At 49.8% G+C, this 139,109-nt stretch overlaps 4 protein-coding genes across 25 annotated transcripts; all 4 read left to right on the top strand.

The window, feature by feature from the left end:
• The first annotated feature begins 213 nt into the window (after positions 1-213).
• Positions 214-30,238, top strand: RBM10 (RNA binding motif protein 10). 9 transcript variants are annotated; one of them, XM_043569605.1, is made up of 24 exons: positions 214-321; positions 2,286-2,427; positions 14,976-15,159; positions 16,608-16,838; positions 18,719-18,788; positions 20,724-20,797; positions 22,199-22,285; positions 24,345-24,405; positions 24,548-24,724; positions 25,108-25,268; positions 25,458-25,555; positions 25,642-25,729; positions 26,347-26,533; positions 26,646-26,785; positions 26,886-27,003; positions 27,098-27,189; positions 27,274-27,438; positions 28,405-28,554; positions 28,658-28,723; positions 28,808-28,996; positions 29,109-29,183; positions 29,496-29,602; positions 29,677-29,806; positions 29,899-30,238. In XM_043569605.1, the coding sequence occupies exons 1-24, from the start codon at positions 252-254 to the stop codon at positions 30,022-30,024; spliced, it is 2,988 nt and encodes a 995-aa protein (XP_043425540.1). In that variant the 5' UTR covers positions 214-251; the 3' UTR covers positions 30,025-30,238. The 9 variants fall into 9 exon arrangements, with proteins under 9 accessions (XP_043425540.1, XP_043425543.1, XP_043425541.1 ...); XM_043569608.1 differs by having other exon boundaries at positions 26,419-26,533; XM_043569606.1 differs by having other exon boundaries at positions 25,108-25,265.
• A 7,230-nt stretch (positions 30,239-37,468) lies between these two features.
• UBA1 (ubiquitin like modifier activating enzyme 1) lies at positions 37,469-61,111 on the top strand. 5 transcript variants are annotated; one of them, XM_043569619.1, is made up of 27 exons: positions 41,338-41,576; positions 45,866-45,988; positions 46,138-46,254; positions 46,386-46,444; positions 46,545-46,713; positions 46,802-46,936; positions 47,953-48,059; positions 48,322-48,412; positions 48,520-48,652; positions 49,131-49,228; positions 49,310-49,456; positions 49,613-49,789; positions 49,914-50,018; positions 50,123-50,203; positions 50,555-50,710; positions 52,366-52,531; positions 52,664-52,860; positions 54,969-55,033; positions 55,257-55,452; positions 56,144-56,218; positions 56,335-56,524; positions 58,421-58,509; positions 58,791-58,883; positions 59,024-59,215; positions 60,355-60,456; positions 60,562-60,662; positions 60,791-61,111. In XM_043569619.1, the coding sequence occupies exons 3-27, from the start codon at positions 46,138-46,140 to the stop codon at positions 60,924-60,926; spliced, it is 3,177 nt and encodes a 1,058-aa protein (XP_043425554.1). In that variant the 5' UTR covers positions 41,338-41,576; positions 45,866-45,988; the 3' UTR covers positions 60,927-61,111. The 5 variants fall into 5 exon arrangements, with proteins under 5 accessions (XP_043425556.1, XP_043425555.1, XP_043425554.1 ...); XM_043569621.1 differs by lacking the exons at positions 41,338-41,576; positions 45,866-45,988 and adding an exon at positions 37,469-37,629; XM_043569620.1 differs by lacking the exons at positions 41,338-41,576; positions 45,866-45,988 and adding an exon at positions 37,604-38,455.
• A 3,381-nt stretch (positions 61,112-64,492) lies between these two features.
• CDK16 (cyclin dependent kinase 16) lies at positions 64,493-75,479 on the top strand. Of its 8 annotated transcripts, none has more exons than XM_043569631.1 (17): positions 64,843-65,228; positions 68,413-68,496; positions 69,670-69,877; positions 70,478-70,611; positions 70,713-70,838; positions 70,936-70,992; positions 71,084-71,198; positions 71,886-71,980; positions 72,076-72,138; positions 72,391-72,514; positions 72,712-72,832; positions 72,941-73,038; positions 73,122-73,227; positions 73,317-73,359; positions 73,527-73,617; positions 75,056-75,133; positions 75,219-75,479. In XM_043569631.1, exons 2-17 carry the CDS (start codon positions 68,491-68,493, stop codon positions 75,254-75,256), a joined length of 1,503 nt encoding a protein of 500 aa, XP_043425566.1. In that variant the 5' UTR covers positions 64,843-65,228; positions 68,413-68,490; the 3' UTR covers positions 75,257-75,479. The 8 variants fall into 8 exon arrangements, with proteins under 8 accessions (XP_043425565.1, XP_043425567.1, XP_043425566.1 ...); XM_043569627.1 differs by having other exon boundaries at positions 64,850-65,228; positions 73,296-73,359; XM_043569630.1 differs by lacking the exons at positions 64,843-65,228; positions 68,413-68,496 and adding an exon at positions 64,493-64,784 and having other exon boundaries at positions 73,296-73,359.
• A 3,927-nt stretch (positions 75,480-79,406) lies between these two features.
• USP11 (ubiquitin specific peptidase 11) lies at positions 79,407-95,716 on the top strand. Of its 3 annotated transcripts, none has more exons than XM_043569623.1 (21): positions 79,407-79,739; positions 87,279-87,388; positions 87,592-87,722; positions 88,038-88,155; positions 88,543-88,688; positions 88,810-88,871; positions 88,997-89,096; positions 89,472-89,645; positions 89,737-89,895; positions 90,228-90,452; positions 90,582-90,665; positions 90,772-90,866; positions 91,822-92,028; positions 92,553-92,605; positions 92,775-93,017; positions 93,107-93,177; positions 93,378-93,490; positions 94,500-94,649; positions 94,747-94,862; positions 95,013-95,101; positions 95,195-95,716. In XM_043569623.1, exons 1-21 carry the CDS (start codon positions 79,594-79,596, stop codon positions 95,330-95,332), a joined length of 2,730 nt encoding a protein of 909 aa, XP_043425558.1. In that variant the 5' UTR covers positions 79,407-79,593; the 3' UTR covers positions 95,333-95,716. The 3 variants fall into 3 exon arrangements, with proteins under 3 accessions (XP_043425558.1, XP_043425557.1, XP_043425559.1); XM_043569622.1 differs by having other exon boundaries at positions 79,408-79,739; positions 92,775-93,032; XM_043569624.1 differs by lacking the exon at positions 79,407-79,739 and adding an exon at positions 80,229-80,389 and having other exon boundaries at positions 92,775-93,032.
• The last annotated feature ends 43,393 nt before the right edge of the window (positions 95,717-139,109 follow it).

Genomic DNA, 139,109 nt, shown 5'->3' on the forward strand with positions numbered 1-139,109 from the left:
CAGAGCGCGCTCCCTTAGTAGGTGGATGGTGGTCGAAGCGCCGGCTCCCTTCTCGTCGTCGCCATTTTGTGCTGGTGACTGCGGCCGGCTGGGAGTAGGCGGCAGTGGGTTTCCTGGGGAGGGTAGCGCGCTTGGCGCTTCTCCCCTCCCCGCTCTTCCGCCCTCTTGCTTCCAGCCTCAGACTTAACGCTGGTGCGGGCCGGCCCCGGCTGAGCTGGGAGAGTTGGAGGAGGTGGCGGCGCGCAGAGGTGATGTCCGGGAGCCCTCCCTTGACAGCCCGGGCCGAGAAGGTGAGCGTCGCCGCTGGTCGTGGGGGCGGAGGTAAGGGGCCGGGGGCGGGCGGGTGCGGAGAGGAGGCGTGTGGGCGGACTGCGGGACGTGGGCCTGGGCCACGCGCGGGACCGAGAGATGCGTGCATGGCCTGAACTCGGGAGGGGGTGTCTCTCCCCCCCCCCCCCCCCGTTTTGGGAACGGAGGCGCGTGCGCGATTGGGGCACAGGATGGGTGCACGCGGGTTGGGGGAAGGGAGGGACTGATTTGAGTGGGCTTCTGTGGCTGTTTGCGACACCGAACTTTATCCGTGGGGAGGCCCATGTTTTTATGCACACGGGAGAGGGTGTGCTGTTTGCTCTGTGTGACTTCGGTACTTACCGGTCTATGGGGGAGTATTCTGTGGCTCTGGTCCTTATTCTTGGGTGGGGGGGGGGGGGAGGGCAGACGTCCGTGTGACTCTGGTCTTTATCCTTGGAGTACGTGCTGTAACTCAGGTCTTTATCCATGGGGAGGGGTCCTTATCCATAGGGAGTCGTCTTGCGACTGGCCCTAACCCACTTGCTAGGTGGGGAGGGAGTGCAAGGAATGTGTGCATGACTTATAGCCACTTCTTTTAGAAGGGGTTCGGGTCTGTGACTCTGACGCTCATCTTTTGAAAGAGGGCCTCAGTGTGTGATTATGGCTGGTATTCGTTGTGGGTTCCTGCCTTGTGATTTTTGGCCCGTAGTTAGTTGGGGCTGCTGTCTGTGACTTTGGTCGCTATCTGTCGTGGATACCGGTGTGTGACTCTGACCTCCTTGCCAGAGTCTACTGAGGGTTTTCTATCTGGCTCGCATCCACTGGGACCCCTGGTTGTGATCGTAACTCTTATCCATCTGGGAGCAGGTAACTCTGGTTCCCTGTGGCTTGAGGAGGAAGGGAAAATTGGTTGTGTGTATACACGGAGAAAGGTGTGGTGGCAACGAAGTGTTGGGCAAGTGTTGTTACCGCCTGGCTTTGCCTGATTCCTGCTCAGAGGGTGGGGCCTGAAGATTCTGGGATACTTCTTGGTGACCCCTGGCCAGGTCACGTGGCTCACAGGACTTACTTAGTTCTCATGGCAGGCTTGGGGGTTGGGTGAGGCGACTGCCCTTCCATCCCAGCAGAACAGCACAGTGGTTGGAAACAGCCTCAAAAGGACTCCTTTCGCCTCTGAATAAGTTGGGCCCAGAGCCCTAGGGAGAGAACCACCTTGGGACCTGGCTGCACATAAGAGACAGGGCTCGAGGCTGAGCCAGTTGCCGAGTAAAGGCCAAAGCTGCGTTGGCCAGGAGCCCGGGGAGGCGGCATTTGTCTCACTGCCAAGTTAGCCCCTTTACCCTCTGGGCCTTTCATGATCTCCTGCTGTCTTGTAGGGGACAGCCAACATCTTGTTGGGAGGATGCAATGGCACTGAGCGGGGAGTGGGGGGGCATGGAAGGAGCCTGGTGGGTGCCTAGGACTCCCATTGTGAGGTCTTGCCTCCCAGCCTAACATGCCTGACCTCAGACAGGTCATCCAGCACTGAGAGCCCCCTGGGCAGGTAGCTCCAGGCTCGGTCTCATCTACCAGTCTCAGATGGCAAAGCCCTGATCACAGAATAGGTGGCACCACCAAGTCTCTCTGCAGGATGCTTCCTCTCTGCTGAGGGCCTTGCTTTTTCTGTTTTATTTTATTTTATTTAAGTAAGCTCTACGCCCAACATGGGGCTTGAACTCACAACCCTGAGATCCAGAGTTGCATGTTCTACTAACTGAACCAGCTGGGTGCCCCTGGCCTTGCTATTTCTAGGGTGGTGGGTTCTAGCCTCACGTTTGTGGGGAGAGGAAGGAGCAGGCCAGGTAGGGGCTGCCTTCCCACCCTGGTCCATAGGAACACTAGGAAGTTGGGAAATAATGTCCCTGGGCTAAGGGACAGCAGAGAGCCGCGCGAGCAAGGGTTTTTCAAGGAGGCCCCAACTGCCTTGACCCCTTTCTTCCTTCTACTCTCTCCAGAGTCCCTGCAGGAGGCATCACCCAGGCTGGCAGATCATGGTGGCAGCAGCGGGGGTGGCTGGGAAGTGAAACGGAGCCAGCGGCTGAGGAGGGGCCCCAGCAGCCCCCGCAGGCCCTATCAGGACATGGAGTATGAAAGACGGTGAGTTACCCACTCCCACCCCTACCAAGCATCCTAGGCTTATCCCCATATAAAGAATTGATCCAGAAAAAAAAAATTAAAAAAAAAAAAAGAATTGATCCAGGAAGGTGCCAGGAGGGGGCTTCCGAGCAGAGGAAACAGTGCAGCAGATGATTGGTTTCTTTTCAGCGAACATTTACTTGGCACCTGTCGTGAGCCAGGACCTGTGCTAGGCTCTGGGAATGCAGTGGTGAATGAGACAGATAAGACTGCAGCCTTCTTACTCAGGGTCTCACAAGGGAGACCACACAGTTTACAAGTGATTAAAAAACAGCTCTATAGGGGCGCCTGGGTGGCTCAGTCGGTTAAGCGTCCGACTTCAGCTCAGGTCACGATCTCGTGGTCCATGAGTTCAAGCCCCGCGTCGGGCTCTGGGCTGATGGCTCAGAGCCTGGAGCCTGCTTCCGATTCTGTGTCTCCCTCTCTCTCTGCCCCTCCCCCATTCATGCTCTGTCTCTCTCTGTCTCAAAAATAAACAAACGTTTAAAAAAAATTAAAAAAAACCCAGCTGTATAGGTACCACAGTTGGTTGTGAAGTTGGAAAGGGATCAAGAGAAAGGGAGGAATGGAGGCTGATGCTCAGGTTTCCATTTTGGGTAACTGAGGTGTATGGTGCCATTCACCAAGGTGTGGACAGCCACTGCAGGAGGAGAAGCAGAGGTGGGTGGCAGATGGGTGGTGGTGGCTTGTAAGGGCCTGTGGATTCTCAGGGGAGAGGCGTGGGCTGCAGCTTTGGGTTGGAGGAATGAACGGGAGTGATGCCCTCAGAGTCAGGAATTTTGTGCCGGACAAGTATAGGGCAAGCCAGGTCAGATAGCAGGAGACTTCAGGGACAGGGTGGGCTAAAGCTTGTGTGATACTTGTCTTGGAATGGAACACTCTAGTACGGTTATTTTTATTTTATTTATTTTCTTCGTATGGTTATTTTTAAACTCTAGTAGAACAGGAAACGAGGCACTTTGTAAAATGCCCTCACCATCCTGGTGGATCACTCCAGTTGATTCTAATGCAGATGACTTATTCTTGACATTTTAAGATTGCACAGGAAAGTAGACCTAATGCTCCTAAGAAAGTCTCTATTAAGAGTCAGTAGATTTAAAAAAAAAAAAGTAGATTTATAAAAAGTCATGGAGGAAATAATTTTTTTAAATGCCTTACAAAAGGTTTCTTCTTCCACTACCCCCTTTAAAAATGTTTTCTGAAAAGTAAGCCCAAATTTGTGATGTGGTCATCATCTAGTGCTATTCAGTCTGCTTAAAAAATGTCTTTTGAAAGCATTCAGTTTGGGATTGTATTCACTGAAATGCTCTTCTGGCAGTTTCTGAGTTTGAGTAGGTGACATACTTGCTTCAGACTTTATAACCAGTTAAAGCCATTGTCTGTCTTCTGGCTTTCAAAGGACCTCAACTGCAGAGGTTTGAGTGAATCATACCTTTTCGGTAGGTTCCTATCGTAGGTCAGTACAGAGCCTTCTCTTGCCATATTTGGTTTTTCCTTTTTATTTCCAATTCCCATAGCTGTAGGCAGCTGCTCTGTCCTTTTCGAAACGTATCCTTCTAAAATAGGTAGCACAGTGTCTGTGTTTTCAGTTTACACAAATGGCAGAGAGCTACGGTTTTCATTTTGTTTCCTGAACTTTGTATTACTCGGCACTGACTGCATTTTTAAGATCTGCCTCTACTGCCATGTGTATATTCGTGCTTTTCTTCTAATTGGTCCCAAGGACACCTTCGGGTGTGCCTGTTGCCTTTTACTTAATGATTCCCTCAAACATGGATACCTTGGGGCGCCTGGGTGGCTCAGTCGGTTAAACGGCCAACTTCCGCTCAGATCATGATCTCATGGTTAGGATCGTGGATTCGAGCCCCGCGTTGGGCACTGTGCTGACAGCTCGGAGCCTGGAGCCTGCTTCAGATTCTGTCTCCCTCTCTCTCTCTGCCCTTCCCCTGCTCGCACTCTTTCGCTCAAAAATACACATTAAAAATTTTTAAATAAAAAAAAAAGCATGGATACCTGTAAAATTCATCTTTTTTTTTTTTTCTTTTTTTTTGTCTTACAATCTGTGCTTTCAGAATCTTTTCTGTTCCTACCTCTGGATCACAAAGATTGCACTCTCTAGTTTCCCCTTTCACATTCAAGTTTTTAACACCACCTAGAGTACATTTCTGAATATGATATAAGGTATGTTCTGGTTTTGTGTTCCTCCATATAGTGGGCAGTTTTCCCAGTACCGCCTTTTAAATAGTCCATTTTTTTCTTTATTGATTTGGAGTGCCTCGTCTCATTTCAAGTTCCCTCATATACATGGATCTGTCTTATGTGATCTGATTTGTTTCATTGGTCTATTTGCTTATTCTCATCCCAGAACCTTACTGTTTTTATCATTACAGCTTTATAGAATCTCTTACTTAGCTCCCACTTTGCTCCCTTATTTATCAAAGTTGATTTTAGCCATTTGTGGAAACTATATAAAAAAGATATTAAAGTCCCTCAAAAACATTCAAGAATTTTGATTGAGGAGTGCCTGGATGGCTCGGTTGGTTAAGCGTTTGACTCTTGGTTTTCAGCTCAGGTCATAATCTCACGGTTCATGAGTTCGAGCCCGGCATCGGGCTCAGTGCGGACAGTGCAAAGCCTGCTTGGGATTTCTCTTTCCCTCTCTCTCTGCCCCTCCCCAGCTTGCTCTCTCTCCCCAAAAAATAGATATAAAAAAATTAAAAAAAAATTTTTTTGATTGAGATTGCATTGTATTTATATATTGATTTGGGGAGAACTGTCATCTTTGTTAAGTGGTAATCTCATCCAAGCCCTGTATGGAGAATTTTGTTTTAATGTTTATTTATTTTGAATTTTTTAAATGTTTATTTTTGAGATAGACAGAATGCAAGTGGGGTTGGGGCAGAGAGAGACTGAGACACAGGATCCGAAGCAGGCTCCAGGCTCTGAACTGTCAGCACAGGGCCCAATGGGTGCTCAAACCCATGAACCGTGAGCTCATGACCTGAGCCGAAGTCAGATGTTTAACTGACTGAGCCACACAGGTGCCCCATGAATGGAGAATATTTTAAAATTTGTTTAAAGGACATACAAATTTGAATAAATGAAAACACAAGTCTTGCATAATTTCTACGTGCTTCACTAGTCTTCATGGACATCTTACTTTCTTTTATATTTTCCAAGCTGGTGTTTGCTGGGGTAGAGGAAAGCTGTTGATTTTTTGTAAGTTCTCTTATCCCTGTATTCTCTTGTTATTTCTAATTACTCATTGTCGATTCTGATGGTCTTTCTAAGTAAGCAGTTGGTCGTGCTGTATACAAATCAACTCTGTCACTTAACTTCTTTTTCTTCACTTACAACGTTGTCTAGGACTTTAGTTAAGTACCACATTAAATAGTCTCAGTGATGCTAGGTGCACAAATTAAGATTCATTTTGGCAGATTATAACAGAAAATCCAAAGAATAATGGCTTAAACAATGCAGTTTATTTTTTTTTCTCATAAAGGGCATCTGCAGATAGGCATTCATTCCTGGCCCAATAAGCAGCCCTTTCTGCTTAGGCATCAAATCGGATGTGTGCTGTAGGCTTTTAAAATATAGCCTTTAATAAAGCAAGAAAATTCTCTAATCTTCGTTTGCCAAGATTGATTGGAAATGAGAATTCAACTTCATAATTACATCCTTTTTTTTCCATCTGCCCGTCAGTTTCATAAATCACATTAAATTACATCCTTGCCAGGGTACCTTGGTGACTCAGTTGGTTGAACGTCTTACTCTTGGTTTCAGCTCAGGTCATGATCTCATGGTTTGTGAGTGAGTTCAAGCCCCGTGTCAGGCTCCTCGCTGACAGCACAGAGCCTGCTTGGGCTTTCTCTCTCCCTCTCTCTCTCTCTCTCTCTCTCTCTCTGCCCCTCCCTGTCTTGCTTGCTCGCTCTCAAAAAATAAATAAACATTTAAAAATAAAAATAAATTAAAAAAATAAATTATATCCTTGCCATTGTTGAGGTATACCCTCCTCAATCATGGTGTGTATGTTTCTAACTTCTTATTTTGAAAAAATTTCCAATTTTCAGAAAAGTTGCAAGTACAGTAAACTCCTTTATATCATCTACCCAGAACCACTAACTGTAAACATTTTGCCACACTCGTTTTATCTACCTACATGCCTCACCATCTCTTCCTCCCATCCCTTTCTCCCCCCACTTCAATACAAATATATATCCATTTATCTATATATAGACAACATTTTCTTTTTGAATCATACGAGTTAGTGGTAGACATGGCCTTTATGTACTACACGTATGTTCTAAGAACAAGGACTTTCTCGTGGTACCTGGGTGGCTTAGTCGGTTAAGCGTCGGACTTTGGCTCAAGTCGTGATCTCACGGTTCGTGAGTTCGAGCCCCTCTGTCCCCCTCTCTCTCTGCCCCTACCCCACTCATGCTCGCTCTCTCTCAAAAATAATATCTGAACATTTTAAAAAATCTAAAAAAAACCCAAAAAGAACAAGGACTCTCTCTTCCATAACCACAGTACACTTACGAATATCAGGAAATTGAACATTGTTATAATACTTTCCTGTAAAAGTCCACATTCGTATTTTTATTTTGGTGCCCAAACCTTGGAACGAACCAAGGACAAAAGTCCATATTCAGATGTCATCCCTTGTCCTTTATTGCATTTGTTCCCTAGACTAGGATCTAATCCAAGATCGTGCACTGCATGGAGCTCCTTTGTATTTGTGGTTCCCTTTAATCTGGAACTGTTCCTCGGTACTTGGTCTTTCTTTTTCTTTTGTGACCTTGATATGTTTTAAGAGTACAGATCATTTGCTTTGTAGATGTTTCTGAATTTGAGTTTTTCTGAGGCTTATTCATGAAATTTTGGCAGGAAAATGATTTTTTAATATTTGTGTTTTTATTTTTCATTTTATTAAAAGTTTATTTTTGAGAGAGAGAAAGAGAGAGTGGGCAGTGGGGGAGAGAGAAGGGAAGAGAGAGGATACCAAGCAGGCTCTACACTGTTAGCACAGAGCCCGATGCGGGCTGGAACGCACAAGCTGTGAGATTATGACCTGAACCAAAATCAAGAGTCATACACTTAACCAACTGAGCCATTCAGGTGCCCCCTCATATCTGTGTTTTTAAAACATTTCTATTTGCGGTGCCTGGGTAGCTCAGTCGGTCAAGCATCCGACTTTGGCTCAGGTCATGATCTCACGGTTTGTGAGTTTGAGCCCCGCATCCAGCTCTGTGCTGACAGCTCGGAGCCTGGAGCCTGCTTCAGATTGTGTGTGTATGTTTCTCTCTCTCCCTCTCTCCCTCCCTCCCTCCCTCTCTCTCTCTCTCTCTCTCTCTCTCTCTGCCCCTCCCCCACCTACACTTTGTCTCTCTCCCAAAAATAAACATTAAAAAAAATTTTTTTAAATAAAAGTTATGTTTGATTAGATGCTATATCATTTAGGATATTTGCATCTGTGTCCCTCAGTAAAGTGGTCCTATGATTCCCTTCTCTAGTATTCATCTGACATTGAGCCAACATAGCCTTATGGCATGATTTGGGCAGCTTTTGCCATTTCTCTCTTTATTGGAGGAACATGTACAAGAATTATCTGTCCCTTGAATGCTCGGTAAAACTCAGCTTTAAAAGGGCCTGAGTTTTTGATGATGGTTTTGTCTACTTCTTTTGCCAATTTTGGCAGTTTATGTTTTTCAGAAATATATTCATTTTGTGGAGGTCCTCACATGGTTCAGTCCACCTTCGTAGAAATGCATTGTGAACAGGCTCTGTCTTTGGAAGATGTGTAGTCAAAGTGCTCTGTGGCCAATGAAAAGTATCTTTTACTGTCCAAATCCGTTCTGTTCCCGAGTTTAGATAGCAAGAGTTCGATACGCAAATTGATGTGGCTTAGATGCTGAATGTCACAGTTCAGGATTTCATCTGAACATTTATTCAGCTCTGTTCAGTTCTTAAATTCTGATGACTAGAGTTCAACTGTTGAGGGATAACTGTGGTGAGCAAACATGAAGACATATTGCTCATACCAAAAACCTTAAACATACACCACTCACACCAGCTACTTCTTGTCCAGGCATTTATCATAAAAAAACAGTTGTGGGTTCCGAGCAAGCTCACGAGGACAGCGACTTCATTTTATTCACAGCAGTATCCCTGGCACCTGGAACAGTGCTCAATGCATAGCAAATGTTACATTAATATTTGTTGAATGAATAAATGAACAAAAAATTGGGAAAAACTGGAAACCAACCAGATAGCTGGAAATGTTTTATTTTCCCCATTTGTTAATTATCTTTGAGCTTTATGGTGTTTTTCTAGTATTTTATTACAAAATTTCAAACAACAACGTTGAAAGAATTTCATAGTGAATACCTCTATACCCATCCACTGGATTCTACCGTTAATATTTTACCATGCTTGCTTTGTGACATGTGTATTTGTTTATGGTATTTTTTTTTTTTAATTTTTTTTAACATTTATTTATTTTTGAGACAGAGAGAGACAGAGTATGAACGGGGGAGGGGCAGAGAGAGAGGGAGACACAGAATCGGAAGCAGGCTCCAGGCTCTGAGCCATCAGCCCAGAGCCTGACGCGGGGCTCGAACTCACGGACCGCGAGATCGTGACCTGGCTGAAGTCGGACGCTCAACCGACTGAGCCACCCAGGCGCCCCTGTTTATGGTATTTTTAAACATATTTTTAACTTTTTACAAAGCCAGATTTATCAGTTTTTTTTTTTTTTTTTTATGACTTCAGGGTTTTGTCTTGCTTAGAAAGGCCTTCCCCATTCTTGGGGTGATTAATTTTTATCTTCTGTTTTCTTTCTAATGTTTTTACGGGTTCTATTCAGGGATTTACATTTTTGATTCATCTAGAATTTACTTGGTATAAGAAGTGAGGTAGATGAACAAACTTTATTTTCTTAAATTTCTGTGAAGGACCTGATAGTAAATATCGTTGGCATTGCAGACCACACGGTCTCTGTCACAGCTACTCGGCTGAAAACAGTCACAGACAGTATGTGTGTGAACGGGTATAACCGTGTTGAAGAAAACTTTATTTAGGTGACTGGATTGGGTCCACTGGCTGTAGTTTGCTGATCTCTGGGCCAGACAGTTGTTGCAACTGGTATTTATTGACTAATCCATTTTCCCCTTGTTCATTTGAAATGCAACCTTTGGCTTACTCTGAATTTCCATGTGTGTTTTTGTATAGTATGGACTCTGTTCCACTTCACTGATCCGTCCATTTGTGCTCCAATTTTGCCACCTTTGTATATAATATGTTTTAATATCTGGCATGGCTCCTCTCCCCCTCATTAGTCTTTTTTTTTAACAGAATTTTCCTGACTCTTGTAAGTTTCTTGTCATCTGCTGTTATAAATAGAACTCTATTGAATGATGTTTTTGTATGTGTGCAAGTGTATTGGTACATTAAATTTCCGGGAGAATTGGGGGTTAGAGGGTAGGTTTTTCGTTTTGCCAGCCATTGCCAAATTCTCCTCCGTAGGGACTGTTCCATTTTCACTCCTACCAGCAATAGGAGAGTGCCTGTTTCCCATACAGCCTTACCAACAGTGTGTTGTCAAACATTTGGACTTCTGCATATATGTTGCATTAGAAACGTTCTATCACAAATCTTCCATGTAGAAGAATTCCAAATAATATATGTAGATACTCCCCATTCCAGGAGGCAAAGCTTAATCCCCCCCCACACCCCTTGAGTGTGGGCTAGTCTTAGGGACTCAGTTCTAAAGAACAGAGTGTAGAAAGGGAAAAAGAGAAACTACAGTGAAGAAACCTGGCAGACCCCACCACAGCCACATGATCAAGGTCAGCATCACCAGTGATTAACCATGTTGATACCATGTGCCCCCTTATACAGTGCCATCAGTAGGGCAGATCACCTCTCTTGTATTCTCCCAAAAAAATACAGCCTCCATAATCTCAAGTCTAATCACAAGAACACGACAGACAAACCCAAGTGGAGGTACATTCTACAAAATACCTGGCCAGTGCTCTTCAAACCTCTCTAGGTCATAAAAAAAAAACAAGGCAAGACTAAGAAACTTTCATGCGCCAGAGGAGACTAAAGGTGCATGATGACTAAAAGCAGTGTGGTATCCTGGATTCGATCTTGGAACAGAAAGTGGATAGTAGTGGAAAAACAGGTGAAATCCTAATTAAGTTTGTAATTTAGTGAACTTCTTAGTTTTGACAAATGCAGCATGATCACATTTGTTGTCCCCTGCTTACATTAGGGGAAGCTGGGTGAATGGTATAAGAGAATTCTATTATCTTTGAACTTTTCTGTAAATCTAAAATCATTTCAACATAAAGTTTGACTTCATCAAGATTAGAAACTTAAGCACATCCACAGACATTGTTCAAGAGAATGAAAACACAACCCACAGAATGGGCGAATGTATTTGCAAATCCTATATCTGATAAGAGATTAACACCCAGAATATATAAAGAGCTCCTACAACAGCACAGAAAAACTCCATTCACAAAGGGACAAAAGACTTGAACAGATGAAAATATCAAGTGTTGGTGAGGATGTAGAGAAACTGGAAACTGGGTGCACTGCTGATGGGAATGTAAACGGCGCAGCTGCTGTGGAACACAGTACGGAGGTTCCTCAGAAAAGTAAATCTAAAACTACCATATGGTCCAGCAACCCCACTCCTGGGTGTTTATCCAAAGGAATTGAAAGCAGGGAATCAAACAGATACTTGCATACCAGTTTTCTTAGCAGCATTCTTCACAACATCCAAAACAACCAGCAGGTGGAAGCAGCCCAGGTGGCCATCAACAGATGAATGTATATGCCTTACGTACGTACGTACATACATGCATACGCATTTACGTATCTAGCCATAAAAAGGAATGAAATTCCAATGCATTCTACAACGTAGATGAACCTTTAAAGCATTATGCTAAGTGAAATAGGCCAAACACAAAAGGACACATATGACTCTACTTATATGAGGTACCTAGACTAGGCAGAAAGTAGACTGGCAGTTGTAGGGCAGGTGGGAAGTTATCGATTGTTGTTTAGCAAAGTCCAGAGTTTCTGTTTGGGATGATGAAAAGGTTCTGGAAATAGTGGTGATGACTGCAACAGCATCATGAATGTACTTTGTGGTAAAATAAAAATGACTTAAAAACATACAAAAATAGATGTTATTTTTTTAAGTTTTCGTGTTTTTTAAAAATTTTTTAAAAATATTTATTGAGAGAGAGACAGAGACAGAGTGTGAGCAGGGGAGGGGCAGAGAGAGAGAGAGAGAGGGAGACACAGAATCCGAAGCAGGCTCCAGGCTCCGAGCTGTCAGCACAGAGCCCGACGGGGGGCTTGAACCCACGAGCCATGAGATCATGACCTGAGCCGGAGTCAGACACTTAACTGACTGAGCCACCCAGGCCCCCCCTACAAAAGTAAATTTTGAACGTTTATTTTTAAATGGCCTATCCAGTGTAGGTTTTTTTTCAGTTTATTTATTTACTTAAGTCATCACTACATCCAACATGGGGCTCGAACTCACGACCCCAAGATGAAGAGTCACACGTTTTTCCGACTGAGCCAGCCGGGTGCCCCCTATCTGGTGTGGTTTTAATTTCCATCCTTCATTATGAGATAGAGCACCTTTTCAAATATAAATCATCTGTATTTCTTTTCTGTGAATTCTGTTCCTCTTTCTCTTCCCATACTCTTTCCCAGTTAGTTTGTCCTGACTTGACTCATGATGGTTTTCTTTTCCAGGCAGAAGTGTTTTATTTTTATATAGTCAACTTTAATCATCTTCTATGGCTTCCGGATTTGGGTCATAGTTTTCCCCATTTCAGGATTATCTAGAAATCATCTCATGTTTTCTTCTACTTTTATGGTTTCAATTCTTCCATTTAAATTTTTTACCCATTTTATTTTTATCATTATTGTTTTTACCATGGGACAGTGCATTTCTTTTCACATTTTCCTGATTTTTTAAATTTTTTAAAAGACATTTTTTAACATTTATTTGTTTTTGAGAGAGAAAGAGAGAGCAGGGGAAGGGCAGAGAGAGAGGGAAACCAGAATCCGAAGCAGGCTCCAGGCTCCGAGCTGTCAGCACAGAGCCTGGCGTGGGCTCGAACCCATGGACCGCAAGATCATGACCTGAGCTAAAGTCGGATACTTAACTAACTGAGCCACCCAGGCGACCCTTTAAATTTTTTTTCATCATGAGAAGCGTACTCTTTAATCCCCACCCCTTATTCCCCCCCCCCCTCCTGTAACCATCAGTTTGTTCTCTATAGTTAAGAGTCTGTTTCTTGCTTGGTCTCTCTTTGTTCCCTTTGCTTGTTTGATTTATTTCTTAAATTCCACATGTGAGTGAGATTATATGATATTTGTCTTTCTCTGACTGACTTATTTTGCTTAGCATTATACTCTAGCTCCGTCCGTGTCCTTGCAAATCTTTGACCCATTTTAAACATATTCAGGTTTATATGTGTGAAGTATAGTCATAAAATCTTGTGTTTGTGTAATTAACCTTTTTGGTTTAGTTATATTTGGAATCTTTACATTCTTTTTTTTTTAAATTTTTTTGAATGATTTTATTTTTTATTTTTGAGAGAGAGAGTGTGCGCGCCCCAGTGCGCGAGACGGGGAGGGGCAGAGAGGGAGGGAGGCACAGAATCCGAAGCAGGCTCCAGGATATGAGCTGTCAGCACAGAGCCTGATGCAGGGCTCGAACTCACAACTGTGAGATCATGACCTGAGCTGAAGTCATACGCTTAACCAACTGAGCCACCCGGGTGCCCTGGGATCTTCCCATTTCTAAATGGTGGCTCCTCGAATACAGGCAATGTATTTATTTCTGCATATTACTTTTGTACCCAGCATTCTTACTGATTTATTGTTTATAATCATTTTTCAGTTGATTCTCTTAGGCTTTGTAGGCATATCCCTATATCATTTATAAATAATGGTAATCTTACCTTTCTTTTCCAGCTTTTAACCATTTTTCTTTATTCTCTTATTTGGTTCAATTAGTATTTTAAAATGGTGTTCATAGTGGTGTTGATAACGGGCATTCTTTTTTTAAAAAATTTTTTATGTTTATTTTTGAAGAAGAAAGAGTGTGATTGGGGAGAGGCAGAGAGAGAGAGAGAGAGAGAGAGACAGAATCTGAAGCAGGCTTCAGACTCTGAGCTGTCAGCACAGAGCCTGATAGCGGGGCTCGAACTCATGAGCTGTGAGATCATGACCTGAGCCAAAGTCGGACACTCAACCGACTGAGCCACCCAGTCGCCCCTGATAAAGGACATTCTAAAACTGTTGTTCCTGACCAGGATTGGGACCTGCTAGCAGTAGTCTATGGTCATGTCTGTTTTTTCTTTGTTTATTTCAACGTTTATTTATTTTTGAGAGATAGATAGAATGTGAATGGGGGAGGAGCAGAGAGAGAGGGAGACACAGAATCCGAAGCAGGATTCAGGCTCTGAACTGTCAGCCCGAACCCATGAACTGTGAGATCATGACCTGAGCCGAAGTCAGTCGCTTAACCGACAGAGCCACCCAGGCGCCCTGTTTTTTCTTGTTTTAGGTGAACCTGTATTGGTTGCTTTTAGAACATTTTTTAAATCATTATTTTATCAAACAATTATTGGACACCCACTAAGTACCAGGTACTAAGCTAAGCTTTGGGAAATAGGGCAGGGGACCCTCTAGGTGTTGTCCCCTCTTTCCCAGAACATGGTCTAGTACTTCTTTAAATCATCAAAGAAATGCACATGAGGGATGCCTGGCAGGCTCAGGTGGTAGAGCACGTGATGCTTGATCTCAGGGTTGTAAGTTCAAGCCCCACAGTCGATATAGAGATTACTTAAAAATAAGATCTTTTTAAAAAAAAAGGCACATGAAATCAACTTTGAGATAATTATTTTATAGTAATCGCAGTAGAAGAAATTTCAACAAAACAGCTGCCAGTGCTAACGGGGTGACCGTGAAACAGAGGGGCAGGGTAGCACGGTGCAACGTGGGGCAGAGGAAGAGAGGTCAGTAGAGACCTTGCCCCACATACCCTGCAGACCTTGCGGGATCTGGGTGAGCATTTTGTTGTTTTATCTTCCAAATAAGAGGGAGCCACTGAAGGGAGTGCAGTGGATGGTTGGGCTTGATTGGCTTTGCTTTTGGAACACTTGCTTATCTTTGGGGTGTAGAGAATGAGCTGGGAGAGGCCTGGTGGAGGTGAGACTGGCCCCAGGGCTACACCCGAGGGCCCTGTGAAGGAAGCCGGGCAGGGGCTGGGGGAGGTGGCCAAGGGAAGCGGAAGCGGATTGGGTTTGAGAGGTGGGAGCCAGCTCCCCTTGCTGTGGAGTCAGGATTTCGGGACCCCTGTCGGGATTGGGATCTAAGAGTCTAGAGCGAGTGAGTGGGTGGGAGCCCCCCTCACCTCTTGCACCTTCCCAAGAGGACTGCCTTCTAATTCCTCCCTATCCTTCCCTCAGAGGTGGTCGTGGGGATAGGACTGGCCGCTACGGAGCCACTGACCGTTCGCAGGATGATGGGGGGGAGAGCCGCAGCCGAGACCATGACTACCGGGACATGGACTACCGCTCATATCCCCGCGAGTACGGTAGCCAGGAGGGCAAGCACGACTATGACGACTCGTCCGAGGAGCAGAGTGCAGAGGTGAGCACCGGGGCGGACAGGTGCCTGCAGGGCCTCTGGTTGTAGCACCACGTGCAGCTAGCTCTTGGCTCCCATACCTTCAGACTGTGCTCAGTGGCTTTGTCTCACCTGGAGGGTCTGTCCCTGCTCCCCTCTCTGAGGGCTTCTCTCCCAAGTTGGGTCTCCCTGACTTCCACATGCTTGGCTCTATGCTTCTGAGGGCCCCTGGCCATCACCTCTCTCCCTTCTTCCCTGTTGTTCAGTTGGGTCCACGGTTCACTGCAAGCCCTTTACCGCCTGCTCCCAGCCAGTTTGGGGCCCTTGAACAGCCTCTTGCATGGGATCCAGCATCTGGGGTTGGGAGGGCCATGGGGAAACTGGATATCACCAAAGAGAGCAGCCCTGGGAGGCCCAACCGTGGGCAGTCCCGGGGCAGCAGAGCCCCTGCACAAAAGGAAAAGACCCTCTGGGGCCTCTCCTTTGAGCTCAGGGGGTAGCCAGTTCCACGTTGGGTAGTTAGCCCTAGCCTGAGGAGGGGAGGCGTGATGTTCACCGTCTGAGGAGAAGCAACAGATTTGCCTTAGGGGAACCCCACTTTGAGAGGATAGTCCGTCCGGGCCCAGGTCCAAGCAAGCAGGCAGGTCTCCTATGTAGCAGGGTGGGAAAGGTACTATTGCAAGTCAGTCCTGGAGGACAGAGTGTGAGCCACCAGCTGCCTTCTGGGAGAGTCCAGTGCAAAGAACTCTGCTGGGCAGCCAGGTTTCCCCAGTGGCAGCTGTGATATGTGCCTGGATGTCTCTGGGGCACCAGGGGGCCGTGGGTAGCCCCTGTGGGAAGAGTGGGAGTGGAGCGCTGAGTTATCTGGTCTCCCTGAGGGCAGAAGGGGTATGGACCCTGGCCTGGCCTGCTTAGTCCTGGAAGGATGGCTTGGGCGACACCCAAGAATTTAGTGACCACACCATGTTAGGAGGGAGCCTGGTGGTGATAGAAGACTGGCCAGACAGAGGATCGGGACTGGGGGCAGGGCTGTGGCCCTCACACCTTTGCCAGCCCCTGCTGACCGGCTCTGGATGAGATATCAAGGAACAGTTGAGCACATACTGGCTGAGCTGCAAGGGAGGAAGAGGGGGAAACAGGGCAGGATTTAGTGTGCTGACCCTAGACCCAAGGAGGTTTAAGCGGTATCTGGTCACCTGTCTGTGGGAGTTCCTCCCCCACAGCAGGACTGCCACCAGCCTCTCCCCACTCCCCACCAAGGCAGCCCCCAACAGGCATCCTGGGGACAGTGTCCCACCCCAGAAGGGTTGCAGTCCAGGGCTTACCCATTTTGCTTGCCCTGAGCCTTTAGCCGGAGCCCGCCCACCCCTGGCTTTCAGAGCCTGCCTGCCTCAGAGAGCCAGCGGCCAGCCCCTAGGCCCACCCCAGACTGACTGCCCGTCTGGTGTCTCTCGTCTTATTCTGTTGGCCAGGATTCCTACGAGGCCTCCCCGGGCTCCGAGACTCAGCGTAGGCGGCGGCGGCGGCACAGGCACAGCCCCACCGGCCCGCCAGGCTTCCCCCGAGACGGCGACTATCGGGACCAGGACTATCGGACCGAGCAAGGGGAGGAGGAGGATGAGGAGGAGGAGGAGGAGGAGGAGGAGAAGGCCAGTAACATCGTCATGCTGAGGATGCTGCCACAGGCAGCCACTGAGGATGACGTACGTGCCCCCCCCCTCGTGGCCCTGGGCAGGTGGCAGGGCAGGAGGCCAGGCTGGGTCTCCTCCAGGTCCCTCAGCTTCTCCCTCACCCTGAACTCAGCACCTTTTATCCCTTCTTTCCCCCAGCACTGATCCGTCCTCTGGGCAGGCCCTTGTCCTCTCCTGGTCTGGAAGGGAGGAGTGTCGGATAGGCTGGCTTGGCCAAGGGGCTGCCGCAGTGGGGTGTGGGAGGGAACAGAGCATTCCTCCTGAACATTCCACTGCTCATCCGTCCGTTCTGCATGTGTTGACTGAGGGCCAGATGCTCCCCAGGCCCAGAGCCAGGTATTCCTGGTGGCAGAGATGATTTAGGACCCGGCAGTCCTGGGGATGGGGAGGGTCCCCATGGGGTTTTCTGAGGTTTTATTCACGTTCTCTCCCCATGCCCTCACCCACGCCCTTGTCGGCAGCGTCAGATCTCCGTGGCCTGGCCACAGACCCCTATGTTCTCTGATGTCCTTTGCTGCTACTGGCAGCCTCCCTGCTCAGTTCTCTCATATTTCCTTCCCTGTTCCTCCCTTTGCTTCTGTTTCCTTCTCATACAGACTTTCCCTAACGAGCCCCAGTAAAACCCCAGAGGGCCACTAGAATAGCCTCCTCATTAGCCTCCCCGATTCTCCTCTCTGACCCCGCCAATTTCTCTGCTCAGCTCCCCTTCGAAATCTACTGGCTGCCCATTTTGTCAAAGAGAAAATCCCACGTGTGTATTCGGGAGCTTCTCCAGTCTGGCCCAGCCACGCTGCTCAGGGTCAGACAGTAGCTCCGTGCTGTCTGTGTTGGGGATTTATCACAGGGCGGGCCACATGCCAGGTCTCATGTACTCCTCACAGCCACCCTGCGGGGAAGGCACTCTGTGTGTTTCCATCCTACCGATGAGGAAGCCAGGCCCCCAGCAGTGAAGCAGCTTGTTCCAGGTCCCTCAGCCCGTGAGTGGCAGAGTGGACTTGGGGTCTGGACCTGGGCAACTGGATTCCAGAGGCCACATTCTTGCTGTTTCCAGAGCCCTCCCTGAACGTTCGCTGTCCTCGTGATCTTGTGTGTGTGTGTGTGTGTGTGTGTGTGTGTGTGTGTGTGTGAGAGAGAGAGAGAGAGACAGAGACAGAGACAGAGAGAGAGAGACAGAGCGCACGCGAGAGTGAGAGCGCTTCTTTCTTTTTCACCTGATGAGGAAACTGAGGCCCAGAGGTAGTAAGATCGCCACCCGAGAATGCCTGGCACGTGTTCCCAGGCTTCTGCGAGAGGCACCACTGGCCTAGAGACCCTGCCTCACCTGGCCCAAACCCCAAATTGCCTCTACAGCTTCCCTCTGGCTTCATCCAGGAAGCTTTGCACACCCTGTGAGCACACCTTTTTGTCTCTGCCCAGGGTACCGATCTGCCCACGGCCTAGGGCGCGTGGCTGGGCTCTGCCCAGACCCAGTCCCTCCCATTTTGGTATTTGCTTCCTGGGTGTCTCGGTGTGAGCTGGAGGGCGGTCCCAGAGCTGCGTCCCAGCTCTCCTCCCCACAGCTGCACCAAGCCTGTTATCAGACCAGCCCCTTGGGCCATTCTTGAGCTGCGGGCTCCGCTTGGCTTGCTCTCTCGTTGCTCTCGCCTCTGAGGGTCTTCCGTGCTGCCGTGCCCCACCTCGTACCATGTACCATGCCCCCTTCGTTTCCCTCATTCTCTGCAAGTCTGGGGCCGAGCGCCGAGACCGGGTACTGGTATGGGGCCGGGGCCACGGCGCCTCGGGGAAGAGCCCCGAGAGAGCGAGGGGAGGCAGTGCATGCACATCACTCACGGGCAGCCCCTCAGGGGTCCCCTGTGTGCTGAGCCTGCCCCAATCCGTATCTCCCCGTACAGATCCGGGGCCAGCTGCAGTCCCACGGAGTGCAAGCGCGGGAGGTCCGGCTGATGCGGAACAAATCCTCAGGTGAGCTTTTGTTCCCAGTGCCTCCCCTTCTGCTGGCCAGCCTCAGCCTCCAGTCTCCCTCCTGCTTCTGTCTTCTCCCTTACCCTCCCTGCCCTGCCTTCCCTCCATGGCTGGGCATGGGCAGCTTGGGGTGCCCTCTCTTCTTCTCTTCCCCTCGACCCACCCTCCTCACAGCTCCGGGGCTGTTGGGGAGGGGGTGCAGCGCTGAGCTGAGTGCTCCCCGGGGGCAGGGCCAGGGCCAGGCTCCGGGGAACCTCCTCTTTGGGATTCTGAGTATCTGAGGTGGTAACACCCCCATATACTCCCTTCCCTCTCCCTTCTTCTCCTTCCCCTCCCTTCAATCCCCCTCACGTTTTTCTGGTAACAGCCTGTGACCAGACAGTAGGTCTGACACGGCCCCACCCTCGTGTCCCAAGAGAGGGGAGGCAGGGGATGGCTCTTCTCCCAGGGTGCATCCCAAGGAGCAGCCAGGATTCCTGGCCTTGCTTCTTCCCTCCCTCCCTCCCTCTTGCAGGCTGCTTGGAGCTGGCCTGAGATTAGCAGGGTGGTGGGGGGGGAGTTGTCTCTGCAGGACCTCTGGCCCAGGCTTCCCAAGGCAGGCACAGTGGGGCTTCACTGCCTGGGCTTCTCTCTCCATCTCTCAATCTCTCTCCTCCCCACACCTCCATATCTATCTATCTTTCTTTCTCTCTCTCTCCCCCTCTCCCCCCCTTCTCTCTCTCTTTCCCCTTCTCTCTCTCTCTCTCCCCTTCTCTCTTTCTCTTTTCCTCTCTCTCTCCTTCCCTCTCTCTCTCTCCCCTTATTTCTCTTCTTCTCTCTCTCTCTCCCCCTCACTCTCCCTCTCTCTCCCTCTTCCCCCCTCCGTCCCTCCCTACCTCACCCCAAATCATACCATTTCATCCTCCTGTGCATCCTAATAGTCACTCTTTTGGAGATCAAGCATGCCCCCCCCCCCAAACCCTCCACATCTAAGCCCTCCCTGTGTGTACACCTCCAAAGGAGGAGCTGTTTTCCTGTGGCCTCAAGCCCTGGATCCCTTTCCTAGCCCTGGCCAGGCCTGGAGTCTCTCGGTAGCATATAGGTCTTGCTCTGCTTCACCTCAGCCACGCCACACACTGACAGGGTTCTGGTTTCTCTCTCCATAGGCGGTATCCTAGGTGTGGCCCCCTCTGTAGCCCTGGGCGCTTCTCCCAGGCCCTCACTGATTCTTTAAGGGCTGCCAGGCCAATCCTGGCCCCCATTCTCCTGCTGTCTCGGAGGACTTGCACTGTGGGTGGCCATAATCTTCCTAGCTTGGCCCTGAGTGAGGCTCCCTGAGGCCCACATCCCCTTACTGTGCTGAGGCTGAGGTGACATCATATCCCCAACTCCCCCTGGTTCCTGATGGGCCTGGAGCCTTCCTAGCCTCACGGAGCAGCCTGGCCCAGGTTCTCTTTTGTTTCTTTGATGAAGCACTTGTTACAGGACCCCTCCTGGGTGCCCCAGCCTTGTGCTGGGCCCCGCCCTTCAGGTGTTTATTCTGGCCCATGTGGAGCCAACAGCCTGCCCATCTGCCCTCCTTCCTTCTCAGGAGACAGACCTCTACGTGTACCCTTTCCCTCCTAGCTCCTTCTCTCTGTCTCTGTCACTCCAGGCAGGTCTGCCTGAGCTCCTCTCTCTTTCTTCCCAGTTGGCGTGTGTGTTATCTCCTCTCCCCCTCCCTCCCCACTCCCCCCCCCCCATTCTTCTTTCCTGCCCCTCCCGGCCTTCTGCCTTGCCTCCCACTCCTTGGTCTTTCTCTCTCTGATTACTTCTCTCTCTCCCTTTCTTCTTTTTCTCTTCCCCCTTCCCTCTCTGCCCCCCTGGTCCTCTCCCCTCGGGTCCCACCCCCGGGAACGCCGTGTGTCCAAAGCTGTTGACTAACCCACTGCGTCTGTATCTGAATGCTGTCTCCAGGTCAGAGCCGGGGCTTCGCCTTCGTCGAGTTTAGTCACTTGCAGGACGCTACACGATGGATGGAAGCCAATCAGGTTGCTTTGCCGCACTTGAACCCCCCCCCAAACAAATACTACTTTGTAATCGAGCGCTCCCCATCGCCTGATTCTTATGGACACAGTTCCCTGCCCTGTGGCCCTGTGTCCCATCCCCCCTCCCCGCCCCCTCTCTCTCTCTCCCCCTTCCTGACCCTCACTATCTCCTCTTCCCATCTCTTGCTACCCACCGGGCTTCCCATCAAGAGCCCACACTCACCGCTGGCCCCTTCCTACCAGACGCTATTAGCTCTGCCCCTCCACTTCCCAGCCGAGCTTTTGGAGAAAGGGCTGCTGGGGGCGGGGGGAGGTTCTTCCACCGAGGCTCCCAGTCCCCGGGGACCACCCTGCTCAGGGGTTAGGCAGAGCCAGGACTTCGTTCCACTCTCAGGTGCCACTGGAAGCGTAGCCACTGGGGGACTTAGCTGTTGGCACACTAACTGGCAAGTCCCGTTTGGCCAGCTCTCTCCCTGCATGTGAGTTCGGCCTTTTGATTTCGGTGTGAGCGGCCAGCACTGCTCTGTTGATCTAAAGTAGCAGTCAGATGTGATAGAACTCACTTCAGGTGCCCAGGCCCGCCCCCTGCACCTAACCCCTCCACGGAAGTCACCGCTTGCCCCATTCTGCTGCTGGCAGACCTGCCCTCTCAGCAGAGAGTCCTGCTCTAGGGAAGGGAAGGGAGCCTGCTCCCCTGCCTGGCACGGTCTCCCCACCCAGCAGCTTTGGGACCTTCAGAGACCCAAGGACCTGCTCTGCTCACCCACCCAGAGCCCGGCTCACTGGTGTGGGGCACCGAAGGAAAGCCTCAGGGGAGGAAGGGGCAGAAGAGGTGGAAGCAGGGCTCAGCAGGGCGGCCCTGGGGCCATCTCTGCCCTAATGCTGTGGGCCCAGGACCCAGCCAGCCCCGGGAAGACAGCCTCACAGCAGGAACTTCCATCTCTTAAATATGGCTCTTTCTTTTTCCCCTTCTCCAGCACTAGCGCGCGTGCGCTCTCTCTCTCTCTTTCTCTCCCCTCCTCTCCCTCCCCTCCCTGTCCCCCTCATCCCGAGTGTAGCCTGTGTAGTGCTGGCCCTGGGTGTGGCCTGGCAGCATCAGGGCCGAGTGGGGGGTTTTCCCCCACTGTCCGGCAGGCGTCGGTCAGCCGAGCACTGTGTGCCTGGTGGCGTGTGTTCACGTGTGCGTGCGCGTGCCCGGAAAGGCAGCAAACAGCTGCGCCCGAGGGCTGTGGCGCTTTCCCTCCCTCCTTCCCTTCCTTCTTCCCTCGTCCGTTCTCCGACCTCCCTCCGTTCCCTGTCCCTCATCCATCCAGCTGAAGGGCTCGCTCACTCTCTTCTCCTGTGCTGAAACGGTGCGTGGGGCACTGCTGCCCGGGCCTCACTGTGCTCTGCTTTTTCCCGCAGCACTCCCTCAACATCCTGGGCCAGAAGGTGTCCATGCACTACAGCGACCCCAAGCCCAAGATCAATGAGGACTGGCTGTGTAATAAGGTACAGGGGCGGTGGGCAGCGGTTGCCATGGATAGAGACGGCGGCGGCGGCGGCAGCGTCTGTCTCCCTGGGGCCTCTGGGGGTGGCATAGGCGTCGAGGACTGGCTGAGCTCAAGTAGCCACCGTTCCTCGCCGTCTACCCACCCACCCACCCACCCGCCCGCCTGTGCGTACTGGGCTCTCATTGGCGCCAGGCTCTGCCCTCACGTAGTACGGCCTTGGCTGAAGTCCCAGTGGGCTTTCAGCAAATACTTATGTAAGGGACCAACTAGTGACAGTGGAGGCACAATGCGGTGTGTCAGAATGTGGACCTCTGAGCCAGACTGGCTGGAATTAGACCCTCTCGGATCCTCCTTGATATCTGCCTCGCTCTCCTCCTCTCTAAAATGTGAATAACGATGACACCTCTCCCCAGAGGTGGTTGGGAGGATTCCAGTGTGGCGATGAGACGGTGACACTTGGAACGACACCTGGTCCATGGTTAGCACCCTTTAATGTCTGCCCATACCCCCCCAAAACAAAGCACAGGGCATGGTGAGAGCCTGAGTCAGGTGACCCGACCTTGATGGCCCCTCCGACAAGGCCATGTCCACCAGAGGCCCAGGGTAGAAGCTGTGGGGTCTTGGAGTCGTATTCCCTACGAGGAAGCTGAGGCTCAAAGGGGTGCCACCGTGGGTGAGCCTCTCCTGATCACAGGGGCCCCGGACGCCACCCTGGGTTCAGGTCTCCCCTGGGGCCAGCCTCACAAGCAGCCCCAAGGCAGCCCGAGACCCCATAGCCAGCCGGTGATCCTGAGAGCTGGCAGACGCCCCGACTTGCTCCCCGAGAAGAACTCTGCCTACTAGGGGAGTGGCACCGTTGGTTTAAAAAGAAAGTGTTATCAGAAGGTAGGGTGTCCGATGTCTCTGCAGAGGTAGAGATGAAGTGACAGTGGCACTGTGTCTCTCCTGTATTTTCAGAGACTCCTCAAAAGCAGGGAACTCCCTCCTTTCCCCTCCTCTATTCCCCACATCCTCTTGGTCACCAGGTCCTGTCACTTCCATCACAGAAATGCCCTCCCTTGCAATTCCCACCACCCAGACCAGTTGTCACACGCTCTGTCCCGCTGTGGACCCCTCTTCTGCTGTTCTGGCCTTGCCTCTTTCTCTCATCCTCTCATCTGTAACATTCCTCGAAACCACCTCTAACCACATCCTTCCTTCTCTGCTTAGGACCTCGCCAACTCTGAACTTAAGCGTGACCACCCTCTATAATCTAACTTCACCTGCCCTCTCCAGCTTCGACTTTTGTCTGGCCTCACCTTCCTACACCAGCTACAGAAAATCTCTTGTTCCCTTCGCTAGCCATAGCTTCCCAGCAAAACCAAAGCAAACTTCTGGGCCTCCCAGATCAAACATCCTGCCAACTGTCCCCAGCTAAGTGAGCCATACCCCTCTTGGCCTCTTCCCCTCCGTGGGTCCCCACAGACTAACCTGCCTCCCTGTGCTACATCTGCCCCCTGCTGTGAGGCCTCGAGGATGACAGAGGCCATGCCCTGGCATACAGGGCAGAGCCTGGCGTGGGACCAGTGCGCACTACGTGACCACGGAACAGAGAGAGATTTGGTAGAAGTTGGGGGTTTCTGGAGGCTGGGATGGCCAAGGCTGGTTTCTCAAGAGAATCAACCCAATTCTTGAGATAAACGAGGGATGGGAGTCTGACGAAAGTGGCCACTGGCTTTTAGGGGTGAAGACACTGAAGGTCTGTAACAGGAAAGCAAGTTTTAGGAAGAGGAACCTACTAAAGGGACGAGGAGGGGGTGGCACTTGTAACGGGTGGGGGAATTGATTCCCGAGCTGAGGGGGGATGGCCCTGAGGACAGACTTGAGACTGTGTGAAGGGAAGATCCACAGACTGAGAATGACAGCTGGAGCCCCCTTCCACCCCTGAGCCTGGGACCTTCCTTCCTGGAGCATCGTGGGGTTCCCTGAGGTGGGGGGAGGGGTGGTCTCTGGATCCAAGTTTGGAGGGTACAGTGGAGAGCCCCACCTGCTCTGACGGCCTGGCCTGTGCCTCACAGTGTGGTGTCCAGAACTTCAAACGCCGTGAGAAGTGCTTCAAATGTGGTGTGCCCAAGTCAGGTGAGGCCCTCCTACCTCCCCACCTCCCTGGGACTTTGGTGGGAGAGGGGAGGAGGGGGAGGGGCCAGTGTCCTGGGAGGAGGGTGGCCAGCCTTGGAGCCTCCTTCTTCGTCACCAGCCTGTCTTGTGCCATCCCTGACAGAGGCGGAGCAGAAGCTGCCCCTGGGCGCAAGGCTGGATCAGCAGACGCTGCCTCTGGGTGGACGGGAGCTAAGCCAGGGCCTGCTCCCCCTGCCTCAGCCCTACCAGGCCCAGGGAGTGCTGGCCTCCCAAGCCCTGTCACAGGGCTCGGAGCCAAGCTCAGAGAACGCCAATGACAGTGAGTCAGTTGTTCCTTCCTTTCTCCCTGCCCTAGGGTGTCTGTCTGGGCTAGACTCTCCAAGCGCAGAGAGATGGCAGTGACCAGGACTTAGCCCTCCCAGGGTCTCTCTGCTTGGTGGGGGGACATACATGTGATGTAGGGAGAGCAGGAGAGGAGCGTTGCCCGACTCGACTTTGGGGGTGTGTTGAGAAGGTTCTCAGCAGGTGAGTGACTGAGCTGGGACTTGGACTGACAAGCAGAGTTTATCCAGGAGGAAGAGGTGAGAGGAAGCAGCAGGTGCAAACACATGGAAGCCAGAGAAGGACAGTGGGGAGCCACCAGAGGGTAGGACTGGAGCAGGGTGTCAGGGGTGCCCCCTAATGCTGGGCCCCTTCCCACAGCCATCATTTTGCGCAACCTGAACCCACACAGCACCATGGACTCCATCCTGGGGGCCCTGGCACCCTATGCGGTGCTGTCCTCCTCCAACGTACGCGTCATCAAGGACAAGCAGACCCAACTGAATCGCGGCTTCGCCTTCATCCAGCTCTCCACCATCGTGGTGAGGGCGGCACAGGGGGGGGCCGGGCGGCCAGGGTCCCGGCCCCCGGGGCGGGGAGGAGGGACCCCGAGCCCAGGCCCCCCCCCCCCCCCCCCCCGCCGCGGCTCCAAGCCTGGAAATGGGGCAGTGGAGCCGGGGACCTCCCCGGGCCTGACCCTTCTGCCTCCGCCTACCCCCTCCTCCCCCCAGGAAGCAGCCCAGCTACTGCAGATCCTACAGGCCCTGCACCCACCGCTCACCATCGACGGCAAGACCATCAACGTTGAGTTCGCCAAGGGTTCTAAGAGGTCAGGGTTCCACCTGTGTCCTTTCCTAGCTGGCCCCCTGGGCTGGGGCCTCGCGTCTCACTCCCAGTCTCTGACATCCTCTCCAGGGACATGGCCTCCAATGAAGGCAGCCGCATCAATGCTGCCTCTGTGGCCAGCACTGCCATTGCTGCGGCCCAATGGGCCATCTCACAGGTACTCAGAGACTCCCCTCTGCCCCAGCATCCCCCTACTGGGGCCACCTCGACCCTTCCGTGCCCTCTCTGCACAGCCTGGAGGGCTGGCTTGCTGTTTTGGCTTTCCGTGGACCCCAGACCCTGTCACAGTGGCTGCCGTGGGCTTTGGGCGCCTCGCTGCAGCTCCCTCCCCAGTCACCTCCTCCCAGGCTTTCAACTTCAACACCATCACAGCTGCTTTTCGCTTCTGTTTGGTGGTTATTTTATCGTCCTGAATTGTTTCAACTTCTTTAATGAAACGGAGTTTATAAGTGGCTGAAAGAAAATTGGGAGAGGAGAGTAAAGAAGGGGAGGACGGTGTCTTCCTTGATCTGATACCCAGCACACGAACCACGCCACACACGTACCAGTGTCAGCCGTGGGAGCACTTTGGCACAAGTCTTCGTTCCTTTCTTGTTTTTGCCGCTGTCCTGCCCTGCTGTGGCCGGGTGGCCCTCACACTTCACTTGTCTGAGGCCTGCATGCTTTCTGTCGGCAGACCGGCACCAGCCTCACCTGTGGGCAGATGCTTCTTAGCAGGTTCCCCTCCCCCTGCGCCCCTTCCTCTGCTAATGAGCCCCTCCCACTGCCCCTCAGGCCTCCCAGGGTGGGGAGGGTGCCTGGGCCACCCCCGAGGAGCCACCGGTCGACTACAGCTACTACCAACAGGATGAGGGCTATGGCGGCAGCCAGGGCACAGAGTCCTCCCTCTATGCCCATGGCTACCTCAAGGGCACCAAGGGCCCCGGCATCACTGGAACCAAAGGGGACCCAGCTGGAGCAGGTGAGCCCCAGCATCTCTCCCTGAGCCCGTGGTGGGGATCAATGGGCATGGGGTCCTGGGCCCCACCACTAACAGGTATTCTCCCCCCCTCCCTCCCTGGCCCTCTTTACAGGTCCTGAGGCCTCCCTGGAGCCTGGGACAGACTCTGTGTCACTGCAGGCTTTCTCCCGTGCCCAGCCTGGTGCCGCACCTGGCATCTACCAGCAATCAGCCGAGGCGAGCGGCAGCCAGGGCGCCGCTGCCAACAGCCAGGTGAGAGAGCCCAGGGGGTGCTGGGGGACAGGCAGGGTTCCTGGGGGGGCGGGCACTGGCAGACACTGAGCCCTGTTCCCCTGTCTGGCCCCGTGACCAGTCATACACCATCATGTCACCCGCTGTGCTCAAATCTGAGCTCCAGAGCCCTACCCATCCCAGCTCTGCCCTGCCACCAGCCACCAGCCCCACTGCCCAGGAGTCCTACAACCAGTACCGTGAGTAGCCACGGCCCGTGGGTGGGAGGGCGGGGGGAGTTCCTTAGCAAAGCACAGAAGAGCGTGACGCCCCTTCTCCCCTCCCCTCCCCCAGCTGTTCCTGACGTGTCTACTTACCAGTACGACGAGACCTCTGGCTACTACTATGACCCCCAGACTGGCCTCTACTATGACCCCAACTCCCAGGTGATAGGGTGGCCCAGGGAGTGGGTGGGGTCTGTAGTTCTCCTTAAGGTCTTCCCTCATGCCTTTGCATTGCCCCTCCCCCAGTATTATTACAATGCTCAGAGCCAGCAGTACCTGTACTGGGACGGGGAGAGACGGACCTACGTCCCTGCGCTGGAACAGTCAGCCGACGGGCATAAGGAGACGGGGGCCCCCTCGAAAGAGGGTAAAGAAAAGAAGGAGAAGCACAAGACCAAGACAGCCCAACAGGTGAACACTGGGGGTTCAGCAGTCACTGGCTGGCTGTGTGGTGTCTTCCGATGAAGAACGTGCTTCTGTCCTCTTTAACCTTCCACTACCAAGGGCAGAGGGCAGATGTGTGCGTGGTGGCAGTGATTGTGCTTAAGAGAGACCAGGCTCCTGGCCCAGTTCTGCTCTTTGATGCGTGACTGACCTCAAGCTGGGGCAGTCTCCTCAGTATGTGGTAGGGCCACCCACCTCCCTGCGTGGCCAGTGCCATCCATCCAAGCGAGCCCAGTCAGCCTTCCTGTCCCTCAGTGGGAACCCTCAGGTTGCCTGCATGCCTGAAGCCAGGCTAACCCTGCCTGTGGAAACGAACGGGCAGGCAGACCTCCTTTGGGCCCAGAACCCCACCCGTGAGTATGTGTCGGATTGTCCGTCCCAGAGAACTTCTCATGGGCCCCTCAGGGTGCGGGTGGGAAAGCGGCAACAGCAGCGTTTGGTGGGAGTGGGCAATTGGAGGGAACGTCAGCGTCTGCCTGGGGAAGAAGAGTGTGACAGTCTGGGTGTAGCGCTCAGTGCCGAACCAAGTGCTGAGTAAGAACTAAGTGTTCCCTTGACTACCTGGTAAATGCTAAAAGTCATGTTGTGTTGTGCCTGGGGTGGGGGGAGCAGAATGTGGAGTGTGGCAGAGTATCACGGGTGTGTGTTAAAATCCTACCCAGAGAAGGCCATTTTGTGCAGTGTGGAATGGTAAGACGATATGAAAGCCCACAGAGAGCGGAATCGTGTGAGTGCCTGTCAGGAGAATGGGGGACACGCCCCAAGAGGGCTTGATGGGGGGCACCGGTGATAGAATGACGACAAGGGGGGACCGTCACGGCCGTCTCCTCACCTCTTACTTGAGGCTGCGGGGTGGGAAGGGGCAGTGGACGGAGTTGGCGGTTACAGCAGTCGGAGGGGCCCCGAGAGCCTCACCCCCACCCTTCCCCCTAGATTGCCAAGGACATGGAACGCTGGGCCCGCAGCCTCAACAAGCAAAAAGAAAACTTCAAAAACAGCTTCCAGCCCATCAGCTCCCTGCGAGACGATGAAAGGCGGGAATCAGCTACCGCAGATGCTGGCTATGCCATCCTCGAGAAGAAGGTGTGTTGTGGCCACCCCTCCACTACCCACTCCCCGCCCCAAGTCTTGTCATTTCAACAGTCACTCTGTGGAGTCCCTGAATCTGTGTGTCCGTCTTCCCCAGGGAGCACTAGCTGAAAGACAGCACACCAGCATGGACCTCCCGAAACTGGCCAGCGATGACCGCCCAGTGAGTGGTCGGAGCAGGAAGAGCGGTGGGGGTGGGGCGATCTGGCCAGGCCTGACCTCCCACCCCTACGCTCATGTTCTCCAGAGCCCACCTCGGGGCCTTGTGGCAGCCTACAGCGGGGAGAGTGACAGCGAGGAGGAGCAGGAGCGCGGGGGTCCGGAACGGGAGGAGAAGCTCACTGACTGGCAGAAGCTGGCCTGTCTGCTCTGCCGGCGCCAGTTCCCCAGCAAGGAGGCGCTCATCCGCCACCAGCAGCTCTCTGGGCTACACAAGGTGGCTGAGGGAGGATTGGCAGGGAACCTCGGCTCTGCTTGGCCCGGCCCTGCCCGGCCCTGCCCGGCCCTGCCCGGCCACTTCACACCTCCTCCTGCCTGTCCCCTTGCAGCAAAACCTTGAGATTCACCGACGAGCGCACCTGTCGGAAAATGAGCTGGAAGCACTGGAGAAGAACGACATGGAGGTGAGGTGTGACCCACTCCTGGGCTCCATCCCCTCTGTCCCTTGCCAAGTGCCTGTCCCCTCAGGCAGCTGGCGCTCAAGTCCCTGAGCTGGATATTGCCTGGCTGCCATCAGCCGTCTCACCTCCTGTCCCTGCGAGGCTTCTTCCCGACTCCCCCCGTGCTGGCTGCTCGTACCCACGATGTCCTGCCCACGGGACCTCAGACCTGTTAGCCAGATCCAGCTCCCATGGGGCCCCTAATGTTTCCTGCGAGTAGCCACCGGTTCCCCCGTCCTCACACACATGCACACGCACACGCACACACGTTTTCAGCAAATGAAGTACCGGGACCGTGCAGCTGAACGCAGAGAGAAGTATGGCATCCCTGAGCCACCGGAGCCTAAGCGGAGGAAGTACGGCGGCATGTCTGCAGCTTCTGTGTAAGTGCCCAGAGCCGAAGTGCGGACCCGGGGCCGGCAGGCTGGTCACTCACACTGTACCACTGGCCCCGCAGGGACTTTGAGCAGCCCACACGGGATGGGCTGGGCAGTGACAACATTGGCAGTCGTATGCTCCAGGCCATGGGCTGGAAAGAAGGTAGTGGCCTGGGCCGGAAGAAGCAGGGCATCGTGACGCCCATTGAGGTGAGTCTTCTGTGATCCCATCCCCGTCTTCCAGCATTCTCTGCTGCACCCCCATCCCACTGCTCACCTGACGGCCTACCTCCCTCACATAGGCCCAGACACGGGTGCGGGGTTCCGGCTTGGGGGCCCGAGGCAGCTCCTACGGGGTCACCTCAACCGAGTCCTACAAGGAGACACTGCACAAGACAATGGTGACCCGCTTCAACGAGGCCCAGTGAGCAGCTGTGAGAGCTGCTTCTACATATGTCGGGTGTCCGGCCCAGGGCAGGGGAGGGTGAAGTGGTGGGTGGTCTGAGTGGGGCCCTGCACCTGTCTGCTAGCCTACTCCCCAGCCAGAGAGGCCCTGACCAAGTCAGACTTTAAATTGGTGACTTTTGTTGGAAAGCTGGGCTGGGATCATGCTCTTCTTTTTGTAATAAAAGCTGAAAAGTCCGTAGCTTGCACGTCTCTTTCTCATGCGCCAGCACGGTTTGTGACCCACACAGACACAGGGACATAAACGCAGATGGACGAGGGGCCTCCTCGGGCTGAGGTGGGTGGCATTGCTGGCACTCGCAGTGTCTGGTGTGTGGGGACTGAACATGAAGTTCTGGCCTGTGCCCCAACCCACAGGATCCTGGTCACAGCCCCCCTCACCGTCGTCAAGTCTAGCAAGTCTCGATATACCAGGAAACCCACCAGCACTGGGAACCCTGCACCTGCTGTGCAATCTCAGGGCTAAACCTAAACTGCATTTGACTGTCCAAGGGCATCTCCCAGTTGGACGACAGTGGGCACTCTGGCACCAGTTGCCGCTGCGCCCTCAGTGAACGGATGGCCCCAGAGGGGTGGAGATAGAGAAGCCCAGCCTGCCAGTCCCTGGTCCCACAGCTGCCCCATCAGGACTGCTTGGGTTCACGCTCATTCCTGTGCTCTCCATGGCTGTTAGCATAGCACCCGCCCCTCTGGTCACCAGGGACCGATCTGCACTCTGTGATTCCCAAGTACGCGTGCGTGCGTACTCTCAGCACTGGTCTGGGTGCGGTGGAAAATGAGGCTGGGGCTGCCCTCTCCCGGCCTTGGAGGGCTGCGCCAGAAACTGGGCCAAGAACGGCCCCTCCCCCAAATACTTGTCTGTGAAACCAGAAGGTGGAAGGGGAGGTGGTAAGGGGAGAGCGGTCAGCACAAAGCCCCTCCCCCCACTTACTGGCCTGCGTAGTGACATCTCCCTGCACCAGCTGTAGGAGGTGAGGTGAGAAAGAAGGGGCCCCCTAGAGGTGATAATGCTGCTGATTTGGGGTGGGGGTATTGCCCAGGGACTGAGGGAAGAGGGTGTGGGGGAGGGGAGAGGGACAGGAAATAGGAATAGAAAGAGGCCACCTGTCTCAGGATGGGTGGCTTTTAGTCTGGAGGCACCTACATGTTCCCTTCCCTCTTCCCACCCCCCAGGGCTCTGGAATCCCACAACAAGGAAGCCTTGTACATGGTTGGCAGTAGTAAATGGTACAGTCACTCTGGAAAACTGTTGGGCTGTTTCATATAAAGGTAAACATAACACCCTATGACCCAGCAATTTCATTCTTAGTTACCCCAAATAATGCAAACGTGTCAATAAAAAGACTTGTTATATGTACATGGAGAGCAGCTGTGTTCACCGCAGCCAAAAACTGGGAACCCAAACATCTAACAAGAGGAGAATGGATAAATTAGGGTCTGTTCAATGGACTACAACTCAGGAGTAAAAGGAACAAAGTACTGTTACAAATATCAACATGAATGAATCTCACAAACGAATGAAGAAAGACACACAAAAAAGACACTATATACGATTCTGTTCATGTGAAGTTCTCATTCAAAACACATATTGGTGGGGTGCCTGGCTGGCTCAGTCGGTAGAGCATGCAACTCTGATCTGAAGGTTGTAAGTTCGAACCCCATGTTGGGTGTGGAGATTACTTTAAAATCTTTAGGGGCGCCTGGGTGGCTCGGTGGGTTGAGCATCTGACTTCAGCTCAGGTCATGATCTCACAGCTCGTGAGTTTGAGCCCCGCATTGGTCTCTGTGCTGACAGCTCAGAGCCTGGAGCCTGCTTCAGATTCTGTGTCTCCCTCTCTCTCTCTGCTCCTAACCCACCCGCATTCTGTCTCTGTCTCTCCCAAAAATAAATAAACAAACATTAAAAAAAAATTTTTTTTAAATCTTTAAGGGGTGCCTGGGGGGCTCGGTTAAGTGTCCGACTTCAGCTCAGGTCACAATGTCACGGTTCATGAGTTCAAGCCCCGCACCGGGCTCACTGCTGTCAGTGAGGAGCCCACTTCAGATCCTCCGTCCTACCCTCTCCCCTGCTTACGTGCACACGCTCTCTCTCCCTCTCTCTCAAAAATAAAAAAATAAACATTATGGGGCACCTGGGTGGCTCAGTCAGGTGAGCATCCGACCTCAGCTCAAGTCATGATCTCACGGTCTGTGGGTTCGAGCCCCACATCGGGCTCTGCTGACAACTCAGAGCCTGGAGCCTGCTTTGGATTCTGTGTCTTTCTCTCTCTCTCTGCCCTCCCCTGCTCGCACTCTGTCTGTGTCTCTGTCTCTCAAAAATAAACATTAACAAAAATTAAAAAATAAGCATTAAAAAAATCCTTAAAAAAACACATTTTGGTGATAGAGCAGGGTGGAGGTGGGGAGGGTATCCACTAGAAAGGGTTGCAAGGTAGCTTTCTGGAATAATAAAAAGGTTCTAGATCTTGACTGGGGTATGGGTCACATAGGTGTATACTTTGGTAAAAAATCAAGCTGTATAATTAAAATCAGCATTTCCTCATATGTAAATTATACCCAAAGTTAGAAAAAGACCACCAGAACAAACCTGAATGAGAAGCAAGGAAATGATAAAGAGCAGAAATGGAGGAGATAGGGAAAAATAAGATTCATAAAATTAAAGGCAGAATCTTTGAAACAAAAATTCAGAGGAAAGACACACCCTCTGGCAAGACTGATGAATTAAGATAGAAAATGCAAACAAACCAAATACAAAATTAAAGATGGGAACTTAATATAGTTGTAACAGAACTTTTAAAAATAATGAACATATACCCGAAAACCTAGATGAAATGAATACATTCCTAGAAAAATATAACATGCCAAAACCATTCCATGAACAGATCAATTTAGTAGAGCAAAAATTAGTGGATTAAAACAGTAGTCAAAAGCTTTCCTCTCCCCACCCAAAAAAGGGCCCAAATGGGGGTTTTTTTGTTTTTTTTTTTAAGTTTATTTATTTTGAGAGAGAAAAATGAGCAGGGAAGGGGCAGAGAGAGAGAGAGAGAGAGAGAGACAGAATCCCAAGCAGGCTTCAGGCTCTGAGTTCGTCATGGGGCTCGAACCCACAAACCGTTGAGATCATGGCCTGAGCCGAAATCAAGAGTCAGGCGCCTAAATGACTGAGCTACCCAGGCACCCCCCAGAAACAGATGAGACAGTACCTGAACATTTCAAGCCCATTTCACTTATATCTGTAGATGTCAAAATCCTTAACAAAATCTTAGCTAAATGAATTCATTAGTACATTTAGCAAACCTGTTTTGATCAAATAGAATTTTTTTTTAATTTTTTTAACATTTTTTATTTATTTTTGAGACAGAGAGAGACAGAGCATGAACGGGGGAGGGGCAGAGAGAGAGGGAGACACAGAATCGGAAGCAGGCTCCAGGCTCTGAGCCATCAGCCCAGAGCCCGACGCGGGGGTCAAACTCACGGACCGCGAGATCGTGACCTGAGCCGAAGTCGGCCGCTTAACCGACTGAGCCACCCAGGCGCCCCTTGATCAAATAGAATTTATCCCAGGAATTCAAAAATTGAGTCTGTATCAGAAAAGCTATAAATGTAGTTCTCTACATTAATGGACCCAAAGTAAACAAACATAGTAATCTGAACCACAGAAAAAGCACTTGATAAAGGTTCAAGAAACCATGAATGAATGCCTATATAAATGAATAGGTGAAAGAGTAAATAAATAGAGAAAGGAAATATGTTTACAGGAGAATGTCAACTGATAATACTAATAATTGTCAGCAGTGATGGAATTAGAAAATATATACATGCCAAATTAAAACTAGCATTGACACTAGCAGTCGGTGGGTCAGGTCGGTTACACTTTGATGAGGAACAGGATATTTACATAGATTCAAAGTATCTCTCCACGAAATGCATGTGAGTTCATTCCAAAGGGAAAAGGAACAAAGCAACCATTATCAGTATTAAAATTACGAGCCAAATGATAGCATGAAGTAAGGAGTCCGGGTCGCTTCTGTGATATTTCCTCCCTGAGTGCAGAACCGGAATCCAACCATGAGGAAACATCAGACAAAACCAAACTGAGAGGCATGCAACAAAATTCCTGGCTTGTCATCTTCAAAAGCATCAAGGTCATGAAGGTCAAGGGAAGACTGAAGAACTGTTCCAGACTGCAAGAGACATGCTATTTGAAAGTTCAAATGTCACCTCCTTAATGAGGCCTGTCCTGGCTACCCGGTTTAAAATTCCAAACCCTCCCCCGCCAAACTCCCTGTGCCTCCCTCCTTGCATTACTTTTCTCCGTAACACTTCTCAGCTTCTAACATCCTCTAGATTTTCCTCCTTTTCAATATTGTTTGTCTCCTTTACTGGAACGAAATCACCACGAAGGAAGAGACTTTTGCCTTGCTCACCGCTGTGTCCCTAGTGCCTAGAACAGGGCTTGGCATGTACCAGAGCTGGGAAGCATGAGTAAATACGCACATCACAACTGTTCAAATCACTCTCACTTAAAAAGAGAAAAAACAAAAACAAAAAAAAAAACAAAAAAAGCTAGAGGCGCCTGGGTGGCTCAGTTGGTTAAGCGTCCGACTCTTGGTTTCAGCTTAGGTTATGCATGATCTCACAGTTTGGGAGTTCAAGCCCTGTGTCAGGCTGTGCGCTGCCTGTGTGGAGCCTGCCTGGGATTCTCTGTCTCCCTGTCTGCTCAAGCTATTCCCTCCAACTGGAATGATTGCTCTTCCCTCTTGCTTGGGAAAGTGCAAATCCCGCCTCAATCACTCCCACTGATCCAGATTCCTTTGAGGGCCGTCAATTCTTCAGAGAAGAACTCGGCCACACTCATGGCTTCAGCTGTCACCTCTGATGGTCCACAAGCCTGTATCTACTGTCCCAGGCCTCCCTCCAACCCCTGAATTTCGCACCTGGTCCCCAACTGTCTCACTCAACCAACACATACCACAACTCGGATGTCCACCATGCATCTCAAATGTAACATATCCAGAAACAAACTCCCGATCTTGCCCCACACCTGATTTCCCATGTCAGTTGATAACAACTCCATCCATCCTTCCAGCTCCTCAGGCTAATAACCTGGGGGTCTAGCCTGGACTCCTTTCTACTTTTCATGTCCTTTGTTTATATTTGATCTCTTGGCAAATCCTGGAGCCTTTACCTTCACAATCAATCCAAAATCAAATCCCTCCTCACCACTTCCACTTTTACCATCTCTTTTTAAAAGTTTGTTTAGTTTTGAGAGAGAGAAAACACAAGTGGGGGAGGGGCAGAGAGAGAGAGAGAGACACAGAATCTGAAGTAGGCTCCAGGCTCTGAGCTGTCAGCACAGAGCACAACGCAGGGCTCAAACTCACTGTGAGATCATGACCTGAGCTGAAGTCAGACGCTTAGCTGACTGAGCCACCCAGGTGCCCCTTACCATCTCAGTCTGATCCTCTCTCACGACTTCCTGGACTCTTGCAGTGGTCTCTCTGCTGGTTTTTCTGCTCCCGTCTTTTCCTTCATAGTTCTCTCTCCCCCCACACACAGCAGCCAGCTTGTTTATTCTAAAACATAACTTAGGTATGCCTGGGTGGCTCAGTCAGTTAAACTTTGGACTTTGACTCAGGTCATGATCTCATGGTTTGTAAGTTCGAGCCCCGCATAGGGCTCTCTGCTGTTAGCACAGAGTCCCCTCGGGATCCTCTGTCCCCTCTCTCTCTGCCCTGCTCCTTCCCCACTTCTGCTCTCTGTCTCTCTCTCTCCCTCAAAAAGAAATAATCTTTAAGATAGATAAAGACAAAAAATAAAATGTAATTTATATAATGTGGCCCCTCTGCTTAAAATCCTTTTACAGCTCCCCACAAATCTTAGAACAAAAACCAAACATCTCAGCCTGGCTTATAATACCCTACTTGACATGGCCTCTGATCTCATCACCCAGTGTTCTCCCTTCCTCACCCCTCTCTGACTACACAGCCTTCTGCTCTTCCTCAAACAAGAACCTCCAGCCTCAAGGCTTTGCACCTAATGTTCCCTCTGTCAGGAATGCTTTCTTTCCCCCATGTGACACATGGCCTGCTTCCTCACTTTTCACATGCCACTTCCTCAGGGAGGCAGTCCCTTAACTACTTTGCATGGGGTATCAGGGGAGGTCTCTCTGAAGTGAGGCAAAAGATAAATAAGAAGGAAAATATCTGGGACACCCGGATGGCTCAGTCAGTCAAGCATCCAAGTGCGGCTCAAGTTATGATCTGGTGGTTTGTTAGTTCAAGCCCTGCATTGAGCTCTGTGCTGACAGCTCAGAGCCTGGAGCCTGCTTCGGATTCTGTGTTTCCCTCTCTCCCTGCCCCTCCCCTGCTCGTGTTCTCTCTCCCTCAAAAATAAATAAAATTAAAAAAAAAAAAGGGAAAAGATCTGATGGGAGAGTGTTCTGGACTACTGCAAGGGCAGTCTCCTCCATATGTTCTTTGCTATGTTCTCTCAGTGCCCTGCACTTAGTAGGCACTCAAGAAGTCTTTTTCAAATGAATAAATTTGGAGGTTGTTGACAGGATATGAGATCCAGAATTCGGGATGAGGTGATAAAAGAATTTTGTGGTAAACACAAACATTCAAGCATCACCTTCTCTGCAAAGCTTTCTTTGACCACACTAAAAATGCAACCTGACCCCACAGATTTCCCCTTACCTTGTTCTATCTCTCTCCATAGCATTTGGCAGTTATCACACACATATATACAACACACGTATATATTTAATTATATATTCACATATGAATATAGAATAGACACAACGTATTCAAGACATTTATTATATGTATGTAAAGGTAAATTAGTTACATAGTAACACTAGTTATCATGTTATGTCCACTAAGTAGTATTTATATGTCTATTTTATTACATATAATTTGTATTATACAGTCATATATATCTGTTACAATAAATATATGCAAAACAATAATTTTTACTTATTTGTTATATGTATGGTCTATCTCTCTCGCTAGAATGTCAGCTCCGTGAAGGCAAAGGGAAGAATCCCTAGCGCCTGGCCTACAGCCTGAGCTCCATAAATGTCAAATGAATGAACTCATTTGGCCATCTGAGCCTCAGCCTTCCCATCTGTAGGATGGGTGTGCCTTTCCATCTGGAGGCACCCCATATTCCACTCCCCCTTCCCATCCCCCGGAGCCTATAGCTCCTGCAATTCCACAGCCCAGGTTTACATTTTCCCATACTCTGGGAGCTGTAGCCCACCACGTGCACCAGGCACTGGCCAGACAGGACTACCACCCCCAGCATGCCTCGCGCGTTTAGGAAGTACCACAACCCATAGGGGTGTCTGGGTCTGACACGGGCGCCGACGGCGCGGGAGCAGGGGCCAGCTTCCCTCTTGCTAAGCATCTGTGGTACGTCCCAAACCGGGCGCCCTCCAAGGCCCCGCGCTTCCGAGCTCCGCGCAAACTCTGGCTCTTGTACGACGGAGGTGGTTTGCTCTTCCGTTGCCCCGTGGCTTCGGCTCATCTCCAGCAGGAAGGCGAGGCTTCCGCCCGGCGCAGGGGGTGAGCTGGAGCACGGTGCCCCCAAACCCTGGACAGCATTTGGGGGAGGGGGCTCTACTGGGGGGATCCCCTAATGGGCACATTGGGAGGCTCTGGGCCCGGGGTGGCGCTTAGGGGTGGCTGTTTTCGAGGGGTCCCTTAGGAAGTGGCGTTTGGGGACGCCCGGGTGGGATTTTTGAGTCTGTTTTTGGGAGTATCACCGGGCGGCAGGGTTTTTATACCCCTCGGAGACAGGGTTTAAGGGGATGTTTGAGGAGACCCTTAAGGTCCGTGTATTAGTACTCTGTCCATGGGGCAGGGTTTCGGGGTGCTCCCCAAAGAGAGAGGCGAAGTTTGAGCATCCCGAAGTCAGGGCGGAATTTGGGGAGAGCTTGTTTCAGGAAAGGTCTTGGTGACAGTGAGAACGTTCGGGACCGACGTGGCATTGTGGATGTATCTGTGGCCTTTGTGACCTCAGGCTGTATGATGAGGTCCCCCCGCGCTTGGGTACTCGGGGCGAGGAGAGTGGACACGTCGCGGTCCATATGCTTTTAAGGAGAGGAGCCCCCAGCCCAGGCTGTGGAAGGGACACTGGAACCCAGTGTGCCAGGCTCTTCCCGAGGGGACAGCGTGCTGCCGGGCCTTCGTTGGCCGCGGCTTTTTTCATTATTCATGAGGAGGTGGGGCTGTTGAGGAAGCCTATTTTTGCCTCCTTCGCACCTGGTCCGCGGGAAGTATCGGCTTGTGAATTATTCACGAGAGGGCGGATCAGCGTGCTGGAGGGGTGTGCTGAAGGGGCGTTCTGCCGACTGCCTGGCAAACTAGAACTCATTGATTAATCGTAAAGGTGAGTAGCGCCCCCCCCCCCCCCCCCCGTTTTCCGTGGCTTTTCTAGGGGCGTTGCGCATAATTCATGAGGGGCGTAGCTCTTACGGTCTCATCTGCATGACCGGCTGTTAGCTTTCCCTTTACGGGTTCCAGATTTAAGCCTTAAATCTAAGCAAAGGAACGAGGCCTCCTGCATTGTTCATTCCTCATAGCTCAGTAATTCCAGATTATCAACAAAGGCTCTAGACTCCAATCTCATCCATCCTTGTCAGCTGTGTGGTCTTTGGCAAATCTTTCCGTGAGCCTGAAAATGGGTATGGGCATGATGATGGTCAGGTCATTTCACACTTTATTAGCCCATTTAATCCCCACAACAATCCTAGGAGGTAGGTTATTATTATCCCATTTTATAGATGAGGAAACTGGGACACCGGGAGGCTAATTTGCCTAAAGTTACTTACAGTCAGTGAGTGGCTGAGCCAGGATTCAAACCCAGTTAATCTAGTTCCAGAGTCTGTAGTCTTTTTTTTTTTAATTTTTTTTTTAACGTTTATTTATGTTTGAGACAGAGAGAGACAGAGCATGAACGGGGGAGGGTCAGAGAGAGGGAGACACAGAATCTGAAACAGGCTCCAGGCTCTGAGCTGTCAGCACAGAGCCCGACGCGGGGCTCGAACTCACGGACCGTGAGATCATGACCTGAGCCGAAGTCGGCCGCTTAACCAACTGAGCCACCCAGGCGCCCCCAGAGTCTGTAGTCTTAATCAGATGCCATAATGTGTCCCCACCACCACCAGTTTAGTGGCAGGTACTAATAATGTTGGTCACACAGCACTTTGTGCCAGGCACTGTTCTAAGCCCTTTCTGCCTATTTACTCATTTAAACTCCATCTCAAGGTAGGTTACTATTGTTCTCATTTTATGGCGGGGGCGGGGGGTAGCAGGAAACAGTAGCCCAGAGAAGTGAAGTGTCTGGCCCCAGGTCACACAGCTAGTCATCGGTGGGTAGAAATGATTTTTGTGAGGGTTCAAGAGCTCTCTAAGGAGGTCACCTTCGAGCTAAGGCCAGGAAGGAACCGATTTCCTGCTCTGCATTCCTGAGATCAGTGACACAATGCATGGAAAGGACCCATCATCATAATATGCCGCCTGTTAATGTGATCTGTTATTATTTGAGAGAAATGTCTCTCGGGTGCTTATTGTGTATCCGACAGTTGTATCTCTGGTGACCTGTTACTCTATCCTACCTATTCAGTGGACATTGTGGTGGCTTTAGCATTCTGTTTTCCAGTGTCCTTCTGGACGGTTGTCTCAAGGCATTGTGTTTTGTGTTTTTTTTTAATTAAAAATTTTTTTTAATGTTTATTTATTTTTGAGAGAGACAGAGACAGAATGCGAGTGGGTTGGGGCAGAGAGAGAGGGAGGCACAGAATCTGAAGCAGGCTCCAGGCTCCAAGCTGTCAACACAGAGCCTGACGCGGGGCTTGAACTCACAAGCTGTCAGATCATGACCTGAGCTGATGTCGGACGCTCAACCGACTGAGCCACCCAGGCGCCCCAATTTTTTATTATTTTAAAAAATTTTTATTTTTGTGTAATCTCTACACCCAACATGGGGCTCGAACTCACAAGCCCGAGATCCAGAGTCGTGCACTCCGCCGACTGAGCCAGCCAGGGGCCCCAAGGCATTGTTTTTTAAATAATGCCCCACGTTGGAAGTTTCTCTCGCAACTGGGTATACCGTCACCCATAACTAATTTTTTTTTTTACCCATAACTAATTTTATGTTATGTTATTTTATGTTATTTTGGGTTTTTTTTACTAATTTTATATTCATAGAGGTAGATATTTATATAGTTCTTTTATGTTAATATATAATACTTAAATTTAATAGTGCCCTGTGTCAGCGCTGCTCCGAGCTCACACTGTAATCCATATTCTCTCATTTTCCTAATAGCACATTTTGCCTTTATGAGGTAGATGGGTTCTGTTACTATCCCCATATTACAGTTGTGGCAGCTGATGCACCTGCCAAAGGCATATAATGAGTCTAGATTTGGTTGGACCAAGGCAGCCCCGGTTCCTGTTCAGTTAAGTCAGGGGTGGGGAGGAGGCAGCTGCACTTCCCCTGGGTTTCCCCTTTGGTTGTGCAGCATCATCTTTCATTATTCATGAACAGGAAGGTGTGGCTGTGTTGCCTTGGCTGGAGTACCACAATCCCTACTAGCTGGGCAGGGCTGTCTTGAGTGTTTCCGTTCATCCAGCCTCATACATAATTCATAAGTAACTAGGTGGGGCCTTTCTTGACCCTTCTGAGTTTCCAGGTTGAGCTGCTGCAGCATCATCATTCATTATTCATGAGCCGGGGCCGGGGGGGGGGGGGGGAGGAGTGTGTTTTCCCTTTGGTAGCCCTACTTCCTTACTTGTGCTTATGGGGTATTAGATGCAGCAATAGGCGGACCGGTACCTTTTGTTCCAGCCCACCGGGCCTCATGCATTATTCATGATAAGATGTGGCCTTGGTCTCCTTGGCTTCCGGGCTGCTGTAAGGTCGTTAATTATTCATGAGCTACGGGGGCGTGGCTTCCATGTTTAACATTGGCTTTCTGGTTGCCGGGTGTTAGTCCACCAGCCACCAGGCCTCATGCATAATTCATGATTGGGAAGTGTGGCCCTGAGGTCCTTCTTTTCCTTAGCCTCCTGGCTGCAACAATGTATTCATTATTCACAGTTCCATGGGGCGTAGCCTTTATGTTGTTTTACCTGTTTTCTCAGTTACTGCCACCTTCACCACCAGGTGGAGCTCTTCCTCTTCGAATGAGTCAGGGACCACCATACATGATTCATGAAATGGGCGCGGCCTGCCTGCATCCGGGTTTCTGGGGGGTGGGGCTCAAGGTTTTGTTCCGGCCTCAGACTCCGCAGCCGCCATCTTGTGTCGGCGGCGGAGGTGAAGGAGGTGGCCGGGGCGAGCGCAACCACTACGGCCGGGGGAGGAGAAGGCGGCCCAGGCGGAGGCGATTCTAGGCGGCCCAGGCGGCGGGGAGGAGGAGGAGGAGAAGGAGGAGGAGGGTGGCGGCCGGGCTTGGCTTCGGCTCCTAGAGGAGTTGGCGGCGGCGCGACCCGGGGAACCGGCATTGGTAACAAACGGCCTTTCTCAGCGCCTTGGCCGGGGCAGGGGTTTCGGGAGGCATTGGAGGGGCCTGGGTCGGCGCTGGGCCAGGCTGGTGTCGGGATTGGTGGTGGTGACTTGGCGGTGGTGATTCGGATGCTAGGGATCTGTGGGGAGGGGGTGTACAGATCTTGGGGCGGGGTCCACATTTCCCATCCTGGACCAGCCCAGTCCCTCGGGCTCTGAAATCTGACCTTGGGGTCAGGACCCCCCCCCCCCCCCCGCCCCCAGGATCTGCTTTTAGAGACTCAGGCTCAATATCCTTAGTCAGGGTTCGGGACCCTGTCCCGAACCTTGTATCGCAGGTCAGAACGCCCCCCAGTAACCAATAGAGACTTACGGGATTGACATTCCTGGTCGAAGCCCCCCCACACAATGCAAGCCATTAAAGACCTACCCCAGAAGCTTCTTTCAGACACTTCTAGTTTCTCAGTATTTGCTCTTGCACCTTCCAAGAGGGGCTAGACCGCCGGGAATGGCCTTCATTTCTGAAAATCTTCCCTAGCATCTTCCTTCAGGCCACCCCCCCCCCTCCCCCAACTCACACACGCATTATCTGCCCTCAGAGCTTCCAGGGAGACTAGACCCTGTGAAAGACGATTTGGGCCTGGCCTCCATGTCAGAGACCCATTCACGTCTTCAACCCCAACCTGGCCCTAACGTCTTCCATCAGAAAGCCCAGCATTTCTAATCCGAAGTTTTCAACATTTACCTTTAGAGGCTCCTCTAATTCCTGGTATCTGCCTTTAGAGACTTTCTGTACTTTAAGAGAATGCTTTCTTTTTCATGCTCAGTATTCTTTTTAGAGACTGCCTCTTGCGGGTCTCGGCATATCCCTGATCATAGGTTCCTAACTCCCAGGATGTTCCCTCAGAGCCTCCCAGAGGACTAGAAGCCAGGGCAGAACGGTTTGGACACATAATTTGTCCATCACAGATCCACCTGCCTTGGCAGACCCTATTGCCTCCTGGCCGGTCCATCAGACTCCTCTCAAACCCCACCCTTCACTCAACCTCTGCCTTCAAAAGCCAACCAGGGTTCCAGCTTCTCTCACAGCTCCCTTAACCTCACATCAAGCCTCAGGATCTGCCCTCAGAGTCTTTGAAGGTTCCCAGCATCAGTCAGAGGCCCCCGGCTTCTGTTTTCAGGTTCATAGGACCCCAACATCGTTGTCAGATGTCCCTTTCCCCAACAGGCCCAGTTGTCTGTCCTCAGTCAGAGTAGAAAACCCCCTTCTCAGCATCTATTCGCAGAGCCTCCATGGGATTCCACATAATTGGTCAGAGAAACCCAACCCTGCTTGGAGACCTAGTCAGTATCTGCTTACTTAACTTTTTAGGGCCAGACCTGTCTGGGCTCAGCTTCCCCTCTCCTCGCTGTCAGAGCAGTTGCTGTACTTAGCATGTATCAATCAGAGATAAGACCAAGCCTTTGTGCTCCATTAGAAATCCCTCCCCAACCCTACCTGAGGACTTACATTCACCTCCGTAGCCTCCTGGGACTCTGATGTTGATGTCAGAGATCTCTTTCCCTACAAGTCCCTGTTATTTTTGGTCAAAGATTTTTCTGTGCCACCAGCATCTGCCCGATGAGACCCCTAGGTCCCCAGCATCCTCCTGATGGAGAGCACACCTCCCCCCAGACCCCAGCATCTTCCTACAGCCTCCTTGGGCCACAGAATCCCCCACCCATTCCCTGTGCCACTTCCAGGGGACCTGGCTACTGCCCTCCTCCTTGCAGCCTCTGGGGACCTCTAGTGTAATTTCCTGGTCCTTCTCTGAAAGATCTTTTCCAAAGACCCAGATATGAGTCTTAACAGCCTGGCCTGGCTCTGCTCTGCCTGCCCCCTAGGGCTTCTAATCCCCTATCCCATCTCCCTCTGAGCCTCTATGGGCTCAGACAACCACCTCTTGACTCCTCTCTTTTATGTTCCCAGGGACTTCTCAGTTAATCCCTCCCAGGAGGTTTGACAGGCCCCAGCATCCTGTGCCCTAGCTTCCCCATCCCGATAACCTGACCCTCTGCCTGCCCCCTCTCAAACCTGCTCCAGGACTCCTATCTCAAACCTTTTTCTCTGGTTTGGGTGGTAGAGAATGCTCAGGCTTCACAATCACCAGTTTGGAGACCTCAGGCAAGTTCTGAAACTCTCTAAGCCCCAGTTCAGCTTTGCTGAACAATGGATAGTACATGCGTCCTAATTGGGGCCTGAGCATATGTTGAGGGAGAAAAGGTATCAATTTTGTACTGGGGGTGGGGAATCTTTAACTCCTCTCTGGGGTTTCTGCCCCAGAATCCCTCTGCTTGCCTTGACACTGGGCTGTTCCAAGTCTTAGCACTGGGCTGTTCCAAGTCTTAGCAATGGACATCCTCTCTGGAACAATCACCCAAAGCCTGATTAGACCCTTGCTGGCGGCAACAGGAATCCAGAGGTAAAAAGTGCACATATTAAAGATCTCTCTGGTTCTGGATCTTCTCTCAGATTTAGGAAGCAAGGGAGATGGTGTGTCCCAGACAAGGAAATGGGTGACAAGGCAAGGAGATAACTAAGTAATGGAGGCCACTGCAGGTGCCCAGGGAGGAGCTTAGTTATGTCTTCAAGTTGCTGAGTTCTGACCACAGGAGTAGACATTTTTAACCTTCTCAGCAGCCCCTTGAGGACAGTCCCATTTGTCCCTACTTTTGGAGAAAATGGGGCTCAGAGTAAATGAGATCCCTTCCCCAGGTCAGAGGGTCCGTAAATGGAAAAATATGGTTTACTTTGCATACTAATTCACCAACTTTTTCTTGTCTAGGTTGGTGCTTTGCATTCCAAGTAATTAGGTTGGTTGGCTCCAGGGCCCTAGCCAGCCTCCTGCCTTCTGGGTCCTCCTCCCTCACGGTTCATCCCTTAGCCCTGTGGGCTGGGCCCTGAGCTTGGTCCTGACTCTCTTCTTCCAGGGGGCGTTTGGCAAACAGACCTGCACCAGTTGCCTGACTGTGGGCAAGTGATTGGAGTTCTCTGAGCCTTTGTTTTCTTATGTGTGATGTGGGAATGAGGTTATCTGGTTCGTGGGCATTGTTAGGATTAGACAAAGCCCTGTGATTGACAGGCGGTAAGCTTCTGGTAGATGGTAGGGAGCTCCTGTCCACTTGCTTAGTGTCAGAGTATGACAGGTGCCAAGATGAAATCTTAGGTACAGTGGGGGTGCTCGGTGTGAAGGTGGGGGGAGGCAGAAATGGCTCATCGGAGGAGAACAGGGGCTTAGAAGAGCACTGTGGGGTGAGGGGAAATGATTCAGGGTCCTGTTGTCTCCAGCATCTGGATCCAGCCACACGCAGCTTTCACTCCCACAGCAGGCTGTATTGTTCTGTCTCTGAGACCTGGTGTGTGATGCTTGGCAAGTTAATTTGACCTCGTGAGCTCAGGTTTTCTCATTTGTCTGGCAAGGACACTCAACCCTGCCTTGCAGGGTCAGGACCATTGAGGAGATGAAATGTGAGAACACCGGGCGGCCGCCTGGACTTCAGGGTCAGCAGATCTGTTCTGGGCCCCGCTTGACCACTGTGTTTGTGGGAACCTCAGTCAGGTCGCCAGATGTCCCCGAGTGAGTTTTTTTTTCCCTCCTCTGTTAGTTGAGAGATGTCGCCAATAGTAGCCCAAACCCTATGGGGGTGCCCTAAGGACAAAGTGAGGCAAGGCTGATGAAGTGCTCAGTGTGACATCTGGCGCAAAGAAGATCTCTAATAAGTATTCATCCACTGTAATTGTCCACCTGTGTAAGGGGCTCCGTATGCAGACAGGGCTTGGGAAGCATGTGTTTTATCTCTCACCGTGACCTCTTTTGTTGGCCTGGGCCTTTCCCCTCCCGGAGCTGGGGGGAGGGGTGGAGTGGGCTTTGTAAAACTCTGCCTCCCAAGCCCTTCTGGGGGGACTGGGTTTTCGGCAAGGTGTCTCCTGCCATCACGTTCCCCTGATGGAAGTCTAAGCCATGTTTCCCTCCTGCGCCCCTGTCGCCGGGGTTAAGGGTGAGGAGAACAGCTGCTTGTTGTTGTGTGCCCGCTCTGTGCCAGGCTCTGTGGTCTGGGCTCTATTTCATCACTTCAGCAACTCCGTGGGGTAGGTAAGTTGCATTGTCAGCCCTGTCGCACAGGTGAGGGACCTGAGCCCACAGGGGTTAAATGATGCCTGTCAAAGAGCGGCAGGGTCTGACCTGAGCCTACACCCTCCTCTGACTTTCCCACAAGGACATTCTTCTTGTCACTCCTCTCACCCTGCAGGACTGGAGTCTCTCCCTCATGCTGGGCTGGGGAGAAAGGCGAATGGCCTAGTGGTCAGCAACATGGATTGCAAGCCAGACCACCTGGGTTCAGATCTTAGCTCTGACAGCTGTGTGACCCTGGGCAAGTCACCTCACCTCTCTGTACCCGCCTCCTCTTCTGTAAAATGGAGACACTAGCCCTTAAGTCTTCCCTTCCCCCGCAGTCACCGCTAACCAACTGAAACGCCCATGTGCCCCAGGCTCACCTCTGACCCTCCTTTTCCCTTCCAGATGTCCAGCTCGCCGCTGTCCAAGAAACGTCGCGTGTCCGGGCCTGATCCAAAGCCGGGTTCTAACTGTTCCCCTGCCCACTCCGTATTATCCGAAGTGCCCTCGGTGCCAACCAACGTAAGTGTCTTCTCCCTGGACCCTGGCAGGCAGGGTGGTGGCAGTGGTGGGTGGGAGAGCCTTCTGTATCACTGTGCATCTGTCCACGCCCTCCTCCATTTCTCCCCCAACCTGTTCTTCTCTGTCCCTAGGGAATGGCAAAGAACGGCAGTGAAGCAGACATAGATGAGGGCCTTTACTCCCGGCAGCTGTAAGTGGGGCCTAGGTTGGGCCGAGCGGTGGGAGGGGCGCCGGGAGGATAGGGTCAGGAGGGCCAGGCCTTGACCTGGAATTACCCCCTGACCTGGCAGGTATGTGTTGGGCCATGAGGCAATGAAGCGGCTCCAGACATCGAGCGTCCTGGTGTCAGGCCTGCGGGGCCTAGGTGTGGAGATCGCCAAGAACATCATCCTTGGTGGGGTTAAGGCTGTCACCCTACATGACCAGGGCACCGCCCATTGGGCTGACCTCTCCTCCCAGGTATCTCTCCCTGGCCCTTCTTCCCTGCTGACGTGCCGGTCCCCCGGGCTCCGCCGCCACTCCCTCCTTCCCTGGCTCCCTTTTGCAGTTCTACCTGCGGGAAGAGGACATCGGGAAAAACCGGGCTGAAGTCTCACAGCCCCGCCTCGCTGAGCTCAACAGCTATGTGCCTGTCAGTGCCTACACCGGGCCCCTGGTCGAGGACTTCCTTAGTGGCTTTCAGGTACCTGGGGTTGGGGGTGCAGGGGGTGCTACCCAGCCTCCTTCCCAGTTGTCTCAGAGTACATCTCTGCTTTGTTCGTTAGTTCTCTATTAAGTGGGCTGGGCTGTGTGCCAGGTTTCATGCTAGGGATGCAGGTGGGATTTGGACCCTGGGCCTGCCTTTTTGGGGAGCGGGGCATGTGAATGGGCAAGACCTGTGGCGTAATGGTTGTGAGCACGGGCCGGCGCCATGCTGCTGTGGTACGAGCCTCTAGTCTACTAGTGTGGCCTCAAGCAGGTCACTTCATCTTGGCTTTACTTTTTTTCATTTGTGGACCTGGGACCGATAGTAGTACCTACTTCGTAGAGTTTTTGTGAGGGCTAAGGGCTTAGAATAGCAGCTGGCACATGATAAAGGCCATCTGGTTATTCGTTAAATAAAAACTCTGAGCCGGAAAGAGGAGCTATGGGAGCGGAGATTTGTGCCCTGGGTGTCCCCGTGGGCCAGGGCACTGCCGCTGAGCCTGAGGCGGTCGTAGGAGCTCGCCCTGGCGGGGAAGGGCGGGCGGGCTTTCGGGCAGAAAGCAAAGTCCCAAGGAACACGGCTGAGCGGGCATTGTCTCGAAAACTGGGAGCACGTGGGTGTGGTAGGAGTGAGCTCAGACTTTGGCTGCAGAGGAGTTTTACTGCTGTGTCTCCCGGGCCAAGGCAGGGTTGTGGGCAGGCAGCAGTGGGTGTTGGTGTGTAAATGAGTCAGCTGTTCTCCACACTCCGTCCTCCTGGCTGCCTCATCACTCCGTCCTACCTTGCCCGCCCTGCCGTAAGGATTGGCATTTCTCTTCGCTGGGTCTCACCCTGGCTGCGTCTGCTACATCGTAGATACTTTGTGAATGGGAGTTGAACGGGCAGAGCTTTAAGGATCCTTCTTTCTGAGCCGCCACCACCCCTACCCCCACCCCCGGCACCAGCCTTCCTCCATTATTCTCTCTTCTCTGCCCCAGTCCTGGGCCCTTTCCCTGAGCTTCCACCTCTCCACAGGTGGTGGTCCTCACCAACACCCCCCTGGAGGACCAGCTGCGGGTGGGTGAGTTCTGTCACAGCCGTGGCATCAAGCTGGTGGTGGCAGACACGCGGGGCCTATTCGGGTGAGTGCCCCCGGCCTTGTCCCCCGACCCCTGCCAGGTCCAGGTCAAGACCCCCAAGCTCTCACTGCCCTCAGCACCCTGCTCAGCCGCCCAGGTTTTGGATTCTGTGTGTCCAACTCCCCCCACGTGGCATGGGCACTGTGCAATTCCCAGCAGCTATGGGCTGAATTTGCTCAGCAAGTATTCGCTGCACCTTGAGGGACGCACAGGTCCCCGTGAACATGGGACTCTCGAGCATTAGCCCTGTTGCCTCCCTCTACAGGCAGCTCTTCTGTGACTTTGGAGAGGAAATGATCCTCACAGATTCCAACGGGGAGCAGCCACTCAGCGCTATGGTTTCTATGGTCACCAAGGTGAGATCAGCCTCGGGGGCCCTGGCAGGCAGGTGGGCAGCAGCAGGCCTTCCGTCTGCTCCTGGTACCCTGAGCCTGCCTCTGAGGCTCACTCTGCCTTTATCCAGGACAGCCCCGGTGTGGTCACCTGCCTGGATGAGGCCCGCCATGGATTTGAGAGTGGCGACTTTGTCTCCTTTTCAGAAGTACAGGGCATGGTTGAACTCAACGGAAGTCAGCCCATGGAGATCAAAGTCTTGGGTGAGCTAGGGCCAGGGAAGATAGGAGATATGTCCCTGGGCTCTGAGTGAGGGGAGACCCATCCTGGGTGTCAGAGGTAAACCAGAGATAGAGTCCCCTGCTGGTGGGCATGGGGTAGAGGCGCTATCTCATGTTTGAGCTGTTCCTAGAATAGGTCCCTAGTATCTGTGTGGAGGGGGAGAAGTTCTCTGGTGTTTGAACAGAGCAGATCAGAGGATCCACTTGTATCTGAGCTGATTTGGACAAGGAGCAGAAAACGTCTTCTAGTATGGACTTGGGTCCAAGGACACAGGCTCTCGTGGGCTCTGAGCCTGGGTCTTGGGGAGAGGAGAGATAATTTCTAACGTCCAAGTAGAATCCAGGGTGGAGAGATGGCTCCTGATGACTGAGCTGGATCGGGGATGGATTTTCCCTTATCTTGGGGGTGTTGTGGGTTTTAGGGAGGGCGGGTAGCCTGACAGTTTCCCCGTCTACCTAGGTCCTTACACCTTTAGCATCTGTGACACCTCCAACTTCTCCGATTATATCCGTGGAGGCATTGTCAGTCAGGTCAAAGTACCTAAGAAGATCAGCTTTGTGAGTGTGGGGGGTAGTGAGTGGGCTGTGGGGGGTGGTTCTGGGCATTTCTAGGCTCTGATGATGCCCTGCCCCCCACAGAAATCCTTGCTGGCCTCACTGGCAGAGCCTGACTTTGTGATGACGGACTTTGCCAAGTATTCCCGCCCTGCCCAGCTGCACATTGGCTTCCAGGCCCTACACCAGTTCTGTGCTCAGCATGGCCGGCCCCCTCGGCCCCGTAATGAGGTGGGTGACTCAGTGGGCAACCAGGGCAGATGACCTCGGCACTGAGGGCGCACCGTGCCTCTACCGGTCTACTCTTCCCCGTCCCCTTCCTCCCTCCCCATCCCTCTTCCACCAGTGGCCTGACAGGTGCCTTTTTGGTTCCTTCTGCCTCACCAGGAGGATGCAACAGAGCTGGTGACCCTAGCGCGGGCCGTGAATGCTCGAGCCCTGCGAGCAGTGCAGCAGGACAGCCTGGATGAGGACCTCATCCGGAAGCTGGCATATGTGGCTGCTGGGGATCTGGCGCCTATAAACGCTTTCATTGGGGGCCTGGCTGCCCAGGAGGTCATGAAGGTCAGGATGGGTAGAGAGGGGCAGGGGCAGGCCAGGCACCTCCCTGAGTCCCATCATTTATTGTCCATCTGTGTCAGTCCCCAAGTAACCACTGACCACTTTCCCTCCCCTCCCCAATCCCCAGGCCTGCTCCGGGAAGTTTATGCCCATCATGCAGTGGTTGTACTTTGATGCCCTGGAGTGTCTCCCTGAGGACAAAGAGGCCCTCACGGAGGATAAGTGCCACCCGGTATGTGTGTGTGGCCCATGGGGGGGCCCATGGGGAAGACATCATTGGGGGCATTTCTGGCGAGGCTCCCTCTGACGTGGCCCTCGTCCCTTCGTGTTCCTCAGCGCCAGAACCGTTACGATGGACAGGTGGCCGTGTTTGGCTCAGACCTGCAAGAGAAGTTGGGCAAGCAGAAGTACTTTCTAGTGAGTAATCCCCTTAGACACCTGGAACCTTCACCTCCCTGGGCCTTCAGCTATCTCTAGAGTCTCCCACCTCTCAAGGGAGAGTCTTGCGGTTCTTGTACCTCTGTCACGTGCCTTTTGCCATGTTCTTTATCTCGAGGGAAAGCCTGGCGTGTCCTGTTTCCCCCCACCCTGGCTCTGCCTTTCCTCAGACAGCTATGGGTTGTTTTTTCTAGCCCTGAGACTTGAGGATGTGGCCCCTAGACCCGCTTCACCTCTCCTGCTGTCTTTGGGGAGAGTGAGGAGTAATATGTGGTGTCACGCTCACCTGTGCCACCCTAACCAGCCTGTCTCTCCTCAACTGCCTCCTAGGTGGGTGCAGGAGCCATCGGCTGTGAGCTGCTCAAAAACTTCGCTATGATTGGGCTGGGCTGTGGAGAAGGTGGAGAGATTGTGGTCACAGACATGGACACTATCGAGAAGTCAAATCTGAACCGACAGTTTCTGTTCCGGCCCTGGGACGTCACGGTGAGTGGGCTGGGGAGAGGGGGTGAGATTTTGTCATCTCCCTTTTTCTCCTGTCTTTCGCTTCCATTCTTTCTGGAAAGGAGGCCTTTCCACCTTTTTCATTCAGTTCTTTCCCTCAGCTTCTCTGTGTCTCTTGTTCAGCATTTATCGAGTACCCTTCCATCGGATCTGCCGTGTTTCATCTTTTTTTATTTTTTATGTTTTCTTTTTCCTTGATCTCTTATCAGTGCTGGTTGAGACAGTGTGTAGGGGTCCCCCAAACCACACCCGGGTCCGATGCTGGACTAGGAGGACTCAGGACAGCTTGTGGCCATTTTCACGGCTAGTATTTCTTTCAGCAAAAGGATGCAGAGCAAAATCAGCAAAGGGAAAAGGCACCCGGGGCGAAGTCTAGGGGAGACCAGACACAAGCTTCCGAGACTCCTCTCCCAGTGGAGTCACACGGGACACCCTTACTTCCCCCACTAGCGAGTTGTGACCACACACGTGAAATGTTGCCAACCAGGGAAGCTCACTAGAGCCCCAGCACCTAGGGTTTGTACTATGGGCTGGTCACATAGGCACCGTCTGCTGGGCACATACCCAAATTCTAGCCTCCTAGAAGGAAAGCAGGAGTTCGGCACACATCACACTGTTTGCATAAGCAGTCTAGGCACAGTGAGCCACCCTAATCAGATAAGGAATGGTGAGAACCGTCCTGAAATCCAGGTTCCTAGACCGGCCAACCAAGGGCCGACCTTGCCAGCAAGCCTTCCCTTAGGAGAACATCTGTGCTACATTCACACTTTTCTGCCAGATGGAGCCCGGGCTGTTCAGGGATCGAGCTGGGAAGCCTTCTGTAAGGGACAGTGCCATGTTTGCCTGCCCAGGATCTGTTCCCCTTCCATTTATTGACTTAGTCACTAGGTAGTCGTGGGCGTAGGTGCTGCTCTTGCACTTGGGATACGCCAAGGAGACAAGGGCTCTGGAGAGGGAGGACAGGCCATAAGCAATCAACACAGCAAAGCGGTGCAGTTTGTAGTTAATGTTGGTAAGTGCTGTGCAAAGGAAACAACGAAAGCAAGCTAAGGGAAGTCAGGCGTGCCCAGGAGATGGGTTGGCAGTTTTGCATTACAACGGCTGAGGAAGGATTTGTTTCTGCAGACCTGGAGGGTAGAAGGGAGTAGGGCCCCTTTTTCTGGGTAAGAGCATTCCAGGCCAGGATCTTGATGGTGTGGCGGTGGGTAGGAGATGAACTAGAGGAAGTGGGGGCCAATTCATTTTCCCCTCAGTGGAGGAGGGACATGACCTGACCCGGGCTTTGAAAGGATCCTGTTTCATTGGAGAGAATGTGCCCCAGCCCTGGGTGCCGTTCCCTGAAAGAGCGGTAGGTATTGGGTAGGCATAAACACAGATGCCTGGCCTCTTGTCTCCAGTCTGCATTTGTCCAGCTGCTTCTCTTTCCACTGAGCCCCTGCCATCTCTGTTCCAGCCCTAGCCGTGTGGCACTATCACAGACTGTCTCCTTCTAAATCAGGGAGCTTTCTGAACTCAGGGCCTGGTTCTTCCCAGGCATTAAATAAATCTACTTTTAGGAAGACAGCCCTATCGAGGTTTGTTGGATGAGTGTGTGAATAACTGAGCTCCGTTTTCCTGTCCCACCCTCGGCCCCCTAGAAGTTAAAGTCTGACACGGCCGCTGCGGCTGTACGCCAGATGAATCCGCACATCCGGGTGACGAGCCATCAGAACCGTGTGGGCCCTGACACGGAGCGCATCTATGACGACGATTTTTTCCAAAACCTGGATGGTGTGGCCAATGCCCTGGACAACGTGGATGCCCGTGAGTTTGGAGGCGGGTGAGGTGGTCAGGGCAAAGGCGTGCGCGCGTGCGTGTCAGGAGGGCCTGTCTTCCCGTTCTCTGTTGACATTCCTTTCCTGGCACTCCTGTTGTCTCCCCGCCTCCCCCCCATAGGCATGTACATGGACCGCCGTTGCGTGTACTACCGTAAGCCGCTGCTGGAGTCTGGCACGCTGGGCACCAAAGGCAACGTGCAGGTGGTGATCCCCTTCCTGACAGAGTCCTACAGCTCTAGCCAGGATCCGCCTGAAAAGTCCATCCCCATCTGCACGCTGAAGAACTTCCCCAATGCCATTGAGCACACCCTGCAGGTGATCAGCTTTGTGGGGAGAGGGGAGGGAGCAGCCACTGGGCCCCCTCAGGGGTCCCAAGCCTCCTAAGCTCAAGATGTGCTTTTTCTCTACACTGGCCTCCCTCACTTCCCATCCAGCATCCTGGGTTTTTAGAGCGATTCATTCGTTCTTTTTCTTTTATTTTGAAAAGTTTTCAACGTGTAGAGAACTGCAGAGAGTGGCATGACGAATACTCAAATATCGTTCCTCGCCTAGATGTAATAGTAACTGTTAACGTTAGGACCCTTTTTTTAAGTGCATTTTCTTCTTCGTTTCCTGTATTTTTCCTTGTTTGGGCTGGACTGTTATCACGGACCGCACAGCACTTCACTCCTTCATACCTCTAGTATGTTCTGCATAACACGGTCTCTCAGCCTTGGCATTACTGACACGTGGGGCCACATATTTCTTTGTCAGGGTTGCGGGGACATCCTCTGCACTGTCCAGTGCTTGGCAGCATCCCTGGCTTCTGCCCACTAGATGCCACTAGCATCCTTTTGCAGTTATGACAACTCAGGATGTCTGCACACATTGCCACATTCCCCCCCCCCCCCCCCCCGCCAACTTCGGGGGACAAAAGCGCTCCCAAGTGACAACTCCTATCCAGCCAAAACCCCACTTTCACGCAGAACAATTAACAGTATTTTCTTACTGCCTCCTCCAGTTATTTGTCTCTAATGCTTAGTCCCTATTCAGGTGTCCCCAGCTGTAGCTCAGAGTGGCTTTAACAGCAAGTTTCTCAGGATGATTCTGTTTGTGTGATGCATGTGCGAATAGAATACGGCACAGTGAGCCTATCACCAGGCTGAGTTATGACAAAGTGAACACACCCGGGTGACCGGCCCTGGGGCCACAAACCAAAGCCGAACGGCAACCCGAGGATAACCGTTGTGCAATCAGAATGGCCCTGTGGTCTTTGAGAGCAAACCATTCAGGATGTTTAGTTAGGGGTGTGGGGTGAGACCGGGAATAGGGAAATAGAGAAAAACTGGTTTCCTCGGCCACCTTCCCTTCTGACCTATAGTTCAAGTGGGGGTGTTCATATTTGAGCACCCACCTCGGGCTCACTAAGCCACGTGTGACTTTGGACTCCGCCTCTCTGTGCCGGATTCCTCTTCTGTGAAATGGGGCTGACTGCGTGTCTGCTTCACAGTTGTAAAGCCCTTAGTGTTTACTGTGTATCTGGTGCTGTTTTAGGAAACTCAGTATATACACACTTGCTCGTTTTTTCTTTGCAACCTCACCACACAGGTATTATCGTTACAGCATCTGTTTTAGAAAGGAGGGTGTAAAGGTAAGTGTTATTATATGCTCCTGAAGTCACAAAACCATATACTAGGTAGCGGAGCTGGGGTTTGAACCTAGATGTCTTACCCTCCAAACCCCCTCGCCAGTGAGTGCGTTTATTGTTCTAGGAATTTTCACCGTGCTGAGTGGCTGTCTTGTTTGCTGCCAAGCCCCTGGGTCCTGTATAGCGACCGTTTAGGTTTGGGTCTGAAGTTTTGGTTTTTTCTTTCTTTTTTTAAATGGTGGTAAAAAATACATGACCGAATTGTTTTGTTTTTTAATCAAGATGTAACGTATCTCTAGTAAGGTACACAGATCCTTAAGAATGACTTTGTTTTCACACGAACACTAGCATAGCCGCTGGTCAGTTCAAGTGCATTGGTTTTTAAATTGAGGGGCCGTGGGGGGGTGGGGTGGAAGGTTGGGGACCCGTGGTGGGGGGCTTCTCTTTTCCCAGAGCAGCTGTGTTTCTTCCGATTGGATTTATTCACTTTCTTTTTTAAACATGTTTCTTTCTTAATGTTTATCTTAGAGAGGGAGAGAGGGAGAGACAGTGTGAGTGGGGGAGGGGCAGAGAGAGAGAGGGAGACAGAGAATCCAGAGCAGGCTCCAGGCTCAAACTGTCAGCACAGAGCCCAACGTGGGGCTCGAACCCACGGACTGCGCGATCATGACTTGAGCCGAAGTCGGATGCTTAACCGACTGAGCCGCCCAGGAGCCCCTCAACTGATGGTCTTTCTAATGACGTACACCCATTTGTCAACCATCACTCCATGTAGTCCATTTGGTCTGTCTTGCAGTGGGCTCGGGACGAGTTTGAAGGCCTCTTCAAGCAGCCGGCAGAAAACGTCAACCAGTACCTCACGTAAGTACCCAAACGCCGCCCCCGTGCCACCCCTGCCTGCCAGCCAAGGCGTCCCGTCTGCTTTCCTCACCAGTAACACCCAGCACCAGGCACACTTGTCAAATGAATCCATGAATCCTGGGGGTCAGGACTAGCTTCCCGTGGAGAAAGTGGGGTTGCCCTGGAGCCCACTCCTGGGGCCGCTGTGTAATCCTGCCCCTTTGACCCCTCCAATTCCTGATAGAGACCCCAAGTTTGTGGAGCGGACCCTGCGGCTGGCGGGCACCCAACCCCTGGAGGTGCTGGAGGCCGTGCAGCGCAGCCTGGTGCTGCAGCGGCCACAGACCTGGGCCGACTGTGTGACCTGGGCCTGCCACCACTGGCACACCCAGTACTCTAACAACATCCGGCAGCTGCTGCATAACTTCCCTCCCGACCAGGTAATGCCCGCTTGCCAGGTCCGTTTGGCGCAGTGCGTTTTCCCGAGATAGGAACCTGCTGTGGGCTCTCCACATGCTCTTCCCAGTCACCAGTCCAGCTGTGGCAGGCGCCCCGAGGCACGGGGATCTCAGAAGAATGATTAAGTCTGACCTGTTTCTCCCGTCGTATTGCCTTTGAGCCAGAGACTTCGTTTCTGTCTCCTTTACCTGTGGCATTCTGAGTCACACTCGATTCCCAAGGCTATACGATTATGGGGGAGAAGTTTTGTAGTTGAGAACATGGGAATCCATATGGGTTCGAATCCCAGCTCCATTTGCACTTGGGGGAGTCACATAAGTTCTCCCTGCACCTCAGTTTCCTCTTGTGTGAAGTAGACCTGGTAGTAATTTACCTCGTGGGGGTTTTTGTGACGATTCGTTGGTACTTACTAATAGTAAGTTAGTACGGTGCCTGGCTGTCTGTAAGAGTTGGCGGGCACAAAGTGAGCACCCGCCTCAGTGAGGTCCCTGGTTCAACCTGGCATCGGAGCATCCACCTCCAGGACCCTGCAGTCGGGGTCTTGCGTGACTGACTCCAGCGCCCTGTGTGTGCCCAGCGAGTCAGGGCACGTCTGGGGCCAGTGCGAGGAGGCAGGCCTGTTAGGCCTCTCCTCTCAGGTCCTGCCCCTCAAAAATCTCTTTACTCCTCTAGCTCACAAGCTCGGGAGCTCCATTCTGGTCTGGGCCCAAGCGCTGTCCACACCCGCTTACCTTTGATGTCAGCAATGTAAGTCTCCTCCCTGGGGTCTCCTCAGGTCGGGTGGGGGGGTGGGAGGGAAGGAGGCTGAGGCACATCAGGTGAGAGCTGATGGGTTCACCCTTCCGGGCCCTGCCTTCTCACAGCCCCTGCATCTGGACTATGTGGTGGCTGCCGCCAACCTGTTTGCCCAGACCTATGGGCTGACAGGCTCTCAGGACCGAGCTGCCGTCGCCACACTCCTACGGTCTGTGCAAGTCCCCGAGTTTACCCCCAAGTCTGGCGTCAAGATCCACGTCTCTGACCAGGAGCTGCAGAGCGCCAATGCCTCAGTTGGTAAGGGTGTTTGGCCAGTCGGCCCGGAGTCCCCACCTACCTTGTGCCTGGCCTGGGCCAGCCTCCCCACCGGTCCTCGGCCCCTGGCTCTGCTCTGCGACCCCAGGCCTGAGGCTTCCCTACACCTTCCTTTGATCCTTCCTCTGAAATGATGAAGTTCATTTGGGCAAATTCTCTCTCTCTCTCTCTCTCTCTCTCTCTCTCTCTCTCTCTCCCTCCCTCCCTCTCTCCCTCTCCCTCTCCCTCCTTCCTTCTCCTCCCCGATGTTTTGCCTTTAAGAGAACTAGCTGTTTGTTTCTCGTGCTCCATGTGTATTTGCCTTGGAAAGAAAAACTTTTCTGTTTCTTTTTTATGTTTCTCTGGGGGGTATGAACTCCACCAATGGTCTCTTTCCCTGATATCTGCCCCCCGTGTTCCTCTGTGTCTTCATCTTAGTATTGCCCTCCATATATCTTTCCTCGTCCCCCTCAGCACTCCCCCCCCCCCCACCGTCTCCCTCTCCATATCTCTTCCCCTCAACTCCCCGTCTCTCTCCATCTCTTTTCCTCCAGCTCATGCCGAATATCAGGTGAAGGGCCAGATAAGAACTGTTAGGCTTTACAGGCCACATAGTGTCTGTGGCTAATCACCTGTCACAGTTGAAGCACGAAAGCAGCCATACACAACATGTAAATGAATGAGTGTGGATGTTTTCCAGGAAAATTTTACACATACAACAGGTGGCAGGCTGAATTTGGTTCAGGGGCTATAGTTTGCTGACCCCTGGTTTCTATGTATTTATCTCTTTCCTTCTGTACCTGTCCCTGTCCATAGATTAGATACTGCATCTATAGCTTTGTGACCCGCCCCCCCGCATTTACCATCACCACCACCCCCATCTTCTCCGCAGATCTCCCTTCTCCTGTCATCTCCCCATCTCCTTTCCCACATATCTACCCTCTCATATTCCTCTCTGTATGTTTATTCTCATCTTTTCTTCCACATCTCCTTTCGTCTTATCCCTGTATTTGCTCCATTTTTCTCCTCATACACATATGTAGGTATGTACGTATAGTTGTGTAAGTGGACACAAGATGTAATAGTGCATATTACACCTGTATAATGTACATATGGTATACGTAAAGTGTATATAAGCAGTATGTAAGGCGTGTATGAAATATACAACATACAGGGGTGCCTGGGTGGCTCAGTCGGTTGAGCGACCGACTTCAGCTCAGGTCATGATCTCACAGTCTGTGAGTTCGAGCCCCGCGTCAGGCTCTGTGCTGACAGCTCAGAGCCTGGAGCCTGCTTTGGATTCTGTGTCTCCCTCTCTCTCTCTGCCCCTCCCCCACTCATGCTCTTTCTCTCTCCGTCTCAGAAATAAACATTAAAAAAAAAAAGAAATATACAACATACATAAAATTTCCTACTTGTCAAATGCCCCCAATTTTCCCCTTTTTATATCTTCTGCTCCTCTGCCATATCTTTTCTCTATCTCCATGTCTGCATGTTCCCCCCCAGTATTCCCTCTGTATATCTTTGTCGCCCCCCTGTCCCCTCCCCATAGTCTTATCCATGTCTCCCCACTTCTTTTGTAACATTCTCCCCAAGACGTATAGCTCTCCCATCTGGGTCTGTCCATGTCCACTTCCTCCTGATGTCTTGCTTAGTGTCTCTGGAGATCTCCCTCTTGATATACCCATTCCCCTTTCTGTCTCCTTCAGGTTTATGCTCTTTTGCCCTGCCGTACCTCTTCCCCTTGCGCCTCCTCTCTCCCAGGATAGTTTTCCTTTTCACATCTTTTCTCTACCTGGACATATTTTGCCACCCCTGCCCCCCACCCTGGGCTCCTGTTTCCCCCTCAGACGCTGGCCTGGGATCTAAATGGCTGATGGTATCCCTTTCTTCCTGCAGATGACAGCCGTCTAGAGGAGCTCAAGGCCACACTGCCCAGCCCAGAAAAGCTCCCTGGATTCAAGATGTACCCCATCGACTTTGAGAAGGTGCTGGGTGGGGGCCCTGGGCAGGCAGGGGGATGGGCTAGACAGCACAGGTCTGTGGGGATCTGGAGGCAGCCCCAGGCCTTTATGGGGATTGGATCATGGGCCTGCCACAGGCCCTGAAAGAAAAGACGTTCCTAGCCATGCGTTTGTGATCTGAGAGAGCCCAGCAGGTAATTGCAGTGGAGGATACTTGTGTCCCTAAAGTCCAGGAATCCTCTTTCTCCTCTGATCCTGTCATCATCTCCCCACCCTTCCCCTTCTCCGTCCCCCCGTCGTAAAAGGATGATGACAGCAATTTCCATATGGATTTCATTGTGGCTGCATCCAACCTCCGGGCAGAGAACTATGACATTCCCCCTGCGGACCGGCACAAGGTGAGGGGAGTCTGGACCTGATTTCCTGCCTCCCCCCCTAAACCTCCCAGACTTGAGTTCTCCACATCCCATTCACTGTGTGTGGGCTCTGAGCTTCTTCTACCTTGACTACCACCTTTCTTGATCCTTCTGCCTCACAGAGCAAGCTGATTGCAGGGAAGATCATCCCAGCCATCGCCACGACCACGGCGGCTGTGGTTGGCCTTGTGTGTCTGGAGTTGTATAAGGTGGTGCAGGGGCACCGACAACTTGACTCCTACAAGAATGGTTTCCTCAACTTGGCCCTGCCCTTCTTTGGCTTCTCTGAACCCCTTGCCGCACCCCGTCACCAGGTGAGGGCCTACATCAGGGCAGGTGGGTTTGTGAGTGGGTTGTTTCTCTGTAGAGCTTGCTTTAGTTTGCTTCATAGCTTGTCACCAGGTGAGAGTTTCTGTCAGTGTGTACCTTCTTTTGTGCACCCGTATTCATTTATTCACTTACCATATTTTGTGCTAAGTATTGGTCTGAATCTGCCAATGGAAGCCCTTAGAAAAGATGGGATTTTTTTTTTAATTTTTTTAATGTTTTTATTTATTTTTGAAGGAGAGAGAGAGCTTGAGTGGGGGAGGAGCAGAGAGAGGGAGACATGGAATTTGAAGCAGGCTCCAGGCTCTAAGCTGTCAGCATAGAGCCTGATGCAGGGCTCGAACTCACGAGCTGTGAGATCGTGACCTGAGCCGAAATCAGACGCTTAACGGACTGAGCCACCCAGGTGCGCCAATGGGATATTTTAATTGTACCCAAGGAGGTTATTAATGACACAAAAAGAGCAACCAACGTCCATTGGGTGCTTATTCTAATTACTTTTACATGTTTCATTCATTAATTCACTTCAAAGTTTAATTGAGCACCTGTGTGCCAGGTACTCTTAATAGGTGTCAAGAAACTCTATTGTGAAATAGAGTATATAAATGACATGATAAGTGGTTTTAGAACCCCCCAAAAAGGGCAGGGTAAGGAGGACTTGAGTACCAGGTGACAAGGGGATGGGTCGGGGATTTTAAATGTGAGATGGTCAGGAAAGGCCTTGCTGGACAGATGACATTTGAGCCCAGACTTGGAGGAGAGGAGACCAGGCAGGCTCCTGGGGGGAGGGCATTCCAGGCAGTGGGATCAGTCTCCAAGGGTTCTGAGGTAGGAGCATGCCTGGCACGGTTGAGGAAGACTAAGTCGTTAGAGCAGGAGTGAGAGGTTGAGGGGGTAGAAGATGAGAACAGAACAGGATCCCAGTGATTAGGCCATGTGGGTCATAGGTCATCGGAGGGTTTCCATGCTTAACTCGGGGTTTGACGGAAGCCACACGTTCTTGACAAAAGAAGCTTGCAGTCTGACTTAGCGTGTTAGCATGAGCGGTGGTGAGTGGGGCAGAGGCCGAAGATACGACTGACCCTTTGGTGGCCCCCATCCCATGGGACCACTCCTTGTCCCGCAGTACTATAACCAGGAGTGGACGTTGTGGGACCGCTTTGAGGTACAAGGACTGCAGCCTAACGGGGAGGAGATGACGCTCAAACAGTTCCTCGACTACTTTAAGGTGAGGTCCCTCCTGCACTCTCCCCCGACCTGCCGGCAGCGCGTGCAGGTGACTCACTGGTCTGTCAATCCCCATGACACTGCTGTCCCCTTCTCCCTCCTCCAGACAGAGCATAAGTTGGAGATCACCATGCTGTCTCAGGGCGTGTCCATGCTCTACTCCTTCTTCATGCCAGCCGCCAAGCTCAAGGAACGGTTGGATCAGCCGTGAGTTGGATGGCGGGGGGGCCTCCACTTGCAGCTACTCCACCCCTGTTCACCACCCTCCGCTTCTGCCTCCCTGCCCCCCCTCCTTGCCTTTTGCCTCTCTGACCTGCCCCTCCCCCCGCGCCCAGGATGACTGAGATCGTGAGCCGCGTGTCGAAGCGAAAGCTGGGCCGCCACGTGCGGGCGCTGGTGCTTGAGCTGTGCTGCAACGACGAGAGCGGCGAGGACGTCGAGGTCCCCTACGTCCGATACGCCATCCGCTGACCCTGTCCATGCCCGTAGACTGGCCCCAGCCCCACCCCCTCCAGCCCAGGGGCTCCCATTTGGCCTCTGGCAGTGGCCCAGCTAGCCACACTTGGTGTTCCCTCTTCATCCCCCTACCTGCACCCCTCTTGCCGCTGCTTTCTACCTTGTTTGGAACCTGAATCCTAATAAAGAATTAACCCAGATGTGGCATGCCCTGCTGGTTCCAGGGAAGGAAGAGACTTCCTGGAGCTGTCTGGTTCAGGTGGTAGCGCAAAGGGCTCAGCGCCCGCTCCCCACCCCACCCCACCCCCCCCAGCTGCCAGTTGCCTGGGCAGAGAAAACGTGGCAATTGCCACCTCTTCCTCCTGCCCTCCCTGCTTAGGAAGAAATTAGAATGCGGGTACCTAGGCCCATGTGACTATATTTGAGCGGGGGTTCAGATTTCATCTGCTCCAGCTCCTAACTCCCTGCCATGTTGATTTTGAGAGGTAGTATAGAGTAGTGTTTGAGCAAGTCCTGTGACTTCTCTAACCTTGTTCCCCCTCTGTGAAGAGGAAAGTTACTGCAGCTGGTCGGCCAGGGCTTGGTCAACGTGGCTAATGTCCTTGGGGCTGATCCCTTCCCACCTGGTTCAAAGCCCCAAGACCCTGGACAAGTCTTTACCGTCATGGTTCCTAGTGCCAGGAATGCCTGTGGTGCCCTGGTTGAACTTCCCAGCTGCACGAGGGCCTAAGCAACTCTGTTGGACTGAGGAATGCCCGTGACTGCAGACTTTGCAGTTTTCATGCAAATAGTTGGCTTAGAACATCTGTGGAGGAAAAGCCCCTTTCCCATTCCACCCTGCTCTCCTTTGGGCCTGGTCTGCTTGTCAGGAGGCCTCCTACCTTACAGAAGAGAGCCAGCTGTGGGTTGTTGGTTACAGCAGGCTCACCACAGGCCCTACCAGGACCATAAAGCTCCCCACACTCATCCGTGGCTCATGGCTGAGCGCTGTAGACAATTGAAAGCACTGATCGGACAGGCAGACTGGCCACCTGGTGTGTGAGGATGCCACTCCCGCCTCTCCGTCACCCAATCAGAAGGCCAGCTTCTCTCTCCCTCTTAGACCCCTCATTCCTTCACTCAACCCTGGGTATTGGGAATAGCGCAACCTATCCCTGAAACGGACCTGACACTCCTCACAGCGTGTCCTGACATCTGCTGCCCTTCCTGGGCCAGCTCCAGACCCCAGGCACAGTGTATGCCCTTGTCCACCCCGTCTCGTGACTCTTTCTTGGCCTGCTCTTCTTGGGTGACCTCATCCTTCCATGCTTCCTTTTTATCTCCCTCCGGGACATTAGGGACTGAGTGTTTTACCTGTGGCATCTATTTAATGGTGATGCTACCTGTTTTAGGTCAAGCAGAGAGGTTTTCTCACCAGGGACACTTTTTCCATTATTGCTGCTCAAGAGTACATCAAACACCATACCTCCTGTCCACTGTTGCTATGATGTTACAGCATCTGAGACTTAAACACAAACTTCCTCTGCCCCCTTTCTCCACTGTCCCAGCTCTTTGTTTGCTATCTCCCCCATTATAGCTCCTGAGTCTGGACACTTCTGTCTCTTTCTTCACCACCCACCCCAGCTCCCAGATCCCTTACTACCTTAATTCGCCCCTGCAACACTTCATCAAGAACCCATGAGTCTTGGTTGCATCCTCGTTTCCCAAATGCTATTTTACTTTTGTCATGTTTGTATACCTTTATAATACCACCAAGACAGAAGACCAGGGTTCAGTGGGCAGGGTTTGGGTCACTTCATCGAGTCCCCTGCACCCAGCAGGCACCATGTAGTGGTACATGGTTGTCTCTTGTCTCAGCCTAGAGCTTTGCCATCAAACATTTGCCACATTTGTTGAGTGCTTACTGTGTGCCAGGCACTATTGTAGGCATTGGAGACAGCGATGGATCAAAAAGTCCCTGTCTTGGGGCACCTGGGTGGCTTAGTTAAGCGACCAACTCTTGGTATGGCTCAGGTCATGATCTCTCGGTCTGTGAGTTCGAGCCCTACATCGGGCTCTGTGTTGACGGTGCGGAGCCTGCTTGGGATTCTTCTCTCAACTCTCTACCCCTCCCCTGCTCGCTCGCTCTCTCTGTCAAACTAAATAAAGTTTAAGAAATTAAAAATTCCTGTCTTGAGGGGTGTGGGTATGTGTGTGGGGGGAGGGGTTCTGTTCTGCTCGGGTGAGACACAGAATAGACCAACAAGTAGATTGTAAGAGGTTGACCGGTGCCATTAAAAAGGTCCGTACAGCCAGGTCTGGGGATCTAGAAAGATGGGGGTGCAGGTAGGCATTTGTAAATAGGGTAGTCAGGGAAGGCTTCATGAAGGTGACATTGAAGCAAGGACTTGGAAGGAATTAAGGGATGAAACGTGGATATCTAGAAGAATATTCCAGGCAAAGGAAACAAGTGCAAAGTCCCTGAGGCTGGATTATGCCTGCTTTATTCAGAAACAGAAGGAAAGAAATACATCTGGAGTGGAGTGCGAGGAAGAAGGGTAGATGAGGATGAGGTCAGAGAAGTGAGGGACCTGATCCTATAGCCCGAGGTGCACTTTTGCCTCTCTCAAGTATTTCCACTCCCATCATGCTCTTGTAAATTCTCGCTAGTATGAAACTTACTGAAAACTCTAACCAGTGTGACCAAGGCTGCTATAAAAGGAAGCCCAGAAGAGGCGGGGAAGCTGGCTTTGGGCTGGGGTGCAGTGTAAAGATATCCCAGAAAGGCCTGCCAAAAGCTGCCGCCATTTGAGCTGGGCTAGGTGATAGTGTAGGAGTTTTTCAGGCATAGAGGAATTGAGGGATTAGTTTTGTTGGCAGTGCTTGACACACAACAGACGCCCAATAAATAAAACAGAAAACCGCAGACCTGGGGAGAGCCACGGGCGGGGCTCTGGCAGGCAAGAGGTAGTTGAGAGGTGGCAAGAAAGAAAACCCAATCCAGGGTGCATACGCAAAAGCTCGCGTGAGGTGGCAAAGAGATCTTCTTCGACCCAAAGTCCCAAGCATGCGCAGTAATGCACCCTTCCCTCTAAAGGTCCGCCTTTCTTTTCTCAGCCTAGGCTCCACCTCCGTGAGTCTTGCTGAGGGAGATGGGAGGGGCTAGAGGCGGGACGAGGGCGATTGAACATTCCTTTGACCAATCACCTTGCGGAATATTCGGCCTATAGTGAGAGAGGAACTCAGAACAAAAAGAAGTGCCCGCCCCCCCTGTGGTGAAAACCAATGAACACCGGGCAGAGGCGTGGTAGGAGAACAGTGAAATCACGCCTCTTCAGTTCGGCCACGCCCTTCATTCTTGCTCAGCCTCACCCCAGGGGGCAAATCTGATTGGCTGGGCGACAACCTCAAAGGGCGGGGCCGCACACGTTCACACTGAGAATGAGCTAGCGGAGGGAGCGGGGAGGTGGGGGAGCACATCTGGGCGGGGCTAGACTGTGTCCTATCTAAGGTGGTAAAAGGCCAATGATTCTCCAGGCCGCCTCTCCTAGAAAAGTCATCTTCTCGCGAGCATTTAAAATTCCTGCCTGCTGAGGCACCTCAAGGGACTCAGACTGCCTCATCTTTTTCTTCCTTGCAAAAGTCCCGTTTGCCACCATGGGGATGTACCAAATGAGACCAAGTAGGGGGACCAAGTGGTGATCGGCACGCTGGTTACTGAATGCTGCCCACTTCGGCGCTAGCAAACTTCTAGCAAGATCGGAACTGAGTACTAAACAACCTCTACACGTCCCCCTGGCGCCGTTCCAGGGCTGGCGCCACATTCCCCGGTGGGCGCGCAATGGCTGCGCCCCCTCCCGCTGCGGACGGGTCTTTTGGTACAGGCAGTCCGAGGTGAGTCCCCTCCTTCCCACTTCAGCCTTTGCTGCGCGTGCGTGCGCATGCGCGGAGCACGGCGCGCGCGGCGGTTGGGCCATTGGGCGTTCGGCCCTGGGATCCGCCGCGTCTCCGCAAGCGGTCGGCTCTGAGCCGCGAGCCGCCGTGAGCTCTCGGATTCGAGCCGGCACCAGCGAGCCCGGGGGCATCGCCCGCAGCGGCCAAGCTCATGGCCGGCTGAGCGGGACGCCGCCTCCGCCTCAGCCACCGCCGCCGCCGCCGCCGCCTCCTCCTCCTCAGCCGGCGGCGGCCCGGGCCCAGCAGCCATGGCCGAAGACTACTGGGACGGGCGCCTGCGGCGAACAGGAGGAGAAGGAGGTCGCGCGGCCTCAGCCCGGGCCGCCGCCCCAGGCGCCGCCGCGCCGGCCCCGCGGCGCTGAGGTTGCTCGCGCGCCCCCGCCGGTGAGCGCGTTTCCGAGACACGGGGTGGGGGCTGCCCTTTTCCTGCAGAACCAACTCAGACCCCGGGCGGTGCCTAGGGGTCTGGGCTGCACCGCTGGCATGTGCCCCCTCCCCCAGCGAATTTCCCAGAGTGCACCGGGGCGGGGGGTCATTCTGGGCCTCCCTGACCTTGGCCCCGCCCTGGGCCCGGTCTGGGAGCTGGGGATGGGCAGTCCTGTGGGTGCTAATTGGGAGCAGGGTGATCAAGGGACCAGAGAGTGTGGAAATGGGTGGTGAAAGGCTCGAGGTTTGCTAGTGGCCTGAGCGGTGGAGGGGCCGGAGCATGTGATAATAAGTCTTAACCGCTGTGTAGGGCTTGAGGCCCAGCGTGTGCTAATGGGGTGTGTGTGTGTGTGTGTGTGTGTGTGTGTGTGTGTGTGTGTGTGTGTAGGACCCCAAGGGTGTGTGATAGGGGAGAGCATGCCAGAGGAATGCTGAGGTGTGCAAACGGGGTTATAGGTGTGGAGAGACCCCGTGTGTGTTAATGGGGGATAGGGTGGTAGAGATAGCAGGAGGTGTGCTCATAGGATCAGGGCTCTGAAGTCCTGTGTGTGGTAATGAGCGTCAGGGTGGTGGTAATTCTGTGTATTTGTCCATGAGGGACTGCGGTGTGTGAGGGTCCAGAGAGCGCTTGTGGAGGTCAGGGTAGTGGAAGAAGTCCAGTGTTGAGAACGTGCTAATGGGAATCATAGCCGTAGAGGGTACATGCATGTGGTAATAAAGGTCTGGGTAGGATGAGGCCCAGTATATGCTAATGGGGACAGAGTGGTGGAAGACCCGAATCTGTGCTACTGGGTATCAGAAGTTGTGGATATATGTGGGGTGGGAGGGCACGGTGGTGAGGGAAGTGCCTTAGCACTGTGAGAGGTCCAGTATATTAAGGATCAAGATGGTGTGAGATCAGTGTGTGTGGGTGTGTGTGTGTGTCCATGTCCGTGAGGACAGGGGATGTGAGACTACTGGATGCGCTCAGGGACAGGTATATATGAAATTCTAGGGACCGTTAAAATGGGCTTAGAGCCTTGGAGGCGCTTAAACGTGTGCCACTGGGGGGAAGAGCCAGGGCAGTACGGGGTCCGGAAAATGCTGGTGAGCATCAGAACCTTGTGAAGACAGTGTGTGCTTGTGTCCACAGGGGACTGGGGTGTGTTGAGGGTCCGTGGGGTGCAATGAGGAGGATCAGGGAAGGTTGTGAAGGGATTCAAGTGTGAACCAACAGGCATTATAGCTGTGCGGGAGTTCAAGCAAAGAGAAATAAATGAGTAGGGATATGTGATGGTCTAGGTGTGCTGAAGTGGATTAGAACCATGTAGGGCTGTGTCCTAATGAGGCTCCAGGCTGGATGAAGACCTGTGTGCACTAATGAGGGTCAGACCATTATAGAGCAGTGTGTTTGTGTATCCCTGGAGAATGGGGCTGAGTGAGGGTTTAGGGTGTGCTAATGGGGACACACAGTGTGTGAGGCTCAATGCGTGCTAATAGAGGTCAGGGTGAAGTGAACGTCCAGCTTGTGCTGATGGGAGGTGGTGGGCACAGGGTAGTGGGAGGACAAGAATGTGTGTTTAATGATGGTTCTAGCTGTGGAGGGGTCTGAGTGTGGGCAAAAACAGGTCAGGGATTGGCAAGTTTCACTTTGTGTTAATGAGATTCAGAGCAGTGTGAAAGTCCAGTGAGTGCTAATGTGGGTCAGCCACAGAGGGTCCCAAGTGCATGTTAATAGGGGTCAGAATCATGCATGGGGAACGGTGTGTTAATGGGGGTGAGTGCTTTGGAGAAGCTAACAGGCAGCTGGACCTGGGAGGCGCCCAAGAATGTGGCAGTAAGAGTTAACTTAGAGGGGTCCGAGCGTATGCTAAGAGTTTTGTTCTCTGTTGGGGCTTCGTATGCTGATGGGGGTTAGAAATAAGTGGGAAAATTGCAGGTGCTGATAGTTAAAATGCTGAGAGGCCTACTTGAGGGTCCAGTGTGTGCTTATGGGGGTCTGAACCAGATGAGGATGGTGTGTTTCTGTGGGAGTTAGAGTGTAATGACTGTGTCCTCAGTGGTCAGTGTGGTGTGCGCTGATGAGTGCCCTTGGGTGTGAGAGTATTCCGAGGATGGGTGTGTGACCTCGGAGGTCAGGAAGGACAAAATGCCCTTTTTTGAGTGGACTTGTGTGTCTAGTTTCTTGCTCCATCCCTCACTCTTCTGGGATCTAAAAAGCTCAGAAAATGGAAATAATAATCTTTAAAAGTTTTACTGTATATTAACGTTCAAGTGTCTCTGTTCCCAAAGGTCTGCCCAGGGCACCCCTGATGGGAATATTGCATGATACACAGAATTTGTGTCCCGTCTTCCTCAAATCCTCAAAACAACTGAACTCTGGAACATGTCCAGCCCTTGGAGTTTCCAGTTAGAGGTCATGGACCCATGGCTCCTTGTGGCTCCCTCTTCATCTTCCGTCCAGTCCTGCTTACCCCTGCCCCTAGATCCCCCATTTCCTGCCACAACAGGCAAAGCAACTGGGTATTTGTACCATGGAGGCGAGACTGCCTTTGGGGGCTGGCCATGCTTCTTCTTCAGCTTCAGGTCCAGTGTTTGGCCTACTGGTTCAGGATTTTTGTTGTTATCTTGGGTTCTCTGAACAGACCTCATCCACTTTACTGGGGTCTTTCTGCTACACTGGTTTCTCTTCCCCTCCTGGGGGTGGTGGTGAGGTCAGGCAGGTGGAAGTAAGGTATAGGGACCACTGGGGTAAGCACCTGATTTCAAGGTAACAGATGACCCACTTCTCTCCTCGAATCCAGCCCCAGCCTCATCCTCCCACCTCCTATCTAGCTCCACTTCCCTTGGGCCCAGGGCCATCTTAGGCCCTGCTGCGAGTCCAGATGGTTCCTAGGCCAGGTCTTTCCCCCACCTTGCTGGCCTAGAGCCCAGGAGGAAGCAGAAGAAGGCCAGCTTAAGCGTTTTGGTGGCCCTGTTCCCTCCAGCAGCCCCATCTAGGTCATCTTGCCGATGCCAGCGTCCCTGGGCCACCTTTTCTGGAGTTATTCACGAATAGCAGAGACTTACCCTGCCCATCCTGGTAGAGATTGGTCTTAGGCCCTCAGCCCCCCATTCATTAATATCTGCCATAAGCACTTTTTGAGCATCTACTCTGTGTCAGTCACTGTTCCAGGTCCTCAGGATCTAGCCGTGACCTAAACAGACAGAAATCTACCCTGGCGGAGCTGATCTTCTAGTTATGGCGGTGAGGAGACAGACAGTTAAGAATAAAGAAACCAATAAGTAGATGGTGTCATTTCTGAGGAGGTGATAGTGCTGGGGGGATGATTTGACAAAGTGAAGGAGCTCGGTATGGTTGAGATTTTAAATAGGGTTATTTGTGGAGGGTTATCCATGAAAAAGGTGATATTGGAGCAATGGTCTGAAGAGGGTGAGGGAATGACCTATTTTGAAGGGTTGTCCAGGTACCAGGAAAAACAGCCTGTGCAATGGCCCTGAGGTGGGACTGCTGGGTGTGGTTGCAGAACAGCAACTAGCAATGATTGAAGGGGAGATGAGGCCAGAGAGATAATAGGGATGAATAGGGTAAGACTTTATGGGCCACCCTTGAGGACTGGGACATTTATTCAGGGTGATAAGGGAGATGAGCACTCTCAACTAGAGGAGAAATGAGACCTGGCTTGTAAAAATGTGGGTGGGACCCATAGGGTCCCAACCTGATCGAACCTTGCGAGCAGTCCTCAGGACAGCTGGTGTGCATTGAGCCCCCCCCCAACCCTAGCCAGTGGTTGGGTCTGGGTAGGACTCCCTTCTCCTGCACCCCTCACTTGGGGAGACCAGTGGGGTGGTCCACCAATCACCGTGACGATGGTTGCTGGGCACGCCGCGAAGGTCCTTGTGGCTGTGGGGAGCATTCTGCCTAGGCAGTTGGGGGTTATGTGGGGCTGGTGCCGGCGGAAAATGCCATTCTACGGGCGTGCCCGGGGCCGTATCAGTGGCCCCGCGGTCCTGGGCGAGCCCCGAGCCCCATCTACAGATGGGTACATCTCTGCCGCCGCACCTGAAAATGCCTGCTGTGGAGGCCTCTGCTCCCACAGTGAGGCTGCCCCCATACGGGCCAGCACTTCACCAGTTGGTCCCTTACCCTCAGCCAGCCACCCAGGCCTCAATACCCAGGTGTGCTACTTAGGAAGAGGGTACCCAGGGGCTGGCTGTAGGTGGGCAAGCACTGACAAAGGTCCGTATCTATGCCAGGTTTACAGGAATCCTGAGTGGTTCCAGGGCTCCATAGTGGTTGGGTGGATACTGACACAAGTTCATGTCAGTATACCTCAGTAAACCTTGGGTTTTAGGGGGCCTGTGGTGGTCAGGCCAAGTGCTAATGTGGGATCCATTGCCATCTATACCCCCTGCTCAGGTCGCCATGGATCGGATGAAGAAGATCAAGCGGCAGCTGTCAATGACACTCCGAGGGGGCCGAGGTGTGGACAAGACCAATGGTGCCCCTGAACAGATAGGCCTGGATGAGAGTGGGGGTGGTGGCGGCAATGACCTCGGAGAGGTACCCACTCGTGCCGCTCCTGGGGAACCTCGCTCTGGACGGGGCCCTCTCAGTTCTGCACCAGGTGGGTCCACTGACCACTTCTGCCCCCAGACTGGTCCCCAGGTGCCACCTCCCAGCCGAGTTCCCCTTAGATTTGTGTTATTTCCATTTTCCTTTCTCCCGTTTTCTCCCCCTTCCCTGCTATCCTCTCCGCACACGCTCTCTCTATCTGTGCCCCTTTCCTTGGCTTTGTGCCCAGGCCTCGGGGAGGAAGAGTGCCCTGCCTGCTGCAGCTGCCCCCAACCTTCTCTTTGCCCTTCTCCTGCGCTCTGCTATGGCCCCCCTCAGGCCTACTGGTGCCTGCCTACCCTGGGCCTGCCTTCTCAAGGCCTTTGGCTACTGTGCCGCTGCCTGCCTCCTGGTCCTGGGCCATCCCCAGTCTCAGCTCACCCCTGAAACAGGGTGCTCCACTGGGTGACTATTGCCCCCCCCATCCCCCGTTCAACCTGTCCTGACCTGTCTGAACCTCCCTGGGCCTTGCCACCCTCTCCCTGAGGGACTCTAGGCTGTTCTGGGGGTTTGTGTGTACGTGTGTGATCAGGGGATTGTGTTACGTTGAGGAGGGGGTGTCCTGGGGCTTCAGCCCTCAACTGGTCTGCCCTCCCCCTGTCCTCACTACCAGAAATTGTACACGAGGACTTGAAGATGGGGTCTGATGGGGAAAGTGACCAGGCTTCAGCCACGTCCTCCGATGAGGTGCAGTCGCCAGTGAGGGTGCGCATGCGCAACCATCCCCCACGCAAGATCTCCACTGAGGTGCTTAACTCCCTGTCTGGCTGGTGGTGGGGCTAGAAAAGAGGGTTAAATGTGGGGAGGTGGAGCTCATGGTCCCGTTTCTCACCCATCTTGCCTGTTAGGACATCAACAAGCGCCTATCACTACCAGCCGACATCCGGCTGCCTGAGGGCTACCTTGAGAAGCTGACCCTCAATAGCCCCATCTTCGACAAGCCCCTCAGCCGCCGCCTCCGCCGTGTCAGCCTGGTGAGTGTCTTCTGTGCCTGTTCTCTCCTCCTTTCACTGCCCACCCGCCTCTGTCCCCTCCTATGAGCCTTCTTCAACCTGCCCCTTTACCCCACAGTCTGAGATTGGCTTTGGGAAACTGGAGACCTACATCAAGCTAGACAAGCTGGGAGAGGTGAGAGACCATCGTCAGGCACATGGTGGGGATGGGGGTCACTGAGAACTTCCTGCAGCTTCCTCTCCTGTCACTCGTCCTCACACACCAGGGTACCTATGCCACCGTCTACAAAGGCAAAAGCAAGCTCACGGACAACCTTGTGGCACTCAAGGAGATCAGACTGGAACACGAAGAAGGGGCACCCTGCACCGCCATCCGGGAAGGTACAGACACACAGGAAGGCTGTCCCAGGCTTTCCAGGCTCACCTCTTGACACATACACACACGCCCTGTAGTAGGAACAGGGACTGGGGGTTGGGGCATTCCCTCCTGACACTCTGGGCTTCACGTGAAAGTGCCCATCATGCACATATCTAGATGATGATCAAGGTAACCAGAAATCTGTTCCCGTTTGGAGAAAAGACCAAGAATTATACAGCAGGGTGTTCGCTTTGGGTCTGAGAGCACCCGTGAAAGTGCTCACCGGTTTACTTGACAACAATTTCTAGTCAGAATATCACGCAGGATGAATTTGAATTGTGTAGAAGTTATGTGTGCAAAGTGAGTTTCGCACCAAGTTGCAGGCCTCTGTACTGAGGGTTGACGCAAAACCCCTTTCCGGAAAGCAAAAACCGGTTGTGAAGATCTAGTGTCCTGTAAGCCTGGGGTGGCAATCCCAGGTCCTTGCTCCATACTTTTCTCTGAGCCTTAGTGTCCACATCCGGAACATGGAGCCACCCCTTCCTGGCATTGGGTGGGATAGAGCCAGTGGCTATGAGCCACCACCTCAGGCTGCACAGGGAAAGAAGGAAACCCTGGGCTTGTCCCTGTCTGGTCCTCCTCGCCTCTACCCTGAGGGTGGGTGGGGCCCTGACTCTTCCCCCATCCCTTCCTCCCCATGCTCCCTGCAGTGTCCCTGCTCAAGGACCTCAAACATGCCAACATCGTCACGCTACATGACATTATCCACACGGAGAAGTCCCTCACCCTTGTCTTTGAGTACCTGGTAAGGTTGGGGGGCAGTGGGGGTGGGGAGTGGGGAGATGGCCAGGAGCCACAGGATGTGGCCCTCTTTCCTCCCGTCTCCTCTTCTGTCCTTAGGACAAGGACCTGAAGCAGTACCTGGATGACTGTGGGAACGTCATCAACATGCACAACGTGAAAGTGGGTGTGGGGCAGGAAGCAGGGGCACAAGGGGGCCCCCACTCACCCACTCCACCCCACAAATCTCCCTGAAACAGACTTTTCCCGTTTGGCTTTTTTGCTGGGAGCCCTTGGAGGGCATTGGGACCTTGTCCTCTTTTGTGAGATAAAGCTCTGGGCTCAGTGTCTGTGTTTGGGAGGGGGAACAGTGTCTGCTGGGGGTCAGGCTTCTGGATGCTCTCTGACATCTGCCTGCCCTTCCTGGGTCCCCAGCTGTTCCTGTTCCAGCTGCTTCGTGGCCTGGCCTACTGCCACCGGCAGAAGGTGCTACACCGAGACCTCAAGCCCCAAAACCTGCTCATCAACGAGAGAGGAGAGCTCAAGCTGGCCGACTTTGGTACCCTGGCCTCCCCCTTCTTCCCAGTGATCGCCCCGCCTTACCCTCTCAGACTCCCCCTTCCTCATGACTGCCTTATCTCAGTCCCCTTCAGCTTCTCCAGGCTTTGCTTAGGACACCCTCAGTCCCAGCTGTGCTCTCCCCGAGGCTGCCCGGGACCTCCTCAATTCCAGCTGCCCCTTCTCTCAACCTACCAGGCCTGGCCCGGGCCAAGTCAATTCCAACGAAGACCTACTCCAATGAGGTGGTGACACTGTGGTACCGGCCCCCCGACATCCTGCTTGGGTCCACGGACTACTCTACCCAGATTGACATGTGGTGAGGACAGGTGGAAGTGTGGCAGGAGCCATGTGGTGAAGCGGGTGGCTTGGTCACAATGGCCAACCAGCCAACTACCTCTCTATTCACTGTGCCCTCCCTGCCTAGGGGTGTGGGCTGCATCTTCTATGAGATGGCCACAGGCCGACCCCTCTTCCCAGGCTCCACAGTGGAGGAACAGCTGCATTTCATCTTCCGTATCTTAGGTGAGGAGGAACGAGCCCTAGGAACTGTGGGGACATTTAGGGATGCCCTGTGGATGCTTAGGGTAATTCTCCTTCCCTTCCAGGAACCCCAACTGAGGAGACGTGGCCAGGCATTCTGTCCAACGAAGAATTTAAGACATACAACTACCCCAAGTATCGAGCCGAGGCCCTTTTGAGCCATGCACCCCGGTGAGGCTGGTGGGTGGGAGGGTAGGTGGGTGTTAGGGGCTGGAGTGCCCAAACTCAACTTAAAGCAGATCCTCTTGTCCTTGCGGTAGACTTGACAGCGACGGGGCTGACCTCCTCACTAAGCTGCTGCAGGTGAGACCACCCTCCCGGACCAGCCTTGGGGGCTAGGGGATTCTAGGTGTACGGGGACAGGGAGCTCCCGGGGTACGGTCTGGGATGGGGCAAAAGAGAGGTCTACTTGTTGAAGGGGTCAATACACCCCCCCCACCCCCCCGACCCCTGCCTGTCCTCCCACTCAGTTTGAAGGTCGCAATCGGATCTCCGCAGAGGATGCCATGAAACATCCATTCTTCCTCAGTCTGGGGGAGCGGATCCACAAACTTCCTGACAGTGAGTGCAGCTGGCGGGCCCTGTGGGGAACAGGATGCTGGGTGGGCTGTGCGGGGCACACCCTTGATCACACATATGACATGTTATGTGTATTACAAGTTATTTAGTTTTCAGTTCCTTTTTACCTTTCACGGGAATTTTCTAACATACGTGAAAATAGACGTAACATCATTTTCCTCTTTTTTTTTTTTTTTTAAAGCAAACGTTTCCTTGTAAAATATATACCGAGAAACGCACAGGTCATGAGTATACGGCACAGTGAATTTTTAGAAACTAACCCACCCATGTAACTGGCATACAGGTCAAGAAATAGGATGAGAGAAGCTCCCCCGAAGTGCCCTCTTATTTCCTTTAGTTATTCCCAGCCCCTTGCCAAGGGTTACTACTAGTTTGACTTCTCACAGCATAGGTAAGTCTTCCCCATCCTTGTACTGTACAGAAACAGAATCCCACGTGGTGTTCTCCTTTTATACCTGATTAAAAAACTTTTTCATATGGACACTTTAAAATTATATATGTTTAGGGGCGCCTGGCTGGCTCAGTCGGTGGAGTATGGGACTCTTGATCTTGGCGTTTGTGAGTTTGAGTCCCACGTTGGGTGTAGAGGTTACTTTAAAAAATAAATACATAGGGGCACCTCAGTGGCCCAGGGATTGTCTCCCTCCTTCTCTCTCTGCCCCTTCCTCCACTTGGTCATGCGCGCTGTCAATAATAAGTAATTATTAAATAAATAAAATTAGACCCAATAACAAGTCCCCAAGCACTCTAGCAGGTCATCAACTCGTGGCCAATCTGGTTTTGTTTTGTTTTTTAATGCTTATTTATTTTTGAGAGAGAGTGCGCAAGCAGGGCAGGGGCACAGAGAGAGGGACAGAGGATCCGAAGTGGGCTCTGTGCTGACAGCAGCGAGCCTGATGGGGGGCTCGAACTCCCGAACTGTGCAATCATGACCTGAACCAAAGTCGGACACTCGACTGAGTGAGTCACCTGGGCCAATCTGATTTTATCTGTATTCCCTCTGATTATTTTGAATCAAATCCTGGATATATCATTCACCTATAAATTTCAGCATGTATCTTTAAGAGGTTTTTTAATAACTATCATTATCCTACCTTCAAAATGTTGGCCCACTTCCTGAATCTCCCCACTGGATTAATCTAAATCAAATCCCAAACACCATCCATCACCTAGACTCAACAGATGGTAATTGCAATACCATTATCACACTTGACAGAATTACTGACTTCTTCGTGTAATAGCCCATATTCCATTTTCTCTAGTTGTAGCTGGTTTGTGTATAAGGATTATATGACAGATGAAAAAGTCAAACTTCTCAAAGACAAGACAGCTTTTTGTAATTCCCCCAATGGGGCCATGTGGGAGGTGGTCCTTGGCTGGCCCCATGGGTCATTTCCCACTGTCTGTCCTCCACCCACAGCTACTTCCATATTTGCACTAAAGGAGATCCAGCTACAAAAGGAGGCCGGCCTTCGGTCTTCATCAATGCCTGACTCAGGTAGGTGTGGCCCTTGCCCTCTTCCCCGCCCTGGCCACCTACCTGCTTACCCACCAACAGCCATCCGCTCTGCTTTCCCCTGCAGGCAGGCCAGCTTTCCGCGTGGTGGACACCGAGTTCTAAGCCAGAGACCGAGGCCCCAGCAGGCAGCAGCTGGAGGGATGCCACTCCCCCTCACAGGGCAGCCCCCAACTGTATCCTCCTTGCTTGCTGCCTGCCTACCTGCCTGACTCATGCTCGCCTGCCCACATGTCCCCTGCTGCCTGTCCAAACACCCGACCATTGGCCTGTCAACCCACCCATTGGCCTGTCTGCTGGGTGCTAACAAAGCTCTCATCGCTCCTTCGCCTGGTTTGTCTGTCTGTCTGTATGTCTGTCTCTCTCTGTCTCGGTAGTTGCCGGCGGACAGCATGGCCGTGTCAGCCTCCCACACTGAGGCCAGGCCTATCCCCCTTCCCATCATCCCCTCCCCCAGGACCACTACCCCATGGCCAGCCAGGGGTCCGGAGCTAGCCCAGGCTGGGGATCTCGACTCAGACAAGACATGACAATGCCTTGGGTCTGAGGCTTCCCCTGCCTGCTTTCCTGCCTGCCCCACCTGCCTCATGTTGTGTGGGCCTTTTTTTGTTTGTTTCATTCATTGTTGTTTTTTAATTATTTTAAATGAGGTTTTCATTTTTTAAATGCAATATCTCTGTATACAGAATGGCTGGGCCCCACCCCCTGCGTGTGGCCCTCCCACAGTATTTTGTGCAATGAAGCCCCGCTCCCAGCCTTTCCAAGGCAGGGACACAGCCCCTATTTGGAACCCTGACCATCACCAGACCCTGGGGTCGGCTAAGGGAAAGCATGCCTCGACCATTCGCCTTCCTACCCCCCGCCTGCCATCCTCAGCTGCAGGGGGACCTGGGGACTACTGGAGACTCTCTGGGAGGTGGACGAGGTGGGGGGGCCCCCACTCTTTCCTCCTACAGTCCCATAGCTGGGGCCTCCTTCCTTCTCAGGGTCTCCCTAGCCCAACCCTCCTGCCCCCATCCCACTCGGTGCTGTTGAGTAGGGGCCCTGCCAGGAACTGACCAACTCTTCAAGGAGCCATAGTGTATATATGTGCACAAGCAGGGGCAGAGGGGCGCATGGGGGTCTGTGCCCAAGCGTTAGCCCCTAACCCCTGGGGAGGGTGAGGCAGGGCAGGGGCAGTCTCTGGGGTCAGTCTCAGATGGGTGGTTACCTCCCCGTCCTCCACTCTAAACCCTGGGGCCCTCAAATGGGGTGGGAGGGCTGGGGTGGGGGCCCTCCTAGTGGGGTTTGGAGGGTTGGGTTCCTGAATGCACCATAATCGCTGTATGAAATATTAAAAAGTCTAAAGTGAAAAACCTGATTGCAAGTCCCTGCAAGGGTGGGGGTGGGCTCAGTCCAAGGTGAGTCCTGGGACTTTGGAGAATTCATACCTGGCCAGGGACATGTCACGACTATGGAAGGCATTGGAGGGGCTGCACATGCAATAGAACGTCAAGTTGAAACAGGGCAGGCTGAATAGAGGGTGAACCAAGAAGCAGAGGGAAGAGTGAGATTTACTCAAGAATATGAGGAAGCCAGATAGATGGGAGACAGGTGTATGTAGAGAGGCTGTTTGTTTGGAAGACACTTGCAAGGCCCCATACAACCAGGAGGTGGGGAGGTGAGGCAGGCCCAGTATGACCACCATGCGTCAGACCTGGACACCATGAGGCAGGCCAGTTGGAGAGGGAATATGAGAGGAGGGTAGATTTTGGATTGCTGAGTAGATCGGGGGATCTTAATACACGGGTCAAAGTCAGGATTGGGGCCATCGGTGGATGGATGGAGCTGGAAGTTTGGATTGTTGGTGTCCAGGAAGTAACAAACCATGGGCATGGGTGAGAGAACCCCGAGAAGGATGAAATGGCTTGTGAGAGACCAGAGGTCAAATGGCACCGTGGGACTTGGCCTCAAGTGTGAGGATAGTTGCGGCTTTGATTTTCTCCATCCTTGGAGCTCCAGCCTCTGTCCCAACCTCTGGGCACAGCCAAGGATAGATTGCAAGCAGAAGAGAGGAGCATGGGCAGGGCCAGGCAAATACTGCAGAGAATAAGCCTAACTAAGGCTGGTTACTGAAGTTCAGCAGTGGTGGCCCAAGGATCATTCCACTGTGTCCCTGTAAGCACTTTGGTGAGCTCTCCACTTGCAGCCTTAGAACTGTAAGGGTTCTCCGTGTTCCCAGAGATGGGGAAGCAAGCAAGGAAAACAGGACACCCTTCCTGTTTCCTTGTAGCAGAGCTGAACCTTCCACAAACCCCTCAGCAGGCTTCCTGTGCCATTCTGTGGCTAGAATAAGATGATATGGTTACCTCTGGCAACAAGGGAGGCTGGGAAGATGAGGGCCTTGCAAAAGGAGACAGGATTGTCAGGCCAGACTTAGAAGGACTAGAATTCACCCAACTGCTCTGGGAAGTGGTAGGGGCATTGGTGTGTGCAGAGGTGGTTGGCCTTTGGAAACCAAACGGTCTAGGCCTGGGGAGGGAGGCCTCTTGTTGGATTGTAGGAAGGGCAGGCTACCTGGTAAGTGGGGTGGGGTGGTCTGTAGAGGGGCAACGAGGAGAGGAGAGGCAGTTCAGAGAATCTGACAAGATTCAGCTGGGCTTGAAGAGCAGCTACTTGCCAAGTGCCAGACCCAACTCCATGCCACTTTAGAGACACCCCCCCACCCCCAGGTGAAAGGGTTGCTCCCTTTTCTCCCTCAGTTTGCACAACTGAGTTGCAAACCCTCATCTGTGCCAGGTCTGGGCGAGGGGCTGGACTCACAGTAATAAAGACACATCCCTGCCCTGTAGAGGTTAACTGACAATAGAGGTGAATTATGATGTGTATGGGTGGGTGGGGGTTGCAATTGTGCAGGAAGAGGGTGTTCTGGACATGCCAGACCCAGTGAGCTATGTGCAGCAACCTAGAGGTGGGGGGAGGCGAGCTGTGGTCTTGGTTGTGGGAATGAATGATAATAAGGAAGTTGCTGAACCAGAGCCAGAATCATGAGCCTGTCTTGGGGAGTTTGTGGGATGGCCAGGTGGAGACAGCCAATAGGCAGGCAGATGCAGGGAGCCGGGGAGTGAAATATTAAAGTTATCTAGTGGTAGGGCTGGGAGCCCTAGCAGATGCCAGAGCCTAGTGCAGTGGTTCTCAACCAGAGATCATCTCCACCCCCCAGGGAACACTGGCAATCTCTGGAGACACTTTTGGGGATGAGACAAATTAGGGGATGATACTGCTATCCAGTGGGTAGAGGGCAAGGATGCAACTAATGCTTCCTTGTACAATGCTTCCTACAACAGAGAAATGTCAATAGTGCCTAGATCGAGAAGTCCCTGGCCTGGTGCAAAGGTTCTAAACTTTGCGGTCACGATTCCTTTATAGCCTTAAAAACTGAAGACCTCTAAAGAGCTTTTGCTTATTTATGTAGCCTCTCAGGATATTCCACCGCACACGCAAGAGAACAACAATGAAGTACTGTGAAAATAGTTTTGACTTTGTGAACCCCCTGAGAAGGTCTCCTGAACCAGAAGGAAGCCTAGAACCACAGGTTGAGAATCTCTGGTCTGGTGCTTAAGATCATAGCTGAGTTTGAACTACAGCTCAGCAGTTTACTACCTGGGGCAAAATGAATTAACGTTTCCAGTCCTCAGCTTGACCCATTGATGCCCTTAGGGGACAGTGATATTTATCTGTTGCCTAACGCTACTATTTACCGTGCAATAAAGCACTTAAACAGGGCCAACTATCATTAGTTATCATTGCCATAACGCCAACAAATACACTGAGCCTGAGGCTGACTTGCCTTCAACACGTTTGTCTAGAGAATAAATCTAGTTCAGGCAGGGAAGCGGCCCTCAGGCCTGGGTGGTGACCTTTTTTTTGCATTAGGTGGCCCGCAGGCCTGGGTGGTGACCTTTTTTTGCATTAGGTTTGATGGAAGGGAAGAGTAGTGCAATGAAAGAAGGGCATTCTGGTCAGGATAAAAAAAACTCTCAGGGTAGGGGCCGCGGTCCCCAGCAGAGCACGGGACCGAGAAAGCCTGGAACCTTTGCGCCCCTAAGTACTCCCCAAAATGTCCTCGTTCATATCGGGGACCTCTGCCTCCACCTTTCCACACAACCTTTTGCCCCGACTCAACATGGCGTTAGAATCCTACAAGACACCTTTGTCTTTATTAGTTCCCAACTGGAGGTTTTACCCCGCCTATTGGCCGCAGAGGTCACCGCCCACTCAGTCCCGAGGCCCGCCTAGCCACTCCACGCGTCCGAGCGCGGGGTCCCTTTCCAAGATGGCAGTAGACCCCCGGCTATTTGGGGGGCTCTGTTTCCGTTTCCGGGACCAGAATCCGGAAGTGGCAGTTGAGGGGCCTCTTCCTATCTCCAGCTGCGGTGGTTGGGAGAGGAGGGCGAACGGTGATGGCGGCGGTCGCAGCGAATGTAGCGGCTGCGGCCGAGGACCAAGAGCCACAACACGAAGCGGTGCCGGGCCTGGAGAGCCAGTGGCTCCAGATCGAGAATAAGGAGAGTGGGCGAGATCGTCCACTGCGGGCCGGGGAAAGCTGGTGAGGCAGGGCTGCAAGCGGAGCCTCCGCAGAAGGGACGGTGGGGGGCGTTGGCGGCGGTGGGGGACGTGGCGATTAATTGCCATGGGGGCGGGGAAGTGCCTGAGAGTGGATCGCCTTGTCTGGGAAAGAGGCGGGGCCTGCACGGTGGCGCCTGAGGCCTGAGAACAGGAGAGGGTTTGTTGTGGGGAGGCAGGGGAGGGGCCTGAGAGGAAACGGCCATGGGGGTGGAGCCGGGCCTGCGAGGTGGAACTCGGAACCTGGGAAGGGGGCGGTGTTGGCGGCGGGGGCTTGGGGGGTGTGGTCTCCGTGGCTTAAAGTAGCTTCTGGCGGCTGGGGCGGCGTGCGGTTTTTTGGCGGCGTCTGAGAGCTAGGCAGAGCGGATGACGTCAGGCAGGAGAGCGGAATCCAAACCTTAGGGCTGTGGGCGGGGGGAAGAAAGTCGGAGCCTGCGCGGTGAGGGAGCTGGCGCCTGGGAACGAGGCTTGTGACGTGGGCCGAGGGGCGTGTCCTGAGGCCGAGGAAAGACTGCAGAGGGGAGGTGGTGCCTGTGAAGCAGAAAATGGCGCCTGCGAATGAGCAAAGTTTGTGACGCGGCGAGGTTTTTGCCTCTGGCCGAGGCCCTCTTCCCAGGACGGGAGAAAGTGCAGGTGATTGGCACGGGAGGGGCCTTCGATGTTACATTTGTTTTCTGTCTTAGTACTGTCTTGTTTTTGTAATCCAGAGAAATAGCTATTTAGAAAAATGTCTATGCGTATCTTGATAAATCGGTTTGTTTTACTGATTTCTTGGCTAACCAGTGCATGTAATGTAGTGTTTCTGGGTTTAATTTCTTGCTCGCCGAGTTGCATCTCATTTGTTAAATTGTGAAATACGTAAGACCTAAAACGGTTGCAGAAAGCGTTTACGTAGCCCAGATTGATGGACATTCTGTAAAAGTAAACGGCCTGTGGTCCTAAAAAATTTCAAGGTCGTGAAAGACAAAGGATGAAGAACTGTTCCAGATTGAAGGAATTAATGGGATTTAAAGAGTCATGATAACTAAATGCAAAGTGTGATCCTGGATTGGATCCCGGAACAGAAAAAATAAATTACTCAGAAATCAGGGGTTTTTTTCCCCATAAAATTAATTTTCTCTTTTTTACTGTAAAAGATGTTAATGGGAAAATTGGCGAAATTTGACTGAGGTTTGCAGATTAGCTATTAGTACTGATCATTTCTTGCTTTGGATGACTGTATTGTGGTTATGAAAAGGAGTATCTTTTTTTTTTTTAAGGGCATACGTATCGAAATATTTACGGATAATGAACCATCGTGTAAGCCGTTTACTCGCAAAGGCTGGGAAAAAACTAGTGTATGTAAAGATGTATTTAAAGAAACAATGATTGGGCAAATGGTGAAAATGTTACATTTGGGGAATCTGGATGAAGGGCATATGGGAATTCTCTATAAAAACTGTTTTTGCATTTTTTTTCCTCAAGTCTGTTTCAAAGTAAAAAAAAAAATAGAGAATAATAAAACAAAAATTTGTGAATTCACTATTCAGATTAAGATTCAGACCGTTACCTTAAGAAATCCTATGCCCTTCCCAGATGAAAATCCCCCTTCCTGTGTGCCACGGGAAACTATTACCGTGAATTTTTAAATTTGTCAACGTTTTCCACTTCTGTATGCACTCCTAAATCGTATTTGTGGTCTGAGCTTTTATTTTAGGAGGATATATATGAAATCGTACTGGATGCGTACCTTGTGCCCTTCGCATCATATCAGGTGGTATATGGTATCCACATGACGTCATTGGTGACGTTAGCCTTGATCATTCGGTGAAGGTGGTATCTGCCTTGTTTGTTCGCTGTGAAGGAACTATTTTTCTCTTTCCGTACACAGTAATTCTTTTAGAAACCTATTTATGCCCATCTATTCCTCAAAAAACGTTTCAGTAGCTTCCCCTCTCCTGCAGTGTAAATGCAGAAATTCTTACAGTGACTTGCAGCGAGGCTGATCCCCAGCTCTGATTGCTTTTCTGATTTCGCTTCTGATTCCTGCCCCCCACCCCCTCATTCTCTCCATCCGGCCATATTGGATATTCCTCAAACATCGCAAGCATGGTCACACCTGAGGGTTTTTCTAAGTGAGGTTTGCTCATTTTGCAGAGTTCTTTAATCACAGTGCTAGTGAATGTATATCCCTGTTGCTGGAGAGTACAGAGACAAGTTGAGATTCTCCAAATAGAGAATACGAAATCTTTTTTTTCTTAACCCTTACGCTATAGCTCTCCAGCAAGGAAAAGCCTCATTTCATCCTGAGAATAAACAATAACTGGAATGTTTTTTATAGTTCATTTGGATGTGTTCAGAAAGGCGTGGGGACTTTGGTTCCTGCTGCATCCTGCCTTTACAGCCTCCTTCTGACAGTACCCTTTAAATTCCACACACCCCCCCCCCACCATGTGTGGGTTTCCTTTTGGGGTGTTGAAAATGTTTTGGAACTAGGTGGAGGTGTGGCTGGACAATAGTGTGTATGTACTAAATGCCACTAAACTGATCACTTGAAAATGGTTAATTTTATGTGGATTTTAAAAATTACATCCTGTCCATAAAAAAAAAATTACCCCCCACCAAATGGTGGTTCAGTATTGAAGCCAGTTTATCTCTGCTATTGTGGCTGATATCATGAAGCATTTTTCCTTAACTCCATTTGTTAAATGTTTATCTACTTAGGTAAGAGCAAAGCATCTCAAAGTTCTTTAATGTGCAGCTCATTTTACAGAGATTTGCTGTAGTGGTCAGGAAATTTATGTGTAAAGCATTTCAGAGTCATGGAATAATCCCCAAATCATATATCTAATACCATTATTAATACTTTGTGCCTTTTTGTCAGCTGGCAGATCTGGGCAAGGGCAATTAATTAATTTGGCTATCTGAACCGATTTGATTTCTCCATAGAAACTTATATTCTAAGAGTAAATTCAAATTTATGATAGTATAGCTTCCTTGGCAAATTCCAACTTTTCTTTTTGAGGACGAACCATCTGCAAACATAATTAAATCAGGGAGAGCTGAGAGTCTCTAGAAGGTCTGTGCAGGGTGTGGGTAGTCTAACAGTTAAGCAGGCAAGGAATGGGCTCTTTGTTCAGGTAAAGGAAGGAGTGTGGCTTGGTTGAGTGTTGCGGAATGGATAGTGATGTGTGAAGGGCAAGTAATAGTGTTCTGTTAGAGGTTAAGGACTTAGCCTAGAAATGTTGAGGGTTTTCTGTCAATGGACAAGTCTGCACGGCCCAAGGGACCATTAAGTTTAATGAAGACCCTCGAACTAGATCAGTGCTTCTTCACACGTTTGGTTGGTGATTGCTGCTGTAGCTCTTAAACAATGTGGCTGTGCCTTGACTTCTGGAGCTAATGAAAGACTGAAATAAACAATAGGCCTCTGGTAATTCCCTTTTCATTGAGTCCGTGCCTCTAGTACTTGTTCAGACTTTTCATGAACCAGGGGGAAAGGGTTTGTGCATTTACAATCCTGGAGTGGTGAATCTTTTGGTAGACACTTACTGTACCAGTCTTTGTTGCTTGAACAGGAGTATGCTTTTTAGCTTGAAAAGTATGCAGTTATCAAAAGTTAGGTATATTAGCGTGCCTAACTATAATTAACATAATTATAAGCTAGGAAGATATATTTTTCGATTTGTCGTTTTTAAAAATACTCTTTGCTGAAGAGTACACTTATCATCATGAGCACTGAGTCGTATAGAATTGTTGAACCACCGTATTGTACACCTGAAACTTATATAATGCTGTATGTTAACTACACTAGAATTAAAATAACAAACTTAATAAAATTTAAAAAATACTAAGTTTGGAAAATGAAAGAACTTTTATAAAAATGTTAGGGTCATTGAAACTTGGAGAATTTTAATTAAACCTAATTATACCTGTTGTCATTCCTTTCATAGGGCAAAGGAGCAAATCTTTGTCTTATGTCCCAGAGACAGTTTAGCCATAAAAGAACATTTTAACAACATTATTATTCTGAATTTGGCAAAGACAAATCAAGAATAGTTGTTAGAAAAGAAAATACACCAAGAGTTAATAATTTGGTGATACAGGGGCGCCTGGGTGGCGCAGTCGGTTAAGCGTCCGACTTCAGCCAGGTCGCGATCTCGCGGTCCGTGAGTTCCAGCCCCGCGTCAGGCTCTGGGCTGATGGCTCAGAGCCTGGAGCCTGTTTCCGATTCTGTGTCTCCCTCTCTCTCTGCCCCTCCCCCGTTCATGCTCTGTCTCTCTCTGTCCCAAAAATAAATGTTGAAAAAAAAAATTAAAAAACAATAATTTGGTGATACAAAAGGAACTTCTAATCTGGGCATAAAATAATGTCATTTTACAGGGGTGCCTGGGTGGCTCAGTCAGTTAAGCACCTGACTCTTGGTTTCAGCTCAGGTCATGATCTCACGGTTCATAAGTTTGAGCCCCGCATCGGACTCTGCGTTGCCATTGCAGAGCCTGCGTGGGAGTCTCTGCCCCTCCCCCCCAGGATAGATAAAATAAAAGTTTTAATTTAAAAAAATGTCATTTTACAGAAAAGGCCCAAATTCTAATTTTTCTCCTTTGGTATGTCATTCATGTAACAGCGTGTGGTTAAAGGATTAATTTATATGCCTTTATGTACATCTATTTAGGCTTGCACAGACACATAAATAATAAACTTAGAACAACGTAGTATTACATTTCCATCTGCATAAGAAAGCTTTTAATAAACAAGTAGGAAATCCTCTCTTAATTTATATCCGTATTTTTTTGAGAGAAAGCACAAGCAGGGGAGAGGGAGGGGGAGAGAGAGAATCTTAAACAGGCTCCATGCTCAGGGCAAAGGCCCGACTTTGGGTTCCATCTCACAACCCAGAGATTGCCACCTGAGCAGAAATCAAGAGTCTGACGCTTAACCGACGGAGCCACCCAGGCGTCCCTCTCTGTGTAATTATTGTATCTAGTGTAATTAACCTGTTAGGTAAATTGCTATCTTAACCAAAATGACTAATTTCCTTTTCTCCAGACATGAGAAAACCAGAGGACAGAAAATATTGTTTCGTAACTAAATTTTTTCCCATAAGCATCTATTTCATAATCACTTCAAAAAATTTGAGGAAATACAAATAAATGTGACTTTAGCAAGATGGGTTGTATTTCTAGATACTAGCAGCAAGAAATTAGAGAATTGAAATTTCCAACACGTATAACATCCTCCTGAATCCACTACCTAGGGGTGAATATAACATTGTGGGTGCCTTCCCATCAGACAGTGGCAACTCTGTCATGACTGCCATCTGGGCTGACAGATTATGAGGCATCCCAGTTTCAGAGATGTTAAACATTTGTAAAGTGTCCTTGAATTGAAGAAGCGAGATAGTCTTATTTTGTTAAAATTGGCATAAAGCTTCGGTCTTCTGTGAAACCTTTAGAAATCCAGGATGTTGTCAGGTATGGGGGTTTTGCTTACCACTGCAGAGTGATTTTTTTTTTTAATTTTTTTTTTCAACGTTTATTTTTTTGGAGACAGAGAGAGACAGAGCATGAATGGGGGAGGGGCAGAGAGAGAGGGAGACACAGAATCGGAAACAGGCTCCAGGCTCTGAGCCATCAGCCCAGAGCCCGACGCGGGGCTCGAACTCCCGGACCGCGAGATCGTGACCTGGCTGAAGTCGGACGCTTAACCGACTGCGCCACCCAGGCGCCCCTGATTTTTTTTTAATAGAAGTATAGTTGATACACAGTGTTATGTTAGTTTCAGGTGTATGCACAGAGCGATTTTAATGTTAATTCTCCTTAAAGAGCTCTTAAAGAACAGTCAAGATCCCTTTGCATGGATCTTTTCCAAAGAAATTAACCTCATAGACCGTCTGTGGAGGCAGTGAAAGCCACGGGGGTTGGGGGGCGGCGGGTTTACAGGTGTGAGTGGTGGAGGGGTAGGGCCAGTGATGGGGTATTCCAGAATAGCAGTGGGAGGTTTGTGGCATGAGCCACTGGGGCCGGGGTGGGGGGTGCGCGTTCCTGGCATGAGTGAGATGTGCAGGTCTGTGGGGGTCGGTGTAGCAAAAACAATGAAATCGCACAGAAACGTGTGCCTATTCAGGTGACTTGTGACTATTGCAAGGTTTTGCTAGCCCTCCATTTTCTCACCTCCCTCATCCTTTCATAAGCGCAGGAAAGTTGCCATTTTAAAGAATCTCGTGTATAGGGTTAAACTGGTGGAAAACGAATCAATACAGTGTTAGATGTTTTTCATCAATTTTGTAATATTTTAAAAAGTGCCTATTTGAGACAGCCTTTTTATGTGTCAAAAATCCCATAGCAGCGTGGGTTTGTGGGTGAGCGTGGGACCAGGGTTGTGTGTCCGTGTATGTAAGCTTTGAGGTCCAAGCCCTGGGGTCGGAACAGTTAACTGCTAAACATTCAGTTAGCATTTACTCTAGGTTGTCTTTTCCAGACTTGAGAATCACTCATGACATTTTACACAGGCAGGCTTCAGCAGTCCTAAATGTCTATCATAGGTGTAGTGATACAACAGTTTCTCTTTTAAAAAGAGAGCTGGCCCAGCTGTACACTTACCACAATTTTTACAAAAGGACGAGCTAGTCACTATAAGCTTAGAAATCTATTACAGGGGTGCCTGGGTGGCTCGGTCAGTTAAGTACCTGACTTTGGCTCAGGTCATGATCTTGCAGTTTGTGAGTTCAAGCCCCACTTCGGACTCTACCGTCAGTGCTGCGCCTGCTTTGGATCCTCTGTTCCCCCCCCCCCCGCCCCTCCCCTGCTTGTGCACTCGCTCTCGCTCTCTCTCTCAAAAATAAATAAACGTTAAAACAAAGAAATCTATTATAAAGCCAAAATAAATCCTAAACACAAAAATGATGAAAAATGGTGATATGTAGTTTTTGAAGGAAAACCTGATTCTTTTAGCAGTTTAGATTCTTCTTAATTTCTGAGCAGGTTTCCAGAATTTAGTGATTATTTCTTATCCTCTATTTATCTGTCCTTTACAAACACTCCACACTTAATGAATGGTTAAAGCCTTATAAAATTAGCTGTAAATAACATAACTTTCAGCCTAATTATTCCATAATAAAACCTCATATTTCCTGGCACTGAGTATGGATTTGTGGTTTGTTTTGGGTTTTGCCCTTTTCTGTTTTTTTTTTTTAATTAATTAATTTATTTATTTATTTATTTTTGCCCTTTTCTGTTTTTAATGGAATCTTTTAGTATCCTAAGCAGGTAGGTAATCTATCCAAATCTGGGTTTCACTGAATAAATTTTGCTTCTAATTATTTTTATATGATGGTGAAACTTTTATCTTTCATGTTGAATTCTGGGAGGAATTTCCTTTTTCTGTTGAGATAGAATCAACACACGACGTATCAGTTGTAGGTGTACGTGAAACTTGGCATCTTGACTTCCGATGTGTTGATCTTTCTGGTCTAATATCCATGGGACCTGGTACCGCTAAGTCCGGGTAAACGTGCATCACTCGTGTTCCGTGTCTTGTGCAGGTTCCTCGTGGAGCAGCACTGGTACAAGCAGTGGGAAGTGTATGTGCAGGGAGGAGACAAGGACTCCACCGCCTTCCCTGGCTGCATCAATAATGCTGACCTCTTTGAAGGTACCAGGCCCCTCCCTCCTCCCTCCCCCCTGCAGCCCAGCCCTGGGCTGGGAAACAAGAGTTTCTTGTCCCCTCTGTCCCTGCCAATAATCAGAAAACTCTCCGTCCGAGGGACGTCATTGGTGAGATGGCCAGAGTGACTTACCACTTTCCTTCCCTGATTCTTCCTTTGCCGCCTCCCCCTGACACCCCGCCCCCTGCAGACCAGGTAAACTGGCGCCTCAAGAGGGGACTAGTGGAAAGTGAGGACTATGTGCTGCTCCCAGCGGCTGCTTGGCATTGCCTGGTCAACTGGTATGGTCTAGAGCATGGCCAGCCCCCCATTGAACGCAAGGTACGGTGGATGGGGAGGTGCTCAGGGGAGATTCTTGGGGGTCAGGGTAGGAGAAAGTCCTTGTAGACCCAAGAGGGGTCTAGACCCGTGTGTGTGTGTGTGTGTGTGTGTGTGTGTGCGTGCGCGCGCGCGCACGCGCGCGCGCGCTGTGTGGATACACCTTGTCTGCACTCCTCTGCCCTCAGGTATCTCGGTGTGTCCCAAGTGTGCACTCGTCTGTTGGGCGCGCTCCTCCCATCTCTGAGGTCACTGTGCCTATGTCTGTGTGTGTGTGCTGTGTGGGGACACCTGTGTCTGCACCTTTCCACCTTCCAGGTCGTGGAGCTGCTCGGCGTCCAGAAGATCGAGGTGTATCCAGTAGAACTGCTGCTTGTCCGGCACAGTGATATGGACACACCTTACACGGCTCAATTCAGCCATACAGATTCCGTTGGTGAGTCTGAGGGCTGTGGCGTGAGTGGGCGTGCCCACAGGTCAGGGATCTAAGAATGCATGGGGTTTGGCTGTGACAGACTGAGAAGGCATTGGTCAGACTTCAGAGGACCAAGAAGGTATCCGTCAAGTTGGGCAGAGGCCCTGAGCGAGTGCCCTGGAGTCCTCGGGGTATGCGAGCCGCGTCCCAGTGACTTAGATGGTACGCCAGACGATACTGGCTGGGGGTCTCAAGTCCTGAGTGTGGATCAGTCATTTGGAGACCCCTCGAGGACACAAGGTATTGACCGAGTGTGCAGGGTCTGTGAGGAGGAGTCAGGGTGTGATGCTGAGATGGGTCATTCGGGGTTCCAGGAAGACCTCGAACGTGCTCCATTACCCTCCACAGACCTAGTTTTGCGTACCGCCCGAGAGCAATTTCTGGTGAATCCCCAGGAAGAGACAAGGCTGTGGATCAAGAACGCGGAGGGCTCTTTTGAGAGGTTGTGCAACACCCGCGTCACACTGCTCGAGGCTGCCCTCCAGACTGGGCAGGTAAGGGTGGGGAGGGCCTTTCTGCTCACCGGCAGTGCTCGGGTTGGGGCAAGTGAGGGCTCGGTGCCCGCAGGCCCTCCGTGAAGGCCTGTCCTGCTTTTCTTTCTCTTTCTCAACCCAGTTGATCATCATGGAGACCCGAAACAAGGACGGCACTTGGCCCAGTGCCCAGCAACAGGCCGTGTAAGCCCAGCGGGGGGTCTGGCCCGGGGTGGGGTCCCACGGCAGGTAGAATGGCTGAGCTCATGAGCCCATTTCACCTGCACGTCATTGGCCCTCGGCTGATAAGAGATTCTCACCCACCCCAGGAGCACTGCATCGGAGGAGGATGAAGAATTCCAGGGCCAGCCAGGCATCTGTGGTCTCACCAACCTGGGCAACACGTGCTTCATGAACTCGGCCCTGCAGGTTGGGCGATTAGGCCCGTGTCTGGTAGAGCCACAGGGGTGGGCTCCAAGTGACCAGGATTTGGCGGGGGGGGGGGGGGGGGCAGGCTGCAGGGCAACGGGTCAGGTTGCAAGCTGGGGCCCCACAAGTCTGACTTGCCGTGCCCACAGTCCTCCCCCAAGCATTAGTACCCTCTCCCTCTGCTGGCCCCTACTTTGCTGGATCTTCCCTCCTTTGTCGCCATATTCTTCCCTCTCTTGAAATGCTGCTACCTTCTCTTCCCCACCTCCCTGGCCCTTCTCTTTCCTTTCTCCTCTCTTCCTTCTCTCTGTCTCCACCGTGGTCACTCCTCCCTCCTTTCCTCTGCCTCCTTCTCCTGGGCCCTGTGTCCTACAGTGCCTCAGCAACGTGCCGCAGCTCACCGACTACTTCCTCAAAAACCGCTACCTGGAGGAACTCAACTTCTGCAACCCACTGGGCATGAAGGGGGAGATCGCAGAGGCCTACGCAGACCTGGTGAAGCAGGCCTGGTCCGGCCACCACCGGTCCATCGTGCCCCATGTGTTCAAGGTGTGACTCGGCCCCAGGCTGCCCCTGCCCGCCCCCCCAGCCCCCGCTCCTGACTCCCTCTCGCTCTGACGGCCCTGCCCCATCTTCTCAGACCAAGGTCGGCCACTTCGCGTCCCAGTTTCTGGGCTACCAGCAGCATGACTCACAGGAGCTGCTGTCATTCCTCCTGGATGGGCTGCATGAGGACCTCAATCGTGTCAAGAAGAAGGAATATGTGGAGCTGTGCGACGCGGCTGGCCGGCCAGATCAGGTAGGCAGTCGTCAGAGACCCCCATCCTGAGAGCCCCGTTAAAACCTCCAGGGCCTCTGCTTCAGGGATTCTCTGGCCTCCCTGGGGTATCCCACCCCCCGCCTGACCACCTCTCCAAGCCCAGTCCCAGCCTTGGCTCCAGCCCAGAGTTAAATAAGCCTATATAAGCCGCAGCCTGACTGGGCACAGCCTCCAGATAGCTCTAGCTGTAACTCTGTCTCTGGACTTCGCCATGGCGCTAACCTTGACCTCACCCGCATGCACATCCACCCCAAACTATGGTTTCCCCTGCCCCGGGCAAGCCTTGCCACCCTCCATGACACTGTCAACAGGAGGTGGCTCAGGAGGCCTGGCAGAACCACAAACGGCGGAACGATTCTGTGATTGTGGACACCTTCCACGGTCTCTTCAAGTCCACGCTGGTGTGCCCCGATTGTGGCAATGTGTCTGTGACCTTCGACCCCTTCTGCTACCTCAGTGTCCCTCTGCCTGTCAGCCACAAGAGGGTCATGGAGGTCTTCTTTGTCTCCATGGACCCTCGCCGCAAGCCAGAGCAGGTACGGGGTAATGGTGACATAACGGGCCGAGTAGCCAGTTTGTTTGATGACCCCACCACACCTTGACGCTGCCCTCACTAACTCCCCACACGCCCTTCTGCTCTTTCGTGGGTACCGTTTCTCCCTCAGCACCGGCTCGTGGTCCCCAAGAAAGGCAAGATCTCGGATCTGTGTGTGGCTCTGGCCAAACACACCGGCGTGTCGCCAGAAAGGGTGAGGCTCTGCAGGCGCAGGGAGGGTGGGATTTAGGGGCAGGGAGGTGAGGGCCTGGGATGACCTTGTCGGCTGCCCGGCCTCCTGTCTGCATTTCCATTCCCAGATGATGGTGGCCGATGTCTTCAGTCACCGTTTCTATAAGATCTACCAGCTGGAGGAGTCTCTGAGCAGCATCTTGGACCGAGATGATATCTTCATGTGAGTGAGGGCACCAGGGGAGCTAGGGGGTCCCCAGGAATCTCCTCTTTAACCAACTTCCCTGTCCCCCATTGGCCTGACTTGCAGGGCACCTGCCTTGTGCAGGGCTTTGGCCACGTGCCTTAGCAGGCCGGGAGGCTTGGGCCGTCAGCAGGGTGAACGACAGGTCCTTATCCGGGTTGTTCTTGGGTATTTTCTTCCTTGTGATGTGATGGAGGTTCCTGTTTCTTCTTTATTCTGTGTTCTGTTCAGCAGTCACTGAGTAGTACCTCACGCTTGATCTGCGTTTGTTACACTGCAGTCACATTGCGGTCCTTGGAAGCCACAAGCGATGCTTGAAACAGGGAGCACCTAAGACACTTTCTGAGCATAAGAGCACTCAGAACAAATCTGAAATCTCTGGGTCACTGAAATAGAAAGGGGGTCATGAGTAGAAAAGGTCTTTTTTAACCAAGGAGTGTTTGCCAACAAAAGAAAACGGTTTTAGATCCCTTCGTTACTAAAATTTTGTTAGCCTCCTCAGCACTTTCATAACGCCAGAGTGCTTTATAAACCTTCTCACCAACAAAGTGCTGTGTCATCTAACAGTTTGTAAAGCACAAAACACTGGGTGGCTCTTTAAAAAATATTTTCAGGCTATTAGGGGTGAGTGGTGGGAGCACCTGGGGCAGAGTCCCCACGCCCCTCTTTTTTTTTTTTAATGTTTATTTTTGAAAGAGAGCTAGCACACACGAATGCAGGGGAGGGGCAGAGAGAGAGGGAGACACAGAAGCTGAAACAGGCTCCAGGCTCCAAGCTGTCAGCCCAGAGCCCGCCGCAGGGCTCGAACCCACGAACCGTGAGGTCATGACCTGGGCTGAAGTCAGACGCTCAACCACCTGAGCCACCCAGGCACCCCCACGGGCCCCTCTTGAGTGTCCTGATCAGGTGTGGCCTCATGTTCACCCCCCGACAGATACGAGGTGTCGGGTAGGTCTGCTATTGGTGACAACTCGAGAGAGGACGTGGTGCTCCCCATCTACCTGCGGGAACGCACGCCAGCCCGGGATTACAACAACTCCTACTACGGCCTGATGCTCTTCGGGCACCCGCTCCTGGTGTCGGTGCCCCGTGACCGGCTCTCCTGGGATGCCCTGTATCACATCCTGCTGTACCGCCTCTCGTGAGTCTGCCTTTTGGGGGGCATGGGGAAGGTGGGGTCTGAACTCAGAACCGGGTGTCGAGCTGTTCAGAGTTGCCAGCCCCTTGCCACTTGCAGGAGACAGCTAAGTTTAACATGGCCAGAGAGCAACTCTTAGGTTTTTTTCTTTTCGTCTTTGTCTAAACCTCTGGCTCTGCCACAGTCTCTCCTGGGTGTTCGAGATAACAGGGGTCAACAACATGGACAAAATACACACAATTTTGGTACTTCATTACTCTCTCCTTGGAGAGGCGTGGTGATTTGTGTCCTCACTGGTAGATTTCCATTGTGCCTAAAATCTAGAGTCCTTAGGCAGGCAACCACCTTGTCGAGCCGCCTCTTCGGGCGTTTCTGTATCCTCTCCTGAGCCCATCTGGGCTCGCCACGAACAACTGCTTGTGTGTGGGCCTGCCGGTGGTTTCCCATCATAAGCGAAGTGGAATCCTGGGCCCTGGCCGGCCTGCCTTCGTGCCCTTCCTCCAGAGTCTTCTCTGCTCTCTTGGCAGGCGCTACGTGACCAGACCCAGCTCGGATGACGAAGACGACGGGGACGAGAAAGGTGAGGAAGAGGCAGGAGAGAGGATCGACAAGGGTGAGGGTCTGTACAAGCCGGGCACGAGGGAGGGTCAGCGGCTTTGGGGTCTGGGGTATTTCCGTCTGGATGCGCCTTACCGCTCCGGCGCCCGGGCTCACACGGACCCGTCTGCTGCCCTACCCCGTCCTGGCAGATATGGAGGACAAGGACAGCATCCCCAAGCCCGGACGCGTGGCTGGGGGCAGCTCCCAGGATTCCGGGCCGGAGCAGGCAGGGCCTAGCTCTGGAGTGGCAGGCGGGAGCCGCGCCCCTGTGGACAACTCCCCTGGACCATCTCACTGGCCCCAGAGGGCACGGCGCAAGCACCTGTTCACCCTGCAGACGGTGAACTCCAACGGGACCAGTGACCGCTCAACCTTCAACGAGGATACCCATGGTGTCTCCTTCAGCTGTGAGCCAGGGTGGGGGATGCGGGAGGGGGTTTCCTTGGCAGCAGGGCCCATGACCACCTCCCCTCGCCCCCAGCCCAGCCGTACATCGCCATCGACTGGGAGCCAGAGATGAAGAAGCGTTACTATGACGAGGTGGAGGCGGAGGTAAACGAGATCCCGGGGGTGGGAGGGGCCACTTTCCGCTTGCGCCCCCACAACCCTTCACACCCACGCCTCCCCCCCCACCAAATTCCTCCAAGTTGTGACCACAGAGCTCCCAGGGCCTCAGAGTCCATGCCCTTAGCCACGGGCACGTGTCTTCCACCTCCCGTCCCCTTCACCCGTTGCCCGCTCCCCTGGCCCAGGGCTACGTGAAGCACGACTGCGTGGGGTACGTGCTGAAGAAGGCGCCGGTGCGGCTGCAGGAGTGCATTGAGCTGTTCACCACCGTGGAGACTTTGGAGAAGGAAAACCCCTGGTGAGCGGCCAGAACGGGGCCTCTGGGGACGTAGTGGGGGGGGGGTGTGACCTACCCAGATGCCTCCTGCCTGTAAATGTTCATCCTTCGCCCCTCACTCCGGCCCTCCTGCCACTCTGACCCCCAATACCCAGGCTTAGTCGCACGTCAGAGCCTTTGCCTGGCTGTTCCTTCTCCCGGGAGGGAGTGCTCTCCCCCCAGTTACAGCTGCGGGACCTGACCCCTTCACTTTGCTCGGGTCTCCGACCGAATGTCAGTTCATCAGAGATCTCTTACTACCCTGTTAGGAGCCAGGTCCCCCAGCCCGTGCCTCTGCCCCCCACCCCGCTTCCTCCCCACTCTGTTTCTGCCTAGGCCAGCATCACTTTCTTCGCGGTTCCATAACACCGCTTGACGTCATATCCTAGATCCCCTTTTGTGTCATGATTTGTCTTCTCCATTGGAGTAGACCCTCGAGAATGAAGACTTCTGATCTTAAGTTTGTGCTGTGTGTCTGTTCTCACGATCATAATGGTGTGGGGGGTGCAGGAGGCACTCAGTAGATCCTTGGAGAATAAGCAAACAAAACATAAAGGGACAACCAAAAAGATGAAGCCAGTCTCAAACATTAGAGCGGCATCTCCGTGGAGCAGGAAGGGAACAGAAATACAAAATAGCGGCCAAAGGACTCAGCAGCAGGCTGTCAGCAGACACCTGGCGAGTGAGCGAATGGGTGACTCGGAGAAGTTAGAGGGACACAGGCTCTAGAATGAGACGAACGTCCCACAGACCAGAAACCAAATAAAAGCGCACACTAGTGTAAGAGCCCGACGAATGACAGGATTGTAAGATGTGAAGAGGGCAGGCTAGAGTGACGGGCGGGCCGGAAGGAACGGCCAGGCAGCATCTCTGTGGACCAGACATGGCCTGTGGGGGCCACGCGGTACAAAAAGTATGCAGTAGGTGCTCATTTAGCGTGTGTGTGCACGCGCGTGCGCGCATGTGCCTACTCGTGCTCTTGTGTTTGTAGGTACTGTCCCACCTGCAAGCAGCACCAGCTGGCCACCAAGAAGCTGGACCTGTGGATGCTGCCTGAGACCCTCATTATCCACCTGAAGCGCTTCTCTTACACCAAGTTCTCCCGCGAGAAGCTGGATACCCTTGTGGAGTTTCCCATCCGGTCTGGGCTGGGGCCTTGGCCTGGGCAGGAAGGCTTGGGGGGAGGCACAGGGAGAGGGGAAGAGGCGTTCTGGGAGTGACCCTGTCCTCCCCCACAGGGACCTGGACTTCTCCGAGTTTGTCATCAAGCCGCAGAACGAGTCGGCTCCGGAGCTGTACAAATACGATCTCATCGCGGTTTCCAACCATTACGGGGGCCTGCGTGACGGACACTGTATGTGCGGGGCTGTGGCAGGGCTTGCCCGGGGTCGGGGGGCAGGATGTCCTCAGCGTGCGACTAAGATAAGTGAGCAGGGGTGGGCGGTGGACCCGGGAAGCTCTTCGGGGAGGCAGGGCAGGTGCGGACGGCGCCCCTCTCTTACAGACACGACGTTTGCCTGCAACAAGGACAGCGGCCAGTGGCACTACTTTGACGACAACAGCGTGTCGCCCGTAACCGAGAATCAGATCGAGGTGTGCCCTCCCTCCTCCCTCCCTCCTTGCTCCTCCCCCGCCCCCCCCCCACCGCGCCCCGGGTCCGTGCCGACGCCTGTCCTCTCCCCGCAGTCCAAGGCAGCCTATGTCCTCTTCTACCAACGCCAGGATGTGGCACGTCGCCAGCAGCCCCAGCCCGGCTTACGTGACCCCCCAGCGTCCCCTGCCTGCGGTTCCCCACCCAACTCTGAGTTCATGGATGTAAACTGAGGGGCCCCCAGCCCCGCCACAGGGAAGGAAGCCATCTCTGCTCTCTTCCTTCCCGCCCCGGCCCCCCAGCCCCGTGTTAGGTGCCCCGTGCCAGGTGTCGCAGGCTTTAGTCGTGGCTGCTGTTCTCCTGTGCCGCTATATTGCTCTCTCCCGGGGAAGAAGAGGTGGTGTCTCGCCCCGGCCGTGTGTCCCCCGCCTGTGTTTGCCCCTTAGAGCAGTAACCTTCCCTTCTATTCTCTATTTATGGTTGTCCCCTTCCCTCCGTCCTCCACCTGGGGTGTTTCGAGGGGGTGGTGGTGGGGTGCACCTGAACACAGAGTGTATTTTCTTATCGAGACCCTGTACCTTCCGCCGTGTATATATAAAGTGCCAGTGTGTTCCGTGGCAGTGTGCTTTTCTTGCTGCGTACCAAGTGCCAGCCGGGTGTCTGTGTGCTGACGCGTGCTCGCTGGGTGCGGGGGGTGTGACGAGTGATGCTCTGACTGCATGTCGCGCACGACTTTGGGGGAGTTTTCGGCACCATCTGGACGCCACGCACGATTCCCAGCACCAGCCGCACGCCCAGTGTTTCCCAGGGCGTTTCACACACTGACTCACAGTCCTCACACCGGTCTCGGGGCGGGCGGGGCTTGTCATCTCCGGTTTCAGATGGGGAAACTGAGGCACAGCTCAAGTCATCGTTCAGGCTGTCAGGAATTGGCACGAGTGGTTAGTCACGCTGGTGTTGGTCCCTGGAGGGGGGCGTTTGACCTCTCTGGATGCGAGACCGAAATCTCTGGACGCGGCCTGTGGGAAAGGCGCGCCTAGAACACATGGACATCCGTTTGGGCCAGTGTGTGCTTTTGGACACAAAGATACTGACCAGACCACAGACCCCCCCCAGCGGTGTCTTCTGAGAACCACAGAGGTGGCACACCTGACCCAGATCAGCTAACCCAGCAGGACAAACGTGCCTTGTCTCTGTTGTCCCTCCACTCAGCCTCCCCGTGCCCCACCATGACCGCAGCTCCCCCACCAGGCAGGGGCCCTCCGGCCGCACCCAAAGAGGGACGTGGAACACCGTGCCCCAGAATGGGAGCAGCGTGGCGTGTCTGGGGGACAGATACCACTTAAACACGGGACGCCCCCCACCTGACCCCTCCCCCCTCAGGCGCCCGCCATCTCCTCTAAGAACCGGCTCCTCTAACGAGCAGCTGTGGACTGGGCTGTGGGGTGGGGCGGTGCGGACGGATGTGTGGTATGTGGACTTAAACAAAAGCCCCAAGCCCTTCACACCAAGGGAGGGACCTGCACCGTGCCGCCCAATGGACCATTCCCACAGTAACGGCCTCAACACCCGCCCTGGCAAGGGTCGCTCGGCATTACCACCCGCAGACCTCCCAGTTGCTCTGTCGACACCGGCGAGGATCAAGGTAGTCGCTGTGAGAAACCTGACTCGACCTGACTTAGGCAAAAACAAATAGTTCTGGGTATGACCGGATCCGGGAACTCAAAAATGTCAATCGTCACAGACACCATGTGATTTGAACACGATGACCCCGTTTTGCAGATGAGGAAGCAGGCATAAAGACCTGGCTCAGAATGGGCTTTCTGTACTGGAAGACGTCCTTACCTATGCATAATCAGTCCTGGACAAAGCCCTCCTAAAGTGAATCCGTTTCAAATAATTTCCCAGATTTAACCAAAAATGTCTTGAAATGACACCATGCATAAGAATCAGGAAGAAGTGAGGGGCGCCTGGGTGGCTCAGGCGGTTGGGCATCCAACAGTCGATTCTGGCTCCGGTTCTTATCTCATGGTTTTGTGGGTTCGAGCCCCATGTTGGGCTCTGCGCTGACCCTGCAGAGTCTGCTTGGGATTCTCTGTCTCTGTCTGCCCCACCCCTGCTCATGCTCTCTCTCTCTCTCTCAAAATAAAATTTAAAAAATTATTTTAAAGAAAAGGAATCAGGAGAAGTGAGAGACAACAGACAGTTCCACAGAGATGCCTCGCATCAAGAATTCTCAGGGGTCAGGGGCGCCTGGGTGGCTCGGTCGGTTGAGCGTCCGACTTCGTCTCAGGTCATGATCTCACAGTCCATGAGTTCGAGCCCCGCGTCAGGCTCTGTGCTGACAGCTCGGAGCCTGGAGCCTGTTTTGGATTCTGTGTCTCCCTCTCTCTCTGCCCCTCCCCTGATCATGCTCTGTCTCTCTCTGTCTCAAAAATAAATAAACGTTAAAAAAAAATTAAAAAAAAGAATTCTCAGGGGGCAGGGGCGCCGGGTGGCTCAGTCGGTTGAGCGTCCGACTTCAGCTCAGGTCATGATCTCATGGTCTGTGAGTTCGAGCCCCGAGTCGGGCTCTGTGCTGACAGCTTGGAGCCTGGAGCCTGCTTCAGATTCTGTGTCTCCCTCTTTCTCTGCCCCTCCCCTGATCATGCTCTGTCTCTCTCTGTCTCAAAAATAAACATTAAAAAAATTTTTTTTTTAATAAAAAAAAAAGAATTCTCAGGGGTCAATGTAAAACTGTTGTGCTTACTCTGGTCATGGAAATAAAGATGATTACAAGTGAACAAGAAATGTGAACATTTTAAAAATGAAAACGAGTTGAAAAAGAACCAGGTAGAAGTGATAGGCCTGAAATAGATAATAACTAAATTTAAGAAACGAGTGGATGAGTTGAACAACACATTACATGTAGCCGAGGAGGGAATTGGTGAATTGGATAAAGTTTAAAACAGGGCTCCTGGCTGGCTCAGTTGGTAGAGCATGTGACTCTTGATGCTGGGGTTGTGAGTTCAAGCCCCACGATGGGCATAGAGCTTAAATAAATAGAACATATAACGGATAGAAGTTAAAGTGTCCCTGGAATCCTCTGTTTTCCAGAGCTCTGACATGGTTCTGTCAATTCTGCTTGGGGTATGTGTGTGTGTTGATGTATATGGTTTATAGTATACATGTTTAACATAGCAAAGTCTACCCTCAAGTGATGGATCCCACTTTGCATTTAATATAAGAACTTTTCCATAGTGTGTCCATTTCTCCCTGCTCAGCCTTTATGTTGTTACCGTGCATTTTACTTTTGCATATGTTATACACCCCAAGATGCGTTGTGTTTTTTTTTTTCTTTAAGCAGTCAGTTGCCTTCAAGAGATTTAAATAGGGGTGCCTGGCTGGCTCAGCCGGTAGAACATGCGACTCTTAATCTCAGGGTTGTGAGTTCAAGTCCCACGTTGGGCATGGAGCCTACTTAAAATTGAAAACAAAAAAGAGATTTAAATAATAAGAAAAGGAGTTGAATATATTTACCATCCCACACTTACCGTAGTTCGTTTAAAGAGAGAGAGAGAGAGAGAGAGAGAGAGCAGGGGAGGGGCAGAAAGAGACAGGGAGAGAGAGAGAATCCCAAGCAGGTTCCATCCACACTGTCAGCACAGAGCCTGATGCAGGGCTTGATGTCACAAACCGTGACATCATGACCTGAGCCGAAATCAAGAGTGGGACGCTCACCTAACTGACTGAGCCACCCAGGCGCCCCTCACCTTGTTTTTTGAAACAGGTTTTTGTGGGTATAGAATTCTAGGTACAGTTTCTAGTTCTTTCAGTACTTTAAAGACCTTACTCCGCTGTCTGCCGTTACTCGGCTGCTGCTGTCCTTTTCCTTGTGCCTGTGTACCTAGCGTGTCCTTTTTGCCCCTGGCTGCTTTGAAGATTTTCTCTTTAGCCGTGGTTTGGAGCAGTTTGATTATGATGGGCCTTGGCGTAGTTTCTTCATGTTTCTTGGGTTTCTTTGAGATCCTTGGATCTCTGGATTTCTAGTGCCTGTCAAATCTGTAAATAGTTTGGCCAGTATTTCTTCAAATGTTTTTTTCTGAAGTTCCCTTCTCTCTTCTCTTTCACCGATGCAATTTTCATTAAAAAATTTTTTTAATGTTTGTTTATTTTTGAGAGAGAGAGCATAAGTGGGGGAAGGGCAGAGAGGGAGGGAGACACAGAATCCGAAGCAGGTTCCAGGCTCTGAGCTGTCAGCACCGAGCCCGACACAGGGCTCGAACTCATGAACCCTGAGATCATGACCTGAGCCGAAGTTGGATGCTTTTTTCTTTCCCTTTTTCATATAGAAAATCTTATGTATGTATGTATGTATGTAACCTCTCTGCCTGATGTGGGGCTTGAACTCATGACCCTAAGATCAAGAGTTGCGTGCTCTACCCACTGAGCCAGCCAGGCACACCCATGTGTCCCATTTTCGGTGGTTTCTATTGCTGTGCCTTCGAGGTGATTAATATTTTCTTCTGCAATGCCTAATGTGCTGTTAATCCCATCTAGTGTATTTTTCTTTTTTTTAATTATTAACGTTTATTTTATTTTTGAGAGAGAGAGAGAGAGAGAGAACACAAGCAGGGAAGGGGCAGAGAGAGAGGGAGACACAGAATCCGAAACAGGCTCCAGGCTCTGAGCTATCAGCACAGAGCCCGATGCGGGGCTCGAACTCACAACCGGTGAACTCATGACTTGAGCCAAAGTCGGACACTTAACCGACTGAGCCACCCAGGCGCCCCAATTTTTCAACCAGGGCATTGTACCTACTCAGTTTGGGTCTTTTTTTATATCCTCAGTGTATCTGTTTAACTTTTTGAACATATGACTACAGTCATACTAATAACCATTAATGACTTTCTCTGCTGATTTATCAGGGCCAGTTCTAAGTCGGTTTTGATTAGTTGAGGATTGTCCTTACAATGGGTCTTTCCCTGCAAAGACATTTCTGGTAATCTTTGGTTGGATCATAGGCATTGTGAATTTTATCTCACTAGTTGCTGGATATTTTCATCTTCCTTTAAATCTCCTGCAGCTTTGTTCTGGATTGCATCTGATTTTCTTAGTCTCACGTCTTGCTTTTATGGCCTCTTATGCAGTTCCCAAGACGTGTTTGTTCTAGACATGTTTGTTCCATTCCCCGCCACTGAGTCCTCTAGCCCATGACCTGTGCGTTACGAGTGTTTCCAGCCTTGCTGGTTGGACTAGCCACTGTTCCCCACCCTGGGTGAATGCCAGGCACTGTTCCCTCTAATAACCCTTTTGGATGGCCCCTTCCCCCATCTCGGGCAGTTTCCACACGCACACGTGCTCTGACTGATACTTCGCTGACTGTTCGAAGAGAACCCTCCTCTCTGCTACTCTGACCTATGGACTCTAGCCATCCTGGTCTCCACGGACTCTGTGCTCTGGCTCCTCAAGTCGAGGGGTCTGCTGGGCTCTGTCTGGGTTCCCCTCCCTAAACTGAGGACAATCCCTCCAGGCAGTAAGCTGAGAAATTCGTAGGGCACAGCTCATTTGTTTCCTGCTTCTTAGGGATCACTGTCCTTCATTTCCTGAGGTCCAGTATTTTGAAAACTATTTCTGATTCTATTGTCGTTTGGGACAGGAAAGTAAGTCTTGTCCCTGTGGCTCCATCATGGCTGGAAGCAGAAGTACTTTTCCTCGACTTTGTTAAATCGACTTAGCTCTTTTTTTTTTTTTCTCACTTCTTGAGATGAGGTTTAGCCCATTAATTATTCCAACTTTGCGTCTTGATATATTTGTAATCTTAGGTACTAAAAGGTGGAAACACGGATTGTAAAAACCTCATATACACTGAATTATTATTTTTAACACTGTTGGATTCTTCAAATTCTTTAAATCCAAAAGAAAAAGTGATACATTCATGAAATGCTTATATATATATAGTATATATATATTTTATATATATTATATATATTTATATATACATACATATACACACATATATGTGTATATATATATATTTTATATATATATATGTGTGTGTGTGTATATGTACATATATATATAATTGTGTGATTATAATACATCGTAGTCTTTGTATTAAAAAAATTTTCCTTGGGGCGCTTGGGTGGCTCAGTGGGTTAAGGGTCCAACTCTTGATTTCGGCTCAGGTCATGATCTCACGGTCATGAGTTCGAGCCCTGTGTTGGGCTTTGCACTGACATTGTGGAGCCTGCTTGGAATTCTGTCTCCCTCTCTCTGCCCCTTCCCAACTGGTACACTCCCTCTTTCTCTCAAAACAAATAAATAAACATAAAGAAAAAAAAGTTTCTTTAACAACTGGACAAAAATGGATATAAACATGAGTATCTATCATCTATCTATGTTTATTTATTTTGAGAGAGAGAGAAAGAGCGTGAGCGAGAGAGGGGCAGAGAGAGACAGGGAGAGTGAGAATTCCAAGCAGACTCCCTGCTGTCCGTGCAGAGCCCGATTTGGGGCTCGATCTCACAAACCATGAGATCATGACCTGAGCTGAAACCAAGAGTCAGGTGCTTGATCGACTGAGCCACCCAGGTGCCCTGGAAACCAGGGTTTTAAGGGACCATCCTCCCCCCTCTCTCCCATAGAAGATCCACGTCCTAATCTCTGAGCAGCTCTAGAATCCTGATTCCTTCCATTCTAGATGCTAACAAAAGTTTGGTTTGGGTTTGTTCTAGCAGATACTCACTAAGGGACTTCTCTCCTTCTCTCCCTCCCTCAGCCAGTAGGCTTTTCTGTGCCCGGTTGGAAGTGGGGAAGGGGTAGAGAGGATCTATCCGCCTTCCAAAAGGAGACCATGCTGAAAGCAGCAGGTTTTGGATCCATTTGGAAACACTGCTGCCTTTTCCCAAGCTCCTGCCCTTGGCTTTCAGTCAACTCTTTCTTTTTGCAACGTATGAATAGGGCTGTGAGTTTCAGTGAAGTTAGCATGTGTTTCAAAATAAAATATGCTTTTGGATCTATCCTGGAAACAAAAAAAAACCCTTTTAATAATTATTAAAAACTGTACTGTTCTGTCACGAAAACAATAATGTAGATGGGAATTCAGAAATTCCAAATACATTCTCACTTGCCGTCGTGGTAACGCTATGGAATGTGGTGTTATTGTTGCCATATGAACAGATGCCCTTGCCCAAGGTCATGTAACAAATAAGCAGTATCTTTTAGCCAGGTCTTCTCTTGGAAGCCCCAACTCTTTCTACTACTCTATTCCTTCTAACGTGCTAAAACGCAATTTTATTTGTTTAAAGAGAAAGAAAGCATTTTCAGTTCTCCTACTGATTTTGTTCGTGCATAAGCTCAAAAAACAGGGAAATGTAGTCCTATAACATTTTTTTAGCGTTTATTTATGTATTTTTGAGAGAGAGCACAAGCAGAGGAGGCGCAGAAAGGGAGGGAGACACAGAATCCAAAGCAGGCCCCAGGCTCTGAGCTGTCAGCACAGAGCCCGACGCAGGGCTTGAACTCGTGAACTGTGAGATCATGACCTGAACTGAAGTCGGACACTTAACCGAAGGAGCCACCCAGGCGCCCCTAGTTCATTATGATAGATCATCTCATTTCCTAGCTTTCCCTCTTTGCACCCTGCCATGGTGGGATTAATGCCATTTTAGTCTGTGACAGGCTCTTCATCACAGGATGGTTGAGGGAGGGATGTCTCTGGGATGGCTACGCGCTCAGCGGTTCTGGCATGAGGTTTGAAAACAAGCAGCTTAGGGGTGCCTGTGTGGCTCAGTCGGTTAAGCGTCCGTCTTCGGCTCAAGTCATGGTCTCACGGCTCATAAGTTCGAGCCCCGCGTCGGGCTCTGTGCTGACAGCTCAGAGCCTGGAGCCTGTTTCAGATCCTGTGTCTCCCTCTCTCTCTGCCCCTCCCCCACTTGCATTCTGTCTCTGTCCCTCAAAAATGAATAAACGTTAAAAAAAAATTAAAAAAAAAAAAGAAAAGAAGCAGTTTAACAAAGCTGGCCTTCTCTAAGAATTTTACCGCAGGGTCAAAAAAGCGGAGGTGGTTATTTTCCAAGCAGAGAGAACATCACCTGCTTTGACTGCTACCGTGAAATTCCTCCATGGTTCCATGCCTATCTCCGCCATGTTCTCAGAACTCCCATAATGGAAGAGCACAGAGTTCCTTCTCTATCTTTGCAAGACACAGAAATACCGGAAGCTTCAGGTGGTGCTCTTGTATTCAGTTGAATTTTAAAAATCTTTTTTTAGAAAAATTATTTGTTGAACATTAAAATATATATATACATATAAAAGGGGCACCTGGGTGGCTCAGTCGGTTGAGTGTCTGACTCTTGATATCAGCTCAGGTCATGATCTTGCAGTCTGTGAGTTTGAACCCACACCGGGTGGGCTCTGTGCTGACAGCGGGGAGGCTGCTTGAAGTTGTGTCTCTCCTTCTCTCTCTGTACCTTCCCTGCTTGTGCTCTTTCTCTCTTTCTCAAAATAAATAAACATTAAAAACATCTATTAAAATTCATTTAAGTAATCTCTACACCCAACTCGGGGCTCGAACTCATGACCCTGAGATCAAGAGTCACATGCTCTTCAGACCGAGCCAGCCAGCCAGGGGCCCCTCAGCTGAGATAATCTTATTTACAAGAAAACAAGTTAAAGATAATAAAGAAGATTATTTTGTGGTTTGGGAAAATGAAGAGTTTATAATATAATCATAGCCGAAAGCTTACATCTTTTCTGATGTTAAAACTCAGCAGAGGGGTGCCTGGGTAGCTCAGTCGGTGAAGCATCCGACTTCGGCTCAGGTCACGATCTCACGGTTCGTGGGTTCAAGCCCCGCGTGGGGCTCTGTGCTGACAGCTCGGAGCTTGGGACCTCCTTCGGATTCTGTGTCTCCCCCTCTCTGCCCTTCCCCTGCTCGCGCTCTGTCTCTCTCTCAAAAATAAACATTAAAAAAATAAAAAAAACTCAGAAAACTTACAGAAATTGTTTTGTTGGCAATAGGTCAGGGAACCACCCTATAGGGTTAGATACATCAAGCAGCTAACTTTTATTGGGTTTACTGAATTAAGTTGATGACAAGGAAATATATTAGGTGCCTGTAGTATTTGTTGACTACAGCTGAAGCCCTAAATCTCTTAGCAAAAAGGTGTGAGCCAGCGGGAAAGTGAATGTCGATTCTACAAGGGTGTGTGTGCTCCTGAAATCTTTATTTAAAAATTTTTTTTAAATACTTATTTATTTTTGAGACAGAGAGAGGGGCAGAGTGCAAGTGAGAAAGGGGCAGAGAGAGAGGGAGACACAGAATCCCAAGCAGGCTCCAGGCTCTGAGCTGTCAGCACAGAGTCTGACTCGGGGCTCAAACCCACGAACCACGAGATCATGACCTAAGCTGAACTCGGACCCTTAACCAACTGAGCCACCCAGGTGCCCCCTCCTGAAATCTTTATTTTTAAAGTTATTTAAAATTTTTTTTGTTTTTCCAGTTTTTAGAGATATAATTGACATTGTATTCGTTTTCAGTGTCTGACAGGATAATATGGTATGCGTATACTGAAATGATCACCACAATAAATTTAGTGAACTCCCGTCACATCACATACCAAGGTCTTTTGGGAGGAAGAACAGACATCTTTAATTTTAATTGGAACGCTGTGATGTTTCTTTGTTTCTTATTTTTCCCCGCGTGTCCTCCTTCTTCCTTCACCCACGTTTCTTCCAACAATTTTCTAAAGTAGAATTTGTGGGAAACCTGTGTTTGTTTTAAAGTTGGAATTTTATGAGCCAGCCCTTTATGTGATAGTATTCCCAAGAAATCAGGAGTTATGTCTCTATTTTGGAAATACTATTTTATTTTATTTTGAGAGAGTGAGTGAGTGTGTGTGTGTGTGCACGCACTCGTGCACAAGCAGGGAAAGAGGGAGAGACAATCTCAACCCTCACCCAGTGTGAAGTCCAACACGACACTTGATCCCGTGACCTTGGGATCATGACCTGAGCTGGAACCGGGAGTCGAACGCTCAACCGACTGAGCCACCCAGGAGCTCCTAGGAAGTACAATTTTTAAAACTGCAGTAGTCACTTATTAATTTCACTGAAAGTATAACATCAAAAAAGTGATAGTTGCTGGGTGCCTGGGAGGTTCGGTGAGTGAAGAGTCCGACTTCAGCTCAGGTCGTGATCTCACAGTTCGTGAGTTCAAGCCCCGCGTCAGGCTCTCTGCTGTCGGCACAGAGTCCGCTTCAGATCCTCTGTCTCTGTCTCTGTCTCTGTCTCTCTGTCTCTGCCCCTTCTCTCCTCTGTCTCTCTCTCTCTCAAAAATAAACATTTTTTAAAAAGTTGATATTTGCACTTTTAAAGCATTTTAGATGATACAATGTGAGATAAAGGAATAATTCACATTTCCAGAGCTCCGCAATGTCCTCAAAACAGCTTTAGGTATGATAGACCTCATTCAATAATGCCAAAGGGTGCCTCCTTTGTTAGCATTTTCCAAGGGTTTCTTACTCTAGGTCTGGTCAGAAGCCTGCTCCTAGCTCCCATCCCTGGCTTTGACCTCATTCTCTACATCTGTAAATGTAATAGGTTGGATGACGCTCTAGGAAGGATATAGTTATGGTGGATGCATTCGCGAGCAACGATAAACAACAAAATCGGGAATAATATAGCTGACTGTCTCTATGGTAACCTCCATTAACTGTGCGTATGCATATTTGACTCATTGCGGTAATTCGCATTTTAAAATAGAAATGATTTTTTTTTGCTCATAATCACGCATTTGTGATCATCATTTACTTGTGAGTGCAGTGATTATTTCTGCTCCGGAATCATAAAAGCTGTGGAGGAGGTGGGTAGAAGAGACACAGGGAGAGAGATGATTCATTTTAACCTTTTCTGAAACAAACAGGTAATTACTTCAGGGGAAAAAAAAAAAATGGCTTTATCTATTTCCTGCCACCATCCACCCCCTGAAACCTTTCCCAGTGATGTAACGTCTTTCTGCATTGACTTTGTCCTTCAACTGTGGCGGTCAGGCTGGGGCTTCTTTTCAAGTGCTGCCTAGACTTGAGAACACTTTGCATTTAAGTTGTCTTATGCCTGGTGGGGACAATCCTCTGAGGTCCTCATTTGGTAAAGTCTCCCCGTGAGAATTTAAGAAGTGCTTCAGAGCAGGGGTGCCTGGGTGGCTCAGCCGGTTAAGCGTCCGACTCTTGGTTTCGGCTCAGGTCATGATCACCGCGGTTCATGGGTTCGAGCCCCGAGTCGGGCTCTGTACGGACAGTGTGGAGCCTGCTTGGGAGTCTCTGTCCCTCCCCTGCTGGTGCTCTATCTCTCTCCCTCTCAAAGTAAATAAATAAACATTAAAAAAAAAAAAACAAAACAGAAGTGCTTCCTCACCCTCGTTAAACCGGATGGCTGAACAAAGTGTGACATTGTGACCCTGAGGCTTGGGATTTGAATGTCCCACCATTTTTTCTCACACAGGGTCATGGCTGCTAACACATTCAAAAGCAATTACATTCAGAACTCTTGCTTACGGCTTGAAGCTTCCAGCAAATCTCTGCCTGCCTGCTTTTCCTGTCCCTCCTGAAATTCCGACCCCATCCATGCCCACGGTCAAAGCCGCTCCTGTGGCTATGGGAATTTGCTTCCTGTCTTTCTCATCCCCTGTCTGGTTTTCTGGCTGCTGTCAAAGCCAGCTTCTTGTTTACCGTGATTCTCTCTTTTTAAAAAAATTTTTTTTCACGTTTATTTATTTTGAGTGACAGAGGGACAGAACACAAGTGGGGGAGGGGCAGAGAGAGAGGGAAACACAGAATCAGAAGCAGGCTCCAGGCTCTGAGCTGTCAGCACAGAGCCTGCCCGACATGGGGCTCGAACCCGTGAACTGGGAGGCCATGACATGAGCCAACGTCGGACGCTGAACCGACTGAATTACCCAGGCGCCCCTTGTTTACGGTGATTCTCTTGGTGAGAATCCTAAGGGGCTTCAATTCTCAAGACATAGAACCCGATTTTCCTGCTTGTTTGGACATTTCTTTCCTTGTCTTTGTTATTCTACTTAGACCCAGACAAGTAACATTTTCTTCTGCATTAGTAAAACTGTCTAGTTTTCTTCCCAAAGATATTTCACCACGGTTGGTGATTTGAACTGATAACATGTTGCATGTACCACACACTCCTTTCCTTAGTCCTTGAAAATAATCTTCAGCTTTTGTTCTGCTATATGGTTATTCCCAGCGACTTTTTTTTTTTTTGGAAGCACGGTACCTTCAAGTTGCTACTTTTGTAAAGACCACAGTGATTAAAAAGCAAACAAAAAAAACCCCTCTCATTTTATCGCCCCCAAAGTCCTAATGCTTCCAAGGAAGATTGTGGAATGGCCAGGGGACAGTCTGTGCCACAGAAAGTGTGTCTTTGTTTCTTAGCCGAGTGATAAAACACGGGCCCCTGCAGCTCAATGGGTGAAGTTTAATTTATATTCAGATTTAGTGGCAAAGGGTTTGCATTCCAGTTCCTTGGAAAAGTAATAATCCGGGTGTGGTATGGAGGGTAGCGTTTCGCTAATCAGATTAGTGGACTCCCGGATCCCAACATTCTCCTGTTTACTAAATATAAGAGCTTTCTGTAGAATGCTGTGAGGCCAAAACAGCCTCTCTCTCTCTGAGTACTATTTTGCCTTCTAGATTGAGTGATTCAGCTGCTTGAGAGGTGGCCAGAGAAAGGAGGCAGAATTGGGTTACAGCCCTCATTTGCTAGGCTTTGAGCAAAGAGTGTATATTATTTATGGAATGGGTGTTAAAGTATAGTTGCAACATTCTTATAAATTTTAAGGTTGGCCTTTGAGAACATTTGGATTTCAGAGGATACATTACAATTACAGGATTGATCTCTTTTAAACTCTATAGAGGAAATAGCCACCCCCCCCATTTTTGACACAAGGCAATATTTTGAATATTTTGAATCGAAATGTCCCATAATGCCCGCCCCCTTTATTAAAAACTCACCTATGGGCGCCAGGGTGGCTCAGTTAAGCGTCTGACTCGATCTGGACTCAGATCGTGATCTCATGGCTGTGAGACGGACACATGTATTGGCTCCTCGCTGAGTGTGGAGCCTGCTTGGGATTCTCTGTCTCTGCTGCTCTCTCTCCCCTCCTCTCTCTGTCCCTCCCCTGCTCACGCGCGCCCTCTCTCAGTCAAAATAAATAAATATATATTTTTAAATTGTTTAAAAATTAAAAATTCTCCTATAACAGTGTACCAGTATGTAATAATGGAACTGTGTTCAGAATAAGTCCTTCCTTTGACATGTTTATATTGCGTGAACACTGTGGGATGTGTCAATTTCCACTGCCATTACCATGTGTTTTTCTTATTGTTCATGATTTTTCCAGTTGCTACACACATAGCATAGTAGAAACCAGTCGCGCATTGGAGTCAGGAGAACTGGTTTGAGGTCCAGCTTACTAATCAAGTGGTGCTCAAATCACCATGGCAAAGGGTCAAAGAAGTCCATTCTCTGAAGTCGGTGTATATGTTCATTTATAGCCTAATATTCTTCTTGACTTCTCAATTCACTCTGTCATAAAGATTCTGGCTGTAACTGGAATCTTTGGAAGAAAAAAGAAATCCAGAGACTGATACTTTCTTCATAATTTCCACAGTTTTAACATGTAGGGTGTATATAGGGGCGCCTGGGTGGCTCAGTCGGTTAAGCGTCTGACTTCGGCTCAGGTCATGATCTCATGGTTTGTGGGTTCCTGCCCTGCATCCGGCTCTGTGCTGACAGCCTGGAGCCTGGAGCCTGCTTTGGATCCTGTGTCTCCCTCTCTCTCTGCCCCTCCCCGGCTTGCACTCTGCCTGTCTCTCTCAAAAGTAAATAAACATTTAAAAAAAATGTAGGATGTAGGTTTATATATATATATAAACTAGATATTTGAGGGGCTCCTGGGTGGCTCAGTCGATTGAACGTCCAACTCTTGATTTCAGCTCAGGTCATGATCTCACAGTTCATGGGATTGAGCCCTGAATTGGGCTCTATGCTGACAGTGTGGAGCTGCTCGGGATTCTCTCTCTCTCTCTCTCTCTCTCCCTCTCTCTCTGCCCCTCCCCTGCTCATGCTGTCTCTCAAAAATAAATACATTTAAAAAACAATAAAATGGTGCAGTACCGACTTCAGTAATTCATGTACAACCTTCACTACCAAATGAGCGGTATTTACTTCCTATGTTTCCCTTAACTAATGCACATTTTGAAAATGCTTTATTATTATTTTTCTTTAGGTTAGCTCTGTGCCCAACGTGGGGCTTGAACTCACAACCCCGAGATCAAGAGTCACACGCTCTACTGACTGAGCCAGCCAGGTGCCCCTAAACTGATGCACATTTTGAAGGTTAAATGAAACGATGTTCAGTCCTAAGTGCAGGGTGCATTTATCACTGGTGGTAAGTATGGACACAGCGTTAAATATCAGCGAATCATACGGGGCGCCTGGGTGGCGCAGTCAGTTAAGCGTCCGACTTCAGCCAGGTCACGATCTCGCGGTCCGTGAGTTCGAGCCCCGCGTCAGGCTCTGGGCTGATGGCTCGGAGCCTGGAGCCTGTTTCCGATTCTGTGTCTCCCTCTCTCTCTGCGCCTCCCCCATTCATGCTCTGTCTCTCTCTGTCCCAAAAATAAATAAACGTTGAAAAAAAATTAAAAAAAAAATAGCGAATCACAGGTGAAAGAGACAGCGCCTTTCCCGGGCTCCTTCAGCTTCTGGGTCTGGAACGTGTGATGACAGAAGAACAGCCCTTGGGCTGAAAGCCTTCACCAAACAGTAGGATTTAGCTAAAATTCAATAAGACTAGTTTTCGTTGTACTGACACCCAGTATATAAAGGGGGAAAAACCAAATAACTTAGAATAAATTTTGTGATCACATTAACATTCTCCTTTAAGAACGTAAATTGTTGGGGGGCGCCTGGGTGGCTCAGTCGGTTGAGCATCCGACTCTGGCTCAGGTCATGATCTCGCGGTTCGTGAGTTCGAGCCCCGCATCGGGCTCTGTGCTGACGGCTCAGAGCCTGGAGCCTGCTTCAGATTCCGTGTCTCCTCTCTCTGCCCCTTCCCTGCTCATGCTCTGTCTCTGTCTCTCAAAAATGAATAAATGTAAAAAAATTTTCTTAAAAGAACATAAATTGTTGGGACACCTGGCTGGCTTAGTTAAATGTCCAACTCTTGACCTCAGCTCAGGTCTTGATCTCAGGGTCATGAGTTTGAGCCCTGCATTAGGCTCGTGGAGTCTACTTTAAAAAAAAAAAAAAGGTGGGCGACTGTGTGGCTCAGTCGGTTGAGTATCCGACTTCAGCTCAGGTCATGATCTTGTGGTTCGTGAGTTCAAGCCCCACATCGGATTCTGTGCTGACAGCTCAGAGCCTGGAACCTGCTTCACATTCTGTGTCTCCCTCTCTCCCTGCCCCTTCCCTGCTCATACTCAGTTTCTCTCTCTCAAAAATAAAAATAAACATTACAAAATTAAAAAAAAAAGAACATAAATTGTTAAATACAGTTAATCCTATTTAGGAAGATGTAAGCGAACGTGTTAGAATTGACATGTCACTACTCTTTTATTGGTATTCTTTTTTAAATGTTTATTTATTTTTGAGAGAGAGAGAGTGTGAGCGGGGAAGGGTCAGAGACAGAGGGAGACACAAAATCCAAAGCAGGCTCCAGGCTCTGAGCTGTCAGCACAGAGCCCAACGCAGGGCTCGAACCCACGTACCATGAGATCATGACCTGTGTTAAAGTCGGACACTTAACCGACTGAGCCACCCAGGTGCCTCTTTAATTTAATCAAAGCAATTCACAATTATTGTTGGGATTTTTCAAAGAGCCACACAGAAACTCAGAAAAACAATAAAATGCCAGATAAAGAAGCCAGATCTTTTTAGTATTTTGCTTCTTTCTAAAATATCTGAGACCCTGTTATATAACTAACTTGAGTTGTAATACAGGTAACCCTTGAACAACACAGGTATGAACTATATACACGGATTTGTTTTTATAAACGTGGCACAGTGCAGTACACATATCTTCTCTTTCTTATAGCTTTCTGAATACCTTTTCCTTTTTCTGTAGCTTACTTGATTGTATGAATACAGTATATAGTAGATGGAACATGAAAGAAATATGCGTCCATCGATTATCAGTAGGCTATGAGTAGTTAGGCGTTTAGGGAGTCAGAAGTTACATGCTGATGTTTGACTGTATGGGGTGGAGGTCAGCACTTCTAACCTTCGCTTTGTTTAAATTTTTTTTTAACGTTTATTTATTTTTGAGACAGAGAGAGACAGAGCATGAATGGGGGAGGGTCAGAGAGAGAGGGAGACACAGAATCGGAAACAGGCTCCAGGCTCTGAGCGGTCAGCACAGAGCCCGAAGCGGGGCTCGAACTCACGGACCGCGAGATCATGACCTGAGCCGAAGTCGGACGCTTAACCGACTGAGCCACGCAGGCGCCCCCCTTTGGTTTGTTTAAAGGGCAGCTGTATAACTACGGCGCAAGTATAAGTTGGATACATGCATTTGACCAAACGCTGCAAGTGAAACAAACAAGCTTTTGGTTCACTTGCTAATCACCCTCCTCCAAGCCCAAAGGTACATGTCACAAGGCAACAGGCGGGCGTGGGACGACAGCCTCAGAACAGAGATTGGGATCAAGAGGGCAGCCAGGTGCCAAGTAGAAATCGTTCGCAACGCAGGAACGCCAGTGTGCAGGCCAAAGGCTGGTGCTGTGGATTAGCGTTGCTGACGTTACCTGAGCACATCATGTAGTACCCTTTGTAGGGTGGGCATTTTCCCCAAGAGTGAAAATTGTCCTCTATGGGTCTGTGTATTTTTTAAATGTTTTTTTTAAAAAAAATTTAATGTTTATTTTTTTTTGAGAGAGAGACAGAACGCAAGCAGAGGAGGGGCAGAGAGAGGAGACACAGAATCTGACGCTTAACCGACTGAGCCACCCAGGCACCCCTAAGCTTTGACTTAAAAAAATTTTTTTTTAAAGTTTACTTATTTTTGAGAGTGGTAGGAGGGGCGGAGAGAGAGAGAGAAGGAGACAGAATCTGAGGCAGGCTCCAGGCTCTTGAGCTGTCAGCACAGAGCCTGACGCCGGGCTCGAACCCATGAACCGTGAGATCATGACCTGAGCCGAAGTTGGACACTTAACTGATTGAGCCACCCAGGTGCCCCAGCTTTCACTTAAAAAAATTTTTTTTAATGTTTATTTTTGAAACAGAGAGAGACAGAGTGGGAGCAGGGGAGGGGCAGAGAGAGAGGGAGACACTGAATCCGAAGCAGGCTCCAGGCTCCGAGCTGTCAGCACAGAGCCCGACACGGGGCTTGAACCCATGAACTGTGAGATCATGACCTGAGCTGAATTGAAGTTGGACACTTACAGACTGAGACACCCAGGTGCCCTCTTTTTTTTTTTTTTTTTTTTTTTTTTTAGTTTGTTGTTATTTATTTTTAGTGAGAGAGTGGGTGAGCAGGGGAAGGGCAGAGAGAGAGGGAAAGAGAAAGAATCCCAAGCAGGATCCTGGCTGTCAGCATAGAATCTGATGTGGGGTTCAATCCCATGAACCATGAGACCATGACCTGAGCCGACATCAAGAGTTGGACGCTTAACCGACCAGCCACACCCAGGCGCCCTGAGGTGTCTCCATTTCTGACCTGTACGACAGGTTCAAAACTCTGTGCCCGTTTGATTTTGGCCGTTGTTGGTCTAACTAATCTCCGAGTACCCTTTTCGCTGCAAAATGTCTGTGATCTTGGGGCGCCTGGGTTTGGCTCAGGTCGTGATGTCACGGTTTGTGAGTTCGAGCCCCACGTCGGGCTCTGCACTGGCAGTGTGGAGCCTGCTTGGGATTCTCTCTCTCTCTCTCTCTCTCTCTCTGCCCCTCCTGTGTGTGTGCTCTCTCCCTCTCAAAATAAATAAATAAACTTAAAAAAAAGTCTGTGATCTGTGTTCTAAGATTACACCGATGAACTGATTTCTTTCCATTGGGGTTTTCTTCTAGAAAAATGGCAGTTATGGTTTCCTGCCTTGCCTTTTAGAATCGCTTAAGCGACGCCCAAGCCCCCAGGGGGTTCACAAAGGCTAACGTGCCACAGAGTTCTGCCTTCCTCACAGGTAGCGATGCACCTGGGTCAATGTGACTCAGGGAGCTGACGCGGGCAATTGTAAGATAAGGTGACACCGGGAAGGTGTTTCATCAAAATCCCACAGTGTGAGAAAGCCTACCCTCCCTCGCATTTCCGCACATTCCTGTCGCTCGGGCAAGCAGTTCTTCAGCGGCCCTGTGGTGGCCGTTGCTAGGCTGGCTCGTCACATGTCCACAGATTCAGCCAGGAAAGAGACAGGAAGCCCAAATGCTTCTTACAGAGCCGGCAAAAGTAAGCCCAGCGTGCTGCCAGCTGCCACGTCCCTAGTGCCACAGGCTGACAGTCAACCAGAGAAGCCAGATGGCACAGGTAGTGAGTCGCTCTGTCATTGAGCAGCCAACTCAAAAGGGCAGCCAAGCAGTTTTGTAGACTTACACGGAAGCCTGCAGCCGGACCCTCCGTGTGGTCATGGTGGGGAGTCCCATCTGCCCCAGAGCCAGGGGGGTGAGGGAAAGTCCTCACCAGACTCCCCACCGGGCTGCTTGTCTTGCCACGTCCCGGGGAAGATCGCAGGACCTTCCGCCAAGACCGCTGTCACACTTGAGTCAAGCCTTCGCCTGGTGGCCTATGTGAGGCTGTGCAAAGTCACCACCATGATGGACACAGCTGTTTCCCTACAACTGCACTGCCTGATGCCTCATGTATTCAGCTCAGAATTTTTTTTTTTCAATGTTTATTTATTTATTTTGAGCAGGGTGTGTGAAGCAGGGAAGGGCAGAGAGAGAGAGAGAGGAAGACAGAAGACCTGATTCTGGTTCTGTGCTGACAGCAGAGAGCCCGACGCGGGGCTTGAACCCACGAATGGAGACCATCACCTGAGCCGAAGTTGGACGCTTAACCGACTGAGCCACCCAGGCGCCCCCAGCTAAGAACTCTTTTTTAGAAGCGCAGGCCACCCCATTGGATGCCCCAAGTAATTGTACTGATAGGGGCTTGGACGAAATCCTTTCTATTTGTCTTGAGTCAAATCAGACGGCGGTAACCATGGCTTTGACTCCCCGTAGAATGATCAGACCTGGTCTGACGATCCCAGACAGACCACAGCCAGGCTCCTGGTCCAGAGCCGAGCCAGCTGAATATGTCATTAATCCTGGTTCGGCAAGAGGTTTTCCCAACGGCACACCCTCTGCCTTACGGTGGCCGGCCAGAAGTCCAGGGCAACGGGATCGTGTATCTCCAGTCAGACCAACGAGCTTAGACTGGTCTGTGTGTGGCAGGCAAGTAGAGGCCTGATGTCCGTGTTAGAAGTGGTACCCTTGGGGCGCCCGGGTGAGTCAGTCGGTTAAGCATCTGACTCCATTTCAGCTCAGGTCATGATCTCACGGTTTGTGAGTTCCAGCTCCGCATCAGGCTCCGGGCTGACAGTTCAGAGCCTGCTTGGGATTCTCTCTCTCCTTCTCTCTGCCCCTCCTTCGGCTCGTGCTCTATCTCAAAATAAAAAAAATAAATGGAAAAAAAAAAGAAGAAGGCGTACCCTACGAGGGCAGAAACTGTAGCAGGATAGAATCATTTATCACATTCATTATAACTGGAAAACGCCAACTTTGCCTCTGTTATGCAGACAAACCCTTTGAGTGGAGTTCAGCATGTCCCGCAAAGCAGGCCGGCGTGTTTCTACAGAGAACAATTAGGCTACCCCAGCCGGCCCAGCCCCTGCCCACGGCCTGCTCACAGGGGACTGTTTTTGTTTTTTTTTTTAATGTTTATTTATTTTTGAGAGAGACAGATGGAGACAGAGAGAGAGCACAAGCAAGGGAAGGGCAGAGAGAGAAGGGGGGTGCAGACAGAGGATCTGAAACAGGCTCTGTGCTGACAGCAGACAGCCCGATGTGGGGTTCAAACTCGCAAAGTGTGAGATCATGACCTGAGCCGAAGTCTGACGCTTAACCGACTGGGCCGCCCAGGCACCCGTTGGTTCTGCTGGTATGTTTCTAACCACGTCAGCAGCGCCATTTTGTTGACCTGGGGTCCAGGACAAGGTGTCCACAGCATTCTGAGACGACAGGACAAGGGTCTTGCAGGCAAGAGCCAAGAAAGCCTAAAGGTCCTGCCCACTCCCCTCTGACCTGCTGGCCAACAGGATGGGAAGGGAAACACTAGGTTAGTGTCTCTTACCCCCCATCTCTTCTCAGCCACTCAACATGTCCAGTTGCATGGCTGCCTTCCTGCTGGTAGGTGTGGGAGGGGAAGAGGTAACATGAAAAGGACCAGAGTCTCTTGGTTTTTTTAAGTGTTTACTTATTTTTGAGGGAGATGGCGAGTGGGGGAGGAGCAGAGAGGCAGGGGGACAGAGGATCCGAAGCGGGCTCTATGCTGACAGTAGAGAGCCCGACGTGGGGCTTGAACTCACGAACTCTGAGATCATGACCTGAGTCTAAGTTGGATGCTCAAAACCGACTGAGCCAACCAGGTGACCTGTGGTCAGAATCTCTTAGGGCCAGTCTGGGCCGCTGCCTCTTACCCCCAACTTTGGGGTTAAACATTTTCTTCAAGCGGGAGGTTCTCCTGTGGAAAATTGCCATGTCTCGAGTCCATACTGCCTGTTTAAAATGTGTGCTCCTTGGGGCGCCTGGGTGGCTCAGTCGGTTGGGCGACCGACTTCGGCTCAGGTCACGATCTCACGGTCCGTGAGTTCAAGCCCCGCATCGGGCTCTGTGCTGACAGCTCAGAGCCTGGAGCCTGTTTCAGATTCTGTGTCTCCCTCTCTCTCTGACCCTCCCCCGTTCATGCTCTGTCCCTCTCTGTCTCAAAAATAAATAAATGTAAAAAAAAAAAATTAAAATGTGTGCTCCTTTGGGGCACCTGGATGTCTCAGGCCATGAAACATGCAACTCTTGATCTCAGGGTCATGAGTTGAGCCTCACATGTGGTGTAGAGTTTACTTAAAATTAAAAAAAAAATTAATGTGTGCCCTCCTAGGAGGAGTGCCTGGGTGACCTATTATCTTCAATTTTTTCTTTTAGGAATCTATCTTATTTTTTATTTATTATTTTTAAAATTTATTTATTTATGGGGAGAGAGAGAGCACAAGCGGGGGAGGGACAGGGAGAGAGGGAGAGAGAGAATCTCCGTGCTGTCAGCACAGAGCCCGAAGTGGGGCTTGAAGTCACGAACCATGAGCTCATGAGTTGGACGTTCAGCCAACTGAGCCACCTAGGTGCCCCTGTTTTATTTATTTACTTATTAAAATTTTTTTTTTAAGTTTATGTATTTTTGAGAGAGAGAGAGAGCACAAGCAGGGGAGGGGCAGAGAGAGAGGGGCACCCAGAATCTGAAGCAGGCTCCAGGCTCTGAGCTGTCAGCACAGGGTCCCATGTGGGGGCTCAAACCCATGAGCCATGAGATCTTGACCTAAGCTGAAGTCCATGCTTAACCGACTGAGCCACCCAGGCCGCCCTCCCATTTTATTTATTTTTTAATGCCATTCATACCCAGAGGTGATACAGGGCACGGAAGGTTCAGCGAATGGCCCTCTGCGGGGTAATTTTGCTGAGAGGTGGCCCCGTTTGGTGTGATCGGATGTGTCTGGATAATCCAAAATGTGGCCCAGCCCAGCTAGGAGTCCTTGGCTGGTATGTTCCCACCTGCCATGCCCTGAAGAGGCGCCCACTGCGGTCAGTGCCCCCCCCCCTCACCCTCTAGAGGCAGGGAGGGAAGGACCCTAGAGGGTCTATTGTCAGGACCTGCCAGGTGCCATGCTCTGGGATATGTGCCCTGAGGCTCTCTTTGTCACCGGCGTTATGACTGGCAGTCTCAGCACATTTGCCTGGTTTCCTCGGTTTCTTGTGCTGGAATCACCAGCGTCTGCTCTGGGGGGCCCGGTCCAGAATTGCGGCCGGGTTACCACGCTCTGTGCCGTGTCCAGGCCTCCGTGGTCCTGACCCAGGCAGTGCAGTGCTAGCTAGCTTGTTGGTCCCTTGACACATCCTGAAAGGGTCCTGTTCCGCAGCATCAGTTCACATGGGTCACAAACGGCGCCGTGGGTCTTGTGCAATCCCCCACAGAGGCCGACACTCCATCAGCCAGTGGCCTCGCCACCAGGCTGCTGTCCGTGAGTTCAGGGCCGCAGACTCTGCCCGCGGAACACAGTCCCCTTCTCCATGCCCATTGATTTTTTTTCATTTTTCATTTTGAAATAATAAATCCACACGAGGTTGCCCCCCAAAAGGGATACAAAGAGATTCCCCGGGCCCTTTATTCAGCCTTTGCATGACTATAGTCCAGTATCGAAAAGAGGAAATTGACATTGGTACCATCCACCAACTTTGTTCAGATTTCACCAGTTTGCGTGCACTCATCTGTGTATGTGCGTGTGTGTGTGTGTGTGGGTCTGTGTATGTCGTGCTGTGCAATTCTGTCACATGTGTGGATTCATGGAACAGCCACTGCAGTCAAGACACAATTGTTCCATCAGCACAGAGAGCCCTGCACTATGCCTGTACAGTCCCCCTCCCCCCTCCCCGTCCCCTTGGCAACCACTAATCCATTCTCCATCTCTATAATTGTGTTATTTCAAGAATGTTACATAAATGGAATCGTACAATATGAAACCTTTTGAGATTGGCTTTTTCCACTCAGCGTGATTCCTTTGAGATCCGACTAAGGTCTTGGATTTCATCCCCGGGCGCAGCCCATCCTATGGATGTGCCTGCTGTTTGTTTTAACCAGTCACCCACTGAAGGACGTCTGGGTTAATTCCAATTGTTGGCCCCTTATGAACAAAGCTGCTAAGACCACTCATGTACAGGTCTCTGTGTGAATATGAGTTTTCATTTCTCTCGGATACATGCCCAGGAAGGCAATGCAGGACCGTATGGTGGTTGCGTGTTTACTTTTATAAGGAACTGCCGAACTGTTTTCCAGACTAGCTGGATCATTTTGCAATCTCCCTAGCAACGCAGAGTTAACCCTTGAACAACACAGAACACAGGTTGGAACTGCGTGGGTCCACTTACCGGTGGATTCCCCCCCCTCCATAAATACAGTAGGGTACTATGAAAGTATTTTCTCTGCTTTATGATTCTCTTAATAACATTTCCTTTTCTCTCGCTTACTTGATCGCAAGAGTACAGTATACGATACATAGACAAAATATGTGTTCATCGACGGTTTAGGTTACCAGTAAGACTTTTGGTCAACAGTAGGCTATTAGTAGTTAAGTTTTGGGGGAGTCACGAGTTATACATGGATTTTTGACTGTGTAGGGGGGTGGTCAGTGCCCCTAAGCTCTGCGTTGTTCAAGGGTCAACTGTAGAGGTGGTCCAGTTTCTCTGCATCCTCTCCAGCATTTAGTATTGTCACTACTTTTTATTTTAGCCATTTTGATAGTCGGGTAGGGATATCTCATTGTGGTTTTCTTTTTTTAATTTTTTTTTTCAACGTTTATTTATTTTTGGGACAAAGAGAGACAGAGCATGAACGGGGGAGGGGCAGAGAGAGAGGGAGACACAGAATCGGAAACAGGCTCCAGGCTCTGAACCATCAGCCCAGAGCCCGACGCGGGGCTCGAACTCCCAGACCGCGAGATAGTGACCTGGCTGAAGTCGGACACTTAACCAACTGCGCCACCCAGGCGCCCCTCATTGTGGTTTTCAAATACATTTCCCTGGTGGCTAATGATGTCGACGTCATTATTTAACATCTACGTATCTTTTGGGTGAAATGTTTTGTCATGTCTTTGGGCCCCATTTGCTAATGATGATTGTTTGGTTTTCTAATTGGCTTGTGTGGTTGAGTTCTGAGAGTTTAAAATTGTATTTTAGATATGGGGTGCCAGGGTGGCTCAGTAGGTCGGGTGGCCGGCTCTTGGTTTAGGCTCAGATCATGATCCCATGGTTTGTGGGAGCGAGCCCCGTGTGGGGCTCTGTGCTGACAGTATGGAGCCTGCTTGGGATCCTCTCTCTCTCCCCCCTCTCTCTCCTCCCCTGCACTCTCTCTCTCTCTCTCTCAAAATAAATAAATAAAACTCTAAAAAATTAAAACAATATATCTTAGATGCAAGTTCTGTGTTGGATATATGTTTTGCAATTTTTTTTCCCAGTCTGTAGCTCATCTTTTCATCTCTTTAAAGGCAAAATTTTTTAGTTTGGATGATGCCCAATGTGTCACATCCCCCTTCTATAGATTGTGCTTTCAGTGTCATGTATAAGAACTCTTTGTCTAGCCTGGTGTCTTGAAGATTTTCTCCTGTTTTCTTTTTCTTTTTAATTTTCTCAAATTTTTTTTTGTTTTATTTATTTGTGAGAGACAGAGAGAGAGAGAGAGAGAGACAGCGCGAGCGGATGACAGAGAGAGGGAGACACAGAATCTGAAGCAGGTTTCAGGTTCTGAGCTGTCAGCACAGAGCCTGATGAAGGCCTCGAACTCATGAACCGTGAGATCATGACCTGAACTGAAGTCGGATGCTTAACGGACTGAGCCACCCATGCACCCCATTTTTTTTTATATTTTAAAGAGTGCAAGTGGGGGAGAGGGGCAGAACAAGAGAGAGATAATCTTAAGCAGGCTCCACGCTCAGCACAGAGCCCAATGTGAGGCTCCATCCCAAGACCCTGGGATCATGACCTGAGCTGAAATCACGAGTCCAACCCTCAACCGAGTGAGCTGTCCAGGTGGCCCTGTATATCTAAGTATTTTATTCTTTTGGAGCAATTATATATGGTATTTTGTTTTGTTTTGTTCTTTTAATGCTTATTTATTTATTTTGAGAAAGGTAGGGAGAAGCAGAGAGAGGGAGACAGAGAGAATCCTAAGCAGGCTCGGAGATGTCAGCACAGATACTGATGCGGGACTTGAACCCACAACCGAGATCATGGCCTGAGCCGAAATCAAGAGTTGGATACTTGACCGACTGAGCCACCCAGGCGCCCCTATATGGCATTGTGTTTTTACATTTGATTGTTAGTATACAGAAATGCTATTGGTTTTGTGTGTGTGTTGTAATAAAACTTTACTTACAAAAATAGACAGTGGTCCACAGTTGATCATGGGCCATAGTTTTCTGGTCCTTATTCTAAGAGAACACAAAAATAACTTACAACAGATAATATTCCGAGTTCCCTCTCAAAGGCAAATATCCATTATTACCAAATAAACAACAAAAAAGGCAATCAACTGCCTTTTCCATTTTGAAAATTTCTAACGTACAGTTCCCAAGTGTAATATTATAGTTACTCATAGGCCACAGGCGCATAAGCTAATGCATATCCCCATGGCTAAGTTGCCTGACTCCTGAATGTCTTTTGTAGTTTTCCTAATCAAATGAAAATAATCTCACTGATGTTTTTATCCTCTGGATGACATATTTAGACAGAAGATCACACATGGCCAAGAATTAAGTAGCTTTTCTGTCTGTTACTATGATATTGATATTGTGATTTATAATAAGAAATACTATTTATTTGATCTTTGCCCTGGATTCCCTAATTAGTGGTAGAAATAGGGAGAGGGGTGTCCACTGCATCGTCTCCAGGAGCCAGAAGTCTGGCTGTTGGAGTTTGTCAAATGTTGGGTTTTTATGGTGTTTTTTTTTTTTGCATCAATTGATATGATCGTATGATTTGTCTTCTGTTGATGATGGCAGATTACATTGAGTTTTGAATATCGAACCGGTCTTTCATACTTAGAATAAATCCCACTTGGTTATGGTACACTTCTTTTTAAGTATTATGGCATAATTCTTTTTAAACATTGCTGGGGGGCGGGGCGAGTCGGTTGAGCATCCGACTTCGGCTCAGGTCATGATCTCACAGTTCGTGGGTTCGAGCCCCGCGTCGGGCTCTGTGCTGACAGCTCGGAGCCTAGAGCCTGCTTCGGATTCTGTCTCCCTCTCTCTGGCCCTCCCCCACTCCCACTTTGTCTCATTCTGTTTCTCAAAAACAAATAAGTGTAAAATAGATAAATAAATAAATGTTTGGTAGAATTCTCCAGTGAAAACATCTGGATCTGGAGATTCCTTTTTTGAGGGCAAAATAACGTTTCTAATCTCTGTAATCGTTACAGGGCTATTTGGATGAGTTTGATAGTTTGTACTTTTAGAGCACTTGGTTGATTTCTTCTAAGTTGTTGAGTTTATGAGCATAAAGTTGTTCATAGTATTATCCTATTTTTTTAAACTTTATTTATTTATTTTGAGAGAGAGAGAGAGACAGAGAGACAGCAGGACAGAAGCAGAGAGAGGGGGAGAGAAAGAATCCCAAGCAGGCTCCACACTGCCAGCACAGAGCCCGATGCCGGGCTTGAACTCATGAACCTTGATATCATGACCTGAGCTGAAGTTGGACGCTTAACCGACTGAGCCACCCAGGCACCCCTAAAAATTTTTTTTTTAACATTTATTTATTCTTGAGAGGCGGAGAGAGACAGAGCACAGCACAAGTGGGGGAGGGTCAGAGAGAGAGGCAGACGCAGGGGCCGAAGCAAGCTCCAGGCTCCAAGCTGTCAGCACAGAGCCCAACGCGGGGCTGGAACCCACAGACCCTGAGATCATGACCTGAGCCGAAGTCAGACGCCTAACCGACTGAGCCACCCAGGCGCCCCCTTACTATCTTTTTAATAGCTGCAGGATTTGCAGAGGTATCCCATGTTTCATTACTGATGTTCGTGATTTGTATTTTCTCTCTTATCTTTCTCTGTCTTGCCAGAGGTTTTCAGTTTTGTTGATCTTTTCAAAGATGCAGCCTTTAGCTTCATTGATTTTACCTATTATTTTTCCATTTTCCATTTTATTGGTTTTTGCTCTTACCTTTATTGTTTCCTTCCTTCTGCTTGCTTTGGGTCTATTTCACTCTATTTTTTCTTAGTTTCTTGGGGGTAGGAACCAGATTATTGATTTGAGAACTTTCTTTCTTTTCTTTTTTCTTATTTATTTTTTAAATTGGAGTAGAGTTGGCACACAATGTTACATGAATTTAAAAGAACTTTCTTCTTTTCTTTTTCTTTTATTTATTTATTTTGAGAGACAGAGAGAGCATGAGTGGGGGAGGGGCAGAGAAAGAGGGAGAATCCCAAGCAGGCTCTGTGTCACCAGCACAGAGCACATGGGCTTGAATCCTCAAAAATTTGAGATTGTGACCTGAGTCAAAATCAAGAGTGAGGTGCTTAATTGATGGACTACCAAGGAGTCCCAAGCTTTCCTCTTTTCTTTAAAAAAATTTTTTTTAAATGTTTTATTTTTGAGAGAGAGAGAGAGTATGAGTAAGGTAGGGGCAAGGAGAGAGGGAGACACAGAATCTGAAGCAGGCTCCAGACTCCGAGTTGTCAGCACAGAGCCCGACGCAGGGCTCGAACCTGTAAACCATGAAATCATGACCTGAGCCAAAGTCAGATGCTTAACCGACTCAGCCACTGTGCCCCTCCTCTTTTTTAATGTAAGCATTTAGTGCTACAAATTTCCCTCTAGGTACTGCCCTAGTGCATTGCACACATTATGTTATTCTCTCTTTTCTTTCAGTTGTATGTATTTGCTTTTTAAAATATTTTTATTAAAAACCGTTTTTCTGTAGTTTCAAATTTTTAGTTAAATTCCAGTTAACATACAGTGTAATATTCAGGTGTAGAATTTAGCCACTCATTACTTGCATACAGTACCCAGTGCCCATCCCAACAAGTGCCCTCCTTAATCCCCATCTACCGTTTAGCCCTTCCCCCTCCCACCTCCCCTCCAGCAACCCGCAGTTTGTTCTCCATAATTAAGAGTGTCTTATGGTTTGCTTTCCTCTCTCTCTTTCTTCCCCTATGTTCATCTGTTTTATTTTATTTTATTTTTATTTATTTATTTATTTATTTATTTATTTTTTAACATTTATTTATTTTTGAGACAGAGAGAGAGCATGAACAGGGGAGGGTCAGAGAAAGAGGGAGATACAGAATCTGAAACAGGCTCCAGGCTCTGAGCTGTCAGCACAGAGCCGACGCAGGGCTCGAACCCACGGACCGCGAGATCATGACCTGAGCTGAAGTCGGACGCCCAACTGACTGAGCCACCCAGGCGTCCCTGTGTTCATCTGTTTTGTTTCATAAATTCCACATATGACTGAAATCACATATTTGTCTTTCTCTGACTTATTTCACTTAGCATAATATTCTCTACCTCCATCCACATTGTTGCAAATGGTAAGATTTCATTCATTTTTATAGCTGAGTAATATTCCATTATATATATATATGTGTGTGTGTGTGTGTGTATACATATATATATATATATATACCACATCTTCTTTTTTAAAAACTTTTAATGTTTATTTATTTTTGACAGAGGGGAGGGAGGGTCAGAGACAGAGGAGACAGAATCCAAAGCAGGCTCCAAGCTCTGAGCTGTCAGCACAGAGCTCAACGCAGGGCTCCAACTCACGAGCCGTGAGATCATGACCTGAGCCAAAGTTGGACACTCAACCGACTGAGCCACCCCGGGGCCCCCACATCTTCTCTATCCATTCATCAGTCAATGGACATGTGGGCTCTTTACATAATTTGGCTATTGTGGATAATGCTGCTATAAACATTGGGGTACATGTATCCCTTCATGTTAGTATTTTAGTATTTTTTGGGTAAATACCTAGTAGTGCAAATGCTGGGTGGTAGGGTATTTCTATTTTCAACTTTTTGAGGAACCTCCATACTGTTTTCCAGAGCGGCTGCACAGTTTACATTCCCCCCAACAGTGCATGAGCATTCCTTTTTTTCTACATCCTTGCCAACATCTGTTGTTTCCTGTGTTGTAAATTTAGGCATTCTGACAGGTGTGAGGTGGTAACTCATTTTAGTTTTGATTTGCATTTCCCTGATGATGAATGATGTTGAGCATCTTTTCATGTGTCTGTTAGCCATCTGGATGTCTTCTTTGGAGAAGTATCTATTCATGTCTTTTGCCCATTTCTTCACTGGATCATTTGTTCTTTGGGTGTTGAGTTTGATAAGTTCTTTATAGATTTTGGATACTAGCCCTTTATCAGATATGTCGTTTGTAAATATCTTCTCCCATTCTGAAGGTTGCCTTTTAGTTTTGTTGATTGTTACCTTCACTGCTCAGAAGCTTTTTATCTTGATGAAGTCCCAATAGCTCATTACTGCTTTTGTTTCCCTTGCCTCCAGAGATGTATCCAGTAAGAAGTTGCTATTGCCAATGTCAAAGAGGTTACTGCCTGTGTTTTCCTCTAGGATTTTGATGGTTTCCTGTCTCACATTTAGGTCTTTCGTCCATTTGGATTTTATTTTTGTGTATGGTGGAAGAAAGTGGTCCAGTTTCATTCTTTTGCATGTTGCTGTCCAGTTTTTCCAAGTCCATTTCTTGAAGAGACTGTCTTTTTCCCATTGTATATTCTTTCTTGCTTTGTTGAAAATTAGTTGACCATATAGTTGTGGGTCCACTTCTAGGATCTCTATTCTGTTCCACTGATCTATGTGTCTGTTTTTGTGCCAGTACCATACTGTCTTGATCACTACAGCCTTGTAATATAATTTGAAGTCTGGAATTGTAATACCTCCAACTTTGGTTTTCTTTTTCAAGATTGCTTTGGCTATTAGGGTCTTTTGTGGTTCCATACAAATTTTGATTGTTTGTTCTAGCTCTATGAAAAATGCTGGTGGTATTTTGAGAGGGATTGCATTAAATATGTAGATAGCTTCAGGTAGTATAGACATTTTAACAAATTTTTCTTCCAATCCAAGAGCAGGGAATGTTTTCCCATTTCTTTGTGTTGTCTTCAGTTTCTTTCATAAGCTTTCTATAGTTTTCAGAGTACAGAAATTTTACCTCTTTGGTTAGATTTATTCCTAGGTATCTTATACCTAGATTTCTATACATTGATTTTGCATCCTGCAACTTTACTGAATTCATGTATCAGTTCAGGTCTTCTGCCCATTTTTTAACTGGGTTATTTGGTGGAGTCCTTTGGGTTTTTTACATAGAGTATCAGGTTGTCTGCAAACAGTGAAAGTTTGACTCCTTCCTTGCCCATTTGGATGCCTTTTATTTCTTTTTTGTTGTCTGATTGCTGAGGCTAGGACTTCCAGTACTACGTTAAATAACAGTGGTGAGAGCGGACATCCCTGTCTTGTTCCTGGCTGTAGAGGAAAAGTTCTCAGTTTTTCCCCATTGAGGATGATATTAGGTGTGGGTCTTTCATATATGTTGAGATATGTTCCCACTATCCCTACTTTGTTGAGGGTTTTTATCAAGAATGGATACTGTACTTTGTCAAATGCTTTTTTCTGCATCTATTAAGAGGATCATGTGGTTCTTATCCATTCTTTTATTAATGTGGTGTGCCGTGTAGATTGATTTGTGAATATTGAACCACCTTTGCAACCCAGGAATAAATCTCACTTGATTGTGGTAAGTGATTCTTCTAATATACTGCTGGATTGGATTTGCTAGTATTTTGTTGAGAATTTTTGCATCCATGTTCATCAGGGACATTGGCCTGTAGTTCTCTTTTTCAGTGAGGTCTTTGGAATCAAGGCAATGCTGGTGTCGTAGAATGAATTTGAAAGTTTTCCTTCCATTTCTGTTTGTTGAGATAGCTTGAGAAGAATGGGTTATTAACTCTTCTTTAAATGTTTGGTAGAATTCGTCTGGGAAGTCACCTGGTCCTGGACTTTTGTTTTTTAGGAGATTTTTGATTTTTGATTTGATTCACTTTCTTTGCTGGTTATGGGTCTGTTCCAATTTTCTATTTCTTCCTGCTTCAGTTTTGGTAGTTTATGTGTTTCCAGGAATTTATCCACTTCTTCCAGATTGCCCAATTTGTTGACATTTAATTTTTCATAATATTCTCTTATTACTGTTTGCATTTCCAGGGTGTTGGTTGTGATCTCTCCTCTTTCAACGTTATTTTGTTTATTTGGGTCCTTCCCCTCCTGTTTTTTTTTAAATAAGTCTGGCTAGGGGTTTATCAATTTTATTAATTTTTTCAAAGAACCAGCTCCTGGTTTTATGGATCTGTTCTATTGGGTTTTTTTTTGGGGGGGGGGGTTGTTTGTTCATTTTTCTATCATTTATTTGTGCTCTAATATTTTTATTATTTTTATTTCCCTTCTGCTAGTTTTAGGCTTCATTTGTTGTTCTTTATATAGCTCCTTTAGGTGTAAGGTTAGGCTGTGTGTTTCAGATTTTTTTTGCTTTTTGAGGTAGAGTTGTATTGCTGTATACTTCCTTCTTATGACTATTTTTGCAGCAACCCAAAGGTTTTGGACCATTGTGTTTTCATTATCATTTGTTTCCATGTATTTTTTAATTTCTTCTTTAATTTCCTGGTTGACCCATTCATTCTTTAGTAGGATGTTCTTTAACCTCCATGCATTTGTGATCTTTCTAATTTTTTTTCTTGTGATTGACTTCAAGTTTCATAGCATCATGGTCAGAAAATACACATGGTATGATCCCAAACTTTTTGTACTTGTTGAGGCCTGATTTGTGACCTTGTATGTAATCTATTCTGGAGAATGTCCCACGTGCAATTGAAAACAATGTGTATTCTGCTGCTTGAGCATGAAATGTTCTGAATATATGTTAAGTCCATCTGGTCCAGTGTGTCATTCAAAGCCATTATTTCCTTGTTGGTTTTCTGCTTAGATGATCTGTCCATTGCTATAAGTGGAGTGTTATCATCCCCTACTATTATTGTATTATTATCAATGAGTTTCTTTATGCTTGTTATTCATTGTTTTATATATTTGGGTGCTCCTAAGTTGGGAGCATAGTTATAATTGTTAGATCTTCTTGTTGGATAGACCCCTTTGTTATGATGTAGTGCTCTTCTTCATCTCTAGTTACAGTCTTTGGTTCAAAATCTAATTTGTCTGATAGAAGTATTGCTAGTCCTGTTTTCTTTTGACATCCATTTGCATGATAAATATTTCTCCATTCCCTCACTTTCATTCTACTGTCTTTAGGTCACAGGAGTTTCTTGTAGGAAGCATCTTGATAGGTCTTGTTTTTTTTTTAATCTATTCTGACACCCTATGTCTTTTGATTGAAGCTTGTAGGCCATTTACATTCAGAGCAATTGTTTTAAAGATTTTATTTTATTTTTTAATGTTTATTTTTGAGAGAGAGAGAGAGCGAGAGAGAGAGAGAGCATGAGCAGGAGTAGGGGCAGAGAGAAAGGAGGACAGAGGATCTGAAGCAGGCTCTGCATTGACAGAAGAGAGCCCTGATGCGGGGCTCAAACTCACGAACCATGAGATCATGATCTGAGCCAACGTCAGACGCTCAAATGACAGAGCCACCCAGGTGCCCCTAAGATTTTATTTTTAAGTAATCTCTATACCAAATGTGGGGCTCAAATTTACAATCCTGCGATCAAGAGTCATATGCTCCATCAACTGAGACAGCCAGGTGCTAATTATTGATAGATATTAATTTAGTGCCATTTTATTCCTTGTTTTGTCATATTTTTCTGGAGATTTTCTTTGTTCCTTTTTAGTCTTTGTTGCGTTTGGTCTTTCCCACTCCCTGTAACATTTCTTGCAGGGATGGTTTAGTGGTCCTGAAGTCCTTTAGACTTTCTGGGAAGCTCTTTATCTCTCCTTGTATTTTGAATGATAGCTTTGCTGGATAGAGTATTCTTGGCTGCAAGTTTTTCCCATTCAGCACATTGAAAGTATCATGCCATTCCCTTCCGGCCTGCCAAGTTTCTGCTGCTAACCTTGTCTTCTCTTGTAAGTTAGGGACTTCTTTTTTCTTGCTGCTTTTAGAATTTTTGTTCTTATCTCTGTATTTTGCAAATTTAACTACAATATGTCTTGGTGTTGGCCTGCTTTTGCTGTTTTTCATGGGAAGTCTCCGTGCCTCCTGGATTTGAATATCTGTTTCCTCCCCCATATTATGGAACTTTTTAGTTATAATTTCCTCAAATAAACCTTCTGCTCCTTTTTCCCTCTCTTTTTCTTCTGGGACTCCTATGATACATATGTTATTATGCTGTATGAATCCTTTAGTACCCTAAGGCTCGGCTCATGATCCCATATTTTCCTTTTCATCTTCTCTTTGGCTTCATTTTTTCCTGTACTTTTATCTTCTATATAACTTATTCATTCCTCTGTTTCTTCCATCCTTGTGGTCATTACATGCAGCTGGTTTCACATCTCTGTTATAGCATTTTTCATTTAAGGGATTCCCTGGTGTCTCCTATACTTTTCTCTAGCCCATTGAGTATCCTTACGATTGCTGCTTTAAATTCTGAATCGGGCATGTAACTAATGTCTGTTTCGATTGGATCCCTGGCTGTGACCTTTTCTTGTTCTTTATTCTGGGATGAATTCCTTCGTCTTGGCGTTTGTCTAGGTCTCTGTCTTCTGTGTGTTAGGAAAGCCTGTTATGTTTCCTGCTCCTGAGAGTACTGGCTTTATTAAGAAGAGGTCATATACTTTCCAGGGCCTGAAGCTTTAGGAAGTGTTTCTGGTGTATGGTGTGTGCACCCTGCTGCTGTGTTTGGGCTACTCTTTCCCTCAGGTCAGTCCTCTGCAGGATTTCTCCTTGCCTGCAGTGTGGAGTGTTTGGGCCTTGGCCAGAGTGTGGTTTCAACTAGGTGTGCTCTGGTCTGCTTGTTAAAAGAGACCTGATAGCATTTCTGCTGGTGCTGAAGCTTTGCGGCATCCCACGGTCAGTGGATGTGGAGGGGGGCAGTGGTGGGTGGGGTGGGGATTGTGCTAGTCTTCTGGGAGCAGTGGCCCAGTGCACTGATTCCCAGTCACACTTGCCCCAGAAAAGCAGCACCTGCAGATCGCAAGGTGGTGGGGCTTGGTGAAAATGGCTTAGGCCACAAGTGTCGGTGCTGGGCTGCCTACTGAAGTCAGTTTATGCTGAGGAGTGGGGAAGGGAAATGGATCCAGCCAGGTCTTTCATCCTTGGAGAGGGGATTTTGCATCTGCTGCTGTCTGGGAAGCCCCCCCCCCCCCGAAGAGCAAAGGATCTCTCCTCATGTGTCTCAGGTGTCCCTGTCTGTGTCCCCGCTGTCTCCCCACCCAGCAGCGCAGTGCACCTTGGCCTCTACCCCAGGCAGGCTGGCTGAGTTTTAAATCTCCTAGCTTTAGGAACCCGGCATGGCGGGGACCTATTCTGGTCCTCTGGGTGAGGGCCTCGCCGCACTGGGAGTGATGCAGTTTTGTGCAGAAGAGCAGTCATGAGTAAGAAGTCGAGGAGTAAACAGCAGCAAAGAGCTGGCACCCAGGTTAGCTACCGTCAGCAGGTGTCTCTGTGTCTACGTTGAGAGGTAGTGGAAGGTAACGGCGCCCGCTGACTCTTTTGTCCCCAGAGAGGCAATGCCGCTTCTCCCAGATGCACTCCAAGAAGGGGGAACCATCTCTCCCAGGGGACTCTCAGATTGTACTGTCTGCCCCCAGGCTTCTGCCTTCCTTCTCCACACTCAGCCCTGCACACCCGCCACTCCGTTCACCTCTAAAACTCCAGTCTTTGGGTTCCGCTGGTTGTAAAACCTCACGAAAATCAGCCCCCCTCATTTTCCCAGTCAGTGGCTTTGGGGAAGTGTTTTCGTTGTGTGATTCCCCTGTGCACTCACTCCTCTCTCTGTCACCAGGTCTCCCTCCCCTCCACAGTACCCATGATCTGTTTCTCTCCCAAGCTACGTCTCTGCACCTCCTACCTTTTATGATGTGGCCTCTCCTCTCCCTCTTAGTTGTGCAGTTTGTTCTGTCAGTCCTCAAATTGGTTTCTTTGGTTTTCAGAATGATTTGATATTCATCTAGCTGTGTTCGGGGAATGAGGCAAGTCTAGGGCCCTCCTACTATTTTGTCATCTTAGCTTGTCTCCCCTTTAAAAATTTCTCTTTGACTAATCTCTACACCCAAGGTGAGGTTCCAACCTATGGCCCCAAGATCAAGAGTCACGTGTTCTACCGACTGAGCCAGCCAGGCGCTCCCAGTTCTATGTATTTGTAAAATTTCTTTTTGACTTCCATCTCGACCCATGGATTATTGAGAAGCATGTTTTGAAATAAGTGCCTTAGGGATCTTACTATTGTCTTTCTGTTATTGATGTCTAGTTTGATTCCATATGGTCAGAGAATATACACTGTATGATTCCGATTCTTCTTTGTTGAGTTTTTTTTCCTCAAGTTTTTATTTATTTAGTTAGTTAGAGAGATAGAACAAGCAGGAGAGGGGCAGAGAGAGAGGAGAGCGTGACAAACACAAGCAGGCTCCGCACCACCAGTGAGGAGCCTGACATGAGGCCCAAACTCATGAACCCTAAAATCATGAACTGAGTCATGCTAAGCCAAGTTGGACGCTTAACTGACTGAACCACACAGGTGCCCCTGTTGAAGTATTTTTTATGGCCGAGATAGTTGTCTACCTTGTGAATGTTCCATGGGCACTTGAACATAATGTGTTGTTGGGGCACCTGATTGGCTCAGTCGGTTGAGCGTCTGACTTTGGCTCAGGTCACGATCTCACGGTTCGTGAGTTCAAGCCCCGTATCGGGCTCTGTGCTGACAGCTCAGAGCCTGGAGCCTGCTTCGGATTCTGTCTCCCTCTCGCTCTGCCCGTCCCCTGCTTGTGCTCTATCTCCGTCTCTCAAAAATGAATAAACGTTAAAAATTTTTTTATTTCATGTTTTCATTGCATATCTTTTTTCCTTTCCTTTCCTTTCAACCTACCTATGTCATCATATTTGAAGTGAATTTCTTGTAGACAATATATAGTTGGATTGTGTTTTGTATCTACTCTGCTAATCTCCATCTTTAAATTGGCATGTTTGGACCATTTACACTAAAAATAATTACTAAGATATGTTTGGACTTATGTCTGCCATTTTATTATTTGTTTTCTATTTATTCCCTCTAATTCTCATTCTTCTGCTCCTCTCCTTTTCCCTTCCTTTGGATCCATAAACAAATTTTAAAATGCCATTTTTGTATATTTATGTAATTTTGAGTATATCTTTTTCTATAGTTTTTTAAAAATCTTTATTGAATTTTGAGAGAGAGACAGAGTGTGAGCAGGGGAGGAGCAGAGAGGGAGACACAGAATCTGAAGCAGGTTCCAGGCCCTGAGCTGTCAGCACAGAACCCGACGTGGGGCTCAAACTCATGAACCACGAGATCATGACCTGAGCCGAAGTCGGACACTTAACCGACTGAGCCACCCGGGCACCCCAATCTTTTTGTATAGTTTTCTTAGTGGTTGTTGTAGTATTACAAAGTGCAGATGTAACTTATTACAGTCTACTTATAGCAGGGTTTTGCCACTTTGAAATGGAGAAAACTTAATTCTTTTTTTTTTAATTTTTTAATGTTTATTCTTGAGAGAGAGACACACACAGAGTGCAAGTGGAAGAGCGGCAGAGAGAGAGGGAGACACAGAATCTGAAGCAGGTTCCAGGCTCCGAGCTGTCAGCACAGAGCCTGATGCGGGGCTCGAACTCACCAACCGTGAGATCACGACCTGAGCCGAAGTCGGAAGCCCAACCGACTGAGCCAACCAGGCGCCCCGCCACTTCCTTTTAGTCTGCATGTTTTCATACTTCCTAGGGGCACCTGCGTGGCTCCGTTGGTTGGGCTTCCGACTCTTGGTTTCAGTCCAAGTCATGATCCCAGGGTTGTGGGATCAAGCCCTGTGTTGGACTCCATGTTGTGTGTGGAGCCTGCTTGAGATTCTCTCCCTCTCTCCCTCTCCTTCTGTCCTTCCCCCCCTCCCACTTATGAGCACGTGTGTGCACGCACACACACACACACACACACACTCTCTCTCTCAAAATAAAATAAAATAAAATAAAAATCAGTGATCCCTTATACATAAGGTGTCATTTTTCAGTGTTTCCTTGTACATAATATGTCATCTTTCTGTAACTGCTTTCAAGGCTTTTCGTTTGTTTTTAGTTTTCAGAAATTTACTTTATTTTAGTGATGTCTATACCCAACGTGGGGCTTGAACTCATGACCTTGAGACCAAGAGTCACATGCTCTTCCAACTGAGCCAGCCAGGCACCCCTAGTTTTCAGAAATTTAATTATGATGTATTGGCATGGATTTCTTTTGGTTAATTCTACTAGGGTTTCCTCAGCTTCTTCAATCTGCAGGTTTAGGTCTTTTCCAAACTTGAGGAGGTTTCAACAACTATTTCTTTTAATACTTTTTCAGTGCCACTCTCTTGCCCTTCTACTTCTGGTAGTCCGATGATAAGAATCTTAGATCTTCGTTATTGTCTTACATGTCCCTGAGTTTCTGTTAATCTTTTTTTTTTCCAGTGTATTTTCTTTCTGTCATTCAGATTGGGTAAGTTTTATTGTTCTATTTTGTTTAAGTTTATTTATTTGTTTATTTTGAGAGAGAGAGAGAGAGAGAGAGAGCAGGGGAGGGGCAGAGAGAGAGGGAGACAGAGAACCCCCAGTGGGCTCTGTGCTGTCAGCACAGAGCTCGATGAGGGGCTTGAACTCATGAACCATGAAGTCATGACCTGAGCCGAAACCAAGAGTTGGAGGTTTAACTGACATAACCACCCAGGCACCCTATTGTTTCATCTTTAAGATCATTTATTCTCTGTCAAATTTATCTGCCATTGATCCTTTTGCATGAGTTTTCAAAAATTTTAAAATGTTTATTTATTTTTGAGAGAGAGAGGGGGGCAGAAAGACATGGAGACAGTATCTGATGCAGACTCCAGGCTCTGAGCTGTCACTACAGAGCCCGACAAGGGACTCCAACCCACGAACCGTGAAACCACGAGCTGAGCCGAAGTCAGACACTTAACCGACTGAGCCACCCAAGAGCCCCATCTTTTCCCTGAATTTTAAATTTCGCTTATATTTTTCAATCCTGTCATTTCCATTTGGTTCTTTTTTTATATCTTATATTTGGTGAGAATGTCTCTCTCTTCATTTGTTTTGAGTTCGTTTGTAATTCCATGTTGAATCATTTTTATGATAATTACTTTAAAATCCTTGTCAGGCAGTTCCAACATCCAGTTAATCTTGGTATTGGCTTCTGTTGATATCTTTTCATTCATATTATGATGTTTAAAATAGATTTTGCGGGGCGCCTGGGTGGCGCAGTCGGTTAAGCGTCTGACTTCAGCCAGGTCATGATCTCGCGGTCCGTGAGTTCGAGCCCCGCGTCGGGCTCTGGGCTGATGGCTCAGAGCCTGGAGCCTGTTTCCGATTCTGTGACTCCCTCTCTCTCTGCCCCTCTCCCGTTCATGCTCTGTCTCTCTCTGTCCCAAAAATAAATAAACTTTGAAAAAAAAATTAAAAAAAATAAAATAAAATAAAATAGATTTTGCTATGAAATCTGATTTTTATTGTATCCCAGACATTCTGTCTATTATGTTACGAGAGTCTGAATGCTAGTTGAGTCTTCTCTTTTAGCAGTCAATCATCCTGTTTAGGTTTAGCATGGAGGTCTAGACTGTTTTGGGGATGTGGTTCCAATGACAATTTAGTTTTCAGAGACCTTGCAACGTCATTCGGGTCTGCTTTATTTGCCTGGTGCCACTGGAGCACCATCGCAGTCTTTGTTGGTGCCAGGGGTGGATCTTGGGTTCCTGGTCCCATCTGATGCCCGTAGATGTGGGATGGAAGACGTGGGATTGGGAGGTGGGAGCATTTTTTCAGTTTTCCAGTGCTTCCTGTTCCATCTGTGCTGGTGCTGCCTTCAGGAGTGTAGCCCTCTCCTGGGTCTGCATGCTCCATGCAACGCTTTAATTTTTTGAAAAAAAATTGTTTTTAATATGAAATTTATTGTCAAATTGGTTGAAATTATTTTTAAATGCTTACTTATTTGAAAGAGAGACAGACAGACAGACAGAGAGACAGAGCGTGAGCAGGGGAGGGGCAGAGACAGAGGGAGACACAGAATCTGAACCAGGCTCCAGACTCTGAGCCATCAGCACAGACCCTGATGTGGGGCTCGAAATCATGAACTGTGATATCATGACCCGAGCTGAAGTCGGATGCTTAACCGACTGAGCCACCCAGGCACCCCAAGCCTTAGTTTTTAAAGTTTATTTATTTATTTTGAGAGAGTTCAAGTGGGAGAGAGGCAAAAAGAGGGGGAGAGAGAGAATTTCAAGCAGACTCCACACTGTCAGCACAGGTGCCCCACTCAGGCAAAGCTTTAAATAGTTTGCTTTTGTTTTTTGGTGGTTGGACTGCTGCAAGTGGGCCAGAGTGCCCCATCAGGCTTTAGTTTTGTTGATCTGTCCATGAATCAGGTCCAGTTCTCCTCAGGGATCTTGATGTACCAAGGCAAATGCCACGTGCAAAACCACAGCAGAGATTATGGCCTTAGTGGCAACTCAGGCTCCAGTCTGCATAATCATCAGCTATTGACACTTGTAGTTCACAAGGTTTATTAGGCCTGACTGGCCTAAGCAGGATATTTTTTCTATTTTTAAATTTTATTTTATTTTACTTTATTATTATTATTATTACTACTATTACTATTACTATTACTATTACTATTATTTTAAAGAAAGAGTGCCACATGCAGCACCTCATTTGGATGGGTCTGGAGTCCTTGACTGCCCTATGTTCTCCTACATAACCTTGAGAGCTTATTTGGAGGTTTTAGCAGCGGAGCGCAGCTACTCGTATACCCTTGACCAAAGAACAGTCTTCCTCTATCTGGGAAGGTCGTCCTCTTTGACCAAGTATGGAGCTTTGGGAGGGACACACATGGAGTGATGATGGGGGAAGGGGGCACCTGCCTAGCCAACCAGATTGGCCAAATCAACCCTGGAGACCAATGGAGACCAATGTGGTGACAGATGTCAGAGCCAGAGTGTCCTCACATCCTGGATATTTTTAAATTTTTTTTTTAACGTTTACTTATTTTTGAGACAGAGACAGAGCATGAACGGGGGAGGGTCAGAGAGAGAGGGAGACACAGAATCTGGAACAGGCTCCAGGCTCTGAGCGGTCAGCACAGAGCCCGACACGGGGCTCGAACTCACGGACTGTGAGATCGTGACCTGAGCCAAAGTCGGCCACTTAACCGACTGAGCCACCCAGGCACCCCGGACATCCTGGATATTTTTTAAAGCCCTTCCGTCTCTGTTAGGTTATTGATTAATACAATGCTCAGCCACCCCTCCCCCATCTTGTGTTATTCTAGTTAGCCCATATGATTGGCCTGGGGAAGCCATATGGGGTCCCGGCTGTTATCTTATCCTACTGCTACTGTTTTAATTGTTGGTGTTTCTCCACTGGAAACATCCTTCACAATCAGAAGTATTACTCCTACTTAAACCCTCTGTTATTCCAGTACTTTCAGCAGCATCTGTTACAACCACAACAACCTGTGGGGAGTTCCCGGTGATAACCTGAAAGGGTGTCACAGATCTGATATTGATCTATGAGGAGAGAGTGGGGCTAGTGCCCAGTGTAATGGGGACTTTTTGGTAACAAGACTTTGCCAGAAGTCAAGTCTGGCATGCTGCAGTGGTTTCTTATTAGAAACATAGAGTCCTCTATTCTGTAAGAGACTGGACCTTGTGTTATTTGGCTGCCATAAGGATTTACTGTTTAGATAGCCAATAAAAACAAGGTCAGTGTTGTGCCACTCCCCACGTGCCTAGTCCCACAGGATGACACTGGACCAGAGGAACCAGATGGCAGAAAGCATGCATGTCATTGAGAGTCCTCCTATAAACTGTGACCAAGCAGTTTTACAGAATTCCACAGAGGTCTGCAACTGTACCCTAAAGGGGGCATCAAAGCAGAAAGTCCCGTGCCTCAATTGAACCAGAGATGCAGGTGAAAAAAAAAATGCTTCTCGAGAGCCTCTGGCAAGATAGCACGGTTTCTGGGAGATGGGGGTGGGCAGATGAGAAACGGCCACGTGACAGCTTCAAGCAAGACCATAATGTCCCAGGGGAGGATCACAGGGTGTTCTGCCAGGACTTGGGTGACTGTGGTCAAAACTCGACTACGTGACCTACGTGGAGAAAAGCAAGATGACCAGAAAAGCAAGATGGGTTTTGAAGCTGTTCACTTACAATTTATAAATGATCACGCAGGCCCAGTAGCTTCTAATCTTATTAGCATTTCATAGGAAATGACGGTCTCGGTGCGAATAATCAGTGAATAGAGAATTTTAAGTTGTACCATGAGTTGCAATTTTGTCTTATTACATATTGGCTCATATGGTTCAAATAGAAAATATTTTGTTAAAAATATTAGAACGCAAAGATAAATATTTTCTTATTATTTATGTGCCATTATTATAACTTTGTAATTCACCTAATAAAAATGTAGAAGCAAATATATAAATTTTTTTAATGTTTATTTTTGAGAGAGAGAGACAGAGTGTGGAGCAGGGGAGGGCCAGAGAGAGCGAGACACAGAATCCGAAGCAGGCTCCAGGCTCCGAGCTGTCAGCACAGAGCCTGACGCAGGACTCGAACTCATGGACTGCAAGATCATGACCTGAGCTGAAGTCGGACGCCCAACCGACTGAGCCACCCAGGCACCCCTGTAGAAGCAAATATATAAAATCAGAATAAGAAGCTAAATAACATCTCCAAATTTAGCTCCAGAGTTCTGATAAGAGGATAAGGCTAAGACAAAGTCTTTATGCTTATGGGCAGAATAATCTTATGCATTTAAATTTAAAAGTCCTTTGGGGCACCTGGGTGGTTCAGTCAGTTAAGGATCTGACTCTTGATCTCAGGTCAGGCCTTTTTTAAAAAAATTTTTTTATGTTTTTATTTAATTTTTTTTTTTAAATTTTTTTTTTTTCAACGTTTATTTATTTTTGGGACAGAGAGAGACAGAGCATGAACGGGGGAGGGGCAGAGAGAGAGGGAGACACAGAATCGGAAACAGGCTCCAGGCTCTGAGCCATCAGCCCAGAGCCCGACGCGGAGCTCGAACTCACGGACCGCGAGATCGTGACCTGGCTGAAGTCGGACGCTTAACCGACTGCGCCACCCAGGCGCCCCATGTTTTTATTTAATTTTTGAGAAAGAGAGAGAGAGAGACAGAGTGTGAGTGGGGGAGGGGCAGAGAGAGAGAGAGAGAGAGACAGAATCTGAAGCAGGCTCCAGGCTCTGAGCTGTCAGCACAGAGCCTGATGCGGGGCTCGAACTCACTGACCATGAGATCATGACCTGAGCTGAAGTCGGGTGCTTAACTGACTGAGCCACCCAGGTGCCCCTTTGAAGTGAAATTTCTTATAAGGATACATCAGAAAGCAGAAAGAAGGTAAATGTTATGGGAGTAAATGGGAAAAATGAGAGAAGAAGGTAAAGGTAAAAAGAAAAAAGGAAGAAGAAATGTGTTTTATTTTTTTTATATTTTGAGAAGGAATATGCCAATTTTTTAGACTTTACTATTTCTTTTTTTTTTTTTTTTAAGATTTTATTTTTAAGTAATCTCTACATCCAACGTGAGGCTCAAGCTTACAACCCTGAGATCGAGTCATATGCTCCACTGACTGGGTCAGCCAAGTGGCCCTACACTTCACTATTTCCAAAAAACGTTAGGACAATTAATCTATATGAATCTTAACCTTTGTAATTTCCAATAGTGAAATCACCATTGGAAAAATTACAAGATTCAGGAAGGAAAAAAATCATACTTTCAATTGAAATTTTTATTCCTAACTAATACAGTTTCCTGTAAAAAGTATTGTCAAATGCTGGAGACTTTTCTAGAGATAATATCATGCGTGGTGTGCATTCATTATAGACATCTTTATTTTGGCTATGAGATGCTATAAATCCCTCTAAGCCATTTTTTTTTTTTTTTTTTTTTTTTTTGAGAGAGAGAGAGACAACCGGGGACAGAGGCAGAGGGAAAGAGAGTCCCAAGCAGGTTCCATGCCTTGTGTGGAGGCCGACTCAGGGCTTAATCCCACAACCTTGGGATCATGACCTGAGCCGAAATCAAGAGTTGGATGCTCAACCAACCGAGCCACCCAGGCGACCCTAAACCACTTTTTATTTAATTCAAAAAAATTGTTTTTTACTTTTAAATTCTTTATTCATTTTTTAGCACAGAATGTAACTTTCTCTGAGTCTGGAGTAGCCTAAGAGCAAAAGGTTGTTTTTTTTTTTTTTTTTAAGTTTTTATTTATTTATTTTTAACTTGTATATTTTATTTTTTAAATTTACATCCAAATTGGGGCGCCTGGGTGGCGCAGTCGGTTAAGCGTCCGACTTCAGCCAGGTCACGATCTCGCGGTCCGGGAGTTCGAGCCCCGCGTCAGGCTCTGGGCTGATGACTCAGAGCCTGGAGCCTGTTTCCGATTCTGTGTCTCCCTCTCTCTCTGCCCCTCCCCCGTTCATGCTCTGTCTCTCTCTGTCCCAAAAATAAAATAAACGTTGAAAAAAAAATTTTTTAATTTACATCCAAATTAGTATCTAGTGCAACCATGATTTCAGGAGTAGATTCCTTAGTGCCCCTTACCCATTTAGCCCATCCCCCCTCCCACAACCCCTCCAGTAACCCTCAGTTTGTTCTCCATATTTATGAGTCTCTTCTGTTTTGTCCCCCTCCCTGTTTTTATATTATTTTTGTTTCCCTTTCCTTATGTTCATCTGTTTTATCTCTTAAAGTCCTCATATGAGTGAAGTCATATGATTTCTGTCTTTGACTAATTTCACTCAGCATAATACCCTCCAGTTCCATCCACATAGTTGCAAAAGGCAAGATTTCATTCTTTTTGATTGCTGAGTAATACTCCATTGTGTATATATACCACATCTTCTTTATCCATTCATCCATCGATGGACATTGGGCTCTTTCCATACTTTGGCTATTGTTGATCGTGCTGCTATAAACATGGGGATGCATGTGCCCCTTCAAAACAGCACACCTGCATCCCGTGGATAAATGCCTAGTAGTGCCA

The sequence above is a fragment of the Prionailurus bengalensis genome, chromosome X (assembly GCF_016509475.1).
Source record: "Prionailurus bengalensis isolate Pbe53 chromosome X, Fcat_Pben_1.1_paternal_pri, whole genome shotgun sequence".
NCBI lineage: Eukaryota > Metazoa > Chordata > Mammalia > Carnivora > Felidae > Prionailurus > Prionailurus bengalensis.

Excerpts from the sequence above, each read along its gene's own strand:
- RBM10 (XM_043569605.1), top strand. The coding sequence starts at position 252 with ATGTCCGGGAGCCCTCCCTTGACAGCCCGGGCCGAGAAGGTGAGCGTC. Across the intron at positions 28,724-28,807 it reads TGGCCAGCGATGACCGCCCA|AGCCCACCTCGGGGCCTTGT; the intron begins GTGAGTGGTCGG and ends CATGTTCTCCAG. Across the intron at positions 28,997-29,108 it reads AGCTCTCTGGGCTACACAAG|CAAAACCTTGAGATTCACCG; the intron begins GTGGCTGAGGGA and ends GTCCCCTTGCAG.
- UBA1 (XM_043569616.1), top strand. The coding sequence starts at position 46,138 with ATGTCCAGCTCGCCGCTGTCCAAGAAACGTCGCGTGTCCGGGCCTGAT. Across the intron at positions 55,034-55,256 it reads AACGTCAACCAGTACCTCAC|AGACCCCAAGTTTGTGGAGC; the intron begins GTAAGTACCCAA and ends AATTCCTGATAG. Across the intron at positions 59,216-60,354 it reads TTGCCGCACCCCGTCACCAG|TACTATAACCAGGAGTGGAC; the intron begins GTGAGGGCCTAC and ends CTTGTCCCGCAG.
- CDK16 (XM_043569625.1), top strand. The coding sequence starts at position 69,213 with ATGCCATTCTACGGGCGTGCCCGGGGCCGTATCAGTGGCCCCGCGGTC. Across the intron at positions 69,429-69,669 it reads ACCCAGGCCTCAATACCCAG|GTCGCCATGGATCGGATGAA; the intron begins GTGTGCTACTTA and ends CCCCCTGCTCAG. Across the intron at positions 73,618-75,055 it reads GATCCACAAACTTCCTGACA|CTACTTCCATATTTGCACTA; the intron begins GTGAGTGCAGCT and ends CTCCACCCACAG.
- USP11 (XM_043569622.1), top strand. The coding sequence starts at position 79,594 with ATGGCGGCGGTCGCAGCGAATGTAGCGGCTGCGGCCGAGGACCAAGAG. Across the intron at positions 90,666-90,771 it reads CCGGCGTGTCGCCAGAAAGG|ATGATGGTGGCCGATGTCTT; the intron begins GTGAGGCTCTGC and ends TTCCATTCCCAG. Across the intron at positions 92,029-92,552 it reads ATCCTGCTGTACCGCCTCTC|GCGCTACGTGACCAGACCCA; the intron begins GTGAGTCTGCCT and ends CTCTCTTGGCAG.